The sequence below is a fragment of the Beta vulgaris genome, chromosome 4 (assembly GCF_026745355.1).
Source record: "Beta vulgaris subsp. vulgaris cultivar EL10 chromosome 4, EL10.2, whole genome shotgun sequence".
Classification (NCBI taxonomy): Eukaryota; Viridiplantae; Streptophyta; class Magnoliopsida; order Caryophyllales; family Amaranthaceae; genus Beta; species Beta vulgaris.
This window is the reverse complement of record NC_079205.1, coordinates 59,628,551-59,771,577: the sequence shown is the minus strand read 5'-3', so window position 1 is coordinate 59,771,577 and position 143,027 is coordinate 59,628,551. Positions and strand designations below refer to the sequence as shown.

Sequence of the window (143,027 nt, the reverse complement as noted above, 5' to 3'; positions counted from 1 at the left end):
CCTATAACTGTCGGCTTCATCTAAACTTTAAAGTGAATCCTGGCACATTATCCACATTCATTGAAGGAGAACTATTTTAAACAAATGATGATTATATCATCTTCAATTCTTCCCACCAATGATTGTAGTCGTAGAGTATGTCACACGTCCGGGTTTATGGCTTGAACATCCACCAATATATATGATGAGACTATGAGAGTATGGGCGAAAAAACACTCTTCTATTACATGTTGAATATGGGCCTAGGTCGCACCCATCACAAGGAGAGAGTCCACTTCACAACACAAAGGAGGTTCCACCTTAAAACCATATGGCAATAAGGGGAGTAACCCCTTTGCATTATAAAGTGAATCCATCTCTCTTATTTAATCAATGTGGGACACTCACATGTGGTGTGCGCTATACATCATAGCTTCAACATTACATACTATTATCCCTATTGACTTGTTCTTTGGATTACAACCAATATAAAATAAACTAGTATTTGTTTAGCTTTCAAAGAAGTAAAATGGGAAATTTTGGTCATTGGGTTTTGAAAAAAAGTATTATTTTAGGTAAGAAAACTAGTTATTATGCCCGGACTACGCTTCGGGTAAGAAAAATTCTCATTTATTAATATTATAATTTAAAATGATAACACTAAATGTTATTTGGTCTAGTGGTTAAGACTTTAGTATGTGTTCTTGAGGTCTTGGGATCAAACCCTATACTATGCCATTTCTAATTCTTTTTATTGTTGTGGATTACATGGAGTAAAACTCTCTTAGGGAGAGCGCCACGTGGCACCGTTTCTCGTTTACGCACACCTTCTAATATATTAGTATAGATATAATGTTTTGTTGTTAGTTACTCCCTCCGTCCCAAAATATAGTTCCCATTTCCATTTTGGGTGTCCCAAAATATAGTTTCCATTTCCATATTTAGTTCCACATTTTTTCGTAATTTGTCTAGAAAAATCGTGTCCCATCATTTATTTGCTTCTTGAATTTTGTTTTTTCCTTTGTTTATTCAACCAAAATGTTACAATCAATGCTCTTTCACCAATTATCTTCATTCTCTCTCCTAAAATCATCTTTTCCCATACAACGTTTATTTAAATAAACAAAAAGTCTTTACTATCCCAACTTGCATAAATTACCGTGAAAAAAGGAAAATGGGAACTATATTTTGGGACGGAGGGAGTAATATTTATAAAGATAACATTAAGAAATATAATTTGTTCTCTAACAGTTAGGTTACTAATCAAGGGTGAAACAACGATAATATTATAACAATATCATTCACTTGGTATTCTACTACTACCTCTACTTCCTATCGAATAGTAGCTACAATTTTCTCATTACCAGCTTTTACTAGTAAGGATATATCGCTCCTATTAGTTGTCTAACTAGTTGAGATCCCGTTAAGTTGACAATTATATCACTTTGGTATAATTTTGACGTATAGGAATTTATGAGTGAGATCCACAAAATATTTCTTAATGTTATCTTTATAAATATTGTATGGGAAAATTCGGAACGTAATAAATTTAGGTCCCATTTCTTTGAATTGAAATAAATTGAGCTTAAATGAAATAAAAAAGTGAAATTGTAAAAAGAAACTGAACTGAACAGGACTTTAATATCTTTTTAACCCATATCTGCACTACAAGGCACAAGCTAGTCAAGGGAATTTTTCTCTTAACTGTAGCCTAACTTATCTAAAACTTAGGAAATTAGATAATTTATTGTCAACAAAAACGATTGATGTCCGAGTGATCCTATGTGGCTAGCTTAACTAATACTACACCCCCGTTTTTTTTTACTAGTTACTTTCACTTTTGACATTATTCATAAATTTTCCGTTGACTGTTACTTGTGCTTTATAATTAAGAGAAAATACAGCCATGTAAGGTCTTATTTGATTCATCTAATATCGACTTTTTATATTTTTTATAAATATAATATTAGAGATATAAAGGTGCAAAATAATGTATTGACATGCATGAAAAACATAAGTGTAACTATTAAAAAGAGACGAATCTAGTATTAACGTCGGCTGAAATTTGAATTGATGGAAGAGAAATGTTTGAGGATAATATGCTTACTTTGATATCTCACATATCAAATCAAACACCTCAATCGATTGATTTTCATATCATTGATACTCTAAAGTCTATTGTGAGTAATAATTTAATGCTGGTCTTAATTTGATGTTATGAGAAATTGTATCATAAGTTGAAGCAAACAAATTTTATCGTTTTGAATTTAATTTCTGAGGTGGGGGAAATTTATTTATATTTCTTTGGACCCGAGATCTTCAGTTTTGCCACTAAAAACTAGAGATGGATCTTTAATTGGAATATAATCCTACACATGACATGATACTCCATGTTAACATAATTATGGTCCCAAGAAAATTGATTGTCCCTATCGATAATTAGTAAAAACTATTACAATAATAATTATCAGTTTATCAATTATCATCATCAAGCAATGATCATTAATGGTTAAAGAGGTTCATATTATTATATTAATTAATCAATTCAATATCCATATTTTATAAAATCTTTATCTGTCGATATCTATCTATATATATATATATATATATATATATATATATATATATATAAATGATAAACAAGATTATATAAACAAGTTTAATGATCTTCCTGGAAAAAGGGAGAAGAAAAGTTTAAGGACTTTTGACTGAGGCTTTGTTGGCTGAGAAATGGGTTGCTGCTAATTAGCCACGTGTCCGGTGGATATTTTACATAAACATTACATGTACAAATAATTACAAAAAGACCACCAGAAATAATGATAAACTAGTAGTATTTGGATCCGGACGTTGCCTCGGGTTGGTTTTGTGTTTCTGAATTTGATATGCATTTTTTTCATTCCCACTAAAATATATTAAGGAAACTTCAACATTTAAAAGGTACAAATTAAATATAATAATGTGGATACTTAAAACATGATTAAAAGTTGGTTGAGATGGTAATTATGTTATGTATAATAACAAAAAGGCACGGGTTCAAATCTGAAAAAAACTTATAAGCTAATTTTACTTTTGTTAATTAAGTGACATAATTTATGTACCTTTTAATATATTTGTATAAATTAAGATTCCTTCCCAACTTTTTTTTTTCCTTTTATTTCTGGGATTAGTTTGATTTTGCTGGCCAAAAAAAAGTCAGCCACATGTTTATGATTTTAGACAAGGTTAGTTATACCATAGAGCTTAAATATCTCACTGTAATACACCGTCTTTTTCAACTAAGTTGCAATATTTTGACTTTTACACTTATTATTTATGATCGGAATTTATAGCTCATGTATAATATGGATGTAAGATATATTATTTGATTTATATCAATATATATTTTACAAGATTTCAATGTTTTATAATTTTTATATAGATGATTAGATATATTAATAGTCAAAATTTTATACTAACAAGCGGAAAAATCAAAAGGTTGCAATTATTAGAAAAATAATAGAGGAAGTACAAGGGCAAACAGTAAATATCTAATCGAGAATCAAGGTTGGGGTTCGACTTTCATGGAGGGTTAGAGAGAGTATGTTTTATTTCGCTAGGCGTACTCCCTAATATATAAATAACGTAGCAAATTCTTATACATATATTTAAAAAATACTAAATTTAGCTGATATAGTTATCCCTATCTAGTACAAAAAATTTGTTGTTATAACAGGGACCTCTAGCTAGCTACTTTTTGACTCTTTATTTGTTGTTATTCACAAGAAACTTGTTAATTCATATTGGAAACGAAATATAATGGTTCTTAATGTTGTTATATGAGTTTAGCTACTAAATTCAAAATAATCTCATTGCTATTTTATATCCACTAAAAATTGTTGATATATTGGTCGTTATGTTTGGTGCATGCATTGCCAACTCTAGCAACAAATTATCAATTAATGGTTGTTGCTCCAAATGGCAATGAATTATTATTGATATTAATTGCTAAACTTAGCAACAAATTATCAATTTGCCCTATAAGCTTTGGGGGAGACCTCGGTGAACTTACCAGCACAGATGAGATTACATACTAATTTTTTTTTTGAGGGGAAAAAGAAGTGCATTAACGATTACATACTAATTAAAATCAGTTAAATTATGTAATAAAAGAAACTTCTCTAATTAGAAGATAGTATATTTTTTATTTTTCTCCAACGCGGGACAAATCCAAAAAAAATCTTATGATATTTTAGCAACAAAGAATAATATCAAAACTTCTTTCAATGTCAACAAATCAGACATGTGCTGTCTAGTTTATTACAAAATGACATCAAATCAAAATATGATGTCATGTAGCAAATAGCAATAGATAGTAAGACAAATGGTTTCCTATAGGCTATAACAACAAATAAAAAAAATTGTTGCCATCATTTAATGGAAATATAAAGTAAAATATTTCACTTTTATTGAGGCAACAAATAAAGTGTTTACTATGTTGCATATACGTACATGTACTTAATATTTATACTGACATGTTTTTATATTGGCGAGCAGAGTTTACATGTTGATATGATATATTTTAAATGGAGGAGTTAGTGAAGAATAGTAATTAGCCTAGAAATTGTTACTTTATTTCCTAATTTCCATTGCCATAATTGAACAATAAAGTTATATCAATAAAGACTAGTTATTTCCGATGTATTGTAAGAGTTTAATTATTAGTTAGTATTTTAGCCTTTAACGTTATTACATAGTGATAGTACTCTCAAGTTTGTCAAGAGTTTTATATTAAACTATGTTTTTTTTTTTTAAAAAAAAAAAAGAGAAACTTGAGGGTGTTGTTGCAAAGTGGTATTAAGAGCTTTTAGGTTTAACAAATTAAAGGATTTACTAAGGAGAGTTTGGATAAATTTAGGAAAGGCATATAAGCTAGGGTTTCACATTTATGTGCATATCTTTTTCCTTATTCTCCCTAAAAAGTTATATTTTCAAGTATAATATATACTTTGAAGAAAGGAATAAGTGTGTGGAATAATTTTTCTGAGCAACGTTCTGGCTGAAAAAGACTTGGTACTTAAGTTGGCCGTTTGTGTCGCGCCTCTTTTTAATTGATTTTTTTTGGAAGTCCTTAATTATTCACAATTGTATTATTATTATTTTATATAATTTGTGACATTTTGTCTATTTAATACGAAAATATTATTAAATTTTTTTGTAAGGAATGAGGTTCCATTGTCTTCATGATATTTTGGGTGGTACTTACTTTTAGTAATTCTTTTACCACACATTCGTTATGAAAATTATAATGCTTTTTTCGTGCCCATTTTAGTAAAAATATGGAATGATATTTTTTTTTTTTTTTTTTGACATCAGATAAACTTGCATTAATAAAATTGAATTACAACCTAGAAAACATACTAACCAAACATAAGAAAATCATCTTGAACAGGATTAGGTACTAAAATAGGATTAGTTACTAAAACAGGGGGGGAAGGGGCATAACATTTCTTCCGACAAGGATAGCAGACGTCCTCAGTAAAGCAGGATGGACTTCGCTTGAGTCCAATGCGCACCCTGCAAAACAAAGGGTTAGAAAAAGAGGTACTTCGACGCTTTACCGTAGTATGTTGGCTTTTGATACTGGAGTGCACACGAGAGGAAATTTTCATCTTGCTGGTAGACTGATTGTTGACCCGTGAAGTAGACTTTGCCGGCGAACAAAAGGAGGTGCTTGGAGGTACTAACAAAGAGACACAAGACGACTTTTCGGAATCCATACTGGTAGCCGCGACATCGGGGCCGAAATTTGGAGTTTGTTTACACTGCTCGTACCCTTCCACAGGGGAGTGTCTCATCTCCATGGGTGTATGGTAAGCTGTAGTCGTGCTGCAATCCATCTTCTGTGATGGATTTATAGTTCGGATGCTGATGATTTGATTTTGGGAAGAGCAATGGTAATGCAAGGTTCTCCCCGCTGACATCACCCTATACATTGAGGGGGTGATATGCAGATAGGTGTCCTGCGCTTTCCGATTTGAAAATCGGAATTGGGACCCTGTAGATTTCGTTTTTTTCCCAGAAGTAGACTTCGGGACTGAATTAGAAACTTTAATGTCGTGATCTGCTCCAACGACATTCATGGTCACCTTCTCTGAGAAGGTTTGATTCTTTTCCTCTTTGGTAGTGGTGGTACCCTGGTAGGATTTCCTTTCTCCTACCTTTCTCCTTTTCTCCTCCTTCCCAAGGAATGAAGATGAACATACTTCATCCATACCGACAGTTTGATCCTTAAAATCAACAAAATTTGAAGACATTCCTAACGTGGACAATACTTCATTAAATTTTTGTTGAAATTCTCCATTGTTCGGATGGAATTTAAGAGCTTGAGTAAGATCGAGTAACGCTATGTCGGGTTGGCTAAGTTCCAAAGCTGCAACAGCTCGCCTAAAAAAAGCTTTGGCATTGGTAGCGTCATACATTAAAACAAGAGAGCATAACTCACCCACTTTCTGAAAATCCTTTTCCTTAGTAAAACACGCAGCCAAATTCAGATTGATAGATAAAGCTAGACTTAAAAACACAGACTTTTCCTCCTCATTATTGACGTCCGCAAAATACAAGAACTTGATGGCTTGAGTATAGTGTGCAATGGCTGACCTAATATCATTGTTTCGGTAAAAGGTATTACCCTCAGCTTTCAAACTTCGAGCATAATCGAAGATACCAAACGGGTTAATAAGAAAATCAAGCCTCTGGACCCAATTAGTGGAAGAACAGTCAAGTTCATCAAAGTGATAAAGGCACAAATCCCCCTTTAACTCATCCATACTGTTCAAGAATTCTAAGATAACTAGATAACTCTAAAAGACTAAAACAATAAACCAGTAGAAGATAAAGAGGCACCAACAACAGCCTAAACTGGGTTGAAATTCTACGCCTATTAGAAATTAAGCAACGAAAAACGAAAAAGTAAAACTAAAATGATACCCTCACAGTAGGTAGTAGCTTCGTAGGAGAAGAAACTCAGGTGATGGTGATGATTCGCCGGCACCCAGAAAAAGAACCCAAGGTATGTCGTTGTTGTGGCGGCCGATTACGAGCGGCGGCGTTCCTCGCGATTCCAGAAAACACACTTGTACTGTAGCGAGCGACTGACTACTGTGGGGGAAAGGAAGCTGGGCTCGCCGACGACCTTTATAGAGCCGGAGATGCTCAGGCCGTCGACGAGCCAGTAGGGGAGGGGGGAAAAAAACGGCGGAGGCGATGTGTGTCGCTAGGGTTTCACTTTTGTTGGGGAGGTTTCGCTCTTTTCCGTGTGAAGTCAATTAATCCACATAATATGGAATGATATTGCGAGTAGTTATGTGCGTACCATTATGAGATATGCTAATTTCCTAATAGAGCAAGGACACGCATAATTCAATTATCAAAAACTAACAATTGCTCTAGTTTTAGAACACCTACCTTAAATCGAAGCCTACCATAGATTATACTTCAAATATTATAACGTAACAAATTTGTTGGATGGAAAGCCAACTTAGAGGACCATTACCAAAAGGGAATTTGGTTATGTACCTTACTATTAAATCCCCTCTTGGTAATGGTCCTCCAAGTTGGTTTTTCATATCCAACAAATTCATTATATTATACTCCCTCTGTTTCATATTAATTTACACACTTACACTTTTCACACATGCCAATGCAAAACTTTGAGGAGATATATCTTTAGCTTTGTATTTGTAAAAATTATAAAATGTACATATTAATAAAATACATGTGATGATGAATCTAACAAGATCCCACATGACTATATTTTCATCCGCGGATAAATCACAAATGATGGTCAAAGTGAATTTGAAAATAATGTAAAATGTCAAAGTGTGTAGATTAAAATGAAACGGAGGGAGTAATATTTAGAGTATAATTCATGATAGGCTTCGATGTAAGGTAGGTGTTCTAAGACTAGAGCAATTGTTGGTCTGTGATAATTGAATTATATGTGTCCTTGCTCTATTAGGAAGTTTGCATACCACATAATGATACACACATAACTTCTCGCTGTATATTAATATCTTTTCACTAGAATGGGCACGAAAAAAGCACTATGATTTTCCATAACAAATATGTGGTAAAAGAATTACTAAAAGTAAGTACCACCCAAGATGTCATAAGGACAATCAAACCTCATTGCTTACAAAACTTTAATAATATTTTTGTATTAAATAGACAAATTATCATATATTATTCATAAATAACAATAATACAAGTGGAAATAAATAAGGATTTCCAAAAAAACACTTTATTTGTATTTTTAAAAAAACAAATATATATATCTATATATATATATATATATATAATTATTTTTCAGTATGAATATTAGGTTTTTACGTGCACGAAAAAACTTAGTCGAGGGAGTTCCCAGGAAACAGAGGTGCAGTACAAACGGTCAACTTAAGTATTAAGTCTTTCCTAGCTAGAACTTTCCATAGAATAATTAGTCCACATACTTATTCATTTCTTCAAAACATGGGTGGTTTCGAGGGTGTGGTAGTTTCGGATAAATGGTGAGTGGTGGTGGTTTCGCCCATATATGGTGGGTGTTTTCAAGGGTGTGGTGGTTTCGGGGTGGGAATGGTGGTGTTGGAGGAAAAGTAGGAGGGAGAGTGGTGCAGAGAGGGGGAAGGAGAAAGAAAGCAAAAAGGAAAAAAAAGGTTATTATTTATTTAATATAAAATTTAAAAACCAACTAATTTTGTCCCTGTTTACATGTTTATCAGGTTGAATCTAGTTTTGTCTTTACTTTAAGAATGTTGGTATAAAGTTTGCTATATTCAATCATAATCGCAAGTTTGTATCATTGCGAGGTAAATAACAAAAGTTTGTATTATTCTAGTTAAATAATCCTATTTCCAAATGTTCACTTATTATTTCCTCCGTTCTAAAAAAAAAGAAATACTACTTATCATTTTAGATCGTTTCAAAATAAATATAATGAAACGTCACTATATTTGGTACTTCTCTCTACCTCTCTATTCATCATATGGGTCCTTCTCTTTCTTTCTCTCTATCTATTTCTTCTCATATCCTCGTACCAAGGTATTAATACGTTTCTTTTAAAACAGAACTGAGGAGGTATATTTTTTACTTTGTATTTATTTGAGTATTCATAGCAAAAGTTTTGCATTGTCAACTAATATATATATATATATATATATATATATATATATATATATATATATTATATATATATATATATATATATATATATATATATATATATATAATTAAGTAAGTTTATACTTTTTTTCCATCCATATTAGCTCGAAGTTTTTTTTTTCTCACTCGTTCTACAATAGTATGAACACTTCTATTTTGTGAATGGTGATGATATTGATACTTTAATATCTCTACGCCCTCTTTCCGACCCACCACAATCCTTTATATTAAATAAAAAAAATTCACTTTTTTATGTTTAAAAAAAAAATTATCCCACTAATTCTTATTACATATAACTTCTTAAAAATAATAATAACAATTGATAACCACTCCACAATATCTCTATTATATAAGGGAAGGGGGGAGCAATGGTGTCCTCTTTTGAAATGCCTATTTTACCCCTCTTTCCTTTCTAAACTACGAAAGAAATATCAAAATCAAAATCGACACTCAAAGAAAACTATTCAAAGAAAACTACCGAAAATTAATAGAGTATTGTACTTAATTTAAAAATTAACTAAAAAATTATAATATTAGAAATCATAAATACATTCAATAAAATTTCTATTTTGTTCCTAGAATTTAACTTTCAAAAGTAAAAAAAAAAAAAAAAAAAAAAAAAAACGAATGGTGAGAGACTTAAGTGACAGAAACTAAACCAATCAAATTTTGCAACTAAAAACAATTATATTTCGTATGTCTATATTCAAATTTTGACTCTTATGCCGAAGAAAATCGAGTTTCTGTTTTGAAAAAAATTCAAGCACGCATCGCGTGCAAAAAATTCTAGTATCAACTAAAACTATGAGCCGAAATATTTGTACTCTGCCTTTTTAATCAAAAAAATAACCCACATTCACTATCCTTAGCAAAAATACCTTCCTAAAACCTTAATTCCTATCACAACTTATCAATAACATACCAATATTATATTCCCGTCAAAAAAAACATACCAATAATATTCACTTAACAACTTATCTCTTAATTTGAACTAGTTTAAAATAGAGGAAGTAATAATTTGATATATAGATCCCCTTGTATTGTCTTAAAAATAATATATATTACCCCTCAAATAATGAAACAATATACCAAATTAATAATTGATAACAATATGTAATGGTAATATTTAAATCATAATATGAATTCATGTGATCGTTACAAATAATAAGATGACCTTCCACCCAAAATATCTCCAGGTTGTGCAACATATGATTTTGTCGTCCCCCAATAATATCATCAATATATATAAGTATATAACAAATCATTATAATATTATATTCTTCAATATTAACATAAATAATTCACTTCAAAATCCATCAATCTCACAAAAACAAGTATTATGATAAGATCGATCATAAATAAGTACCTGTACTTTACATATACTAATAAGGTAAACTTACACCTAAAATATCCTCCAAGTTGTTATTGAATATTGATTATTGAGGTTGAAGTGCAATTAGGTTTCGTCCCCCACAAAAAATAAGAGTGTTGTAGCATTTCTTGTGATGGCGATATTCTCTCTATTGAGGAGAAGATTTACATTAAATATGTTGTTACAATGATAGTGATACCTGAAATGGAATATGTTCTGTAGTGATACGTTTTAATACTACTACTAAAGTAAAAACTACTACTATTAGTTATGATAACAACATTGCTTGATCACATCCTAAACTTATTTAACAGATAGTTGACCCTTAATTAATCATGATATATGAGTTGTAGAATAACTAATATCCACTAATAATAAGCGAGGCAATCTTTGAAGTTATGTAAAACACAGAAGTATTGGAGTATTAATTAAGTTAAATTGCCATATTTGTTGAATTTTATTCTTACAAGCAACTTAGTGCTTTTACTTAGGGTGTCAAAATCAGACCAAATTATGGACCGCATCCGATCCGCATCCGATTTATCCGGTCCGTCATAATCAAGTTTTCCAATCGATCCGCCATCCCGATCTAGAATCAACCCAGTCCAGTTATACCCAAATATATCATAACCCAACTCAACTTGTTACTGACCCAAACTTAACCCGAACACAAAATTTCGTACCCAACATGCGCCCGACCTAAATTCAATCCAAAACCAACTAGAGCCGAGAAAACCCATTTAGGCACAACCCATTATAACCCTACCCATGTCAACCCAGCCCATTACTGATTCGAAGTTATCAATCAAATTGTTAGTTCATGCATGTTCTTATAAATACTTCTATATAAGATATTGAAAAATTATTATTAATAAAATCTTTTGACATATTTGATAATATGATTATGCTTAACATTGACCAATTCTATTAAGTTGTTCATTTATGTATTTCCTGCATTATCGCGTACACAGATATGTGTGTGCCGACTCGAATTTCGATTGATATCGATAATGACTAGAAACTAACCGACTCAAACATATAAATGACCATTCCAACTCCATCGTACATGAACCCGACTTGAGCTGACCCAAGTCCATCCGAACATGATCTGAGCTGACCTAAGTCCATCTGAACCCAATTTGATCCGCGCAAACCCATCTAGAACACGACGTATGCATATACAAAACCGATTTGAGCCGAGATGAATGATCCAACCCATACCCAACCCACATCGGAGTATAAGTTTGTCGGGTTTGATCCGACCTAAGTGGAACCAACTCTGGGTGTGCACAAACCAGCCCAGTCTCCCGAATACCAAGATTCCGGTCCAAACCCGGAAGATTTTGGTCCAGACCTGTTGGACCGGAATTTCTTTTATTTTAGTAAAAAAAAAAGTTTATATGTTAAAAACAAAATTCAAAGGTAGAAAGTTAGAAATTTAAAAACCTTCTATTTATTCTTTTAGGATTATTGTTATTAAAATTATTAATTTTTAATGTATATAACTTATAAATATATTTAAATAAAATAAAAAAGATTTTTTAAAAATTCCAGTCCAAGAGTTTCAGGACCGAACCGTATCGGAAAAATTCTGGTCCGGTCCATGAAAATCACGGATTTCGGTCCAACCGGTTCCGGTCCGGTCTTATAGTGGTGCACACCCCTAGGTCCAACACAACCTACACTCGATCTTACAAAAGGATTGGTCCGGTACAATCTGACCCAAACACATCCAACACAACTCCGGCCAAATCAGACCTATCGGATAACCCAGATTTGACACCCCTAGACTTTTAATAATATTGATCTAACCCACATTACATAGAAAATAAAAAGTTCTTTAATATGAGCCATGTCCTGTGTTTATGAATAGGAAGAAGAGAGTTATTTGCTTTAAAACCTGATTTTTTCGCTTTATTACAAAAAGATAAAGAGTACGAGAGAGCTTGTGGTTCTAAATACTAGGTATAGTCGTATAGGTGATTCTGTCAATAATTTTTATAAAACTCCAAGATATGAATTTCTATTACATATGAGAACTTTTGAGAAATTTGGTATTCACTTTTTTAACCAATAAATTCCTACTGGCTTCCTTAAAAACAAAAAAAATACAAATAGCAATCCTTTGATTTGGATAAAAAAGAGGAGAATTCAATCACTTATTAAAAAATCTACACAACGGTTTTATTCCACGCATGCACAACGTGCATATAAGGCTAGTTACTACTTAATAATAAAAGTGAATTGAGTATCTTGATATTATAATTAAGAAAAATAGTATGCAACATAGTATGACCTAGGAAGTACTCTCTCCACTCTAAAAAATATTTTTGCTTGTTTTTTTAAAAAAATTTCAATTTACCTATTTGATCATCAATGTCTTTGGATTCATATAAAAAAAAATGAGAAACTTTTCATAATAAAAGAAACTAAATGACCTCAATTAGCTATCCAATCAGCAAGTGATTGAATTCCTAAGATATATGACGAATGTGATAACATGTAAAATATCGATGAAGGCAATTTCTTCTCAGTATTGCAAGAATTTGAATATTTGAGGACTCGTTTTCGTGAAGTTTACCTAGAACATATTTATTACAAGCCAACCGTGTTGCTGGTCCGATTGAAAATCATAACCATCTTTTTTCTTCTTTGATTCTAGATAATGTATTGGACCCGCGATTTATGAATTTTTTATTTTGGCAATTCTATATTCACAAGTAGGATTCCTAATTTATGTATTTACTATAATATTAATGTGGATCAAGTCCATTCAAAACTAACTTTAGATATTTAAAAACAACTATCCTGTAAAAGCATATATAACATCAGTCAAAATTGTCAAATTGACTTCAACACTACAAAGTATGGCGCGGGTGCACCTGGCACCACCAACTTTGACTACTCGTCAAAACACACCAAACTATTAGCCTAGGTGCAACGAGTGTCATAAATGACGCCAGAGCTAACTTTTCTTACTAACGACGGGGAATTCGTGTTATTCCCCCCCCCCCCATTTCCCCCTTTTTCTTTCATTCATTGATTAGAAGCCTAAGACACTTGAACATGTGTCGAGAAAAGTTTGTTTCAGCGTTATTTATGACACTCACTGTACCCAAATCAATAGTTTTCTGGTGTTTTAACTTTTAAACACTAGTTAAAATTGATAGCGCTAGATGCACCGGCATCATAATTTATAATGTTGAGGCCAATTTAACCTAAATTTTGTAGAATAAGTGGGAAAAAAAAAAGTGTGGTGAGTGCCTGAGTGGTGACTACTACAACGCCTTGTAGACTGTAGCTATACATATGACAAAGTCCACATATTCTCCCTTTTGTCAACATTTTTTACTGTCCCACCGTCACCTACTGACCTCAAATTAGTAACCTACTTACCAAACCTGCAAAGTCGTTAACATAAAGGCATGTATTACAATTAACGACATCCACCCAATAATTGTAGTAATTAACATCCCTAACAACGTTCAAATTAAGTACAACTTTTTCATGACTTCTATGTAGAAAATTTATAGAGTAAGAACAAGAGTACACGTACACTTCTCAGTTGCATACTTGTATCTTTATGTAAATGTTATACATTTTCGTCCTTTTGTTCTCTTTCTCTCTCTCTTCCTCAATAAAAACATCCAGAAATATAAACACTACAAAGGAAGAAAGATATGGACTCTTGTGACCCATTTCTTCCTTCATTTTCTGGAAATATCCTCTCTTCACATTTATTTCTCTTCAAATTTCAGGTTGATTTTTCACTTTTTTATCTCCTGCATCAACTTCCTGTTCTCTGATCTTTACTTTCTCTCTCTTCAGTGACCGTTGGAATCTGGAAGAAGGAAAATTCAGAGGAGAAAAAGGTGTTTAAATTTTTACTGTCAATGAAAGTTACTATTTTTATCATATTATAAATTTATAACTCCATCTTTTTGTTGCTTTCTTTGTAGAATTTTTCTATTCTTAGTATAGTTAAGAATTATGGGTTTTTATTGTTCTTTGATTTTGTGAAATGGGTTATTTGAATTTCCATTTTTTTTGGAGAAAAGTTGCTGTCTTTTGTTTGGCTTTAATGAAGGATTTGAAGTTATGTTTTTAGAAAGAATGGAAGATGGATTAAATGGGGCCCTGTTGCTATCTAGGAGATTGTTTGTTTATTTATTTATAGAATAAGATTGAGTTTGTTTGATCAAAACTTTTACTCTTCTTCTTTGTTGAAAGTATTAATTTTTAATATAAAGTCAAGTGTTTTTAGGAGCATATTGTTTAAGATATAGTTTTAATTTCATATTAATTCCCAATATCAGAAAATGGAATTGAGGAAAAAGAGTTGAAAACTTCTTTGATCATCATTTGTAATGATTCAGAATTATTTTCTTTTACATGTTTTTTTATGTGGCTGTAGTGATTTTTTTGGCAAGTAATGGAATTCCATGTAAGCTTCAATATACTTTAACTTCATCTGGATATATAATTATTGCTACTTTACTCCCTTCTAGATTAATCTTGATTCAATAACCAAATAAAACAAGCTCATTATGTTATAAATTGTTTGTGATTCTTAACTTTCTAGTTCAGATCACATATGTTCCAAAACATTCAGTTCAAGTTTGAAATATCCAAAATTTATTGTGCTTTACTTGAGGTCATTAGTCTTTTTTTAGAGGGTTGATTGTTATAAATGGCAATATACTAAATTTCAATCGGTGGGTGTTGTTGTTACTGATAATTGTAGGAGGAGAAAATGGGTCATTGGTCATCAATGTTTAATGGGTTAGCAAGATCGTTTTCGATGAAAAAACTAAAGAATTCAAGTAATGGAGATGTAGGAAAGGAAGCTGCAGAAACTATGGCAAAGGATGCTAAGAAGAGTGATCTGATATTAAGGTCTTCTGGCATTGTTAATGTTAATGGGTCCGAAAATTTCGCCTCAGTTTTTACAAGAAGGGGCCAGAAAGGTGTTAATCAAGATTGTTGCATGGTTTGGGAGGTATGCATCAGTTATCATATCATATATTTCCTTTTTTTCTGGTGCATTAGAAGAAGAATACAACTTGGTAAGTTTTTGTATTATTGTAGATTTGAAGTTATTATAATCATTGTTCTGTTCACTCAAATGATTAATGGTGTAAAACCTCATAATTGAATGATATATGTTTGTTGTTGGATAGAATAAACTTTGTAATATTAGATGGTTTTTTTATATTCTCTCTGTTGTGAAGATATGAACTGGAGAATATTATTAGACATCAACTATTATTCAATCTTAACAGACCAAGAATAACTGAAGTTTGGTTTATGTCCATGTCAGGAATTTGGATGTCAACCTGATATGTTATTTTGTGGCATTTTCGATGGGCATGGTCCCTGGGGTCATTTTGTGGCAAAGACGGTTAGGGAATCGATGCCACCATCGTTGTTATGCAATTGGCAAGAGTCTCTTGCTGAAATGGTGCTTGACCCGGATTTTGACCTAGAGTTAGATAAGAAGGTGGATTGGTTTAATATATGGAAGCGTTCCTACTTGAAGACGTGTGCTACTATCGATCAAGAACTTGAGCAGCACAGAAAGATTGATGCATTTTACAGTGGAACAACTGCCCTCTCAATCGTGAGACAGGTACTAAATTCCGTTTTATGGTTGAGTGTTTGAGACTATGTGATTGCTATTGAGTTGGGAATTTCATAGTGGAAATCAAAATCAGCTTGCATTCTTTGATAGTTCATCTTTTTTTCTGCCTAAAGTTGTTTCCTAAAGCATGCAAATTATGTGTCTAGTAATTGATAAGGACGCGTAAGAAAGTGGATATTAAGTTTTTAAATGAAGCTTAATTGTGACTCATGAGAACCGAATGTGGATAAGTTAGTGAGCCACTCGATTCCCGGGGTAGTAAGGGTTTGATTCTCACTAAAGTTGCAATCTACACCTTATGTGCCATGTGGTGGTCTCTTTTTATCGGATGTAACCTGATGCATATAGCTCAACCTTTCATGTTTTAATCTTTTTACATGTTTGCTCTTATGACTTATGAGTTCCGAGGTGTTTGTTTGGTTGTGGTCCTGCACTTGCGCAAGGAGAGAATGTGGGTAGTCCTATCTTTTTCATTGCCTGAGATTGTTGCTTCCCAAACCATGTCCCTGCATTTGCAAAAAGCTATGGAGGGCATGATAGTGGAGGGTCCTACTTTGAAGCTAAAGACTCCTAAGTATGATGAATAGATATTATGTTTAAGACAAAACATTAATTTGTGGCCCAAACCTTTCTCGGCCTCAAACTTTCACCTATTGTGGATCTCGCTTTCAGTATATCTTGATAGAATATTGTCTGATTTATAAAAGTTTACATACATATAACTATAAGGTTAATCTACTTTTAAATATATATCACAAGGCATTGTATTATAAGGCCATTTGCAAAGCATGGCGTTGTTGGATTCTGAATGCGTGATTAGTAGATTGACTAATGATGCCCATCTTTGTACGCTTTAGGATATTAGACTTCACCAGCCTTTTTGTAGCATGCGGAATCTGAGGCAAATTATGTACTTTTTCCACTAATGACTTATTAATCTTGATGATTCTTAAATTATACATATATATGACCAGAAGAGGACAAACTATTAGTTCATTTTGTCATAGGTTTCTTATATTATGACCCTATGGAAGTGTGGACTGACAAGCAGAATTAGTGTTGGAGTGGGTACCTGTCAAGTACATTCTCTTTTGTCCAGACTATACGACCAAAGTTGAACACCGTGATCAGTTTAATAGCAACTTGCTTAAGCTGGTGACTTCCACTTAATCTTTTGATTTACTAACCCGTGAACATGCTTAGATGCTTACTCACTTTGATTGCACCTTTAGTAAAGTTTCCTATGTCATATTGTATTCGTTAAGGCTACTAGCCAAAAAGTGTTACCTAATTCACTTGATTCCCCAAGAATTGCGATCCGGATAAGGCGAATTGGTACCTACAACTATGCAAGTGTTGTACTTACAGGCTAATATAGCAAAACCAGGTAGCCAAATTGCATTTGGTATCCATTTTTGTTTGGTGAATTAACTAACACTAAACCCGAAGATGGTGTAGGATGCTGCTATCCTAGTCTAATTGATTTGTATCAAGGAAGAATCTGTTTTTTTTTTACGGGAAGGAAGAACCTTGTTAATAAAATGATATACCGTAATTGGCCAAATTATGTACTTGTTGATCAAATAGATCTGTACTAAATTTAGTTATCCACATGTTTCTCATTTTCAGGGGGAGAAAATTATCATCGCCAATGTTGGCGACTCTCGTGCTGTATTGGCTACTACATCAGATGACGGTGATTTGGAAGCTGTGCAGCTCACTCTTGATTTCAAACCCGGATTGCCTCGTGAGTTTCACCATTTTCTCTGACCTCCTGCCGAAGTGTACTTGGAAGTGGCTATTATTAAGTTTTTAACCACAAATGTGGAAAATTAGATCACATAATTCTGCTAGAACTTTCGTGGATCCTAATGTTCTGTTTTTTTGTGCAACAGAGGAAGCTGAGCGAATAACACAATGTAATGGGCGAGTTTTCTGTTTACAAGACGAGCCAGGGGTACATAGGGTGTGGCTACCTGATGAGGAGCTGCCTGGGCTAGCAATGTCTAGAGCTTTTGGGGATTATTGCATCAAAGATTTTGGCCTTATATCTGTGCCTGAAGTGACTCAAAGGAATATTACCAGTAAAGACCAGTTCATTGTGCTGGCATCTGATGGGGTATGTAATGTACTTCTTGGATTTTTTTAAAATTCCACTAGCATATCAGAGAATAATATATCCCCCTAGTTTAAGAAAAAATATCTATAGTTGGTTCCTTGTTGAAGTCTTAGAAGTTTTTACTTCTTTAAGTAGCGCATAGTTAAACACGTAAGCTACGTTCGTCTGATCTAGATGTTATTTTAATTTTTTGACATGTCCTTTAGGTTACTTTAACCTTTGTAATGACAATGAATCAACAAACTATGCTATTCAATGACTTATGGTTTATGTTTAATATGCAAGTATGTAACTAATGGAATGAAAGTGTGTGTTAACCAACACCATACAACTTTACCAATCTGTTCTTGATGAACCAGACTAAAGTGAACTGTTTCGAAATTAGCCTGTTTTAGAAATTTCACCTTTTTGTTCTCTTTCAGGGTATATCTTATGCATTCCAAATGTTGGTGTATAATAAGTTACCACTATGTGAATTAACTATGTTTATGTGTTTTAAGAAAACTTTCTAACTATGAGCTTATTGGGTGTAAACTGTAAATTAGGAATACTACTTGCTTATTGATAAAATTCTGTCATTGAGGTTTTGTTCTTTTTTTTCTTTACTACTATAATTTGATGCAAATTATCTAAACGCTATTAACATACTGTCTGTTTTTCCTTGCACCAGGTATGGGATGTGGTCTCCAATCAAGAGGCAGTAGAGATTGTATCTTCATCCCTAGATCGAGGCAAGGCCGCTAAACGATTGGTAGATCATGCAGTCCGAGCATGGAAACGAAAGCGGCGAGGGATCGCAATAGATGATATCTCTGCCATTTGCCTTTTCTTCCACTCTCCCTCCTCTTCAACTCACCAAAACCTAGTCGAACCTGCTGTATTCACCAAATAGCTAGAAAATTTTACTGTGAAAAGGCAAAAGCTGATAAATCACACAGCTTTGTTTGTATCAGTATGTGTCAAATATCCTGTGCTTGATGAGTAAAATATGTGATTCATGTGAATGTCAAAATTCTCTTATCTGCCCACGTGATATGCTCCTTATCTTACTTTGTGCATGTTTTTTCTATTCTCAGCTTTAGTAAATATACTTCTATGATTCTATCTGCTTCATGAACTCCAAGTCTCCAAACCCTCTTGAGGCTAACTTTTTTGCCTTTTTTGGGTCCAAGATGCACATGTCGATGAGTGGCCTTGAAAGATTTTGGAAAAGCGAGTGGAAATGGAGTAAACGGGGAAGAGTGCCAATAGAATTAAAAGAAGGTTGATATTATAAAGATAATAATCCTGAACTAGAAATTCCGATTATTCACTATTAACTAGAAATTCCGATTATTCACTATTAACTAGAAATTCCGATTATTCACTATTCATATTGATTGGTGAAAAACGCAACTAAAAGTATAAAAACAGGTTTAATCGAAGATGTTGAATAAGGTTTAGGTCAACTAAACGGTATAATATCGTTTTACATATTATGTTTTAGAGTAACAACAATAGGCTGGTAAAAAAAAAACAACAATAGGGATTATCATTAGATAAAGAGAGAGAACATTGAGAATTATATCTACCCATAGGTTTCTTCCTTGTTTCTTGAGAGCATGATCCTAGTTGGGTTTGTAGAGGTTGGACATTTTTTTACATATTAGATTTATATAATAATATATATATTATATATAATATATATATATATATATATATGTAACATAATGATTAAGAATTTAACTTTTGATCTAGAGATCGGATATTTAAGCTTACTAATTCTCTTGTCCAACATCCGCCCATGCTTGAGGGTATTTCCATGGATAAACATTGAAGAATAACTCTTTACAAGACACCCTCTTAACGTGAAATGTGAATTGGTTCTCCAAACATTGCGGGGCCACAAAGCAAACAAAACATTATATGCGACATATATACAAAATAGAAACTCTTCTAAAATTAGTTTTATATACTCTCTCCGTTTTTTTGTTGGTCGTCGGTTTTACACATCATCCAAACATTGAACCATTAGTTACATAGGGTCTAGATTCGGGACAAAAACCAATGGGTCGAAAATCCTTGAACCCAAACCTAACCCATTAAAAATCAGGTTGAAAAATCCAATACTGACCTGACCCATTTAATAAACAGGTTATCCATATAACCCGTTTATCGATTTAACCATGATTATCATTACATTGAAAAACAATTATTTTCTTAAAAAGCTAAATTAGCAAGTTCACTGTTGAAAGTATGCATGTTTAGAGTTTCTTGGAATGATTATGACCTATTTTAACAATATTTTACTTTTTTTAGACCAAATTTTAGATCTATCAATATATTTTTTTGAGAATTTTCTATATGTTTGAGTTATAAGGTTGAAGCGGGTCAATTTTAGTTCGGAAATGTCAACATGAACCTAAGGGCTTGTTTTCTTCGGCATAAAACAACTGAACTGAAATGAATAGCAATATGTGAGAGTTAAAGTATTGTCAAAAGCTAAACTGAAAATAAGTTGGGGAGAACAAGCCCTAATTCTTTTAATTAAATGGGTTAATCGTGTCAACTTATTTACTTAAATAGGTCAAAATTCTAAATCATAACCCGCTTATTTCAGGTTAGGGTCGAGTTATCGGGTTAGGATAGCTTTTGACAACCCTAATTACGAACAACGCAAGTTTAAAACTCGTGACATATTGTAGAAGCCATTAACTTGTCAAACAAGACTTCATACCTTGCAACTGTCGATGTGGGACTCAAGCATCCGAACATTGAAGCATTTCTTACGAACAATACGAGTCTATAATGTTTCCAAATGTTTTTACTACTTTGAATCTTTTTATTTTGTGTGCTTTCGTTTTCCTGTAATGTCCTCGTTAAAATTATCGTTTACTACACTTTTCCTTCATTTTGTTCTTAAAGTTAGGCCCATATTTAACCTTTATTTTTCCAACTATCAAATTTGGCACAAATTTATTTCTCTTCCCCTCTCTCTCTCTCTCTATATATATATATATATATATATATATTAATATTACATATATTACCAAAGCTCTGCAAATTCTCAAGTACTATGAGGAGCACATAGATTAGTGCTCCCAAACACAATTTTCTTTTTGCACATTTGTTAGTTGTCAAGTAGATTTAGTCAAGTGAGCAAAATGTAACGCTTGCACATATGTAATGTGTAAGATATGTCAGGAGCACCTACTACTTCTATGTGCTCTTATGAGCATTAGGGAGGCATTGTCAAAATCCATTTTCACATGGGTGTTCCTTAGTTTTCCCCACGATTTCAAATACAAAGTACAAAAAAAAAAAAAATACTATCCAATTAAAATGTTATAAACTAATTTTTTTTTTTGGACCTTCATTGGAACCCCCTTGTAAGAAGAAGGATCCTAATTGACCATCATTTTTCGCAAGTCAGCCAATCAAGCTACATAGATCAACACTTGATAGTAGGGGGATGTAATAGAATCCTTACTCCCAAACACAAGTATGTGGTGGAGTTCGAATTTGTGACTTAAAAATCACAAGGTAAATTTCCTACTATCTCCACCAACCAAGCTTGATTGTTAAGAAATAACAGGGGTCTTAACCTACAAGTTTAAAAAAAAGTATTCAAAATAATACCAAGTTTAATAATGACTTATTTTTTAACATAAAGTACTAAAATATTTTTGTTTAATTGGGAAAAGAAACTTTTGTCCACCGCTTAAGTAATAATGAGTGAATTTCAACTCATCAATGTTAATTAATAATTTTAAAATATTCTACCAATTACAAAAATAAAACCCATTCTCTTGCTTCAAAAATTATTAAAAGAGACGGTCTAATTTTAATATAAAAGTAGACCTAGTCACTAAATGGATTAAACTAGCTACCGAAAAAAAAAAATAGTCACTATTGGCCTATTGGGCTAATTTTCTTTATAATATTGGGTTTACCATTGCCTAATTTTAATTTAAAAGTAGGCAGTCTCTTACAAGACGAACTACTCTTGCTTTTATTTTTGTAGTTTTTGTTTTTAGAAAAGGATAACAATCATGTGTTTAAATGAACAATAATTGCATAATATTTCGTTTCCTAATGATAGAGCTCTGCGGCACTTCATGATATGCAAAAGACACATACACGCACTATCCCACATCGAAGACTCAGAAGATTGGCAGGATGCAGAGCTTAATAAATACAGCTTTCGGTATACTGAAAAATTTTAACCCGTCCTGTCAGGGGTGCGTGGCGACTCGTTGATGAACGTATAGTGACGACGGGTCGTGCCGACACCACCTAAACGAACACACTTATCTTAAGGCGAGTGAGATCCCTGCCTTACTTTGGTAGGACTTACCCGTCAATTTTTGGAAGCTCCTTAACGGAGCTCACCACCCTAACTAAATCTCAATATAAAAATTTCACCTTAACTAAATGTCTAAATCTCAATAAAAAAATTTACGAAGTTCGAAAAGTGCAACAATAAAAGTAGGTCTAGTTACTAAAATTAAACTAATCATCAAAAGAAATTAAGGGCTAATAGACAAACTTTACAAACTTTTTTTAATTCTATTTTTTAATAATTTATTTTTTGCAAAATACTACTCCTTCCGTCCCAAATTATTTGCTACATTTGCTTTATCACAAAGACCAAGGACGGAGTGGGGACCATTGTCATAACAAGAATTAACAAAAAAGCAAATAGGTAAATTGTGGGACCTATGTACTATATATAGAAATATTTACAAAAACCAAGGAGGGAGTGATGGCAAATTTGTAAATAAAGTGTGGGACCTATGTACTATATATGTACTATATATGGAAATAGTTGCAAATGTAGCAAATAAATTGGGACACACCTAAATGGCAAAATGTAGCAAATAAATTGGGACGGAGGGAATACCTTTTTACAAACTTTCTTGCAAAAAATTCAAAGTTTTTTTTCGAAAACTACTTTTTATAGTAAATTCTTTTTGAAACATTACCACTCAGCGGTTTTAGTTATGTTTGACAGTTGAAATGAGATTTGACAATCACTTGCTATCAACGCTAGACGTTTTCAAACTCGTGCTATTAACGCTAGACGTTTTCAAACTCAAATTGTAGTTGGCTTCCGACGAGGTCGCGGGTCATTCGGGAGGGAGGAAAGTTGTGTTCCAACGAGGCCATGAGTCGTTCGGGAGGGAAACTTTTGCAAATAAGCTCACGTAAGTAGCACGTGATGATCAAACAACAATTTAACGGTCAAACTTAACTAAAACTATTAAGTGGTAGTATATTGTAAAGATTTTGCTAAAGGCAGCTTTATGAAAATAATAATTCAAAAGATATTTTTTTGAAAAAAAAAAAAGTTATAAAAGGTTTTTTGAAAATTAAATTTTTTTTTGGGGTAATTTCAGTTGTGTTTAGTTGTAGGTAGTGCAGATCACTCATGGCAAAAATTAAAGGATAGAATCATGGGGAAAAGGAAAAATAATTGTTTCAAATTTCTTTTACATATAGTGATATAGATTCCACATACAATCTACTAATGTAGTAGAGCCTAGTCGCCCAGATCACAGATCACATGAATTATGACATATAAATGTTTCGTTGACTGTATATCAAGCGTTGTCAATTTGTTTTTTCGCCTAGTTTCCTAACATTTTCTGTTCCTCACAGTGATCTTTGATTTGTATGATACAAGTTACAACCTCCTTGTGGAGTACTTGCATCTCTACCCTTAGTCACTCGGTGTACTTCAGGAACTCCAGGTGTTCTTTCTAGCCTGGCCGGCTGGCCCTCGCGACATGGTCTTCTTTCCAGATCATTGACTACGTGCTTCGAAGGCCTTACAATAACCAAAATTTAATAGATCCTAATTAATCTGAGAACATGGCATGCATTGTTCAACAAAATGTTCCTCATCCTGCACAACAAGAATCACTGGATCATAATATTTCATAATTATTCATATAACCCTTGGTTAGCAGCAATAAAGTAAATTGATAATCGATGTTCTTGGCTTTTGCATTTCGGCTTGTATCATCTGGACCAACCTTCTGTTGTTCAGCAGGATTCTTCAGCACATCCTCTATTGTCAACTGCAATAAACCAAAATATGATTAGTAAAGAAAAGATGGTTCTCTTCTTCAAACTGAGGATTTTACATAGTACTTTTGATCGAATTGCATTACCACTCCACATAATGTAGAACCAGCATACATTAAGAGTGTATGGAAAAACTTGCATGTCACAGTTCACAACTATAGGTAACAAACAGGGTGTTCATATTGGGTTCGGAGTGGGTCAAATTTTCACTTTGTTTATTGTGATTTGTGATAAATTATCACTAGCAGTCATTAGTATTAATGTCGGGTTTGATCAGTTTCGGTTCGCATTATAAGTGGGTCACGAAATCTGGGTGATGTTCAGGTTCGGGTCAGGTAATTGGATTGGATATGAGATACTGGTCAGTTTCCCCAACTAGAGGGGGAAAGGACTACAGCAGATACTTTCTGTCAAAAAAAGAAATCTACAGCAGATTTATGACTTACCAAATGTAATAGCAAAAAAATCTGCTTCTTGCGAAGTTTCAATAGTCTCGAACTAGCCATGTATTCTGCTTTCAAGGCAGCTATCTCTTTCTCATGTCCTACTATTGTCTTCTCTTTTCTCATGTCCTACTATTGTCTTCTCTGTTTCAGACCGAGGGGGCTGCATAGCAATTATCTTTCATATCGCCTCGCACTCTTCCTTGTATTTTCTCTTGATCTTGCTGGCTTCAAGTTCTTTAGACCTTCAATTTCTGCCTGGACCTGATCTTTTAACTCACTAAAATATTCTTTCTCCCTCAAATTTGCATAAACACTGCTTTGCTTTTCAATAATGGAACCTCCAAAATGGTAAGCTCTTGCAGAAAGGCCTTCATGAGTCTCTCTAATCATCGTAGCTTTCTGCATTCCTCTCGTATTCACTGACATCGGCAGTAAATTTCTTTTGGTCGTGATTGCTTGTGTGAGAAGCCTGAGCTCATGGTGTTAAAACAAGGCCCACATCGTATCGTATCGCCTGTGTCGTAAAGGTTTTCAAATCTACCAAGCCGATACTACCCGCATCGTAAAAGTGTAAAAAAAACGTTTGAGCCGATATTTGGCGGTACAACAACCATCCCCGCTCACGGATCACCGACCGTCACCATAATCGTGATGGAAATCACATTTTCGACCTATTCCTAGGGGTGTAAGTTCGGTTTTTGGTTTGGTTTTAGGTCAAAACCAAACCAAACCGAAATAAATTCGGTTTTGAAATTTCCAAACCAAATCCAAACCGAAATTCGACTCAATCCAAACCAAACCAAACCAAAATATGAACCAAAAACCAAACCAAACCAAACCAAACCGGATTTTTTTATCTTTCAAAATCCAAACCAAAACAAACCAATTTTTTTTCATATTCCAAAATCCAAACCAAACCGAAATGAAATTAAATCAAACCAAGATAAAAACCAAACCGAATTCAAACCAAACTTTCTGATAATTTGTATTTTAAGTGACAATATTTTTGTATTTTCGTAATTAATACTAAAAAAAAGAAACACAAAAAAATAATAGACAAAATTCGTATGTTAAGTGACAATAATTCGGTTTTTTTGGTTTTTCAAAACCAAAACCAATCCAATCCGAAAAACCGAAAAAATATTTTTTTTGAATCCAAACCAAACCGAATTTAAAAAAAAACCAAACCAAATTACTAATTCGGTTTGGTTTGGTTTGGTTTTCGATTTTTAACCAAATAACTTACACCCCTACCTATTCCTGTGCTTTATAATTGCATCATCTTCATAAGGAACAAAAGCACAGTGAGCAGTCATTGCATCTCCCTTGCCGACAATCCTTCTTCCAGCATTACAAAAGCTGAAAGAACATGAAGGTGAAAATAGATGTATAAACGAAGCCATTAGGCAAAAGGATATAAAAGGCTTGCTAGTGGAAAAGGCAAATTTTAAATAAATTGCACGCTTGCAGGATATGTGTATAGAGCTGCAAATCAAACTTTGGTATACATTACCAATAGCAACAGCCTACAAGAACACAATCCTTTACACTCTGTCTGGATAGCAATGATGAGGGAAAGGTAGGGAGGGTAGGAGACGAAAAGGGGAGGGAAGAGAGAGCTTGCATTTTCCTTACAAATCTTTCCATTGGAAAGATTTGGTTTTACTAAGGTGGGAAGGAAACTGAATCCTTCCAATTCCCTAACCTTCCCTTACCCCGGTTTTCGCCAAACAAGAAATACTGAATCCATCGTTATCCCTTCTCTCACGTTCCCTCCAAAAATCCCTATCCAAACAAACTATTAAGGAAATAGAACAAACATTACTATGCATCCTCATGTTTTGATAAATTTCATCAAGCTCTCCTAATAGCAAACTAAGAGTTATACTTTGGTGCTATAATTTCCAATGACTAGAAACCAAATCTTATTGATCTCACAATTCTTATTCTTTTTTTTATAAGAAAACTTAAGCAATGCCCAGCAATCTCTACCAACTCACTCAAACTCCAACTATAAATTGGCAAGATGACCTCATACTGCTTCATGTTCCAACGAAATTGAAGGGAAAAGTATACTAGAGTTCACTACACATCAAAAAAAAAAAATGCCACTTCTGTTTTGCATAATTTCCTCCACTGGATCATAGGCTAATGTGAGTTACAAATCAAATATACATGTGCATACTTCTATATCAGTAATTTATATAAAGATATATACATGCCATCATACTCCACCCCTTGCCACACGAAAAAAGGGACGATAAGAGAAACCGAGTGATGTGATCCAACATTACAGGTAATGGGTGAGCCACAACTTGTCAGACTACCCTCCAGAAGTCATATAATTCAGATCAGGATGACAGAGTAAGCACACACAACAACCTCTGCATAACATGATACACTGTTCCGCTCAAAAAGATATATATGATACACGATTGGCAGGACTACCAAATTTTGTGAAATTTGCCAAAATCAGATTTGGAAAGGCAACAACACATTCTGGAATCTGTATGTTAGATATTCTATGTTTGCCATATGCATTCAGGGCCAGTTGACTTAACTAATTGAAATACTGCAATATTCAGTTAATATCAATTCCAATCAATGAAAAATCAGTTTAAATCACCAAAAAGGCAAAGACTAAATGTTAATCGGTAAAAATTAGTATTCGTGAGGAAAAATCAGTTCAAATCAGTACATCCAAGTTTTAATTACTAAAAAGCAATTATATCTACAAAAAGCATTTCAGTTCAGTTAATTACAGGTGAAGTGAACAAAGCCTGAGTAGTACGCAAAATTTATTCCTAATGCAAAGAAAATGAGAACTTGTTAGCAGTTAATAAAAAGGTGAGTCTGGACACATTTATGCTGAAAAAGTAGTTGTTGGTAGCTCAGAAGTCAAAGGGAGCAAAGAGATGGAAATATCGGGGTCTAGGCTAATCCCTCTGGTTAAATTTTCATTAAATCATTTATATTTGAGATACCATCCTCTACTGTATCCTCATTAATCTTGATTGACTTTTGACAGAAAAAATGGTACATAAACTCACTAAATATAGAGAACAAAAAATTTTTTTTGCTATGACCCTACTGGGTACATCAAGCTTTTTCCCTTCGGTCTAATGATCCTTTGATTTCACGACCGATCTATTATTAACTTCAGCAATTATCCAAGAAAACTGAGGAAAACTGCCATCTCGAATTTTACCTTAACGACAAGGGAAATTATTCTAGAGGTAAGCGAAGGTATAACAAATTCCTCATAATGGCCATGTTTTAAAGAATCGTAGAATGATAGAATCACAATAGCAATGAGATGACTATTTGCACTGTAATGTAACAGAACCATCAGAGGTAGTAGCAATCTATCTTCTACCTCAACCACAACAACTACTTTTCCTACCAAATTGATGAACCCTTTAACTTTAATCCAACTCAAGCTTAAACCAAACACCAAACAAGAGTTCCTCTCCTCACATAATTCTATTTTTCTCCATATCCCCTCTCTCATTTAGTGCTACATATGCGGTAATCGTGGTTCTCGAAAACAGCTTTATATTTTCTCATAACGGTAAATCTTTAACTAGTGGACATTCTCAAAATTAATTTCCTCAATCGTTCATATTTTCTCATTCACAACAATGATACTAAGTGTAAAGCAATCATATTATCCAAAAGGCACAACTTCCATTCTAGCATCAAACTTCTAAGTGTAATTTTTACATTGAATATTCTTCGGAATGAAAAGAACTTGTAACAAAAAATAAAATGAAGAAAACCTTAACCCCCACTCTTTAACCCATATGTTATCAAAATGTGGCATAACTAATCAATGCTGAAATGCAACAATATATTTCTCATTCGACTATTTTTCTTCTCTATTCTCTTTATAGGCCATTTATGAATTCAACGTCTACCCTAAATCATAACAGCACAACCCTAATTTTATCAAATTATGGCAACCCTTAAACATTTAAACGAAGATATCAAAGTTTCAACAGATTAACAGATACAATCGAAAACAAATGCAACTACAATCGTTCTGAACTTCTACAAAATCAGAAAACTGAGGAAACTACAAAACCCCAATATGCTTAGTTGAGTGCTGAATTAAACTGGGTCGTAGCTGAATTGACAAAATAGGAAAGGATGATATGTTTTGTAAATTGTAATCAATCGATGAAAGTTTTGAAACTATGAAACCCTAATTGAGAACTAAAGAGAAACGTGAATCTATAATAATGGAAGCACAATATAGTAGTGCAAGATCAGTGGACGTAATGATCAGAGAGGCAGCAGCACAGTAGGAGTACCTTTTTTACAGCTTCAGTTTAAGTTCACTCGATATCTCATATCTGACAGAGACTGATGAGCAAACAACTGGAGATATTCATATTTGGATGATGTATTTCTTTACTTGCCTCCTCTTTGTTTTGGTCTTGGACATCTTGTTTGATAGAAAGGAGAAATGGAAAGAAAAGAGGGTCTTGCTAAACGCCGCCCTAAAATTTCCAGTTTACGCCCTGTATTTTTATACATGGGTTGTATTTCCGTCCCTACATCTCTTTCATCCACAATAACTCCGGCAATTATTCCGGCTAACTTTCCGAGAACTCCGACAATTTTCCGGCAAACTTTCCGACGACAATATCTCCTGCACAATAAATCCGACAACTTTTCCGGCCACATTATTACATTATTAATATTAATTAAATTTTATAATTCTTTTAATACACAAAATCAGACTATATTGACTTAAAAAAAAGTGTCCAGACACCTAAATTAGGTGCCCGACCACAGGTTCAGGCACCTAATTTAGGTGCCTGACCACAGGTACAGGCACCTAAATTAGGTGCCCGAACCTGTGGTCAGGCACCTAAATTAGGCGCCCAACCACAGGTACAGGCACCTAATTTAGGTGCCTGACCACAGGTTCGGGCGCCTAATTTAGGTGCCTGATCACAGGTTCGGCGCATAATTTTAGGTGCCTGGACACTTTTTTTTAAGTCAATATAGTCTGATTTTTGTGTATTAAAAGAATGATAAAATTTCATTAATATTAATAATGCAATAATGTGGCCGGAAAATTAGTCGAAAAAGTTGTCGGAGTTAATGTCGCCGGAAAAATTGCCGGAGTTTTTGATGGGAGATCCTTGTTGATGGCAACTTTTTAGGCCACATTATTAATATTAATTAAATTTTATAATTCTTATAATACACAAAATCGGACTATATTGACTTTAAAAAAAAAATGTCCAAGCACCTAAATTAGGTGCCCGAACCTGTGGTCAGGCGCCTAATTTAGGTGCCTGACCACAGGTACAGGCACCTAAATTAGGTGCCCGAACCTGTGGTCAGGCACCTAAATTAGGCGCCCAACCACAGGTACAGGCACCTAAATTAGGTGCCTGACCACAGGTTCGGGCGCCTAATTTAGGTGCCTGACCACAGGTTCGGGCACCTAATTTAGGTGCCTGGACACTTTTTTTTTAAGTCAATATAGTCTGATTTTTGTGTATTAAAAGAATGATAAAATTTCATTAATATTAATAATGCAATAATGTGGCCGGAAAATTAGTCGAAAAAGTTGTCGGAGTTAATGTCGCCGGAAAAATTGCCGGAGTTTTTGATGGGAGATCCTTGTTGATGGCAACTTTTTAGGCCACATTATTAATATTAAATAAATTTTATAATTCTTATAATACACAAAATCGGACTATATTGACTTTAAAAAAAAATGTCCAAGCACCTAAATTAGGTGCCCGAACCTGTGGTCAGGCGCCTAAATTAGGTGCCCAACCACAGGTACAGGCGCCTAAATTAGGTGCCCGAACCTGTGGTCAGGCACCTAAATTAGGCGCCCAACCACAGGTACAGGCACCTAAATTAGGCGCCTGTACCTGTGGTTGGGCACCTAATTTAGGTGCCTGACCACAGGTTCGGACACCTAATTTAGGTGCCTGGACACTTTTTTTTTTAAGTCAATATAGTCTGATTTTTGTGTATTAAAAGAATTATAAAATTTCATTAATATTAATAATGCAATAATGTGGTCGGAAAATTAGTCGGAAAAGTTGTCGGGTTATTGTCGCCGGATTTACTATTGCCGGAAAAATTGCCGGAGTTTTTGATGGGAGATCCTTGTTGATGAAAGAGATGTAGTGAGGGAGTGATGGAGAGTAAAAAGAGTGAGGGAGGGTGAAAGAGAGTAGTATATTGAGTGTTAAAATATAAATACATGTATATGTATTTATACAGGGCGTTAGCAGGAAAATCTAGGGCGGCATTTAGCAAATGAGAAAGAAAATGAAGGAAAAGTTGTTAGTTTCCCATGTTTGATTCAAGAATAAAATTAACAGATTTTATCGGGTAACTTTGAGGTTTTTCAATATTCACCTCGTATTTTCGTGTTTTTCAAAATTCATCAAGTTTTCCTATGGTTTTGAGAAATCATCGTAATATACTTAATGACTAATGATCGTTAATGCTGTTAGTCAATTGTTTATGCCAAATTCTGATCAGGCAGAACTTAGCTGAGGATCTACAGCTAATGCAAATGCAGCTAGGGACAATAAAAGAAGCTAGCTACGAAATTAAAGAATAGCAGAAGAAGAGACAAAGACACCAAGAAATGGTGACGCGGAAAACCCCAAGAAAAAGGGTAAAAATCGCAGGTGGAATTGGGTCCACCAATCCACTATGTAAGAGAGTTACAACTTAAAGCTAACAGCTAGCAGCTTGTACTAGATACACTTGCGAATATTGTAAATGTAGAAGAGAAAGTATGAATGTAAAAAGCAATGTAAAGACTTATATTTTCCAGAGTATTTTCCCTTCTATTTATACTAGTACACTTTTTAAACGTTATTCCCCCATTTGAACGTTGCATAACAAACCCCCTAAGAAGGTGCCATAACTCCTAAAATCAAGGGAGATCTTCTCTTCTGCTTGCCAACTTTCATCCTATTTCTTTGGCATAACGGCCTACTTGACTTGGTCTTGGTCAGAATCTAATGTTTTTCCAACCGGATTATCTTGCATACTTCGTATTTGCCTGCTTTAGCTGCTATCTGATGCCTTCTAGCTGCGGTAAACACTCCACCTGCAGAGTTCAGCTTAGGAAAATATTTAGGACATAACATCAATAAAGTTAAATCAACCACTAACTAACCTAATTAAATCTAATGAAACCCAATTAAGCGCTAATTAACCTTCCTGAACCGTAACCTCCTAATCCATAACCCCTAACATTAATATCTCAACCCTAAATCTACCACCACCAACCCATCCCTGCAGCTCCCACCCAACATCGACATCACCGCCACCAACCGCATGAACCCACTCCCAGCACCTCCACCAATCTCACGGCCCCTACCAGCACCACCACCAACCCCCCTAGTACCACCAACAACCCCACACACTCCTTTTTAGTGTGTAGATTAAAAAAAAGCAATAGTGTGTATATTAAAAAGCAATAGTGTGTATATTAAAAAGCAATAGCGTGGGGTCCGGTGGTTGGGGTTGGGTCCAATTTAGTCGGGCAAAAGTTGAATAAAAAATTAACTTGGTTTACTGGTTTGCCAAGTCACGAGTTCCTAGGACCAAAAAATCGATTTAGTAAGCAAAGGTTGAATAATTCCAAAATAATCCAATGTTATAATTAACTTTGGCAGATCGGACAAAGGTGAATTATTTATGTCCAATTTTCCTACAAAGATATATTGGTACTAATTTATCTGATAGATGTAAAATTCACATCTTCAGTAGACACCAAAGAGTTATCATTAGTTGTTAACATTTCCCCCCACCCTTTTATACAATTTTACCTTTTCCTTCACATTCCCTCGTCCCTTACTCATTTCCTTCCATCTTTCCTTATTCTCTCATTCACCACTATTAGTGACAATTCTATTTTTTTAAAAAAATTCTATATTGTGATATATTTATATGTCCCTTGATTTTAATTATGAAAAATGCAGTTTGATGCAATTTGAATTGGATTTCGATATACTTATTTTCACTTCTAAGTTGAAGCTTCAACTATATTTAATCTCACATGACTCATAGTTCACGTTACAATATTCATAATACCTAATTGTTGACTCTAAATTAAAGTTACGTGCTCAAATGATTAGGAGCAATTAAAATAAATTGAAGTTCCATAATTATCGATTTATAATGGGGATGGTTCATCAAATATGCAAAGTAAAACTAAGTATATAAGAATTGAGTTAAAGAAAGAGATAATTAGTACAAGGGGTCCATGTTGAATGAGATTTAAATATAGTAAAATAACCTAAATTAAATAAACTGAGTAGCTGAAGTAGGAATTCATCGAGGGTAAGAAGACAACTTTTTTTACACCAACCAAAATAATATACACGACTATGATTCTTTTTTCTCACATTAGGCTATTCAATTATATAGGTTTTTATAATTTTGATGTTTTAATTCTTCGAAAAAAAATATAGTCATGTAGGGTTTTGTTTGATTCGTTTCAATGCGTACTTTATTTGTATATAGTCTATATAATTTTTACTAATATGTAACAAAAGACATCTAAAGTCAAATAAGTGCATTGACAAACCTACACAGTCAAAACATGCAATATTAAAAAAACATAAAGGAGGTGTATATATAGATGGGTAATATCACGTGAGAAGGCTCTTTACTTGAGAAATGAGAATGAATCTCAACCACAAAATTGGGTTAGAGTTACAACACTTGTTCATTAGAGCTATATCCCTCTAAAAAAAATTGATCCCCCCAATAAATAAATAAATAAATAAATAAATATATATATTCATTATCAATAATGTCTTGTAATTAGCAATATATGTATTCATTATCCTCAGTTGGTCTTGTAAGAGACCACATACTTTTAATACTAAACTAGACGACCCAAGCCCAATAATAGAAGAGAACATACCACATATTCTAATACAATGCCTAGTTAAATTTATTTAGGAACCCGTTTAATCTATTTCCTGATCAGATTAATCTATTTAGTAATGATATTCTCTAACCCATTTAATGACTACTTTAATCCGTTCGGTAAGATTAGCTAGTTATTTTTTGAAACTGTCTGTTGTAGTTCGATAATCAAGAAAACTAAGGAATGAGAAGATAAGGGATGACTAGGATAGTGTTAGGTTAGAGTAAATGAAATGAGCTTGTTACAAAAAGTCATTCTTCAATTATTCTAATTTTATGTTAAAATTAGACCGTCTATTTTAATAATTTGTGATTTCACAAATTATTATAATAGACGGTCTAATTTTAATATAAAATTAGACAACCCAAGCCTACATTCGCCAAAGAATCCCATTCCATTTCTCTCTAACCTAACACTTTTTATAGGTATCTTGCACCATCCTAGTCGTCCATTCTCTTCTCCTTCTCTTGTTTTCCTTTGAATATCGAATTACAACAAACAATGTTATTGATTGAATTATGGGATGAATTAAACTAGTTACTAAAATAAACTAAATCAGTCACTAAATGAATCAAAGAATGTTATTACTGAATAGATTGAGCTGATCACTATATATATTAAAATGATCATTAAATAAATTAAAGTAGTTACTATATTAAGAAAGATGGTCCATTATCTTTTTAACATTAAACTTGAACCGCGCCTACTTATAAATTAAAAGTAGACAGTCTCTTATAAGACTAACTGTTTTATTCTTGAGTTAAGAGGGGTATATGAAGATTCAAACCATTTTAAAACAATGAATTCAAATACATACAACTTATTAGATAAAATCTAGATTAGGTGAAGAAATAACCTTGAATATTGGCCATATAGTATAGTCGTGTAGACCGTACTGTATTGAACTTATTACACGGGCCACGAGTTAACACCACTTTCCCCGCACAATCAAAACAAACACGCAATATATCACGTAAAAAAAACAAAAACTCAAGATCCAGAAAAAAAAGAAAAAGAAAAAACAGTAGTAGTCAAAAAAATGGACGTTTATAGCGAATATTCAACTCAATTTTGAGTTAGTGGTTTGAAATCCGGTAGTACTACTTAACTTTATCTAAAATCACACGCAATGATAGCCTCTCAAACACCACTTATCACCTTATCATATAATCCCTACAACTTATCACTCTGCAATAAGATAAGACGTATAACTTATCAAGAGAGAGAAAATGTAGAAAAAGGAAAGAACTTTAGCTTTATTTAAGCTTTCTCTCTCTTCTTACAACCCACACCCCCACCACCTTTATCTTCCTTTCTCTCTCCTCCGCTCTTTCTTATATAGAGTAGTTTCCGTCTTTCTTAGCCTTCCTTATCAAGCTTTGAAACCCTAGAATTTCTCGAAGTTTGAGCCTCCATAAACTCTTTCTTCTTCTTTTTTACCCCCTTTTTAAGCTAATATTTATAATAAACCCTAGAAATTGTGAGCTTTAAATGCGATTCTTTTTTGTATCTATGTTTTGTAGTACTTGATTTTTTGGTGTGAGAAGGAAGTTTTTGTTGTTGGGTTTGTGATCTAAGAAGTGAAATTTGGGGGTTTTATTTGATCTGGATTTCTGGATTATTTCGCCCAAAAAATGTCGTCGTTAAGTAGGGAATTGGTGTTTCTCATACTCCAATTCCTTGAAGAAGAGAAATTTAAGGAATCTGTTCACAGGTATTTTTTCGTACTCTGTTTATTATTTAAAAATGAGTTTTATTTATTTATTATTTTTAAATTTTTAAATTTCGTATCTTGGGTTTTTCCGCGGAGAAATTATTCAAAAGAATGTAAAGGAAAGATATGAGCTGTTTTTTTGGGAGTTAGGAAGCCGTTGGAGGTCGAATTTTGAATTTGTAGATTAGGGTTTTGGATGAAATGGTTGAATGTTGTTATGAAGGGTTTTGGAAATGTTGATGTAGTAATTTAATTGAATTTTTGGTAAATGGGGTAGGCTTGAATTTCATTTATTGGAGCTCGAATTTTGAATTTAGTTAGGGTTTTGGATGAAATGGTTGAATGTTATTATGAAGGGTCTAGAAATGTTGATGTAGTAATTTGATTGAATTTTTGAATTTTTGGTAAATGAATAAAGGCTTGAACAAGAATCAGGGTTTTTCTTCAACATGAAGTACTTCGAGGAGAAAGTTCAAGCAGGAGAGTGGGAAGAGGTTGAGAAGTATTTGTCTGGGTTTACTAAAGTGGATGATAACAGATACTCTATGAAGATATTCTTTGAAATTAGGAAACAGAAGTATTTGGAAGCTCTTGACCGGTATGTTTTTTTTTTGTGTTTCATCGAATTGAGTAAATTATCGTCATTCTGTTGTTGCTTGAATGTGAATTTGGTGTTATTAACATTGGTTTGATTTTCTCAGGCAAGACAAATCTAAGGCTGTTGAGATACTTGTTGGTGACTTGAAAGTATTTTCAACATTTAATGAGGAGCTCTATAAGGAAATAACGCAACTACTAACTCTTAATAATTTCAGGTTTGTTCTACTGACCTTATGTAGGAAGTAATAACATTTATGTTGGTGATAGTAGACTTGGTAATATATTGGTGTGAGATCAATTTGAATCCCGTCTACATGACTGCTCTTTCTGGCTTTCTGTACACCTTAAAAGAAGTAACTGTTACTACAATTATGGAAAGGAGGTCAATTTGAATAATTTGTTTTGAAGTTTAGGTAATTTGCATATAGAAAGTAACTCTATAAAAAGCAATGGATCTCTAAGGATAACGGTTGCTGCTTTCGGAAGAAGACAATTTTGGGTGCCTAACGGACTCCCCATCACTGCTCTTGGTGGGTGTCTATTTGGCAATTGTTAGGTGGACCTGGGAGCGCTCCTTAGTTGATGTGGCAAATGTCCAAGGATGGAATATGGATTCTTTATCCTTTGGATTGATGCTGATTGCTGCATCACTTGAGAGCATGAAGTCTTGCGTGCAATAGTATTGTAGATTCTCAACCTTTAGAGTCAATGGGTTAATAGTCTTAATACTATTATATTGTATTTCTGATTTTATTTTTATAGTTGTAGGTAATTGGATGGTTTTACAATGAGTTTGTGGATATGTACAGTAGTCTATGCAATTGAGTTGCTTTCTATTATAGATGATGACTAATAATGATTCATGTTATTAGTTGGCTGAGCCATGGTACTTTTGCTATCTATATGCCATCAATGAAACATCCGATAATGTTTTACCTCAATGTATATATCATGCAAGACAAGTTCTAGGTGGCTGCAGTCAGACCCCGAGACCTAATGCCCTAATATATGTCCTTATATCCTGAAAATGTTGGGGTTCTCGTAATACTTAAGAATGTCTTAATATATGCGTTCGTCCGTTGATTGCTTGGATAATCTCAAGATCATAATTGTGAATTTTCTGGGTGTACTTCAGGGAAAATGAGCAGCTTTCTAAGTATGGTGACACCAAAACAGCTCGTAATATAATGTTGGTAGAGCTTAAAAAGCTGATAGAAGCAAATCCACTTTTCCGTGACAAGCTGGTGTTTCCCACTTTGAGATCATCAAGACTGCGTACACTAATTAATCAAAGGTAATAGTTTTAGGTGGTGAGTTTATAGGGTTGTTATGGTGATTGGCTGCCTAGTTGGATTCTTCTTCTTTTTGGGTGTGACTCACTTTAGGAACAAATGATCTATTTGGTCATTGCTTTGGTTGTATGGGCCAGTTTTTTTTTGTTCTTCTTCATATATGAATGAAATAGTACTGTCAGAGAAGAGTGTAAATATTTGGTATCAGAATTGTTGAGTCTTGGATTTGGTGCAGCTTGAATTGGCAGCATCAGCTTTGTAAGAATCCTAGACCAAACCCAGATATTAAGACATTGTTCACTGACCACACATGCAATCCTCCAAATGGCGCCGTTCCACCCGCGCCTGTAACTCTTCCAGTTGCTGCTGTTGCAAAGCCTGCTGTTTATACACAGCTCGGAGCTCATGGTGTATGTTTTCTACAAATACAATCTCTAGCTAGAATTATTTCCTCAAGAGTTTGTTTGATATTGCCAAATATTCATATATATTTCTTGCAGCCATTTCAACCTACCGCTGCAGCAGCTGCCGCTAGTGCTAATGCTTTGGCTGGCTGGATGGCAAATGCATCATCCTCTTCTGTTCAAGCAGCAGTTGTGACTGCATCATCCATTCCCGTTCCCCCAAATCAAGGTTGGCATTTCTTGTAATCCAGGTCTTTGAAGATTAATACATGGAATTGTAATGAAGCCTACTGAAAATGGTTGAGAGGCTTCCTGCTAATGGAACTTCTTATCTCATAAATCTTCGAATAATCTTCTTTGTTAATGTAGTTTGCACTTCCATAGACAGCTTGTAGCTGAAAAAGGTGGCACTTTGTAGTTAAGAAGATTAACTTATTATTCAGTTTGAATTCTGCACTTCTGCTTGTTGACTTCTTTTCCCTCTTCTGAGCTTAATTGATGCACCTTTTCTTTTGAGTAGTCCCAATTCTCAAAAGGCCAAGAACACCACCTGCGACACTTGGCATGGTTGATTATCAAAATCCTGATCATGAACAGCTGATGAAGCGTCTTCGCCCTGCACAATCTGTGGAGGAGGTAAATGCTCTGTTTTGGGGCTTATTTTATGGATAGTTCACATAGGTTCAAATTCTCAGTATGCTAATTTTCTCCTTTGGGTGCTTTCTTAACTGACTTTTGCCTTTTATCTAATGGCTTGACATTCAGGTTACTTATCCAACACCCCGCCATCAAACCCCTTGGTCGCTGAATGACCTCCCAAGAACTGTGGCTTTTACTTTGCACCAAGGCTCTGTTGTCACAAGCTTGGATTTCCATCCCTCACATTCCACATTGCTGATTGGTATGAAAGCTATTCAATCGATTACCTCTTGTGTTTCCATAAATGCATTTTTCTTTTGATGTCTTATGCCAACTTGGATGTTTATTCTAGTTGGTTCGTCTAACGGAGAAATTACACTTTGGGAGGTGGGATCACGTGAGAAGCTGGTCTCAAAGCCATTCAAAATTTGGGACATGGCTTCGTGCTCTTTACAATTCCAGGTTAATATCTCAGCTTGTAGTATATCTCTTGTTCAGTATGTGCATCTCTTGTTCTAGTTTATCCTGCAATACCTTTATATATATGTATGTGCTTAAAATTCAGTTACTTTGTATGAGACTATGAGCTGCTTTTGAGACAATTATCTGGAAAATTTACTGGTTATTGTGAAAAATGAACCGTATTCTCATGACCACGTGCTTCTGTAATTAAAAAAGTCCAGTCTGCGGAGTCTAATGATCTTTAGTTGTTTTGCAGGCTGTCTTTTCCAAAGATGCAATGTCTGTAAATCGTGTAGCATGGAGTCCTGATGGGAATTATGTGGGTATGTAAGTTCTTTAACAGGCTTCAAGCTTATTCTTTTTTTTTTTTTTTAATATTTATAATTTTCATTTTTTTTGTATCATGATATATTGGTTACATGATGCAGGAACTGCCTTTTCTAAGCATCTGGTCCATTTGTATGGTTATGGATCTCATGATCTTCGACAACAATTGGAGGTGAGTGAGTATTTACTGTTTGTTTAGCTGAAGTCTTGTGCATAATAATTGACTTTTTCTATCTGAAACCTGCAGATTGATGCCCATGTTGGCGGGGTGAATGATCTTGCTTTTTCTTATCCTAACAAGCAACTCTGTATTCTAACATGTGGAGATGATAAACTGATTAGGGTAAGAGTGGAGTAAATTTTGAACTTTTGACAGAATTTCAGCATGCTGGTGATGATGTCCTTATGCCCCTTCTAAGTTCTAAGGCTTGTTATGAAACAGGTGTGGGATTTATCTGGAAGAAAAATATTTAATCTTGAAGGCCACGAAGCACCTGTATACTCTATATGCCCTCACCACAAGGAGAATATCCAGGTATATTAGCCAATAGCTCTGATATTGAAAATGGTGTTTGAGTAGTAGCCTGTAGGTCTGCTGATCAGAATATCTATTGCTGCTCAATAAAAAATGCTACTGTGTAGGGGATTTAGATTGTACTCTATTATGTATCTGGTGAATTTATGAATTGATCTGATTGATGATGAATTTGTACGGAACTATCGATAAGATACTGTACTGCTTCCTGTTCAAATAGCATTATGTTTTTGTGCTTCCTTTTCTTCCCAGTTCATTTTTTCAACTGCATCTGATGGGAAGATTAAAGCTTGGCTATATGATAATACGGGTTCTAAAGTAGACTATGATGCCCCTGGACACTGGTGTACTACAATGCTTTACAGTGCTGATGGTACTAGGTAAAGATATGATACTATTCTATTTCCAGCTAATCTGATTTTCTTTATCTAAATGTAAGACATAATATGAATCTGTGGTGTCATGTGATGTTTTAGCTACAATTGACCCTTTCTGTTGCAGATTATTTTCATGTGGAACAAGTAAAGAGGGAGAATCTTTCCTGGTCGAGTGGAATGAGAGTGAAGGGGCTATAAAAAGGACATACACTGGATTTAGGAGGAAGTCAAACGGTGTTGTGCAATTTGACACGACACAAAATCATTTTCTAGCTGCTGGGGAAGATCATCAAATAAAGTTTTGGGACATGGATAATGTCAGCATCCTCACTCATATAGATGCAGAAGGAGGGCTGCCTGTAAGTATATTTGAATTTCCTACATAAGATAAAAATCTCCCCCCACCAAAAGAAAAAGAAAAAGAAAAGGAGATGCTGATCATGTTGCAAATTGTGTTTCAGAGTCTTCCACGTTTGAGATTCAACAAGGAAGGGAACCTTCTTGCTGTCTCCACCGCAGATAATGGAATCAAAATACTTGCAACTGCAGCTGGTCTTCAATCACTGAGGACTGTGGAAGCCCCATCGTTCGAAGCATTGAGGACACCTATTGAGGCTGCTGCAATTAAGGTTACATTCAATGACCTGATTCTTTTAGAGCGATGGACTGCTGTGTTAATGTTATTATTATCTGTACTAATTGGAATTTTTTTGAGGCCATGACTAATAAACTTGGTAAGAGTAGATAGTATATTGTGGATTTTCTCTGTGGCTGTTTAGTTTCACTTCAGTCACTAATATTAAATGTTGTGTGGGGGTTTGAAGTGGAAAAAAGATTATGGTGATCCCCTTCGACTTCCCGGATATGCCATCTTCATTTCGCGCAAGATTCTACTGGACACATATCTGTTTTGATTAGGATGAGGGCTTTGTTGGAGTCAATGGTTTTGATGTGGCACTGAATATAAATATGTGTAGATAAGAAACATAGACAATTTATTAACTGTCAAGATTCCCTTGTACAGATGACCGAAAGCTCCTGCTTTTGAATTATATTCTTTCTATACTAGCTCTTTACCTCACTGTATGTAGCTTAGTGATGCCTACCCTTTTCCCTCAGAATGAAAGCATGGAAAAAGCGAGGATAGCAGAAGAGGCAATTGAAACTAAAATCAGACCTTGGCAGTTGACTGAAATTGTGGAGCCTGCCCAATGTAGGCTAGTGACTTTACCAGAAAGCACGGAAAGTTTCAGCAAGGTTTGTTGATTGACACTCTGAAATCACACATCATCTCACAGAATTTCAATTAGTAATCTGAATATTGCATGCTCCAGGTTGCTCGACTTCTTTACACCAATAATGGTGTTGGGATCTTGGCCCTTGGTTCAAATGGCATCCAGAAGTTGTGGAAATGGAGTCGCAATGAGCAAAACCCTAGTGGGAAGGTAATGGTTGAAGTATAACGTTTTCTACTCGTTACTAAATAAAGCTTAGATTTGAGAATAAGGTTGCTGAAATTGGTGGGTTTTTAAAGGCCACTGCCAGTGTGATTCCTCAGCATTGGCAACCAAACAGTGGTCTTCTTATGACTAATGATGTCTCAGGTGTAAACCTTGAAGAAGCTGTACCATGTATTGCACTTTCGAAGAATGACTCATATGTAATGTCAGCCGCTGGTGGAAAGGTGTCATTGTTCAATATGATGACATTTAAGGTATGCATATTGATGATTTTGCAACATTTGCTTTGCTGAGTTACCGCAATAGTTTAGCTTAATCATTTGAAATATATTGTTCTGTATTTTCAGGTTATGACAACATTCATGCCTCCTCCGCCTGCTTCAACATTCTTGGCATTCCATCCCCAAGACAACAATATAATAGCCATTGGAATGGAGGACTCAACAATTCACATTTATAATGTTAGAGTAGACGAGGTAAGTTTTTCCATATGTAGAGAGCAGAGTAACTCCTTCAGTCTTTTCCTTTATCAGTATAATCTTACATAACTTTTTCTTAGGTGAAATCAAAACTGAAAGGCCATGCAAAGCGCATAAGTGGTTTAGCATTTTCAACCAATCTTGGTATCCTAGTATCATCTGGTGCTGATGCTCAAGTAAGGCATTAGTATTTCTTTTGGAAACATAGTGTAATTTTTGATGTTAGCTTTTGCCAATGTTTTTGAGAATCATGTTGAAGTGAAGAAATACTGGAGTGACTAACTATGTCACTAGTGATGGGATCTACACATGAAATGTTGTAGGGTCTAGTTGTTTCTTCACTACTATTATATTTCTTCTGATCTTCTGTCTCTTTTGATTTTGCCATTAGAGTTAAGTTTGCTGTGTATAGGCACAGTTTACACTTGGAGACTGATTACTAGTGTCATAAGCAGGATATTTTTGTCTGCTCCTAATATGGAAAAATGATAAATATATTAGAATTTGAAACTTCTCATTTACAGTGTGGAATGAAGCAAGCATGAAGAAGGTCGTAGTTAAACCCTTTGGCAAATTAGAGTGAATTTCATGACTATAACACTAGACATAGTATGCTTTAACTATTATCCTAGTATCTCTAACTAAGGACATACTTCCATAGCTGTGTGTCTGGAGCATTGATACCTGGGAGAAGAGGAAGTCTGTTACAATACAACTTCCAGCTGGTAAGCCGGCTGCAGGTGATACTCGAGTCCAATTTCATTCTGATCAAACCCGTTTGCTGGTATTCCATGATACACAGCTGGCAATATATGATGCCTCTAAAATGGAATGCATCAGACAGGTATAAGATTGTTTTTTTCAAGATAATTTGTTTTTGTACTCTCTAGGTTTTTGATGGCCGGTTGTGATTCTTCTGTGCCTTCTATAATTGCAGTGGATCCCCCAGGGTATACTGTCCGCACCGATATCCTATGCAGCATACTCATGCAATAGCTTGATAATTTATGCTTCCTTTTCTGATGGCAACGTTGGAGTTTATGATGCTGATACTTTGAAACTTAGATGCCGTATTGCCGCATCAGCATTCCTATCTCATGCTCAATTGAATGGGTGAGTTGAAGAATTTTCAATCTATGATGTTTGCTTATTTTGTTTCATTGTGCTAGCATATGGTGATGTGACAAAAATAATCTTTATGATCTGAAGTGTGATAATTCCATTTCATCAAGAATCTAATCATTATAATCATAGTTTAAAAGTTTCCCTTGTTAGTAACAGAACTTCATTGCATGTGTAAACATGGTGGCAAACCTGGACAAACTTAATACTACCTCCGTCCCAATTTATTTGCTACATTTTGCCATTTAGGTGTGTCCCAATTTATTTGCTACATTTGCAACTATTTCCATATATAGTACATAGGTCCCACACTTTATTTACAAATTTGTCATCACTCATTCCTTGATTTTTGTAAATATTTCCATATATAGTACATAGGTCCCACAATTTACCTATTTGCTTTTTTGTTAATTCTTGTTATGGCAATGGTCCCCACTCCCTCCTTGGTCTTTGTGATAAAGCAAATGTAGCAAATAATTTGGGACGGAGGGAGTAACAAGAACAAGCAAATTATGTGATAGAGGGAGTAGTATAATGAAAAAATTATGAAGTTCTGTTGTTTTCTTTGCTTTGTAGCCTGTCATGTACAATTCTTTATGTTTATAATATTCATCGAAGATAGCTAAGTGTCACTGAAATGTTGACGTATGAATGCCAGATTTGAAGTGTTGACTGATCTATGAAGCTTTTTACTTGTTGCCTTTATCTCATCTCTCTTTCCTTTACCATGTCATAGGAGCCAAATTTTGTATCCACAAGTGGTAGCTGCCCATCCACAGGAACCCTTTCAGTTTGCTGTAGGGTTGAATGATGGAACCGTTAAAGTGGTAGAGCCGACAGAGTCAGAAGGCAAATGGGGAGTGAGTCCGCCTGTTGATAATGGGATGCTAAATGGCAGAACAGCCTCGTCGTCTGCCACAAGCAGTCACACTCCTGATCAGGTACAAAGATGAAAGTCGTGGGAAGTCTTGTACATGTACAAATCCGAAAATTCATTATTTTGTGTATTACAACATCTGTTTAGTGTTTAGAGTTTAGGATTTGTGGTCTTCAGATAATGTTTTCTCAGCAGGAACGCGTAGTCTTTAGACATAATTGGTTAGAGAGGGGCATTCTTGTATCATTGTCTCTTGTCCAATTGAAATTGCACTGAAATCTGTATTTAGATATTGTATATTAGTTTTGTCATCCTAATCAATGTATCAGAAGTCATTCCTATTAGAAGTTCAGATGAGCAAATTGCTCAAGAAAACGATCGTAAAAGTACATCATATTTGCCATCTAGTTGCCAAGAACAAGTAAAGGTATATTGAGTTCTGGTGGATTATTTTTCCAAGCCATCGAGGTACTTCAATTGAGCTGAGGGCAGATAATCAATTGATTGGGATTCTAGAGATCAGTATGTGGCACTGCACCTTTCTTATGGTCTTACAATTTATTATGGTCTTACCGAGAAAGTATACTCCCATATCCGGTATGCGGAAACTTTTCTCATACCAGATACTTGATATGATTAGATGTAACTCAGATATGATTTAATAGCTAATTGATATGATAAGATATTGTTAGGATATGATATATGATTTCAACTAACAAGTCCCCCCCAAAAAAAAAAAATAAGAAAAACAAAAAAATTATAATTTTTTAATTACTTTTGTCATCAAAATTACATAAATGTCATGATATTGGCACATACCCTGTATGGGAATATCATTGCTCTGGTCTTACCATTTATTTTAGTTGTTACCATTCTTTTAAAGGAAAGTCTTTCACGGTACCTACATCATTTATAATCAACTACTAAACAAGCCGTATAGGATATTATATCTATCATCTCTCAATTCTTACATTACTAGAATTTTTTGCACGCGATGCGTGCTTGAATTTTTTCTGAACATAAACTCAATTTTCTTCGACATAAAAGTCAAAATTTGAACATTAGACATACGAAGTATAATTGTTTTTAGTTGCAAATTTTGATTGGTTTAGTTTCTGTCACTTAAGTCTCTCACATTCTTTTTGTTTTTTACTTTTCAAAGTTAAATTCTATGAATAAAATAGAATTTTTTTGAATTTATTTATGATTTATAATATTAAATTTTTTAGTTGATTTTTGAATTAAGTACAGTACTTCATAAATTTAAAGAAAGTAGACACTTTGATTCAAGTCATATTTTCATAGTTGTAGTTTGTAAGTCATTTTTAAGTTTTGTAAAGTTTCCTCATTTTATGATTTGCATAACGTAAATTATGCAATTTTATGATTTTAGTTGACTTGTGAGTGAATTATAATTATATTTTTGATATTTTTGTTTGAACCCCTTTGATTTGTAAGTAATTTGTAATTTAGAATGGAAGAGGGAAATAGTCTCTTCATTCGGGACACCATAGCTCCCCCTTCCTTTATATAATAGAGATATGTTGTAAATTCTTAATATATTTTATATAAACCTTTTTACCTTGATAATTATTGCTATTTTAATAAAAAAATACGTCAAATATATGAAAAGTTTCATTATATATAGACAACACTAAAAAAGTAAATAATTTTTTCCTTGTCTGATTTCTAAATTCTGATTTCACTACAAATACACCTCTATTTTTTATCATGACCCACCATTAATTGTGAATGGTTCTTGAGAATAGTGATTTGTAAGTAAATTTTTGTAAATGTTTTTGTATGTATTGACATTCTAGGTTATTAGTTTTAGTTTGTACATTAATTTTAAGTTTTAATAAAGTTTCCTGATTATTTGAGTGATTTGCGTGATTTTTATAACGTGATTTTTTCGATTGTATAGGTGATTTGTAAAGTTTCTTCTTTTAAGTGATTTGTGAGTGAGTGTTGTAAATTTATTTTCGTTATTTTGATTTTGACATTCTTTTTGTAATTTAGAAAGAGAAGGGGGGCAAAATAGGCGTTTCAAAAGAGGACACCATTGCTCCCCCTTCCCTTATATAATAAAGATGTATATATTTTTCCACTGTCACTTTACAGTTTACCCCAATGCAAACAATCCTTAAGGTTAAAAAGAACATTCACAATGGAGTGTCACTCCTACATCAAATCTAATACCACCATGTCTTTTCATTTTTCCAATGCATCTTTTACTATTGCCAAAGCAATCATATGCAATGTTTTTGTTACTCTATAATTGCTTGGTAATATTAAATGTCGCCATGGAAAAGTCTTTACTCGGTTTATGAACATTATATGAGTGTTTTGTATTGAAATAAAAATAAGAATAGTTATTTGAATTTGTTCATTGTCAATCAGAGTTTAATTTATAATTGCCTAAACATTTTTATATAGAAATATACATCAAATAGGAGAAATCAAGCATGGCTCAGGTATTACCTATTACTCCGTTGTGGTGATATCGAATCTCTATAGTCCCGTGTCAAACATGCAACCACCTAGTAAGAGACTCATTATTTCATTATATAACCTATAACACCGTAGGGAAATAACCATAAAATTTCATAAAAAACACGATAATTAATATGACTATTGGAACTTTAATCGGATTATTTATACTTATTCTGTTTGGCAAAGTGTTACCATATACATATGGATCTCTAAAACTAACAATTATATCAAAAAAAATTTAAGGTTCTTTTTAACTTTCTCCCATCATACCTACCTCATCCTTATTTATACTAATTCTTGAGCCAAAATAATATTATATATTATACCAAACCAATGGAGTGTAATGTGTTATATTGTATGTCATTGAAACTTATTATTTAAATTCATCTCCATTATACAAGTGAAGGGAGGAGGAAGATGGTGTCCCCCTAACAAAAAGTCTAATATTACCCTTATTTATTTAAATTGCAATATATATTAAATAAATTTCTCTTCTTCCTATTCGTCATATATATTGAATAAGTTAACAATGAAATTGAATTTGAAATTTCAATTTAGTACTCCCTCCGTCCCAAAATATAGTTTCCATTTCTATTTTGGGAGTCAAATTTTTAAAAATTTTGACCAAATATTCTTACTAATGTATAAAAAAACATATTCATGAGGGGTCTTGTTAGATTCGTCTTAATGTGTAAATTCGCAATATCAACTTTTTATATTTTTTACTAATAACAAATAGAAGATATAGTAGGTCAAATGTACGTCTTGGAGACTGTGCAAAATGAAATGGGAACTATATTTTGGGACGGAGGGAGTATTAAGTTAAGGAGAATGCTTTCTCCTTCTTACATATGCGTGGAGACTCTGATAAAAAAAATAAATGACAATATAACTGGATCGACACAATCAGAAAAAGAAGAAGTTGAATTTCATATTAATATATATACAGATAACATTTTAAAACCTAAATGTTGATCATTATTCGATAATCTCTATTATATATTTCAAACTCTTCCACTTTATTAATATTCAACGATTAAACTTAATACAAAAATTATACAACTTTATTTAAGTACAAGCTTTTTTCTGCTTTATATTTCATTCTCTCAAATCTCAATACTATATTTGAATAATGATGAACATATAATTTAAAAAACCAACAAAACCTGAATTTAAGAACAACATATTTAAAAAGTAAAAAATAAATATAAATATTTGTTCGAATCAATTTTTTTTAATACCAATAAATAACTAATTGAGAAAAAAAACCATTAGTATTTACCCACACAGCCACACGTATATCATACGAAATATGTTAGTTGGTTCTTATTTTAAGCGATCTCAAGTTATCAACACTCAATTAGTAGATCATGGATTGAGGTGTAGGATGAGCATCCTACACCAACTCCAAAACGCAAGGCAAGAAAGATGAAACGCACCATTTAACATGCAAAAAGTTTTTGATTTGACAGTCAATGTACATTCTCATTACTCCAGTGTACATGTCGAAAATTCAAAAAGTAACTGATTTGAAAGTTAATGTTCACCATTTAATAACTGATTTGATGTCAACCGCCATCATTTCCCCCCATATACCGTTCACCACTTCTCTCTTTTACACACTCAACCTCCTTGTACATTCTTGGCTTCATGATTGTTCAATAAATCACAATGTACACTGATGGTCATTACTTTGATCACTGAAAATCCCCAAATGTACACTCGTATATTATTGTACACCAAACTATATGCATTTGTATATTAAAAAAATTATTTCAGCAAATAAATGAGAGAGAAAGAGAGTGAATGAGTTGGGTGATGAGAGAGAAAGAGCTGACCCACTCTCAAAAATACGGCCAAAAGCCAACCAAATAGGCAAGATGTAGAATATTCATCTTACACTTCGGTGTAGGATCTAATTTGCGATCAACACTAAGGTAAGTAAAACCCTTACGGCCTTACCTTCTCTAGTAGTCTAGTCTCATTACCCACCCACCAGAAAACACCATGGCAAAATATTTTTCCTAATTAATCCTCATAGAAATATCTTTGCCCTATCCATCAACAATTTTCACAGAGAATGAAAAAGAACAAAATGTGTTTTAAAATAACATTTTAGCAGATGAAGTCTATAACCCTAATCCTCGATTACAAGTTACAACACTCTGTATTTATCTACTCGAAAAGTCGGCGAACTATCACTCATAGTATCGCATTTCTAGCATCAAATCTTCGAATTTGTGAAGCTGATATAATCAAAGGATTGTCGGCAAATTAACATCCTTTCGACAATACCAGAAATTTGGATCTTCCGAAAATCTGAAGGTTTGAGTAATTTTTAGTGTATTTTTAATGGCTCTACATTGTATCTTATACGTATTTGAGCTCGATTTTATAATTACGTAACTGTTAATCTATATATTTTTAATTAGTAAGCTGAAACAAATTCAAAGTGAGGATATATGATGCTGAATTGTTGAAATTAATAGAGAAATGAGGATAGTATATTCTTGACTAAGTTATTAGAAATTATCGCAATTAAGTGTAGCAATTATTTCTGCATTTTTGGTTGACATTTGATTGAGAAATTGGATAAATGATGAGTGCATTGTATTGAATCTTTAGTAGTTTTTTGTGACTAAAAAACCGTAATTGTGCAGATTTGATCAGTCAATGGTGTTCATGTGAAGTATGTGTAGTAGATTGTCGACGAGACTGTTGAATATATGCATATCTACTTACTGTAAACTACAAAGATTGGACAAAGCAGAGTCACTTATAATTGATGGCATAAGGGTAGGGGTGCTCCCAGATGTGGTGACTTATAATGCCCTTGTTGACGCCTACTGCCGGTTTGTTGGCTTTGATGCAGCTTACGATGTTGTTCGTAGGATGCAAGTTGCAGGTATTAAGCCTAATAGATTTACTTACAATTCACTGCTTGCGGGTGCTAGCAGGCAATGCCAACTATCACTTTCCCTTGATATATTTGAAGAAATGCTGAAGTTGGGCATTTCACCAGATTTATGGAGCTATAATACAGTGATGCATTGCTGTTTTAGATTAGGAAAACCGGATGAAGCTTATGGGGTATTCCGGAATATTATTCTTAATAATCTATGTCCTGATAGAACTAGTTTCAACACATTGCTTAATGGCCTATGTAAGACTGGGTATACTAATCATGCCCTAATGTTGTATAGGAACCTAAAGCGTCATGGCTGTGAACTTGAGCTGATAACGTATAATATTCTTATTAATGGGCTATGCAAAGCGGGTAGGCTGAAGGCAGCTAGGTGGATTCTTAAAGAGCTTGGCGATTCAGGCTACATACCCAATGCTATTACTTACACTACAGTTTTGAAATGTTGCTTTATGTGTAGAAGGTTTGAAGAAGCCTTGGAGGTTTTCTGGGAAATGAAGAGTAAAGGTTATACATTTGATGCCTTTGCATATTGCACAGTTGCAGGTGCTTTTGCTAAGAAAGGCAGGCTAAAAGAGGCAAATGATTGCATGGAAGCAATGTTGAAAAGTGGGATAGCACCCGACATTGTATCTTATAATACGTTGATGAATATTTATTGTAAAGTGGGGAAGTTTGAGGCTGTATATGAACTGTTAGATAAGATAGCAAAAGCAGGGTTAGAATGTGACAATTATACTCATACCATTTTGATTGATGGATTTTGCAAGTCAGGGAACATACAGGGGGCTCAGAGACATTTACAATTAATAAGCTCCACAGGCTTTAGTACAAATCTGGCAGCCTTTAACAGTTTGCTTGATGGGATGTATAAAGCTGGCCATGCCAAACGTGCGATGAATCTATTTAAGTTGATGAAGGTGAAGGATGAATTTACTTATTCCTCCTTGGTGCATAATCTTTGCAAAGAAAGGAAGTTTAGGAGTGCGTCCAAACTCTTATTGTCTTGTCTAAAGAATGGGATGAACATACTTAAATCTGCCGAGCGGGCAGTTATTAGAGGTTTTCGTAATTCAGGATTCAGAAGAGGCGCAAGGGAACTCCAATCAAAGATTAGAATGGCAAAATTTCTACGTTAGAGTTGTAACGGACATTCGTTTGGCAGAATACCTTATTAAATTGTTAATGTTCACTGCTGCCTCGTATTTTTGCTAGTATTTGAGACTTTGACCAAGAAATGCGAGGGAATCCTCTTGGGTCAGGCATACGCTCCCCCTTGCATTTGGAAGTTATGCAACTGCTAACGTAAAGCTCTTGACCGGTATGTTTTAGTTTTCTTCAAATTGAGTAAATACATGTCTTCTGTTCTTGTCTGAAAGTGAATTTGGTATAAACATCAGTTTTCCATATTGTTTGTTTTTGTTAGGCAAGATAGAGCTAAGACTGTTGAGATACTTGTAGGTGACATGAATGTATTTTCGACATTCAAGGAAGACCTTTAAGGAAATTTCACTACTCTTAATAACTTCAGGTATGTTTTATTGACCTTATTGAGCAAGTGATGACAACTATGTGGATGCCAACCGACATGGTAAATTCTCGGGCACTAACTCTTAATAACTTCAGGGTACGTTTTACGGATCTTATAGAACAATCTTTGACTAGAAATTTCTCGTCCTCAGAATTTGTTGGATATTGCCGAAAAATCATGTGTCTTGCTTATTATGTTTCATTTGATTATTTCCTGCAGCTATTTCAACCTACAGTTGCAGCTGCTAATGCTTTCGCTTGCTTGATGGCAAATGTCGCAACATCAATTCAAGCAGCAGTTGTGACTTATGATTGCATTATTCTAAAAGGTTGGCATTTTACTGAACTGCATGTTTTTGAACATTTGCATGGAATTATAATGTAGGCTGGTGAAAATGGTTTGAGACGCTTCCTGCTAAGGGAACTTTTTGTCTTGTGTATCTTTAAATGTTCTTCTTTGTGTAGTCAGCACTTTAATAGACAGCTTGTAGCTCCAAGAGGTGTCATTTTGTAGTTTTGAAGATTGGTTTTTCTTACTCAGTGGGTTCTGCTTGTTATTTGTTTTCCTTCTTCTCAACAGCTCCCAGAACATTTAGCACGGTTGATTGTCAGAATCCTGATTATGAACAGCTGATGGAACATCTTTGCCCTGCACAATTTGTGGAGGAGGTAAATTCTCTGCTGTGGGCTTCTTTTGGATGGTTCTCATTCATTCAAATTCTCAGTAGGACTTTCTTCTATCAACTTTACATGTAGTTACTTATCAAACACCCCGCCGTCAAGCTCCTTGGTCGCTAGATGACCTCCCAAGATCTGTGGCATTTTATTTAACCCAATGCTCTTCTGTCACAAGCATGGATTTCCATCCCTCTCATCCCAAATTGCTGCTTGGTATGAAGGCTACTCAAGCGTTTATCTGTTGTACTTTTGTACACACTTTTTGATGTCTTATGCCAACTTGGATGTTTATACTAGTTGGTTCATCTAACGCGGAAGTTACACTTTGGGAAGTTGGAGTACGCGAGAAATCGATCTGGAAGCCATTCAAATTTGGACATGGCTTTGTGCTCTTTAGAGTTTCAAGTTTATGTAGTATAGTATTATAAAACTGTACTACTCTAGTGTATCTCTGGTTCAGAATCTCCCTGTGTATCTTTTGTTTTTGGGTCGATTGGCCTGATTCGTAATAGAAAGGGCCATTTGCGACAATGCTAAACATCGTCGCAAAACTTCTTAAAATTTGCCTGGTCTCACCAAACATTTTCAACTTTACCATTCCCTTTGTTTTCTTTTCCCAAACCACCACCTCCATCCCCACAGCCACCCCCCTCCACCACTCACCAACAGGCCCTCACCCCACTTCCCCTCCACTCCCACTAGTAGCTCCCCAACCCCTGCAACCACCACGAGCCAACCAATGAAACCAAACCCCCCTTCCACCGCGGAACGGCCAGGACGTTTCCGCCATGGTGGAAACGTTCTGGTTGGACGTTTTACGGTGGAGGGTGGGGGTGGGGGGAATTTTTTTTGGTTTTGTTGGTGGTTGTGCGTGGTTTAGTTGGTGGTGTGCGTGGCTTCGGTGGTGGTTTCGGTGGTAACTGTGTGAGGGGTGGTGGTTGTTGGGTAGTGAGGGGATTTGCGGATGGTGAGAATGAAAAAGTTAAGCGTAAAATTGTTTTTTTAATTGTGCTTTGGAGCGATATTTAACAATCTCCATTTGAAAATCTTAGGCGATAGCTAGCATTTAAGCTTGGAGTTTAGACTTCAGATTCAAAACTCAAAGAGTCAAGTCCTATTCTAGATACATTTTTGGACCCTGAAATTTTGTATCCAACCCAGTTTAAACTTCTTTTAGTTGTCCAATCTAACAAATTATTAAAATAGATGGTCTAATTTTAACATAAAATTAGAAAAATTCAAGGTTAAGTTCTCCTAACAATTCCATTTCATCTTACTCTAAGTTCTAACCCAACACTGTCCATAGAAATTTTGCACCAACTTAGTTTTCCCTTTGCTTTTCCTTTCTTTGTTTCCCTTTGAATGCCGAACTACAACAGACAATTTTAAAAAATAACTCGACAGATTTAGTGAATGGATTAAACTACTTATTAGATGGATTAACATATATGATTATTAAATGGATTAAACCGGTTATTAAATAGATTAAACTCGAAATCGGATAGATTAAACTAGTCGTTATATAAAGAAAGGTAGTGCATGTGTTTCTTAATACTCCCTCCGTTTCCTAAAAATCTTCCCTCTTTTCGTTTAAGGGTGTTTCCAAAAGATCTTCCCTCTTTTACTTATTCTTATTTGGCAAAACAAATTTCCCTATTTACCTCTCATGTACATCATATGTCCACCATTACATTATTAATTCAATTTTATCCTTTCTCTCTCCTACTTAACCCTTTTTGTTTGTTTATTTATCTTAACTCTTTCTCTCTCCTACTTTGCTCACACCATGCCCCACACAACTTGATTTTCCTTGGTATTTGTAGGAATAGTAAGTGGGAAGATCTTTAGGAAACGGAGGGAGTATTTGGCTTGAGTTGCCTAATTTTAAATTAAAAGTAGATATTCTCTTACAAGACCAACTATTCCATTCCACTAACACCTTTAAGTGCATACCACATTTTCACATGCTTGCTTTCTTCACACTTGAGGTAGAAGTTCTATGGATAAACATATCATTATTAATAGATTTTATTTTTTTATTATTATTAAGGTTTGTTTTCTTCACCTAGATGTATCTGAACTTTCTAGTACTATATGATTATCTTTAATAGTGTTGGGATCAATAAGTTGATGAAGTAAAACAAGAACTAAATCACACGGTCAATAGAAAAGGGGGAAAAGGAAACAAAAAGCCATATTAAGCTCATTGGATGTTTAAATATCATTCGAGTTGATCAACTTTTAAGCAATTTAAATTCAACTCGATAAAAACTTGACTCGATATGGCTTAAAAGAACTGTTGATTTGACTCGATAGATTCGTAAACAACTTAATAGCATGTGTATGATTTAATAAATAATTTAAGAAAATAGAGGTTATTCTAGAAGGAAAAAATTGGACATGAATAATTCCACCTTTGTCTGATATGTCAAAAATAATTTCGCTTTTAGATTATTCTGAAATAATCCTACATTTGCTTACTAAATCGATTTTTTGATCCTAGGAACTTGTAACTCGGCAAACCGGTAAAGCAAGTTAATGTTTGATTCAACCATTGCCTGACTGAATTGGACCCTACCCCAGCCACCAAGACCCTCCCCAGCCACAAAGCCCCTCCCCAGCCACCAGGCCTCCACCCCATCTCTCTCCCCGTCGCTGCTTCTCTCTTCCTTCTGTCTTTCTCCTCGAATCGCGTGTAATGTTGTGGTGGTTGTACGATCTCTTTCTTCGAGCGATGATTGTGTGTGATGGACTGATGGCGGTGGTCATCGTCAACAATGGTTGTGCCGAGAAAGCTCAGAGAGAGGAAAGGAGAAGGGGTGAAAAATTACGAAGGGAAAGGACAGGGGGAGGAGTGATGGGGCAAAGGGTATAGGGGTGGCGGGGTTGGCTACATGCAAAGGGTTAGGAGTTTGCAGGGGAACCAGGTGGGAGGGTGGGGTGGGTTTTGGGTTGGGGCAGCAAGGAACCGGACTAGTGGTGTGGTTTAGATTTTGCAGTGGGCTGGGGTGGGGTGGGGGGGTGTGTGGACAAGCAGCAGCAAACTGGGATAGTGGGGGTTTAGGTTTTGCAGCGGGCTGGGGTGTGGCAGCAAGCAGCAGCGAACTGGGATAGTGTGGGGTTTAGGTTTTGTAGCGGCTGGGTGGGTGGGTCGGCTAGGGTGTGACATAAGCAGCGAATTGGTATGGGGGTTTAGGTTTTCAGCGGGCTGTGGGGTGGGCGGGCTGGGGGTAGCATGCAATAGCGAACTGGATAGTGGAGGGTTTAGGTTTTGCAGCGGGCTGGGTGGGGGTGAGGCGAGGCTGGGTGTGGCAGCAGACATCAACGAACTGGGATATCGGGGAGTCTAGGTTTTGCAGCGGGTTAGGGTGGGGGTGGAGGGCTGGGCTGCGGCAGCAGGCAAGAGAGATGAAAGAGATGAACAAGGAAGGGGGCTGGTAAAAACCGGATAAATACTATATCTAACTTGTTACCGGTCATTATGTTCCTAGGATCAAAAAATCGATTTTGTAAGTAAAGATAGGATTATTCCATAATAATCCAATAGTAAAATTATTTTTGACAGATCTTACAAAGTTGGAATTATTCATGTCCAATTTCATATTCTAGAATTCATTAAGAAACAAAACCTTCATCACTTAATTAAAAGCTATCAAGTTTAAACCCTTCCTCCCACTTTTGCTACCCATCATGGCATCATATATTCAAATCCTTAGACCTTAAATAAAAAGCCTCTCGTCCCGTCTCGGGTCGGATACGTAGAATAACCCGGAAAGCCACACCGCCCTTGTCATATTCAAACCTGGGGGAGAAAACGCACTTGCTCATATTCGAGCTAACCCCCAAATCCAATTTAGGGTTAGGGTTACTGAATCGATCAGACATTGACATTTACAACAATGGCGAATCGTACGGACCCATTAGCGAAGAGTATAAGGGGTACAAATCCACAAAACTTAGTAGAAAAGATAGTTCGTTCGAAGATCTACCAGAATACTTACTGGAAAGAACAATGCTTCGGTCTCACCGCCGAAACTCTCGTCGACAAAGCCATGGAACTCGATCATGTCGGCGGCACTTACGGCGGAAATCGTAAACCTACTCCTTTTATGTGTCTTGTTATGAAGATGCTTCAGATTCAACCTGAGAAAGATATTGTCGTTGAGTTCATCAAAAACGAAGATTATAAGTAAGTTTTGTTTATTCCTTAATTCTTTTTTGTTGTTATTCATTTGTTCCTTTGAATTTTGAGCTATTTGATGTTGAATTTGAAGATGAGGCGCTGATTTTTTTTTCCCACATGAATCTCGGAAAATAATCAAATTTTTTTTTACACATTGAAGAAAATGTATGAAGTCTGAGATTTGAATGATAGCTTGAGGATTTTCCTTGTGCAATTTATGGAAGATAATGGTCATTTTTTTGTATATTGTTTGTTGATGCAAATAATTTTGTTGTAATTGTAAGTTTAAATTGTGTTCTGAACTCATTTGATAGACTCGGTTTTTTTTTTCTTGTTCAACTCTTGATTGAGAGCTTGAGAGCGGAGGGGTTTTTTTCAGATGCAATGTTTGATGTTAATGCGTCTTCGTTTGTTAGAAACTTGTTTGACTTGATTGGTTATTGCAACTGCAGGTATGTGAGGATACTTGGGGCCTTCTATTTACGCCTTACCGGAACAGATTCCGATGTCTATTTGTACTTAGAACCTCTGTACAATGATTATCGGAAGCTGCGGATGAGGAAGCAGGATGGGCGTAAGTTTTCCATATCCATATCAGGCCAATTTATCCTTCCTCTTTCTCATTATTAGTTAATGTGGTGACAGTTTATATTTGTATGTCCACAGAGTTTTTGCTGACCCATGTGGATGAGTTCATCGATGAACTCCTCACTAAAGACTATTCATGTGACATAGCTATGCCTCGCATTAAGAAAAGGTGACACTTTCTTCACTTAATTGTGTGATTAAGCTTGATATTTGGTAGATACCAGTAATGTACAATGTTGTCATACATGTGAAATGTTTGTCCCTTTTGTTACCTGATTCACAAGTGTTGATGACATCTTTTCCATGGACTACACGCTCTGTCAGTAGTGCAGTGTACAGTGTACAGTGTGTAGTATTGCTAGATGCTTCTGATTGTGCCAGCTTTTTTGAAACATCTTACTTGAGTTCAGATTGACTTTAGGATGTTAGTAATTTGTATCCATTTGGTGAATAGCTGATTGATTCTGATTCCCGTGTAATTATCTTGATTAATTTCTCAATTAAGTCATTCGACTAAAGCAAGTGCTCAATCCATCGTTCAGTTCTAGATTTTTAAAGGGGTTTTAGAGTTGAAGTGATGATCTAAGGGAAATAGGGTTACTAGGGATGAGAGTGAATAGAGGGTAAGAGCGAGGGGATGTGGTTGACGGGAAAAAGAGAGAAGGTGGATGGGGGTGGTGGTAGGTTAAATAGAGTGAAATTGAAGGTGAATGACATGGGGTTGGCTCGGAATAGTGGTTAAGCTAAGCGATTCACTAATGGATGGCTTTGTATAAATGGAATATGACTTGGGGGTGGGTTTTTTGAAACTGGTCTTTTGGCTAAAAACCCTTTAATGTGCTTTCCTAGTTTGATGCACTGAATGAGTCACCGTGTCGCCGTATTGGCCAAATTTTTGGAGTAGGGTGTCGGATCCTCCAATCCCTACTTGGATATGACACCCGTATCCATGTCTAAGCAACATAGGATATGAGTCACCAACTACCTTTGAGATGAAAATCTATGTAGGCGAGCAACGGAAAATATAAATGCATAGTGGTTTGCTTTTGTTGAAGTTGTCAGAAGTAGCAATATAATATATAATGTAGTGTTGCAACTTAGAGGCAGTTAAAACGTTTCCAAAATTTGCCAATGATTCTAATTCATCTAATAATACAGAGGAAAGACAAATACATTGTGATGCTCTCTCCCTCTCTCTTATGTGTTTGAATTTTGATTCAAAGTTATAGGCATGTGAAGGAGGGGTTAAGAGGTGCAATTTATCTAGTGCTCTTATTCATTTGCATTCTTGTTCCGTGTAAGAAATTTGTAATCTTGTTTATCTGTTTGGAATCATGCTGCAATTCCTGTTTGGACATAATCTAGTTTGTTCTCAGAGGTCTGTTGGTTTTTTATAGGATAGTCCCTAACTCATCAGTATCTGACGAACAGATGGAATCTTGAGAATGTTGGTGCTCTGGAACCCAGAAGAAGTGCCCTAGAAGATGATTTCGAGGAGGAGGAAGAAAAGGAAGAAGATGAGATGGATGTAGATGTTGATGAACATGAAAAGGTTCAAATATCTTACTCTTATAAATCTTCTGTTACTCTTCTAACTTCATAAGTCCTGTGCTAACTGGGTTGATCCTGTAAATGTTTCAACAGGACTATCGCGGTAGGAGTCCTGTCAGAGATAGGGATAGGAAACGTGACAGTCACAGATACAGGTTTGTGCTTTAGATATTATGCAATTTTATCTTGGTGTTGTCCTGTTGATGATGGATATGACATGTATTTGGTCCATTGGTGACATCTATTTTGGTATTTCATTTATTCTTTATATCATGATCACTTCCCCGTTTGATGTGGAGTTTTGATATCCTTTCGTCAGTATGTTGCAGTTGCAAACTTAAATCACTTATCTTGTTAGTTGTTTGTCAATATTGAGTGGAAATGTTGATCTAATTTAGCTTGATACATATATTTGATGCTTCCATTTAAATGGAAACCAGAATATGGTTTCTTTATATATATTATATTGCGTACTTGCATGTATATTTACACTGGTCTAAATTCTAAAGCCAATTATGTCATGCATCACCTGCTTCTTCTGCATTACTTGTCCTACGGAAGCTGCTCCTTTTTTCCATTCACGTATAACACTAATCACACACACACACAACCACACAGATCAACAGAATGAATTAATCTTTTCCGAATGTCCTCCATGGTATCTATTGTCATGCAGAGGCTTAAAGCAGCTTCCAAAAGTAAATTATGATGATCCTGCCAGGTTTCTCTGCACTGGCAGTGTGCAGTTGAGAAGTATGATGGGTCGTACATCTTTAAAGTGTAACTTTTTACCTTATTGGTCTGATAAAGAGAGATAGTTTTGATCTCTTCTTCATATGTTCTGAGCAAATTGTGGCCTTTTTCTTGTTTATTGATATTTACCTATTTTTTTCTCATCAGGGATAGAGATTATGACCGTGATTATGACCGTGACTATGATAGAGAACGTGGAAGAGGGAGAGATAGAGATAGGGACCGGGACCGGGACCGAGACAGGGACCGAGATCGTTATCGCATCAGAGAGGAAAAGGAGTATGGCCGTGATAGAGATAGAGAAGGTAGGGAAAGGGATAGGCGTGACAGGGATCGTAGGCGAAGGAGTCGCTCTAGAAGCCGGAGTAGGAGTAAGGAACGCAAGGATCGTGATGGTGATCGTAAGAGGCATGGTAGAAGTCCCAGTCCCAGAAGGCATGGAGATGAGGATGGTGGTGCACGTGAGGAGCCGAAGAAGAAGAAGAAAGAGAAGAAGGAGAAGAAGGATGATGGAACTGACCACCCTGATCCAGAAATTGCTGAAGCTAACAAACTTCGTGCAAAACTTGGGTTAAAACCATTGCAGTTGTAGATACATATGATTGCATTTTGGTGTTTTTGTTTCCTTCTGTTTGTTGTCAGGAAAATTTGCTCTCCGTATTTTCTGTACTGAAGTAAGGTGAATCCAGCCATACGTGTATAACCATCTCTTAAATATTTGTATGATTCTATTTTCACCGTCAAATTATGCAGATTACAATCCCTTCTGAGGATGTTTTCTGGTCAGCTCATCAATAGATTCAAGAGTTAAATGTTGCGTTTGATGTAATTGAGAAATCTGCATTCTATGAGACTGCAATACTAATCTTCAGTCAACTCTTCCGTGAGACTAGAGTAAATAAACTGACTTGTCCAGCAGTTTCATTCTGAAATTTCATTGACATGATTCCACTAATTAGACCAAGATTTGCTTGTTTTGTAGTATGATGCTCTAAGGCTCTGTTTGGTAGGGCGTAAAACATTTTCAGTGTAAAATGATTTTCATGGAAAATAATTTACAATGGAAAACACAATTCCAAAATTAGTTTTCCGTTGTTTGGTTCCATGTAAGAAAAATAATGAAAATGAAAGAAATATGAAAGGGGAAGTAAAGAGGTAGTAAAAGGAGTGTAAGAGAGATAAGGAAACTGAAAATAGAGGAAACCAGTTTTTGGAGTGTAAGAAAACGTTTTACGCCCTACCAAACGGAGCATAAAGCTGTGAAATTGGGACGAATTTATCTCCTAGTGCAGAGAAATACTACTCCAAATGCAGAAAAAAAAATACTGTAAAATTACGCTTCTAATGTGAATGAGATAAAGTGATACACAATTATGGTTACAAAAGATTTGATTACTTGAACAAAAGCATCTTAGAACACAATGACAATATAAAATCAAAACGAACCACCACATAATTCATGCATTTGAAAGAGCAAAACTATCACTAAGAAATGGGTTCTAATTCTTTTCTATCAGGTAAAATCTTCAGGAACCAAAACACCATTTTTGTCATAATTAAGGCTACCATGAAGAGGCCTACACTTCTCTCCCATCAATATTTTCTTCTTGCAAAGCTCGAATCGCTTCTCTTTATCTCTGCTCTTCATCTTTATAATCCTCTTGATCTTCAACCCTTCTTTTTCCTCTACATTCTCCCCAATCTTTCTCACAGATTTCACCCTACTAATTCTTACACTATTTACTGTAACACTTACAACATTACCAACACCAACCTTGCAATTTTTACTACTACTACTAGCATCATTACAAGTTACTTCTTTTGATCTTGATTTTTTAGAACCTTGTTTAGCCAAATTTCGCGGTGTATGCTCCTTACATTGTTCTTGATCACGTTGTTTTTTGTTCCTAAATAACATAGACATCATAGAAGTTACTCTTCTAGGGACCGGTATAAGCTGCATGAGTTGTTTATTTTTTCGAACATGCTTGTCAATCCTCTTGATTGTTTCTACCTTGATTTCGTCGTTTTTTATACCGTGATCTTTGTGATTTTTGTTGCCATTCATGATGGTAGAGTTCGAAAATGAATGTTGATGATTTGACTTCTTTCTCCTATGAAGAGTCTTAAGGAGAAATTTGGGCATGAAGCTAATGCTTTTTTGGTGATTTGGGATGGTAGAAATGCTGCGTGAATGTGAGAGAAGTGTTGGTTTTGGTGTGTTTTTCTTGAAGAAATATTGTTCCATTTTTGTTACTGATTGAATAAAAAGGGAAAGGGAAGAAGAGAGGGAGAGGAAATTTAGCCTAGAAGAAGGGAGTTTATGTGGGATAGAGCCATAGAGGGAGAGTGGTGAAGATAGTGGGTGTGAAATTGTGAATATGGAGGAGAGTCTAATTATTTTTTATGAACATAACTGCTTGTTTCTTATTTGTTTTTTATTTTATTCTATTTATAAAGGGAACATAACTGTTTTTTTAATTAAAAGAAATTAAAAGAAAGAGCCCGTTTATGATAAAATTGACTTAATTAGAACAAAATCAAATGGGATTTGTCTCTTAATTTGTAACATACATAATCTCTAGATACTATATAGGGGTACTTGATTTTGTGCCTAGTTTGGTATGGAAATTAATCGACAAGGTTTACAAGAAATGTTGAATAATTTAGAGTAGTTTCTAGAGTGATTTATAACATTTTTTACAGCTCGTCTTGCAAGAGATCGTCAAATTATAACATTATAATTAGACAGGCCCAAGCCCAAATAATATGAACTAACCGCCTAATCAGCCGATATTGAAATCTGCCTAATTAGAACTTCTTCGTTGCTTGCTCGTTTTCCTCTCAAAAAAAAAAAAAAAATCTTCGTTGCTGCTCTGAATCGTCCGTCATTGCCGCTTCTCTACAACTTCAAAATCTTCCATTAGAAGATGCTCTCTCCAAGTTCTACTCTGATGTTCTACCTCACACAATTGACGCTTGTTATGGCGATTTTCCGATCACTTCTCACCCTAGCCATGGTGAATTTCAAATTTAGGAGGTTAATTTTGAATTTTGAATTTTGACTTTTTCTCGTGAATTTTTGTGTGTTTACGTCTTTGACTCTACCGTTGAATGTTTAGGTTTTCAGTGTTAATTTAGTGTTTGAATTATCTCTAATTGTTTCTGGAGCTGAGAACGGTGAAAGAACGTGAGATTGTATGTATGCTTTGATTTTGGAGGCTATATTGATATTCTTGAAATTCTAAGCTCTGTTTGATATCCTTTATGATTTGAAGATGATGAAATTGTCACTTACAATTACAATGTGTTTGCAACAGGTTCTCGTTTATAAGGGATGCTCTTATGGTTTATGTTGTAGATAGTTACTTGGCGTATATGAGGGGTGATGATGAGGCTGTTGAGTTGTTGGATAAAGAAGTTTCAGAGAAGATGGAGAGGGAAAAGGGTACATTGGAATTTACTTTCTTATGTGACCAGTTTAATTTCTTTGGTAGCCACTTTAAACAATTTGGTATCCATTATAACTTGATTGTTGATTAGTTTCTTATTATCATTTATGACAGGAGACTAACAAAACTACAAATGAAATTGAAACTGTTACAGGCATTAAGTATTCACTTTAACTCATTTAGTAACCAGTTTAGGTTTATTTGTGACCACTTTAACTCAATTCTCCATCCTTTCAGTGAAAAGTTTCAAATTCAATTACTTATTGCTTTCCTAATTCTTTTATAAAGCTAAACAAGTTCTCATTACAACATATTGCTCTCCTATTTGAAAGATGTTTAATTTCCCTGCCAATTCATGCTGCTAATGCTAAATGTAATTTAGACCATGTTTTTGAACTTATGATTGTCATATCACCATTTTTGAGCCAACAGTTGTGTATAAAACTGGCCAAACTTTTTAACGATTAAATTGATGTATTTGTTCTATCTAATACCTATCGCCTGAATTTATTAGGCGTTGTAGTTTAATTAATTTAGATTACAACAAAGTACATTAGCAAGGTTTTAACTAATTAAAATCGGTAACCTCTGGGGACTAAGACTCCCGTGGCGCTCAGTATCTAACTATTGGGGTTGCATTGACTTATTTGCAAAGTCAACCAACTGATTTTGCACCAATACTCTCTGACAATTCCACAGTAGATCACCTCTTTTACTTCTCGCACCACCACATAAATACTCTCATTTTTCCCCAATCTGTTTCTCATTCTCTCTCCTCTTCTCCAGTTTCTCTTTCCACCATAACTTCCCCTAATTAATCATCATTTTGCCAATCTCCACCATCACCACCAATTTTGCCACCGATGATTCCTCCCTCTCATGGTCGATCACTTTTTAACGGTCGAAAAAGCTAAAAAAAAACATTTGAGTTTTTGTTTAGTTCGTTGAACAACAACTACCCACAATTTTTCATCGCTAACCACGAAGAAGAAGACGACAACAATTACTCTTCACTTGTAGCCGTCACCGACAATAACAAGAAGTTCTAGATCTAGGGTTAGTTTAAAATTTTCGTCAAATGAGTTACCTTTATTGTTTTTTTTTCGTTTTTTAAGTTTAATTTGTTAATTTTGTTGTGATTAATTATCATGTTATCTTAAACAGGTTTTCACCAAGTACTCCCGAGGTTTTAAGAAATTCATGAGTTACATATGTGCTTGTTTCAAAAAATTCATCGAATACCCCTTAAGTTTACGTATGATGTATCAGACACCCTCAATAAGTCACTAACTTATTGGTGTTGATTATATTAACTTAAATGGTCCAATATTAGTTGGCTCATATCCTAATTCACCTATTATTATTTCACATTATTCCCAACAAAGTATTATGAAAGCACACAAAATTGCATAATAGGTACTCATACCACTATTGAAACTATTTTGACCGTAAGAAAAGGGGGTGATTTATATAACTATGGAAGGACGTTTTTGGCATAATGTGGGTTAATATGCGAATTAGTTTCAAGTTTAAGTGAGTTTAGGTCATTTAAGTTAATAGAATCAACATCAATACGTTACCGAGGGTGTTTAGTACATTATATGTGAACTTAAAGGGTACATGGTAAATTTTTAAAACAGCAAAGGTACCTCGTGCATTTCATAAAACCTCAAGGGTATGAAAAATCCGTATTCTAAATATCGGGTTAGTTTAATTTCTTTTTCGTTTATTAGTTTCTTATTTTTTCGTTAATTAATCTGTGCTGTGTATTTTGAAAAAAAAAAATTATGTTTCGAAATTTATGTAATATATATAACTAATGTTTCATAATTTAACTAAATTTATGTTATGTTTGGTAATTTATATTTATGTTCATTTTCGATGTTTTAGATTAATTAATGTTCTGTGTTTTTTTTGTTTCATCTTTAATTTTGTCATCTTAGTGGTGCAACTCGGCAATTTTTAATTTGTCTTCTTTTCTATTTTTTAGCTAAAATCAAGTAGCATATGCAAAAATAGACCAAAAAGAACTGTCAACTTACCCCATGACAACTTATTAGTCTCCTCCAAACCTCCATTGAACGACCCCAACTATCAGTCAGACACAAAATCTTGCACGTCAAGCTCCTGCAAACCCATTGAAACAACCCTAAGTCTCCATCTGCCAGTCGGGCACAAAATCTTACACGTCGGGCTTCTGCAAACCCCCTCGAACAACCCGAACTGTCAGTCGGATACAAAACGATGCACGTCGGGGTTCTACGCGTCGGACTCTTGTACAATGATCTACTTCATGCTCTAAATTGTGAGCGTTGTTTATAATATTATCATGGAATCAAAAAACATCCCATATGACATATATATTAACACTTTTCGTTAGCACATGACTCGTTTTCAGTTTGATCATCTCCAAATTGTGTTGATGATCCTAAGTCAACATTTGTGAACCATTTCTCTTTTTCGAAAGAAAAGGAGGATCTGGACAAAATCAAATTCGATAAAATGGAAAAGATTCTCTTGAACTTAAAGAAGCATATTATAAAAATAGTCCAACTTCTTATTATGGAAATCAAGATACTACATTTCTAAAATCTCCTCATGCACTTGAATGTAGCTCCGTCGGATTTTTGGAATATATATATATAAGAAATGACATTAATGTAATTCTAAACAAAATTAAAATAAGAAATTCATTAAAATTCATCAACCTTCACACAATATGCAAGTAGAGGTTCCTAAAACACAAATTCCAACTTGTATTCCTTCAACAAACACCCCGCTCTCGTCTTTCTAGCTCTACTAATATCTTCATAAAAGTTAATACCCATTTTTTATACTGACGAACTCCCCATTCGAATGAATACTTAGAAGTCTCGGCACTGTCTTCAAGATTCTTGTTTACACATTCGCATTTGTTGTTGTTTGATTGAAGTCTACGGTTTTCTTAGTGGGATGAACAACCAACTGGGACAAGAAGAAAAATGCTAGTTGTGGTAGGATATTCATATAAATGTCGTATATATACATAATCTATCTAACGTGAACCTAGTAAAATTTAAAGGTCTAATTAACATATAACGTCCAAAAAACTTTGAAGTGTAAGCTCAAGGTTAAAGCTAGTCACAAAAAAAGGTAATTTTGAATAACGGAAACTTATGGCTCATCTAGATTTCTCATGTGTTCCTCATCAATATGGTCTTGATATGGCGAGAATTTATTAGCCACTCATCAATTTTGAAAACTGTACAAGAAAAGAAAAAGTTTAGGGTAAAACAAAAAATTATCAGATTCAACAACCCGAATTGCATATGCTCCTACACACAACACCAAAACTCTAAAAATATTATTTGCATTAAATAGTAGCAGAATAATAATCCAACAAAATAAGAATAAAAAAATCAATTACTTGAAACGCCAAAAAAAATATATTTCAGAGCAATAATGCAAGTGTATCCCATAGACCAAACTCAAAAAATGTGACAAAATATACTATATGAACTTACCTCATCCCCTAAAAAAAAAAAAAAAAACTTCCCTCATTCTTAAACTTATCTAGCTTAACATTTAACATGAACCAAAGATAGATTTGCTTAATATTTGTGATTTGATATGTTTGTATGTATATACGGGCCATACGGCTTTAACATGTTCACTCTTCACTTATATATACTAGCAATTCAAAGTAATACTATCTTCGTTTCTTTTTAATTGTTACACTTACACTTTTCACGCATGCCAATGTAAAACTTTGACGATATATATCTCTAGTTTTGTATTTGTAAAAATTATAAAAAGTACATATTAATAAAATACATACGAAGACGAATCTAACAAGACCCCACATGAATATATTTTTATTCACGTATAAATCACAAACGATGGTCAAAGTGCAATTTGTGAATAGTGTAAAATGTCAAAGTGTAACAATTAAAAAGAAACGGAGGTAGTATAAAACATAACAATCAACAAGAAATTCAAGAACGAAAAATCAATTCTTCAGAAGGAAGAAATTCAAATCTCAAATTTAAAATGTTTAACAAGAATCATATCTCAAGGGACGAAAGATGAAGATTAATTTAATGAAAAAGGGAAATTTTCTCAGGGACCCATGAGGTTTGATGTACTTCTCAAATTGTCCATCACATTTGGAAAATTTCTCGGATACCCCTGAAATTTAACCTTGTGCTCAAAATACAGTTACTAAAAACATAACCCTAACGTTGTTATAGTTTTTTTTTCTCTCATCTTCTTCATCTCTCTCCCACCATCTTCCATTAATGACATCCTAAACCTTCAATTTTCCATTTCTCCTTCCACCTACATGCCTTTCTCTCTCCTTTCCATTTCTATCTTATTCATCTTTCTTCATGCTCATGTGACAATCAACTATGGCGGGCAATTTCAATGTCTCAACTCTCACCTATCTTTTTTTTTAACTCCTCTTAAACTCATCTTCTTCACCTTTCTCTCCTAAACTTCATAACCCCTTAAACTTCATTTCTCGTTGTTCTTAGAGCACAACTCAAGCACAAAGCCATAAAACCCAACTTCCCAACTTAAAAATAAAATAGAACCCAACAAAGCTTCTATGACCAATTCCATGAAAAATAATCTGTAACACCAAAAAATATCCATGGCAGTTTCAACAACAACCGTCACTGAGTTTAGAAAAATTTATAAGGGGAGAGAATCAACTTCACCATCATCGAAAATGGGGAAAATTCACAAGATGAAGATGTCGAGGAAAGTAAAAGGCATGTAGGTGGAAGAAGAGAGATAAATTAGAGGTTTAGGGTGTCATCAATGGAGAATGGTGGGAGAAGTGATAAAAAATATAAAAATTGAGAGGAGAGAGACAGAACAACCTAAAAGCGTTAAGGTTCCGTTTTTAATAAAGGTATTTTGAGCATAAAGTCAAAGTTTAAGGGTATGTGAGGAATTCCCCAGGCGTGAGGTTCAATTTGAGAATTACGTTAAAACTCAAGGTACCCAAGGAAATTTCCCAATAAAAAATTTGTACCGTGTCGAGATGTTGTCGTTGCCTCACCGGAATGTAGTGTGTGACTCACTAGTAGAGATGGCAGTGGGTAATGGACCCTACCCGGATCCGTGGATCCAGATCCATTTTTGACGGATCTGGATCCTCAAATTTTGGACCCTATGGATCCGGGTAGGATCTGGATCCTCCTTGAAAAAACGGATCTGGACCGGGTTTTAAATTATTACCCAGATTCAGATCCGTTTACCCATTTTTATAATATTATTATAATTTAATATTATATTTTGATAATATTATAATATTAGTTAGTACATGTAAAACGGGTTTTCGCTTGAATTTTGGATTATTATTTTAATTAATGTATGATTTTTGTGCGAATTTACAGGATAATTAAGTTCGAAAATTGGGTTGATAACTAATTACAGTTTGATAATTGAATACTTGTAAGTAGTTGCAATGGTTATTTTTCAAAAATTAAATGTATTTTTTGGTTGATATTAGATAACTTTATCATTTAAAATCTTTAACTATTGTGAAAATTAGGTTAGTTTGAAGACAATAGGCAAGGATCCGTTTAGGACCCGGATCCATAGGATCCATACGGATCTGGATCTGGATCCTCATTTTTATTACCCAGTGGATCCGGGTAGGATATGGATCCTTGCCTAAAAAACGGATCTGGATCCTAGAGGACCCTGTCCAGATCCTACCCATTGTCATCTCTACTCACTAGTGAAGTAGTGAGCTATTGTGTAAGAACTTCTGTAAGAAGTCGGGAGTGTTAGAAGACAATTAGAAATTAAAGAAACAATGACATGTTAAAAACGATTCTATACCATAAAATAAGGTTTTTAGAATTTCGATCAACTTTCTTTTTAATATAAATATAAATATAAATATAAATATATATATATAGTCCAAGGGTCGGTCTGACATGTGTGGACCCAGACCTAAACCCGACCCATGGTGTTAGGGACCAAAATCTAACCTTGATTCGTTGGGTTTGAAAAAATTGGATCTAAACACTTAAAAATGGGTCGGATCCATACGAGTCTATATCGGGTCTTGACCATTGTCATTTCTAGACTGAAAACTTGAAAAGAGAGTGAGATGGTGGGAAATAGTGTGAACAACTCAGATTTCTTTTAGGGTTTTCTTTGATTGGGCTGAAATATTAGATTTTTGGGCTTAAATGAAATTTATATTTTTTGGACCTTTAGTTTTTCCACATCATTTAATATTGATTTTGTATCAAAAAGTCCATTGCGTACCTAACCCTTTTAAATATCAGGTTGGGTTCGTGTTGACCCATTTAAGTGTTCTCGTCAAAAATCTTAACTTTAACCCGGTTTTTTCAAGTCGTGTTTGTGTCGTGTTATCTTGTCGTGTCAACTCTTATCGGTCCTAATTTGACCTCATTAGAAATTACTAAGCTTAATAGAATTTATAAGTTAAGAGATTGAACTCTAAATTTCCAACGTTTGTCCTAATTTCATTTACTCAATATGTTTTATGTTTTGTAGTCTCCGCCTAACCTGTATCAATTCCGTCTTATAGGATTAGGTGTTTTAGACAATAAAATTTTGAGATTGATAGGTATTGACACATATCACCTCAATTCAAATTTATGACAAGTGATTGCAAAAATTAATTAAGCAAAACCTTATTGTCTTTTAATTGGATTGCACAAGCAAATTCTTATTAGAAGTTAATTATAAATGAATGTGAATATACCTCATCAAGCTTAGGCCAACATGTTGGCCTGGACGACCCACTCACTAGTGTTGCTTGGCTTGGATGACATTTTTCAGCTCACAAACAAACATGGCCTAACATAACACATCATTTTTGGCTTTTGCGGGGTTTTGATAATGTAAAATAGGCTCGCATGGTTACTTTTTTTGGTTTTTCCACAAGGTTGGTACCAATTTTTGCATGGTTGTGCAAGAAAAGTTAGTCCAAAATTAGGTCTGGTGCCGCTGATGAGCTCGAACTTTTAAATAAATAATTATGCCTTTGCCAAACCTGCGCTTTAGTTACCTCTAGATGAAAGTAGAGCTAAACTTACACAAGTATGAAAATGCTTAATGACATAAAAGAACTGATCCAATTTACCAATCAAAATCGGATCAGTTATATCACTTTTGGGCGTGCATGTAATAGGGAAAAAACTAACTGATTTGATGGGCATATAACCGGGTCAGTCACAATAACTAATCTGGTTTTAGGTCCACCTGATCAGTTAATAAATTTGGGCCTTATAAACCTTAGTCCACTCCATTTCCTCAACGTTCTATTTCTCTTGACTCTCCTGATCTTGTCTACTCAGTTCTCTTCTCTCTCTCTCTCACTCTAAACCCTAAATACCCCCAACCCTCTAGTCTTCACCATCTCCTCTTATCCTCTCACAATTCCACAATAGATAAGCTTTTTTCTACTTCTCGCATTACCGCATAAAAACTTTCATTTTGTACAATCTCTTTTTTTTCTCTCTCTACTATTTTCTAGTTTCTCTTTCTGCCATAATTGCCCTCAATTAATCGTTGTTTTCACCAATCTCCAACCTCACCACCACTCTCGATGCTGATGATTCCTCACTCTCATGGTCGATCGCTTTCCTACGGTCGAAAAAGCTCAAGAAACTTTCGAGTTTTTTACCATTAGGGTTCAGCTCGTTGAACAACCACTACCCACAATTCACCGTCACCAACCACTAAGAAGAAGACCATAACAACTACTATTCAAACGTCGCCGTCGTCGACAACAACAAGAAGTTCTAGATATAGGGTTGGCTTGAAATTTTCGTTTAATTCGTCGCCAAAGGAGCTAGCTTTATTGGTTTTTTTTTTTTTTATTATTATTATTATTATTATTATTTAATTTGTTATATTTGTTGTGATTAGTTATCATGTAATTTCATGTTATTTTAGATGTACGGTTAGTTTAATTTTTTTCGTTAATTAATTTATCCTTTGTAATTTCGTTTTATGTTAATTAATTTATGTTTTGTAATTTATGTAATTTATATAATATATATGTTTTGTAATTTAGTTAAATTTATCTTATGTTTCGTAATTTATATATTTTTTGTTCATTTTCGATGTTTTAGATAAATTAATGGTTAGTGATAATGTTATGTGGTTATTTTTGTACTTTCATCTTTAAATGTATTCTCTTAGTGTTGCAAATCCATTATATATAATTTGTCTTTGTTTCTATTTTATAGCTTTGTTCGAGCTTCATTAGTTGGTTGGTTTAATCAGTCTGTGCTAATGTTTGTGATACTATTATGTTTCTTTTTTGGTTAAGCTCTTTGTAATATGCTGACTAAGTATGTATTGTGGCGCAATTTTTGTTTATTAAAAAAAAATTCACCAAAATTATTTTTATTCCAATAAAAATAATTTAATTCCAGCAAAAATTAAATTCAACAAAAATAAGTTAAATTCAACAACAATAAGTTAAGTTCAACAACAATCTACTATAAGTTTCAGCAAAAAAAAAATTTCAATTAAAATATTATTTATTAACATTAAGTTAAGTTCAATAAAAATAAATTCAGTAAAAATAAGTTAAATTCAATAAAGTTAAATTAAGTCAAATGAAATAAATTAAATTAAGTAAAAATAAAGTGAAGAAAACTAGGGCTATTTTTAGAATGAGGATGGACATAAATTGTGTAGTTGGACTCACATTCCAATCATTAAATCCTTTTAGAATTGGATTGGTCCAAACTAATTCTTGTAATTGGCTAGTCACAAATAAAATTGTACCATCATAAAACGGGTCATTTTCTGAAGTGTTTCTAGCAAGTAAAACGTAAACGGGTTGTTCAAGTATTTTTAGGGTTAGGCCTGTGAAGTTGTAGACATTTACAGACACTCCCTCATCTTCTCCACTCTTCGTCTTTCTCTCTCCTCCGGCGACATCTCTGCTTTCCTCAGGTAAAGTTTCGCATTTCTTTATATAATATAATTTATTCTATAATCTTCAATATTTTTGAACAATTATATATTTTAATCTTATTTTATGATGGATCTTTTTCTTCAATTCATGTATGCGTCTGATCCTTTGAATTGATGATGTTTCGAGATGTAGGTTTTAATCTAACTAGGAATTTGCTGATTTATATAATCTGGGAAAGTATATGTTTATTTTTAATTTGTTGTAAGTTAGCCCTAATCAATTGAATTTTGGGGGTTAGGGTTTATGATTGTTTCACTTTTGATTTAGCGAAGCAATTTCTCGACATTGCGTTTTTGTGGATGATGGATGGATTAGCTTCACTGCTAGAATTTTTTTTTTTTTAAAAAGGGAAAAGGTTGCATTTTGTTACCAATATATTTAGATGATATGTCAATATTTAATCATATGTTTCACTGAGACACCTTCTTCGTCACAACTCACAAGATCTCTATCTCAAACCCTGATAATTTGTCTGTCAGTTTGTGTCGTACTCTTCTATGCTTGTTCCTAGGTCAGTGATCTTGCTCTAAATGATATTTAGTTCATCTTTGAGTTGCCGTATGCCTCTTTGTCGAATCTCAGTGCTTGAAGTTCAACTATCGGTCGACTGTCAGAAAATATTGGGTTGGTCTTATCTATCTGTGTTTGGGTGAGTCTTGGCTTGCTGATAGTTCTGAGTTCTATTTGGTTCTTTTTCTTACTTCCCTCTTCTTGATTTCTACGTCTGACTCGTGATTTCAATTGTTTTGATTTGTCGAATATATAGAAATATTTGTTAATGCCATCTGGTGCCTTGTGTTCACCTTCTTTTCTCTCTGACTTCTTGTGATCATGCGGAATTTTGATTCAAAGTATATAATTTTAATTGTTATTTAACAGGGATTTTATATGGGAAGTTCTCATGTAAATGCTGGAAGTATTTTTAAATAAATTATCCAACATTTTATTGTATAACATTGGTGGAACAATTTGTGTGAAATTACTCGTAATCTCTCATCATGCTCCTGATTTCTGGTATATTACTAGCTGACATTCTATCTGTTTGGAGGTTTTGCTTTTTTATTTCACCTATGATGACTTGTGGGTGTTAGGTAGATGGAGTTTGTCAATTTGACCATGTAGACTCAAGAATCTAATTATTGTTGAAAGCATATGTGTTTACTCCATAAATTGATGAATTACCTGTCTTCTGTGAGTACAGTTGTGATAATTAATGGGATTTCAGCTTATCATTGACGATATTCTGTTTCTATTGCTTCAATTATTGCATTAACTGTACAGAGTTTCTCATGCAGAGGGAAGCACCCAGGTGATCGATATGTCAACTTTTGCGAAACCAGAAAATGCTTTAAAGCGAGCTGAAGGTCTGTACTCTATAAAATATTAATTTTTCTCCTGGCCTATCTTACTCCTGTTCTCTGATATGAAATGCGCTGATTCTAGCTGCTTCCATTCCTTAAGATGCGTCCTCATACTGCAGTAGCTATAGGCGAACCATTTACCTTCTTCTGCTGGCTTTCTTTATCTTTTTGGTTTATTATTGTTTGTGTCAGCTGTAAGGTGGTTATTATTTTTGTTGTATACTTTTTTTTTTTGCTAATTAGAAAAACAAAAAAGGGAACATACTAAAGCTGCTGAGTTTGAGAAGTGCATGCTTTCCACAGGGAAATAATTAATTGTTTGAGTAGTCTATAACTTTCTAGTTTATACTGAAAATTGCTGATAAAATCATTTCCTTCTCCTTCAGAGAATGTTTAAGGGAGGTCGCCAAGTCCAACTCGTGATTATCTTCAGAACTCTTTTTTGAACTTGAATAATATGTGCTTTATGCATGTAAAGCTAAATACCTATTGCAATTTTGCTGTTAGTTTGACCTTCGCTTCTGTCTTTTTGTGGCACAAACTCACATGTGGTAGTGTGCTGTTGGGAATGGAGGGTCCTGAGGATGAGGCAATATTCATCTCTAAGGCCCTGTTTACTTCACTTGAATTGCTGAACTGATAGAAACTGATCAATACATATTAAAACTGATTACAATTACTAATTGGAACAATGTTTGCAGATTTATGTTGTATATGTTATATGAATTTAATGATATTAAGTGAATGGATCTTTTTTTTTTTCCTGAAAAAAACTAATTTTTACAGATTTGTTTTAACTAAAATTTTAGAAACTAATATTTTATTTTATTTGAATTTTTCTTGATGTGCAAATGATATTTTTCTTCCTCTATGGTACCTGCTGTATTATGGTTCTGCTGTTTGATCCTGTTATTTCATGATGCAGAGCTCATTAATGTTGGTCAGAAGCAAGATGCCTTGCAAGCACTTCACGACCTTATTACCTCCAAGAGGTACAGAGCATGGCAGAAGATGTTGGAAAAGATCATGTTTAAATACATTGAACTTTGTGTCGACATGAGGAAGGGCAGGTATGCAAAAGATGGTTTAATCCAATACCGCATTGTGTGCCAACAAGTGAATGTGAACTCCTTGGAGGAAGTAATTAAGCATTTCATGCACCTTTCTACTGAGAGGGCTGAAGTTGCTCGTAATCAAGCTGAAGCACTAGAAGAAGCGCTTGATGTTGATGATTTAGAAGCCGATAAGCGGCCTGAAGACCTCATGCTAAGCTATGTTAGTGGAGAAAAAGGGAAAGATAGGTCTGACCGTGAACTTGTTACACCATGGTTCAAATTTTTGTGGGAGACATATCGAACCGTTTTGGAAATATTACGTAATAATTCAAAGTTGGAGAATTTGTATGCGGTAAGTTCTCTTCTTTCTTAATTATTTGTATATAAAATGTTAACGTTACATAATGTGCTCTACAAATTATTTTATTATAAAGAATTAACACAATTTGTAATCACTGACCTTTGAAGACCCGTATATTTGTGTAGTTTGAATGTGTTTAGGCGGTGCCTAAACGAATCTCCTGTTACGCTAGCTGTACTATGTTTATAGGTGTTGGTGCAACTGAATGTATCTATTGTTGAAACATCTGTTTGGTATCTGACGAATTGCTTTGATAAAATATGGATTTCTGCTCTTGATTCCTTTCTGTTTGATCTTAGTTATATTATGGCTAGACATTCTGTGCTTGGGTCTGTCTGATTTTAGTATGAAACAACGATTATGCTAGTTGATAATTGGTTGCTATTGAAGTTACTACAAGCTAAATTATGTTTTATTGTTGTGCAGATGACAGCACATCGCGCTTTCCAGTTTTGCAAGCAATACAAACGTACCACAGAATTTCGTAGACTCTGTGAAATAATTCGGAACCATCTGGCAAATCTGAATAAATACAAAGACCAACGAGATAGGCCTGATCTGACTGCTCCGGAAAGCTTGCAATTGTACCTTGACACAAGATTTGAGCAATTAAAGATTGCCACTGAACTTGAACTTTGGCAGGTGAGACTATTTACAAGCAATGTCCTATTGCACAAGTATATCCTTTTGAGTTGATATAAACAGTTCCCACGTTAATTTTTTCTTGAATTATAACTCTGTGTACTGACTACTGAACCAAGATCTTAAACACCCTTAGTGCATGTCCTTCAAACATTGTTGCCATGTGGAAATAAGATTTATCATTTATTTCTGAAGTTGGTTCCTAACTATATTACTGCTACAAGAAAGAATCCCTTAGTGATTATGTTATGGTTGGAGCTTCTGTTGGCCTTGTTGAGTTTTTTCCATGATTAGTATGCCTTAGCACTCTGATTGAGAGATTTTTTGTTAGATTGTTGATCTGAATTCTGAAATATAACAACTGTCTGCTACTTCATGGTGAATGAGATATGCGGACAGCTTTAAGTGTCATTTGATGTAGTTTACTTTGAGTCCAGAGAATTTAAAGGAATCATAGTAGTCGATGATGTTGAATCTATAGTATTGGTGCGTAATAGGGCTTAAGGGTGGGTTCCAATCGGTTCTTTGCACCTCCATGACATGTTGGCATGTTGTTCTTTGTTGGAAATAAATGCATTCTGTTAAAGCTTTTGTTCTTCCTCCTACAGGAAGCTTTTCGCTCGGTTGAAGATATCCATGGTTTGATGTGTATGGTTAAGAAGACTCCCAAGCCTTCCTTGATGGTTGTTTACTATGCCAAACTCACTGAAATATTTTGGATTTCTGGAAGCCATCTGTATCATGCATATGCTTGGCTCAAGCTTTTTTTGCTTCAAAAGAATTTCAACAAGAACTTAAGCCAGAAGGATCTGCAGACGATAGCATCATCTGTGGTTTTGGCGGCACTTTCAGTTCCTCCTTATGACCATACACGTGGTGCATCTCATTTGGAACTTGAGAATGAGAAAGAGCGAAATATGAGAATGGCCAATCTCATTAATTTTAATCTTGATCCAAAGCCAGAGAGCAGAGAAGTGGTAATTTAGATTGTTTTCCTGTTAGATCTTTGTTTTAGTACTGATGTATATATGTATAACTATTGTTTGCCAGTCTGATAGTTCTATTGTTTGAATTTTTACAGCTCTCACGCTCAGCTCTTCTTCTGGAACTGGTATGACCTCCCAACTGGTCTTTGTTTGTGATAACTAATCTTGAAGCCTTCAGTTATATGAGGACAAATCTGGTTTGGGAAATTTTATTCTCCTAATTCTTTTGTATTGCAACTGGCAGGTCTCCAAAGGTGTTATGTCTTGTGTTCTTCCGGAAGTGAAAGACCTTTATCATCTTCTAGAGCACGAGTTTCTCCCCTTAGATTTGTCTATAAAAGTGCAGCCCTTGTTGAACAAAATTTCTAAGCTTGGAGGAAAACTCGCTTCAGCTTCTTCTGTTCCAGAAGTGCAATTGTCAAAGTATGTTATAGCATTGGAAAAGTTAGCAACCCTGAGATTGCTACAGCAGGTGTACTTTTAATAATCCTTTTGTGTCTGTACCAGGTGTCTTTATAAGTATGCCTTAGTTTACTATTTTAAGCTACTCTCATCATCGTCTATATCCTATGCTTGACATTGCAGGCTTCTCAAGTTTATCAGACAATGACCATTGAGAGTTTGTCCCAGATGATACCATTTTTTGATTTTTCAACTGTGGAAAAGATCTCTGTAGATGCTGTTAAACACAAGTTTTTAACAATGAAGGTTGACCACATGAATGGGGCTGTTTCATTTAGTATTCTGGTAAGCTTTCATGTCCTACATGTACACTTAATAAAATCAGTTGTATTTCTATATACTAGCTTTCCATAGAATGTGTATATTATGCTGCTAATACTCTAAAAAAATATGGAGGCTCGATCCATATTTCCTTTTCTCTTTCTTTGCGTGTAGCTGTGGGGTGTGTACTGTATCTTTTTTAATTGTTTCTGTCCTGCTTCAATAGAGTAATTTGACGTTCTGTCATTGCTAACTTGTGCTACTTTTGTGTTTTAATAACTTTTTGCTCTCTTATTTGGCTGTTCGTGTCTTTTATTTTTTTAACTCATTAGGTGACTCCATATTACCATTTAATGATTTATTTTTCTTATTGTGATCCTATGCTGATTAATGTGTGATTTTGCTTTGTAACATCTACTAATATAATATGTCGAGATGTTCCTATATAAGGTAACAATGGAACCTTTATACCCTCTGAAGGCCGACACTTGAGGCCTTTTCAGTTAAACATATTCAGTTTTGTTGATGGTTCCTCACTTAAGGGAGCGTTGTCCAGATTTTTTGTTTTACTAGATCAAGTAGTTCGACTGATTTTTTATGCTTTCATTCAGGATCTTGAATCTGACAACTTGAGGAATCACCTCACAGTGCTTGCTGAGTCTTTGAAGAAAGCAAGGTCCATGATATATCCTCCTCTAAATAAGGCATCAAAGATCGGTGATACTCTGCCTGGTTTAGCTGAGGTTGTGGAGAAGGAACACAAGAAGCTTCTTGCTCGTAAAACAATCATTGAACAGCGAAAAGAAGAACAAGAACGCCAGCTTTTAGAGAAGGTATATTCCGTATTCGCTGACCTTTTAATGAGCCAGGTATTCTGTTTTAGAGACTTCACTCACGACTTTCATGTTTTCATAGGAACGAGAGGAAGAGTTGAAGAGACAACAGCAGCAGAAAACTAATGAGGAAGCTGAACAGAAAAGGCTTGCTAGTGAGTACGAGAAGAGAAAAATTCAACGGATTCAAAAGGAAATCGAGGAGCGTGAGTTGGAAGAAGCAAAAGCTCTACTTCAGGAAAAGTTTGGCAAAAAACAAAAGAAACCAATCATAGAAGGGGTGAGTGGAAATTCTGAAGTTTTCTTTTCAGCATTGCTTGGAGTTTAGCCTTCTGATTGTTTTTTTACTCTATATCAGGATAAGTTGACAAAGCAAGCATTGATGGAGCTGGCTCTCAATGAGCAGCTGAAGGAGAAGCAAGAAATGGAGAAAAAATTGCAGAAGCTGGGTAAGCAGATGGACTATCTGGAGAGAGCTAAAAGAGAGGAGGCAGCTCCCTTGATTGAAGCCGCATATCAACAACGCTTGGTGGAGGAACAGCTTCTGCATGAACGTGAGCAACAGGTGGGTTTAAACTCAAATTAGTATATCTTCTTGGTAGTGTATGACTATGTTACTCATAGTTTAGGTATTTGTGCCGGACATGTGTTCGTGTCCAAGAGCTAGACTTGGCTATAAGTGTTGGAATATTCATTTTCACGTTGTATTGTATATAAAATTCAATCAATCACGTGTGTCAAAAATATGAAATGCTTCTGTTGCTGTCTATTATACCCCATTAGGATTTCTTCTGTGGGAGATTAGTCTTATCCTGGTCACAAGAATGAGATTCTGGGTGATCTGTAAAATGGGAAGGATTTGAACTGTGTTCTTGTAGTCCTTCAACTTTGTTACTGTGAGCCATACAAGGCGAAGATTCCAATACTCTTTCCCTACTGCAAATGCTCAAATTGCTTACGTCCGTTTTAAAGAAGTGTCTTTACTGATTTCGGAGAGTCTGATTGGTGTTAATATATCATTACAGCTTGAGGTTGAGCTCAGCAGGCAACGTCATGATGGTGATCTTCAGGAAAAGAATAGACTGGCTCGTGTAATGGAAAACAAGGTTAGCGGCTCATCATTCCTGAATTGATGCAATTTTTTTTTTTAACTTTTTGGTCTTGCTGGTTTAATGAGATTGATGATATGAACTAAACTCTAGTGTTTGTTTTGGTCTTTTTTTGCAATTATTACGGTTATACTACGATGCCCTTAAAGCCTATATGCGACGGATAGACTCTTGTAACCATAACATATTGGCTTGCTTACATGAACAAAATTTCATTCTAAATGAAAAAGAATGGTTAATTCCACAAAAAAAAAGTTTTTTTTTTATTTACGAGGTACAACTAGAAATTAATATTTCTTTGTCACGAAATTGACCATGGATCAATTCCCTTTTCATTTGGGAGTATTGAATACACCCATAATTCTGAGCTTCATGTTCCTCCTCCCAAGAGATATGTCAGAGCCAGGGCATCCCCTTTGGATTGAATGGGATGACAGTTTCTCATTCTGAATCTGTAAATTAATATATAGATATTAGATAGTACTTGTCATTGACTTCTGAATGTTATGAAGTCGATATCAATTACATTGTTATGAGTACTTTCCTTATATTGGGGGATTGTGTATGTGCATCGGTTGGGCCATTTGCATTTCTCTTTTGAGCTTTTGGTTTTTTGGGCTGGGAGGGGGTAATTATAGTACTATACTCATACCATATGCCTTTTCCCAGAAAATTTTCCAAGAAAAAGTGATGAGCCGTCGCCAAAGTGAATTTGAAAGATTGAGGCAGGAAAGGGAGGAACATATCCAGCAAATTCGTCAGGCACGTAGACAAGAAAGGGAAGCCAAGCGGAAGATGATTTTCTATCTGAGGTCAGAAGAGGAAAGACTGAACAGGCTGCGCGAAGAAGAAGAATCACGAAAGCGTGAAGGTATGAAAACACCCTCTGCTAACAAGATGCTATTGGCTCCAATATCTTCCCATCTTTCGTCCCTAATATTACTTGCTTACCTGAAACCTGAACTATACAACTATTCATATTAGTATTCATGTCGACTTGTTTATTATTTTGTCCATATATTCACCTTTTTTGCGTTAAACCTGCAGAGGCTGAGAGGAAAAGAAAGGAAGAAGCTGAGCGTAAAGCCAAGCTGGACGAGATTGCAGAGAGGCAACGGCAAAGAGAGCGGGAACTTGATGAGAAAGAAAGGCTGAGAAAACAACAGATCCTTGCTGGTGATCCTGCTACCCGATCTTCCGAGACACCTGCTAGGCTTCAGCCAGAGGCTGTACCTGTTGCTGCTCCAGCAGCTGCAGCAGCTGCAGCAGCAGCGGCAGCTGTTCCCACTCCTGGTGCTCCAGCACCTGGAAAATATGTTCCTCGACACTTGCGTGAGAAAACTGTTGAAGCCCCTATCTCCAGCCAGGCCCCAGCTTCAGAGTCTGACCGATGGGGAAGAAGGGATGATCGCCCACCGGCTGATAAGTGGCGAAGCGATGATCGCCGATCTTTCGGCTCTGGTCCTGATGATCGCCGTAGTTTTGGTAGTAGTGGTTCAAGGTCCACTTGGTCATCATCTCGTGTTCCCCCTCGCGGTTCTTAAGCTCTCTTCGCATTGCCGCTTCAATTTGGCATTCCAGAGGGCGCTTGGTTTTGTTCCCCTGTAAACTTTGTGGCTACTCTTAGAATAATGTGACATCTTTCAATTTTGGTTTCAATGTTCGTATTTATGTTGCTATAAGGTCATGAATAGAGTAAGAGGGATGTTGTGACTCTCCGGAATGTATTTTCATTGAAATTGCGATAGCATCATTCTCACAAGAGTTGAAAATCCTAGGGTTGGCAGACTATATTTTGTACTACAAGATGCACATTTTCTAATTTATTGCAACCCAGCCACATGTGGTTAGGTTTTCGAAACCTCAATTCTTTTAGCCGTGATTTGAGAGGTTGTCTGTAGTTGAAAGGTTTTGTGTTCATTGTACGAAGTCACTTTAATGGATTTCATATGCAATTTCAAACTCATTCTAGTCCTAATAATGTATGGTGTTTTGGATCATGGAGTGATCTCTGAAGTCTGCATGTTAAGGTAACGACACAATTGTCTTATGGAGTTGGTTATTGAGCACCTTATATTTGTGTTCTCTTAGAGAGAACTAATGAACACATCAATCATATGCAATCTGGCGCGAGTGGGTCATGCTGAATTGATGATGCCGATGGATTGCCATGGGAGACTAAACCTATTTTCAGTCTTCACGAACGGCCTGTCATGACATAAAATAAAGTATTTTCAACACATTTTGATTTTTAATGAATATTTGACAGATTAAGTCACGGTTTTAGACGTTTTCGTGACCCGTGCACCGAATGTTGTGGGATGTCTCGAAAGGACAGGGGATGGTATACTAAGGACTTCCACGACTTTGAACGGGCATAAGAATAACTTTCACCCCCGTTTCGGGGACATTCCATTGCTGCAACACAAAATCATAAATGAGTGATTTTGTGGCATTCTAAGGCAATTCATATGGTGCGAAATACCCGGGATGCATTATAAGTCGTGCCGCACCCATATGAAGGATTTTGGCAAAAAAAAGTACCAGGTACGGACGAGTCCTAAAACGGTATAAATTGCAGGTTATAACTCACGGTTTTAGACGTCTTCGGGACCCGTGCACAAAATGCCGTGGGATGCCTCTAGGAGACATGAGATGGTATATTAATGACTTCTAAGACTTTGAACGGACATAAGATCAACTTTTACGACTGTTTTGGAGTCATTTTGTGGTAATAATAAATTTGTGCTTTGATGGCATTCAAACGCAATTTAGATAGTGCGAATCACTCGAGATGCATTATAAGTTGTGCCGCACCCATAGGAAAGTTTTCGGCGAATAATATGACCGAGCCCGGATGAGCCTTAAAACGGTCAAAAGCGAAGGCTATAAGTCACAGTTTTTGACGTCCCCGTGACTAGTGCATCAAATACCGTGGGACGCCTCGAGGGGACATGGGATGATACATTTAGGACTTCCAGAACTTTGAACGGACATACGAACAACTTTTACGATCGTTTCGGGGCCATTATGTGACTGCACCACAAAATCATAAATGGGTGGTTTGGTGGCATTACGGAGCAAGTCATATGGTGCGAAACACTCGAGATGCATTATAAGTCTTGCCGTAACCCATAGAAAGGTTTTCAGCGAAAAATATGATGGGGACCAAATGAGCTCTAAAACGGTCAAAATTGAATGCGCTATACGTCACAGTTTTAGACGTTCCCGGGACCCGTGTACCAAATGTCGTGGGATGACTCGAGGGGACTGAGGATGATATATTAAGGACTTCCACGACTTTGAATGGGTATAAGAACAACTTTTACGATCATTTCGGGTCATTCGGTGACTGCACCACAAAATCATAAATTTGTGGTTTGAAGGCATTTTGGGGTAATTCAGATAGTGTGAAGCACCCGAGATGCATTTTAAGTCGTGCCGCACCCCATAGGAAAATTTTCGGCAAACAATATGACCGGGCCTGGATATGCCCTAAAATAGTCAAAATTATAGGTTATAAGTCACAGTTTTAGACATCCCCGGGACCCGTGCACCTAATGCCATGGGATGCATCAAGGGACATGGGATGGTATATTAAGGACTTCTACGACTTTGAATGAAAATAATACCAACTTTTACGACCGTTTCGGGGACATTTTGTGGCTGTACCACAAAATCATAAATGGGTGGTTTGGTGGCATTTTGGGGCAATTCATATAGTGCGAAGCAACCGGGATGCATTATAAGTCGTGTCGCACCCCATATGAAGTTTTTGGCGAAAAATAATACTAGGCCCAATGAAGTTCTAAAACGGTCAAAATTGAAGGCTATAAGTCACAATTTTAGATGTCCCTAGGACCTGTGCACCGAATTTCGTGGATTGCCTCGAGGGACATGGGATGGTATATTAAGGACTTCGACGACTTTGAACGGGTATAAGAACAACTTTTACGATCGTTTCGGGGTCATTCTGTGACTGCACTACAAAATCATAAATAGGTGGTTTGATGACATTTTAGGGCAATTCATATAGTGCGAATCAACCAGGATGCATTATAGGTCGTGCGCACCCGATAGGAAAGTTTTCGGCGAACAATATGACCGGGCCCGGATGAGTCCTAAAACGGTCAAAATTAGAGGCTATAAGTCACAGTTTTAGATGCCCCGGGACCCGTGCATTGAATGTCGTGGGATGCCTCAAGGGGACATGGGATGGTGTATTAAGGACTTCCACGACTTTGAATGGGAATAAGAACAACTTTTACCACTATTTTGGAGCACTCCGTGGCTGCACCACAAAATCATAAATGGGTCAATGGGTGGTTTGGTGGCATTCTGAGGCAATACATATGGTGCGAAACACCCGGGATGCATTATAACTCATGCCGCATCCCATAGGAAGGTTTTCAGCGAAAAATACGATTGGGCCCGCAAGAGCACTAAAACGCTCAAAAGTAAAGGTTATAAGTCATAGTTTTAGACGCCCCCGAGACCCGTGCACCGAATGCCTTGAGATGCCTCGAGGGGAAAGGGGATGGTATATTAAGGACTTCGAGGACTTTAAATTGGCATAAGAACAACTTTTACGACCGTTTCGGAGTCATTTCGTGGCTGCACCACAAAATCATAAATGGGTCATTTGGAGAAATTATGGGGCAAATCATATGTTGCGAAACACCCGGGATGCATTATAAGTCGTGTCGCATCCCATAAGAAGGTTTCGGCAAAAATTAATACCGGACCCTAAGGAGCCCTAAAACAGTCAAAGATGAAGGCTATAAGTTCCGGTTTTAGACGTCCTTCGGACCCATGCACCGAATGTCATGAGATGCCTCGAGAGGACAGGAGATGGTATATTATGTATTTCCACGACTTTGAACGGCATACGAATAACTTTTACGAACGTTTCGGGGTTATTCCGTGGCCGCACCACAAAATCATAAATGGGTGGTTTGGTGGCATTCCGAGGCAATTCGTGCCGCACCCAATATGAAGGTTTTCGGCGAAAAATGTGACAGGTCCGGAGAAGCCTTAAAACGGTCAAAATTGAAGGTTTTAAATCACAGTTTTAGACGTTCCAGGAATCCGTCAACCGAATGCCGTGTGAATTCTCGAGGGGACAGGGAATGGTATATTAAGGACTTCCATGACTTTGAACGGGCATAAGAATAAGTTTTAGGACAGTTTTGGGGTCATTCTGTGGGTGCACCACAAAATCATAAATGGGTGGTTTGGTGGCATTCTGGGGAATTTCATATGGTGCGAAACACCAGGGATGCATTATAAGTCGTGCCGCACCCCATAGGAAGGTTTTCAGCGGGAAATATGACCGAACCCGGTGGAGCCCTACAAACGTCAAAATTGAAGGCTATAAATCACGATTTTAGAAGTCCCCGAGACCCGTGCACCGAATGCCGTGGGATGCCTCGAGCGGGCAGGGGATGGTATATTAAGGACTTCCACGACTTTTAACGGGCATAAGAACAACTTTTACGACCGTTTGGGGGTCATTTTGTGACTGCACCACAAAATCATAAATTTGTGGTTTGATAGAATTCAAAGGCAATTCAGATAGTGTGAAGCACCCGAAATGCATTATAAGTCGTGCCGCACCCCATATGACAGTTTTTGGCGAAAAATATGACATAACCCGGATCAGCCCAAAAGTAGTCAAATCAAAGCCTAGAAGTCACAGTTTTAGACGTCCCCGTGACCCGCACATCGAATGTCGTGGGATGCCTCGAGGGTGAATGGGATGGTTATTAAGGACTTCCACGACTTTGAATGGGGTAAGAAAACCTTTTACGACCGTTTCGGGGTCATTTGTTGGCTGCACCACAAAATCATAAATGGTGGTTTGGTGGCATTCTAGGACAATTTATTTGGTGCAAAGCACACGGGATGCATTATAACTCATGCCGCACCCCATAGGAAGGTTTTCGGCAAAAAATAATACTGGGCCCGGAGGAGCACTAAAACACTCAAAAGTAAAGACTATAAGTCACGGTTTAGACGTCCCCGAGACCCACACACCGAATGTTGTGATGCCTCGAGGGGAAAGGGTATGGTATATTACGGACTTTCACGAGTTTGAATAGGCATAAGAAAAAAATTTACGACCGTTTCGGGGTCATTCCGTGGTTGTACCACAAAATCATAAATGGGTGTTTTGATGGCATACTGGGTAATTCATATGGTGCGAAACACCCGCGATGCATTATAAGTAGTGACGCACCCCATAGGATATTTTTGGTGAACAATATGATCGGGCCCAGATGAGCCCTAAAACGGTAAAAAATTATAGGCTATAAGTCACAGTATTCGACGTCCCCGGGACTCGTGCACCGAATGTCGTGGGATACCTCGAGAGGACATAGAATGGTATATTAACGACTTCCACGACTTTGAAAATCATTAAGAACAACTTTTACGATCGTTTCGGGGTTATTTTGTAGCTGCACCACAAAATCATTAATGGGTGGTTTAGTGGCATTCTGAGCAATTCATATGGTGCGAAGCACCCGAGATGCATTATAAATTTTGTCGCACCCATAGGAAGGTTTCGGCGAAAAATATGACCGGGCCTAGAGGAGCTTTAAAACGTCAAATTGAAGGCTAGAAGTCACGGTTTTAGACGTCCCTGGGACCCGGGCACCGAATGTCGTGGGTTGACTCGAGAGGACATGAGATGATATATTAAGGAATTCCATGACTTTGAACGGGCATAAGAACAACGTTTACGACCGTTTCTGGGCCATTTCGTGACTGCACCACAAAATCATAAATGGAGTGTTCATGGTAGTTTGGGGTAATTCATATGGTGTGGAGTATCCGGGATGCATTATAAGTTTTGCCGCACCCATGGGAAGGTTTTCGGCAAAAAATATGACCGGGCCCATAGGAGCTTTTAAACGGTCAAAAATTTACGCTCTAAGTCACAGTTTTAGACGTCCCTAGGACCCGTGCACCGAATGCTGTGGGATGACTCGAGGGGACATGGGATGGTTTATTAAAGATTTTCACGACTTTGAACGCCAATAACAACAACTTTTACGACCGTTTTGGGGTCATTCTGTAGCTGCACCACAAAATCATAAATGGCTGGTCTTATGGTATTCTGGGGCAATTCATATGGTGCGAAGCACCTGGGGTGCATTATAAGTCGCGACGCACCCCATATGAAGGTTTTCGACGATCGGGCCCAAAGAAACTCTAAAACGGTGAAAATTGAAGGCTAATAGTCACGGTTTTAGACGTCCCCGTGACCCTTGCACCTAATGCCATGGGATGACTCGAGGGGACTGGGACGGTATATTAACGACTTCCACAACTTTGTACGGGTATAAGAACAAGTTTTATAATCGTTTCGGGGTTATTTCGTGGCTGCATCACAAAATCGTAAATTTTTGGTTTGAAGGCATTCTGAGGTATTTCAGATAGTGCGAAGCACTTGGGATGCATTATAAGTCGTGATGTACTCCATAGAAAGGTTTTCGGCGAAAATTATGAGCGAGGCCGGAAAACCCTAAAACGGTCAAAATTAAAGGCTACAAGTCACGGTTTTAGACGTCCCGGGGATCCGTGCACCGAATGCCGTGGGATGCCTTGAGGGGACAATGGATGGTATATTAAGGTCCTCGACGACTTTGAACGGGAATAAGAACAACTTTTACAACCGTTTTGAAGTCATTTTGTGGGTGCACCACAACATCATAAATTTGTGGTTTGATGGCATTCAAAGGCAATTCAGATAGTGCAAAGTACCCGAGATGCATTATAAGTCATGTCGCACCCCATAGGAAGGTTTTTGACGAAAAATATGACCGGGCCTGGATGATCCAGAAAACAGTCAAAATCGAAGGCTATAAGTCACAGTTTTAGACTTCCTCGTGACCCATGTATCGAATGCCGTGGGATGCCTCGAGGGGACATGTGATGGTATATTAAGGACTTCCACAACTTTGAACAGGCATAAGAACAACTTTTATGACCGTTTCGGGGTCATTTTGTAGCTGCATCACAAAATCATAAATGGGTGGTTTGGTGGCATTCTCAGCAATTCATATGGTGCGAACTACCCGAGTTGCACTATAAGTTTTGTCGCACCCATAGGAAGGTTTTCGACGAGAAATATGACTGGACCTAGAGGAGCTTTAAAACGGTCAAAATTAAAGGCTATAAGTAGTTTTAGACGTCTCAGGGACCCTGCACCGAATGTCGTGGGATGACTCGAGGAGACAGGGGATGGTATATTAAGGACTTCCACGACTTTGAACGGACATAAAAACAACTTTTACGACCATTTCGAGGCCGTACCGTGGCTGCACCACATAATCATAAATGGAGGGTTTGATGGCATTCTAGGGTAATTCATATGGTGTGTAGCACTCGAGATGCATTATAAGTCGTGCCGTACCCCAAAGGAAATTTTTCGGCGAACAATATGACCGGGCCCGGATGATCCTTAAAATGGTCAAAATTTTAGGCTATAAGTCACGGTTTTCGAGGTCCCTGGACCTCGTTAACCGAATGTCTTGGGATGCCTCCAAGGGACATGGTATGGTGTATTAAGGACTTCCACGACTTTGAAGAGACATAAGAAAACTTTTACGACCGTTTCGGGGTCATTCCGTGGCTGCACCACAAAATCATAAATGGGTGGTTTGGTGGTATTCTGGGGCAATTCATATGGTGCGAAGCAACCGGGATGCATTATAAGTCGTGCCGCACCCCATAAGAAAGTTTTCGGCGAATAATATTACTGGGACTGAAGGAGCCTTGAAATGGTCAAAATTGAAGCTTATAGGTCACGATTTTAGACGTCCCCAGGATCCGAGCACCGAATTCAGTGGGATGGCTGGAGGGGACATGGGATGGTATATTAAGGATTTCGACGACTTTGAAATGGCATAACTAACTTTTACGATCGTTCGTAGCCATTCTGTGGGTGCACCACAAAATCATAAATGGGTAATTTGGTGGCATTCTGGGGCAATTCATAATACGCGAAGCACCCGAGATGCATTATAAGTCGTGCCGCACCCCATAGGATGGTTTTCGGCGAAAAATATGACCGGGATCAGAGAAGCCCTAAAACGGTCAAAATTGAAGGTTATATAGTCACGGTTTTGGACTTCCCCTAGACCCGTGCAACGAATGTCGTCGGATGCCTCTAGGGGACAGTGGATGGTATATTAAGGTATTCGATACTTTGAACGGGTATAAGAAAAAACTTTTACGACCGTTTCGGAGCCATTCTATGGGTGCACCAGAAAATCATAAATGGGTAGTTTGGAGGCATTCTGGGGCCATTCATATGGTGCGAAACACCCGAGATGCATTATAGGTCGTGCCGTACCCCATAGGAAAGTTTTCGGTGAAAAATATGACCGAGACCGGAGGAGCCCTAAAACAGTCAAAATTGAAGGCTATATAAGTCACGGTTTTAGACGTCCCCTTGACCCGTGCACCGGATGCCCTAGGATGCCTCTAGGGGACAGTGGATGGTATAGCAAGGTATCCGACGAATTTGAACGGGCATAAGAACAACTTTTACGACCGTTTCGGGGCCATTCCGTGGCTGCATCACAAAATCATAAGTGGGTGGTTCGGTACCATTATGAGGCAATTGCGAAGCACCCATGATGCATTGTAAGTCGTGCCGCATCGATAGGAAGGTTTTCGGTCAAAAATATGACCGAGCCGGGACAAACCGTAAAACGATCATAATTGAAGGCTATAAGTCACAGTTTTAGACGTCCCCGAGACCCGTGCACCGAATCTCTTGGGATGCGTCGAGGGGGCATGTGATGGTATATTAAGGACTTCCACGACTTTGAACGGAGATAATAACACCTTTTACAACCGTTTCGGGGCCATTCCGTGGCTGCACCACAAAATCATAAATGAGTGGAGTGATGACATTCTTGGGCAATTCAGATGGTGATAAGCACTCGGGATGCATTTTAAGTCGTGTCACATCCCATATGAAGGTTTTCGAGGGAAAATATGATCAGGCCCAAAGGAGCTTTAAAGCGGCCAAAGTTGAAGGTTATAAGTCACGGTTTTAGACGTCCCCGGGACCCTTGCACCGAATGTCGTGGGATGACTCGAGGGGACTGGGGATGTTATATATTAAGGACTTCCACGACTTTAAATGAGTATAAGAACAACTTTTACGATCGTTTCGGGGTCATTCCGTGGCTGCACCACAAAATCATAAATTTGTGGTTTGAAGGCATTCTGGGGTAATTAAGATACTACGAAGCACCCGGGATGCATTATAAATTGTGTCGCACCCCATAGGAAGGTTTTCGGCGAAAATTATGACCGGGGCCGAAAAAGCCGTAAAACGGTCAAAATTGAAGGCTATAATTCACAGTTTTAGACGTCCCCGGGACCCGTGCACCAAAGTCCTTACTATACCACCATTTATGACTACTAACCAAACGGACGGTAAGTCATTGTTTTGTAAGTTGGATAGTCTAATTTGTTTTAACAAGGTTTATTTTACATTTTACGAATCAACGCACGACTTCTTTTAAGATCTAGAGTGTACATAAACTTATGTCTAATTTTTTTTTTTTAAATGTAACATTTTGATCTTTAAACTTGTCAACATATAATTTGTTTAATGTCTTTAATCATCTACAAATCAAAAAAAGTTAATATTTTCAAGATAAATGTGGAGACTTATCTAATATTGTTTCTTTAGGGAAATCATAACATTCTTAATAATATTAATGAAACACATACTCAAAGTTAATATATACTTCTCTTTTCTAAATTAGTGCACCAATTTAATTTTCATGTTAGCTAACGCACGCCTTTGACCATTAATATCTTTACTATGTACTCCCTTCGTTTCAAAATATAAGACTTTCACGCTTTACGAAAATTTTCTTTGACCACAAATATCTCTCATAATATGATAAACAAAAATTATAAAAATTATTCTCTTGGATTCATCTTTGAAATACTATAGTAATATTATTTTTTAAATTTTTTTATCAACATAAATTGAGAGCAATTAATGGTCAAAGTTCGACCTCGAACATTGTGTGTGCCTTATATTTTGAAACAGAGGGAGTATCTATTAATATCATAAGAAGTTAATATTACGAGAACAATTAAAAAGAATATTTTATAGATTAGTAAAAATTATGGTCAAAGAGAGGTGTGTGAATAGTGCAAAAATATAACATCTATACAAATATATTAAAAGGCGTGCGTGACAATATATACACGCCACGTGACACCTCTGTTACTCCACTAAAATTATTGTCCAATGTGTACATAAGTCATGTCAATTAACAAAAGTAAAATTAGCTTGCAACAAGATTTGAACCCGTATCCTCTTGCTATTTTACATGACACAATTAGCATATGAACCAACTTTTAATCGTACATGCTTTAAGTGTCCACATTATTATATTTGTACCTTTTACATGTTGAGTTTTCCTTAATATATTTTAATAGGAATGGAAAAAAAATGCATATCAAGTTCGAAAAGCACAATACCAATCTGGGGCAACGTCCGGTCCCAAATACTAGTATTGCATTTAAAAAGAAGCAAAGGAAGTAAATAATAAAAGCTCAATCTCTTTCAATTTTCAAAATTCACCACCACTTAATATTTTTTTTTATTTTATCACAGTACGAGGTTTATTTTTATTTTACCACCTGAACTTCATTTAATTTTTTAATTTCACCACCACGTAATATTTTATATCTATTTTTCCATCCAACATAACCCACCTATTGATTTCCCTCAGTTCTACCCTATAACTCCATGATTCTTCTATTACTCCTCCTTAAACCTCACCCAATCTCTCTCGATTTTTAAAAATTCTTCCTACTAAATCTACAATTAGAAGAAAGTAAATCATACATTGATAGGAACAATCCCAACTATAGGCTTTCCGCCATTTTCAGTCTCAACTAAGGATTACTTCTGAGCGGTCCCAACTATATATCATTTTTGTTGAAATTGGTCCCATGTGACTGATTACCTGTTTAACAGGTTAATTTTTTTTTTTTAATTTCTTAAGTCACTTTCTTCTTTCTTTTTCTCTCTTCTATCTTCTTCCTCTCATGCCATCCCTCCCCTGCACCCCCTCCCCTGCCACCCCCGAAATCCCATCCCCTTCCCTTGCCAACCCTCCTCCTCCCACCATGCTCCCCAACTACCCCGAAATCCCCTTCCTCCTCCCACCCACCTCCCCCCTCCCACCCACCTCCACAGGTAACCCTCAAGATCCCACCCCCTTCCCCTGCCAACCCTCCCTCCCCAGCTACCCCGAAATCCCCCTCTCCTGCCAACCCCCTCCCACCCTGCTCCCCAGCTACCCCAAAATTCCCTCCCCCTGCCAACCCTCCCTCCCCAGCTACCCCGAAATCCCCCTCTCCTGCCAACCCCGCTCCCACCCTGCTCCCCAGCTACCCCAAAATTCCCTCCCCCTCCCACCTACCTCCCCAGGTAACCCTCAAGATCCCACCCCTCCACCATCAACCCTCCCCCTCCCACCCTCCCTCTCATCCGATGGCATGGTGCAGTGGCAAGCGAGGGAGGAGCAACAAGTGGTGGAAAGAAACAGAGGAGCGTGAGGGAGAAAAGAGAGGCTACAACGCCACACTTGGTGGCCTCGGGGGTGGTTTGCCGGAGTGACGAAGGTTTGATTTGTGGTAGAGGTTCATCAACGTGGGTGGGTGAGGGTGAAGGGGGACGTTTGGCTACTGGAGATGTGGAATTTAGGCTGGAAATGGTGGAGGAGGGGATCCGGGTGGTGGTTTCGTGGAGAGAGAAAGTGTTGGTGGTGCTGGGTGGTGGGTGATGTGTTGGGTGGTCGGGTGATGTTGAATAGGTGGTGGTGAAAAAGAAAAAAAAATATATTTTTGGGAACAATTTCGGCAAAAATGATGTATAGTTTGGATCGCTCAGAAATAATCCTTAGCTGAGACTGAAAATGGTGGAACGCTCATAGTTGAGACTGTTCCTATCAATTTTTCCTTTGTAATTCAATCAACAATGAACTTTCAAAGATTACCTGGACATATCGAGGAGGGATAGAGACTAGAGAGGAAGAAAGGGGAGAACCGAAATTTTGGATAAACGTGTTAAGTGGAGGTAAAATTTAAGAAGGTGGTAAAGTTAATGTGGTAAAATACAAAAAAAGAAGTATAAAATTGTTATTCTTAAAACCGGAAAACATAAAGTGGTTATTATAAAAAAAAATCGTTTTTTTAATTGCAAAAATGAAACTTGCGTTTTGAATTTTTTTGCAGCAGGTGCACAAAGAAAACCCTGGTTAAACACTACTTAAACCCTTATTTGGTCTCACTATATTGGACTCCAAAGTGTTTTCCTTTGAAGTTCAGTCATAATAATGTCGTCTTTCGCTGCCAAATTTGCAAACCATATTACGTCTTCCGCAAGATCTACTTCTTTTCTCGGTATATATTTCTCTCTGATATTCACCCACGAAAATACTGCAATGTTTGAGTCATTTTTATCATCAAATTTGTTTCTTTTGTGTCTCAATTGGAGCTTTCTATGTGATAATTTGTTATCTGGGTTATAATTGGTATAGATATTTTGCTAGAGTTTCTCAAAACATTGGATGGTTATATATTTATTCATAAGAGTATAGTTTCTCGATGACATTTTATCATATGGGTGGTGTGCAATGCATGTTGTAGTGCTTTTTTACTTCACTTTTGTGATTTTTTGTGTGAATTGTGATGATATATGTGAATGTTTATGTGAAATGGGATGATATATGTGAATGCTTTTGTGAACTTTCATGATATATGTGAATGTTTTTGTGAACTGGGATGATATAGTATCTGGAGCTCAAAGGAGCTCGAAGCTCTGGTTGTCGACGGCATCATTTGGTGGTGATGGTGATAATGATGGTGTTAAAAACAGTGAAGCAGATGATATACATGATGAGTTGATTCCGGCGAAGCGAGAACCAGTACCGCAAGGTGTAGATCCCAAGAGGGGTTGGAATTTCAGGGGTGTTCATAAGGTATTTGGTTTATTTTCTTCCCAGAATTTACTAATTATTGGAAGGTATTCATACTGGTTGCTGTTTCTTTTATTTGAAAAGGATACTACTGTACCATATGATTGAATTTTTCCTTTTCTCATCATCATAGTAACCTAATTTGCGGCATGAGTTGGTAATTTGCTACCTAGTTTTGTTAAATTAGCGAAAAAGTATACTACTTTACAAATTTGCCTGTTTCACCTGGCAGTTTTCCACAATTGAAGGGTTTTGTTTTGTTTTGTTTTTTTTAATTTGGGAGGGGAAGGTTCTCTCATTAACTTCTGAAGATTATTTTTTTTAAAAAAAAACTGGACCCTTTTCCTCGTGAATGTTTAGTAAGTTGGAAGATCTATAATTTGCTGCAACTAGTTTTCCTTTTTCTACCCTTATTGCTTAGAACCCCGGAATTATGTTAGTTAAAGGTTTTGACTCCATGTTGTTTATTAGGCAATCCTATGTGGGAAAGTTCGTCAAAGCCCTGTGCAGAAACTCTTAAGAAGTGGAAGAACCTTGACGATTTTTAGCGTTGGAACAGGAGGCATGTGGGACCACAGATCCATCAGTGCAAAAGACTCGCCAAAACCAGCCCAATGGCATCGCGTCGTTGTCCATAATGAAGCACTTGGTGCATATGCTGTTCAGCAACTTGTCACGAAGTATGTTTCGCTAATTTGGTGTATATTTTGCACTACTGTCTACTTTGTGTGATATTACTGAGTTGTTGAACAAATTTACAGTTCTTCAGTTTATGTCGAGGGTGACATTGAAATTCGAATCTACAATAAAGTTGTCACTGGTGAAGTTATGAAATTGCCAGAAATTTGCGTTCGCTATGATGGTATGTCTTTTGTAATTTATGTTTTCTCTAGTACAAAGAGTTTGGTATTGGTCTGAATGCATCCTTTAATAGAGTCCTATATTATCCTTTCACTTTGCTTTACAGGTTTTCTCAGATGGAACTTGAAAGTAATGTGTGAAAAAAATGATATTGTCAAGCTCTTTAATTGTTTAATGTGCTTGCTACTGTAAGCAGATTCTTTAGAATTTGTTGTAAATGCCACTGCTTGATATGTCTTTATACATCATTGAAATAGTAGTTAGGTTCATGTGAAACAAAGTATTTGTAACCTGCAATTGCGAGGATGTGTCATCTCATTTATGTCAGGGCTTGTAGATTATGTTAAGAGGTTTGTTCTGTTTGAAGGGAATTAGAAAGCCTTTCATCTACGAAAATGTTTTACACTTTACCCTAGTGGACTCTTTATGGATTATGATGTGCAGAAGAAAGTGCCATCACATTTGTTATAGTGCCTCATTTTTCTTTACATCTTTGGACATGTGAAACAAGATTATTATGAAACTGATTATTGGCCGCACAGATAAGTTTGTAAAACGTCTTTTTGCAAATTAGCCTGGGATTTTTAGATTGTTGGTGTGAGTCTATTTGCAGAATGATTTATTGTTTTGGTAAGTGCTTGCTACTTTTCCACCATTTAAAATTCTTATGATTTCACCTCTTGTTTCAAACATGTTAATCTATAAGAAGAAAAGGGAAAGAAGCATTTGTTACATTGTTGTGCACTTGTGCTGGACTCCAGATTGCTTCCTCTAAACCATAAATGTGGACCTGTTAAAGGCTGTTTTTAGCTGCTCTGAAATCAAATCGTTGAAAATATTCAACCAAAAGTCCAAAACCTTCATATATGGTTCGAAAACGTCAACTCAACTTGATGATCTGATTAAGCAGATTACCTGAACGTGACCTCTTATATCACACAATTTGAATATACAACAATGCCAAAGCCTTAATGTCAACAGACATGTTCGACTAAAATATCTGTTTTCGATGAGAATTGCTAAAGAAATGAGAATGTAAACTGCATGCATGTTTGGAGTTTCTTATATGCATGATCAGTCTACCATTTTTGTTTTCTTTTGGCTAACTTTCACATTCATCCTTGTGATAATTTGGGTGCTTATATATTTGTGTTACTGAGTTGAAGTAGGTTAGTTGGGGTTTGAAATGTCCACCCAAACCTTCCCCATTTAGTCAAACAGCTTTTTGTGTCAAGTGTCAACCCATTTAATCAAACAAGTTTAAATTTTAACCCATTGCCGCTGTTATCATGTTCAATTTAAGTCAGTTTTGTCGTATTGGGTTAGTTTTGCTAGCTCTACCTGTAGAATGTAGTGATGGATTGGGTTATTTTTGCTAGCTCTACCTGTAGAATCTGTCGTATTGGGTTTACTAGAACATACTAATATAAAATTCCTCTTCAAGTATCCTTCCGCGTAGTTGTGTGGTTGACAATGTTAGGAGAGGCTAAATTTGGAGATAAGTAGTAGTAGTTGATAATGATTCTTCTAGACATGGTAATGAAACATCAAATAGCTACATAGGGATAAAGGAGGTTTGTCAATCTTGCGTGCAAGTGATTGTTGCTTAATGCTTCAAGTACCCAAAAGGACGTGAGAATGATGCTTGCATATATTGTACTACAGGCACTCCTGTTACACTGTCTGCTACTCCATAACAAAGTATCATTGAAATACTCGCTTATGATCTAAGAGTGAGCCTTGGAGCTTTGAAGTTGCAACATTTGGAACTTCAGAATCGTGGGTGGCACTTTCTGCAAGTTATTATCAAATATTATTGAGTACTTTCCAAGTTAACCTCTCTTATATATATAGAACTATGGTTATTCTACTTCACTGTGTCATACTCACTCTTTAATTGTCCTGTGAGATAAACTTTTTACACTCTTTAGTGTCATTTTGTGTTATAAATTAGTGTCATTGTGTTATAGATACTTCTGTATTTGTGTGCATAGCTATCTAGATTTTGGCCTTATTTAAGATTTTTTATGTTATGTTTTGAAACAACTTGATCATAGTCCTTTTTCTTTTTTTTTATCCCCTTTTTAAGCTCTTGGTGGTGGTGTAGGAATTTGCGGCCAGTCCAAAAATCGATAAATGAATCTTGAACTTATTTGATGGGCAATCATGCTATAGGTTATGCTTAACATTACCTGATTCACTGTACGACAATGGGTATGGGAACACATTCCGCTACCTAGTTTTGTTAAGTTAGCCTAGAAGTATACCATTTGCATGTACCAATTCGCTTTTTTGGATTGCATCCTTGGTGTTTTTAGCAAATTAGGTAAATCTGGTTATACTGCATTCATGCGTTATAGCTGTTCAAAACATGCTTGTCATATGGAATTTTTATTTAAACTTTGTAGATTGCTTGATAATACAAATTTATGCAGAACGTAGCAACATTCTTATCTTTTTTTCCCCTTTTGTCTCATATTGCTAGGTAAAATTCGCCTTGTAAAGCCCGGAGAAAATATTGCCAATATTCCCTTTGAGGAGCTACGTAAGTTTTGCTCTTTCTGTGTTTCTAGGGTAGGCTGGAGAATAGTGAGCACTGAAATTATATTTCATCTGCTATATATTTCTCTGACTTGACTGAAATATGCTTCTGAGGTTAGCATACTCACCATCTATGTCGTCATGATATTTGCAGGGGAAGGATTGCAGTAACATCAACATTAGTGCCTGATATATGTAGAGAACTGACTTGTTTCTTTAACGGCTATAGTTTTGCTTGTTAGAAACATATCTACACTATAGTCGAGTCTCTTGCAACTGTTCGATAGATGTTTTATCTGAAATGCAAATCTAATTCAGTTCTTTCCTGTACTAGTACAAATTGGTTAAGTTCAGTAGCTTCCGGCTCTGATGTGCCCTTCTACTTATTAAATCTTGATTATATTCTTGAAGATACAAGCTTATCATAGTCCTCGTTTTCAATTTGAACCCGGTGGAAGCTTTTGGTGATATGGTATCACTTAGACTGATACAGATGCTACGTTTGGCAACTCAAACTACCTATCTTGAATAATGAGGAGTTGAAGTATTTACGGTCCGTTTGATAGCCGTTAATAAATTGCGGTAATGGGAATGAATTTTAAGTGTAATTTTATTAGGGAAGGACCCTTAAAATCTCCGTAAGGAGGCATTTTTTCTTCATAGACAAGCAATTTCACCCCTAAACTTGTGTTTTTGTCTCCAAGGGGAAGCAATTTTCATTACCACTCATTACCACCCATTACCACCCCACAAGGTGGTATTGGATGGGAATGAAAATTCAAGAAGGATAGTGGACACTTTAGGATAAATTAGCATTACCATGGTAATCGACAATGATATTTTTCACAAATTTACACACATTCATTCCCATTACCACCATTTATGACCAATTATCAAACGGGCCGTTAAGGTACTAAAAAACCAAAACTGTAATTGATAATTATATGCTTGGCTGAAAAGCCAGTGACGCGAAGCTGTAGTGCCTTGGATTATGGCTCAAAGAAATTTTGTGCCAAAAATGATGCATGCACCAATAGCTTGATTTTTGTCCTACATCAAGGTTTTTGCCTCCAAGGGCACGTGCTGTAGGCTAAGCCAACACGACAGTTTTGCCAGGGGGACGCCTTCGATATTCAATTCCAACGATGGGCAGATCGAATCCTTTGTGGGAAACTCAAATACACAACCGGATATTATTAAGTGGCGGAGTGGCTTTACTATACGAGCCATTGGGATTAAACTCTCTTTATTCCTCTCAACCTAACCCCTATGCCCTCTAAAATCAACTATAAAGCTCATACCAGCTCATAAGGAACCCCAGACATGCTTTCAGGGCTAGGTATGGAGGCCTTTTGAAGTTTTGCATAAGAAAAATGCTAAATATGGAAGATAGTCTTATTAAGCAAGGTGAGGCATGTAAACATAGGATCAAAGATATGAATGTTATCATCGGCTACAAATCACAAGTTATGAATGGTAAAATCGTGAAATGCATTTTGAGATAATGAAGAGAGTCTCAACTCTCAAGCACACGAGAGTCATCGTAATAATTTTGGGAAGGTCCCGAATAAATACATTGCTAGGACATATAGTGGCCTATGGAGCCATTCAAGGTGGAACTAAAAAGATATTAAACAAGTTGTGAACGGAATTTTGAGACATTGCACAAAGTCTCAACTATCCCGGAGCTATCCCAAGAAATTTAGGAATATTCCGGTTAAAAAATATTGCCGGGCTTGAAAAAGTTCGAAAACAACTCCAAAATAGCCAAAATTGAAGGCCATACATTACACGCATTCAAACATTTTGGATTCAGGATAATAGATCTCACATAATGCATCCTGAAGTCATGGCAGGACAAGTAACAAACTATGCGGAGTGCATCTTGAAGTTGTGATATATTCTAATAATAATATTAACAAAAATAATATTCGAACAGGGTTATATTTGTCATTAAACCATTAGATTATTGTACAAAGTGATTTTGAGTTTGATCCTGTATATTAATAAAAATCTGGTGAATCGGGTGATTTTCTATGTTACACCATTATGTTTTTCTAGTTTCCATGTTATACTCAAGCCTTTACAAGATTCTACAAAGTGCTCTTAAACACTTACATTTTTGAATGCACCATGCACTGTGGTTAACAATGTATCATTAAACCTGTTCAATTCTTGAAATTTAGTGGAACCAATTAAACTTATAAATATTTCCTCCAAAAGTTAAACTATGTATAGCTCGATTAGTTCCACTAGATTGCAAAAAGTCAACGAATTTAATGACGTCTAGTTTACGATGGGGGCCTCGCATTTAAAAAAGGTAAGTAAAATAAAACAGTATAGAATTTTGAAATAGTCGGAGGACAACTTAAAAACTGAAGAAACATAGCGACATAACGTAAAAGAACCCAAAAATAAAAACTCATTCCAAGGCTTGAAATTTCTTAGAGCCTTATGAGTTCTGGCATAGTAAAAAAATTTGGTTACCGTTTCAGTATCCACTCAGATATTATAACAACTTTGGATGATCATGAGTCAATATACCTAATTGGAAACATTTCAAACCAGATTATGTTTATTGAACCCAGTAGGAAATGTTTCTCACAATTTAAGAAAGTTTGGATTAGTAAACCAGGAAGCCAACGGTTCTCTTCAAAATCACTGAATATATTAATCATTTTCCAACTCTAAACATCAAATTAAATAACTTAATTCTCCTCTTTGGCCCCTGATGAATTGCAACCCTTAAACCAAAAAACTCCCCTTACTATCTCCATGTACTAGGTTTACATTATTTGCTTTTAACAGTTTCGAGGACAAACTTTTGACCATATATATCTTTAATTACTTGTATAAATAATCATAAAACTTCTTTGAATATAACAAGATCCTATATAATAATACGTTTGTTTTCATATAAGTGAGAACGGGGTTAAAGTGAAACATTAGCGCATTTGACAATACAATGCATATAAGTTATAACACAAAATAAAATGAATTAATACTCCCTTGTATTATTATTATACTACTATTTTTTTTAGGGGATACTAGTATCATTATTAGTATTGGGCAATGAAAACCTTCCAACATCTATATATACCTCTTACTCCTAAAGCTTAAAACACACCAAATATACTGGTCCTAAATCTCCCAAAGTTTTAGGACCTTTTTAAGCAAAAAGAATGACTAGGAACAAGGTGAAGCTTGAGTATATAGCCAATGACTCAGCAAGGAAATCAACCTTCAAGAAGAGAAAGAAGGGGCTGCTGAAGAAGGTGGAGGAGCTGACCACCCTATGTGGGGTAGATGCTTGTGCCATCATCTACAGCCCTTACGATGCACGTCCTGAGGTCTGGCCGAGTCAGGTTGGGGCACGCCGCGTGCTTGCAAGGTTCATGAACCTCTCCCAAGAGGAACAGGAGAAAAAGATGTTAGACCAGGAGACCTATCTGAGGCAAAGGATTGCGAAAGCGAGCCAGCAGTTGGAGAAGATAAGGGATGAGAACAGGGAAAGGGAGATGTCTGAACTGATGCATCAGTGCCTTGGTGGAGTGACTAGCCTTGAGGAGCTGAGTTTGAAGGATACAATGGATTTGTGCTTGGTGGCTGATAAGACTTTAGAGCTTATTGATAAAAGAATCGAGTTTCTTCACAAGACTGAAGAAGATGATGATGATTAAATTGCAATATGTATGCATGACAGTATAAATGTATAATCCTTCCTATGATCAAGGATCTACATAAATTACGCACAACTTTTGGTTGTCATGTGATGTTAAATGTATATTTCTCTATCAAAACATATGATATTATCAATAATAGTTGTCTTTTGTTTTGTTTTGTTTTGTTAAATCTCAATTTTCTGATGTTTTCAGTTGTGCTAGTTTTTTTTTTGGGGGGGGGGGGGTACAGCAGCAAATTTATGTTTTGAAATAAGAAAAAGTCGAAGAGTTAAACATCACAGGACCTACACAGCTACACTGCATGTTTGTTTATTTTTAAAGGCCACAATATAATCAAAATCACAAATTATTAGAATAAGCGGACTAATTTTAACATAATTAGACAAATCCAAGACTGAATTTTAGTTTCAAGAAGTGGATAGTTCTACAGACCTGGATCACATTGCATACAACAGGATATCCATCTCATAGAATTAAGTTGCAGGATAGCACTAAAGTAAATCAATGATATTTTCACCATAATGCACAATAAAAATCTAAAGTAATGTAATTGGCTACTCCTTGTGTCCAACTCTCACACAATGCTCCATTTCTCTCATGTTTTCCATATGGTTATAATTTTACAAAAAGCTAATGAAGGCCTACAATAATACACCCCCCACCATTAAGAATTTCTTCTTTGGACAAAAAACAAGCAAGAGGCGCTGCTCTTTGGAAGATCTATCTTGTGTATGGAATTGCATTTCGTAGGCTCGTGCCTCTTTTGAAAGAAGTACAGAGAAGTGGGATAATCCAACTAATCTTGCTTGTACAATGGAAAGGGCCACCAGTTTATTTGGTTCATAGTGTCAAAAACAAGGCCGCATCCTATCGTATCGCCCGTGCGGTAAAGGTTTTCAAATCTACCGAACCGATATTTCCCGCATTGTAAAGGTGTAAAAAAACCGCGTTTTAGGCGAGTTCTAGGGATATCTCATGGTCTAAGCCGATATTTGGCGGTACGACAACCGCATCATCCCCGTTCTCGCATCATCGTAACCGTTACCGCAACCGTGACCGAAACCGCATTTTCGAACTATGATCTGGTTTGCTAGGAAGGACATAACAAGCAATTGCAGCAGCATCAGACAATTAAGCGGGGCAGATACCATGAAGTATGCAATAAGAAGTTCCCCCCACCAATTTGATAGGTCTTCATATTGCATACTTCATGGGAGCCCCACCAATCTAGCAAAATGTAGTAATTTCCAATTGATCGATTGATCGATCACCACTTGAATGATCAACATGATCAGGAACCAACTGAGAAAAGCTGAGCCACCAGAGACACTGCAAATCTAAGATGATTGTAAGCATCAGAATATAATAGCCCACCAAAGTTTACAAGCTTCCAGTTAGAATCTGAATATGGTCAGAACATGTAACAGGGAAAAGAGAAGAGATTTCAAAATCGGAAACAAGAGAAAAAGCCAGTCAGACAACTCAACTAGAAGACCAAGTGTATGACTCTACAAATCTTTTTGACTTCTCTGTAGCAGTAAGGTAGAAATTATAATGATGGGAAAACATGTGATTTATGAAGAATTTGCAAGCCTCAAAATGCAATCCTTGATTAATAACATAGTGCAAAAGATGAGCACGTTTTATATCTGATGGAATGTACAAAGCTTTCATCTTTTACTTTAGTACTAGAAAATGCAAGTCAAAAGAAAAGGTGAGATCATATGTTAGATAATGTAGATTCTGTGACCAGCAAATCAGAGAATTACAATAAACTACAAATCGTACTATTAAAGGACAAACACCTAACTACTCAGATCTCGAAAAAAATTCGAAGTAAAGCCTTGTCTGAGACACTAAGAGAATGATTAGAGAGTAAACTAACAAATAATGAAGTTGTGTGAGCATCAGCTGCAAAATTTTTGCTTCTCATAGTGCGGACAAGTTCTAAAGCCCTGCTGACATCCTTACCATACAGATAGCCTTTTATAATAGTATTATAGGTGCACTCATTAGGAAGACATCCATTCCACTCCATTTTCTTCAATAGTTCATCAGCATCAGTTAGCAACCCTTTTTTGCAAAACCCTTTGATCATTATGTTGTAGGAATACACATCATGAATCCCTTTTTGTACGAGAAAAGAGAAGAGGTCCATTGCTTCTCCAAGTCGTCCAGCTTCGCACAGGCCATCAATCAAGGTATTGCACGTTATAATATTAGGGAGCACCTTACAGTTTCTCATGTCCTTAAAGAAGTGCACTGCCTCGTCAATCAGTGCACTTTTACATAGGCCATGAAGAAATGAATTATACGTGATTACATTTGGCTTTAGTCCATGATATTTCATTTCCTCGAAAAGCTGTCGTGCATATAAGAGTTGATTGTCCTTGCACAGAGCATCAATTATAGTGTTATACGAGACAACGTCAGGGGATAATCCTTCCAGGCACATCTCTTGAAAAAGGCTAATTGCTTTGTTAAGCCTTTTTGACTTGCAGAATCCATTTATTAAGCTATTGAAGGTGACTACATCTGGTTTGCAGCCATCTTTCGTCATCAAACCCAAAAACCTTTCTGCCTTGTCCATTTGACCACGTAAACAATATCCATCTATCAAAGCATTGTAAGTGATGATATCAGGCACCTGACCTCTTTTAATCATGTATTCAAATATATCCCTTGCTTCCCGAACCTTGCCTTCTTTACAATACATGTCAATCAATATGTTGTAGGTGTCAACATCAGGAGTTATATTGTTTCCCAGCATTTCAGTCAATAACTTCTCAGCATCTTTCCATTGCCCCAAAGAGCACATGCCTCGGATTAAGGTACTATAGGTGACAACATCAGGTTGGATGCCCTTGGTTTTCATCTCCGCAAGAAGGCTGAGGGCCTGAGGTAATAACTTGTCTTTACAAAGACTATCGATGATGGTGCTATAAATCACAACCTCAGGTGTATAATGGCCATGAGACTCCATGTTCCGAAGCAATTTGAGAGCACCAGCATTGTTGCTAGCCCTGCAGAGACCTTTGAACATAATACCGTAGACAGCCAAGTTGGGCTGAAACCCAAGCTTGACAATTTTATCCAACAATTGAACAGCTTGGTCTAAGTGATCAGATTGAACGAGGCCATTAATGATGGTACTAAAGGTGACAATATCAGGTTGATAGCCAAGCTTAATGATGTAAGCGAGAATCGAAAACCCGAAATCAACATGGCCCAAACGACAATAGCAATTAGCCAGAATAGTAAGGGAATAATGATCTGGACGGAGACATGACAGCAACAGCTGTCTATAGAGAGAAATGACAGTGGAAAATGGGGGGTGGGGTTTCATTTTACTCAACGATTTCATGTCATGGAAGAGGGAAACAGCATGTTCAATTTTAGTAAACCCTAATTTACATTGTTGTTTCATAGATCTGAGCAAAAATCGAGGGTCATCATCATCAACATCAAAATCTGTTGTACAATTGGAGTAATTTCGAAAGCCAAGTAAGAAATTGTGGGAATTATAAACAGAAGTACGAACAAGATTACCTTCAGCTCCACAAATGGAAGAGAGAGAAAGAAGAGCAGCAGCAGCGAACTTAGATTCTCCCCTCATCTTCACTATTCTTTAACTTCACTGAGCAACAGCAATAGCAACACAACACACCTAATTTCCGGCTTTACTCCATCCTCATTCAAATTCAATGTAGTCCCTGATTTTTTTAAAAATGATAAAAGCGTGAAAGTCACCGCAAATTAGATGGCGAGTCTACCATCTAAGAATGCGTTCTTGTCAACTTAAAAAATTAAGTTTATAATAAGTTCCAATCAGGTCTAATAAGGTCCAATAAGTTTCAATTAGGTGCAATAAGTTTCAATCAGGTGTAATAAGTTTCAATCAGGTCTAATAAGGTCCAATAAGTTCCAATCAGTCTAATAAAGTTCAATAAGGTCCAAATAGTCAATGTTCAATAAACATTTGTATTATTGTCCATTATTTTATTATTCATAATTTCATATCACTATTAGCTGATTATGTTATTATTAGAATTTTAATTAAAGTACCACAATGATTATATAGTATTATACTTGTATTAGTGTCTATTATTTTATTAAATATTTATATTATTGTCTAATATTTTATTATTCATATTACTATTAGCTGATTATGTTATTATTAGAATTGTTTATTAAAGTACCACAATGTATAGTATTATACTTGTATTATTGTCTATTATTTGATTATTCATATTACTATTAGCTTATTATATTATTATTAATACGAAATTAAACCTTACGATTATGACTTACTTGCTTATGTAATGTAATAGAGTAATATTACTCAATAGAGGACCCAAAAAAAAACGCTCCTTGAATCGTTCTCGACCCGAAACCGCAACCCCAAAGAACACTATTTTCCTCTTCGAAAAATCCACGAAAAAAATCCGAGAGGTGTTGAAGGTGGATGAGTGAAAATTGATGGGTGATTATGATTTGGTGACTTCTTGTTTGTGACTCTAATGGAATGTTGGAGAAAATCTAAAACAAAAATAACAGAAGGAAGGAAGGAGAAGAAATGAATGAAGGCAGGCTTTGTTTTGGCTACTGTGATATACGAGATTTTTTTCTCTTTCTTTTTTTTTCTTTTTTTTTTCTCCCTCCTTTATAATAATGCATAATATGTAATTGGGTACAAGTAACAAGTGAGAGATGAAAATAGAGTGAGAGATAAGGAGTTAATGCATTCTACTACTTTCAAGTACATGAAAGTGGAGTGAGAATTTTTCATATGTGCCAATTTTAACTTGTTAGGATTAAATGTTAATCAACTTTTAATTTTCTACTAGTGCTTTATAAAATCAAAACAAGACTATTAGATATATTAGTGGTGAAAGTTATGAATAGGCAAATATATAAATAGTACATTTTTTTTGTTAAATTATTTATCATAAGAGATAATTAATAATAATTATTTTTTTAAAGGACGAATTTCAATAATTATTACTTCATAATAAATTTTGCTCGGTAGTATTTACGTTAGGGGTAATATTTATGTTATTAATTGTCAATTTTTTTGTCTAATAAGGTCAAATAAGTTTCAATCAGGTCCAATAAAGTCTAATAAGTTTCAATCGGGTCCAATAAGGTCTAATAAGTTTCAATCAGGGCCAATAAGGTCTAATAAGTTTCAATCAGGTCAATAAGTTCCAATCAGGTCCGATAAGTTCCAATCAGGTTCAATTAGGTCCAATAAGTTGAATCAGGTTTAATAAGTTCAGTTCAGGTTCAATAAGTTCAGTTCAGATAAGTTCAGGGCCAATAAGTTGAAGAGAATGCACCCTAAATGGTGCATACCGTTCAATACAATGAACAAAACAACATCCTCAATGAATAAACTAAGCAAAAGAACAAAAAAATAACACATGAGATTCAATGAACATCTAAGTCAGCAATGAACAGCAAGAAAAAAGATGAATAATATCTAATAAACAACCACCCAATCTAATGAACAGACAAAGAAAACACAATGAACAGAGAAATATCTGCAATAAACAAACTGGTTAAAATAAAGGTAAAGGTTAATAAAAGAGAATCATCGAGATCGATGTTCATTGGAGAACAGTTGATGTACATTAGTTTCACATGTTCATTGAAGAGCAGTTGATGTACATTAGTTTCACGCGTTTTATGTTTTTTGGGTTGTGTTTTGGCTTTAATGGTAGACACGAGTCCACCATCTACCAATTGGGCTTAAGATATTTGGAACTAATGAAGTGCTAAACGAATTTGTTTTTTGTGGAATAAGCAAAATAGATTTAATAACAAGATTGGATATATACTTCCTCCATTTAAAACTAGTTGGATCATTTCATGATTTCACGGTTGTCGATACTTGGTTTCAAACATTAATATCTTTAATTATTAATAAGTAGCAATTATAAAAAGTTGGTATAAAAGAAATATATACATTGATATGAATCTAATAAGATTCTATATGACTACATTTTTCCTAAAATATAAATCACCACATAGTGTAAGATGTAAATAGTAAACCATACGCAAATTATGCAACTATTTCGTAACGGATGAAGTATAAGATTACATATTAAAGACATTATTTAACATATTTTTTAAACTTACATTAAGACAAATATAACAAGATCTCTCATATTTCGTGTAATCGGATGGAAAGTTCGACTACCTAGAAAATTGCAATGCCAATGAAATATTACTTCCTTGTTACTATAAATAATTTTTTGGTGGAGTATGAAACACTTATAAGTTGCCCTCTACAATTTCTAGGAAGTGGCACAACCATCTGTCTACCACATAACTAGATTGGAGAGTATCAAAACAACTAACTAGTACAAAAAATTCTAGTGGTTTTTTTTCCCCAACCAAGAAATCCTCTCCAAGCGTCTCTCTCAGCAAATAAAGCAACCCAGGGGCTCGCCGACCACCTGAGCCGCTTGGGTACGGTGGTCGTCGAGCCCCCTACCCCTCCTACTTTTATCGTTTTATCATTTTATCATTTTTTTAGTTCTAGTTGTCTTCCTCGTTTGAATTTCTTCTGGTTGTCATTGCATGGTACGACTTTCGTCGCCGGCAAGTTTGGGATTTCCACCTCCCTCCTACCCAGTCTCGTTTGTTGGGCGTCCCCTCCCCCTCCCCTGTCACTTCGTCGAGCATCCCCTCCCCTTCCCCTATGTTAGTTCGTCGGGACTCCCCTCCCCTTCCCCTGGTTTCACTAGTTAGTTGGGCTTCCCTTTCCCCCCTCTCTTGTTCGAGTTCTTCAGTTGTCATGTCACCATCCCCTATTCGAGTTCTTCAGTTTAGTCCCCCTTTGTTGGTTTATTTTTGTTTCTCGGGCATCCCCTTCCTCCAAGTCCTTGGTCTTCCCATTCCCCTTCCCCTAGTTCTAAGGTTAGTGTTCTTTTTCACAGTATGTGTGGTTGTTCTCATAGTTAGTGTAAGTTGGTTCTTTAGAGTTGTTAAGCTATAGTTTGTTGTTGGTTATGACAATTGAAAAATGTTTGTCAATTGGATAAGGGATGGTGGTGTAATGTTGTAGTAATAAAATTTGTAGTTTATTTGAAATCTTTGATGCAGGAATGGTGAATCACGAGGGTGTGAAGTGTACTTGTGGTCGAAGCGTTGATCGATGTTCATGGTTGGACCTTGTGTTTTCTGGTTTTAAAAACCGAAGGTGTGTTCGAGAGCTCACCATGATTAGCTTTGTTTTTCGCTTGACAATGACCTTTATAGTCTTTGCCGTGAAAAATTTTAATTTGCAGGCAGCACTCCAGTTTCATCTGCCGTATTTCAGCAAACTGGAACGTAACTCCTCATCAGATCATGAGCCAAGAATCCAAAGCGTCAGAATTTCGTTGGAATTGCTCATGCGACGAGATGCAATTCTTGCGTTTGGTTGTTCGTTGTCCGACTTGTGAACGACACTCGCTTCTCCTACCACTTTCATCCGTCATCAGAATTTGACTCCAATAGCCTAATCATCGACCAACGATGCACTCCTTTATAGGCGATTCTCTATCGTTTTTACTTGTTTTTGTTTTTTAAGGCATGAAAGAGCTCATAAAGCTCCTTTAGGGTTTTCTTTGTTTATATTTGATTGTATTAGTATTAGGATGTACTTGTTGTTTAATTAATGTACGATTTCTCAATATCATAAAACAAAAATAACTAGAATGCTTTCCACTTCCATGTTTTTGGTTATAAACCAAACAGCTGTACAATCTTTGATAATTGGGGAATATTGACCTCATAAGTCATAACACAAAACCTGTAACACCCCCACGACTCCTCCTTTTATAAACTAGGAGAAATTGCGGGAGTTGTTATGCCACGCATGATAATACGTAAGGCTAATCAGATAATACAGCGGAAGTCTTTTAAAATAAACTGAAAATACTTTAATACAATAGAAATAAGAAAGTATGTAAATGAATTAGAAACTCCGAGACTATCCCATACTAGTCCCATCTTCAAAAGTCAAACCTTGACCCCATTGGTCAAGTAAAGTCAAATATAAAAATTAAGATAACTTAAATAATAAAGTACTCGTGCACTGAAAACTCCCATCCGGATGCTTATGATTTCCATGCACATCAAGAACTTGTACCTGCAACTTCTTCTCTAAACTCTGCTCACCAAATGGATCATCACAGGGTTGTTGAGGAAAAACAACAACCAAAAGAAAACAAGAAACACATACATCAGCAACGCTGAGTACACAACACAACAAACTAATGCGAATAATAATGCATGCAATCCTCAATCACTTCGGCTTGCTCTTCTTATGACTCTACATGCAACAAGCATATAACTGTACTTACTAAATACTTTCTTTTAATATTATTTGACAATGAACGGGCACCGTCCTCCTCTTGGAATCATACGGGCTACTATTACTTGTGTAAGAGATCCCACACCTCTTACTAAAGTTCCATGAACTTTAAATAACTTGACTCGAGAATTTTAAGCTTGTTAGTAATGAAGGAGGGTGAGAGTGAGCCTCTAGACTCAACATCTCAGAGATAAAGAGTACGAGTGACGCCTAGTCCACTCATAAATCTTGATAATTGGAATTCCATAAACTTGCTTGATAAAATAAAAGCATTAACATCGTCATGCTAAGCTATATGCAGGAGTATAGTTTCACACTAACTCCCCCCTTATGTTCAATACTCATGGGGGATCCATCCCAAGAGTTTTATTGCCAAAGCCCATTATGTGAGACACATTCACAATAATACATCTAGCAAATAAATTAATTTCTTATCTTTCTTTAACAAGTGAATGCAACAAACACCATAGTTAACTCAATTCTAAATTCTTTGAGACCTTGCTCATCTTATTACCTTTAATGACTCCATGAGTCCTTTTTCTTACTTTCTTAAGGATCCATGATCCAATCAATTGAGTCCTTGCTCAATGATTAAACTACTTGTGAGACCTTGCTCAATACTTTAACTTGTGAGACCTTGCTCAATAACTTGATAACTTGTGAGACCTTGCTCATAATATATAACTTCTATGAGACCTTGCTCAAAATATAAACTTCTAATGAGACCATGCTCAATAAAATATATAACTTCTAATGAGACCATGCTCAATAAAATATATAACTCAATGAGACCATGCTAATATATATATAACCTCAATGAGACCATGCTCAATAAAATATATAACCTCAAATGAGACCATGCTCAATAAAATATTCATAGGCAAGCCATAACTTCAAGAGTAACTTTAATAACTTTAATCATGCTCAAAAGCAATAATCATCAATCACATGCTTTTCAAATATAGGAATAACTAAAAGTTCCATTCCTAATCTCCTTTCTAAGTTCTCAACATTTACTCAAACAATTTCAAGGCATAAGCCTCTCCTTACTCCTCATGCTCAATAAATTATATATCCTTTGAAACTACTAAAGTCAAGGTCAAAGTGTATGTACCTTGATTACACAAAAATCAACAGTCAAAAGTTTGACTGGCTTTAATTATTCTTGAAACCTACCAACAATAAAGTACTATCAATTAGTACTTCCAACAACAATTCAAAGCTACTAATAAATAAAAATCAGCATTTTAAATAAATAATAAAGCTGATTTTTCCTTAAAAAAAAGCTTTAAAAACTATTTTAAAGTCATAACTTGAAAACCTTTACTAGTAGGCAAAACCCACTACAAACTAATACTTAAAACTTCATAAAAACTACTAATTTACTTAATAAATTACTGCTGAAAATATTAAATAATAATAACAATTTTTTTTTTTTTTTACAAGTGGTTCAAAAACCACAAATCTGAAAAACTAACCCAACCGGCGCCACCACAAGCACCACCCCACCACCACTGACGCGACGGTGGCAGCGGCGCTCGTGCCCATCGCCGGTCACCTACTGCTGGCCGGCAGTGGCCGCTTTCCCGACGGAGCTCGCCGGCGAACCACCACCGTGGTGGCCGGAATTCGCCAACAAAGAGAGGGCGAGAAGAGAGAAAAATATGGAAGAAACCCCAAAAATTTCAGAAAAATCATTACCTCTTTGCTTCCCTTTGATATTTGCAAGATCTTCCTATAAATTTCAAAAACAAAACTAGATTAGAAGCTAGAATTATTGAAGAGGATTACTTGAAAAACTTACTTGAGGAAGAACAAAGGTTTGAGAGGAAAAACCCACTTACTCCTTTTTGAGAAATGGTGGCTAGTGAAGAAGATGGAAAAAGATGGGAAACTTTAGGTTTTCCCCTTTTTATAGTGGTAGTCATTTTGTGTAAAAGACAAAATCCCTTACTCATCAAATTGCCAAAATAATTTGATGATAATTTCCAAAATAATCTTCCTACTAATATTAATAAAATACTTTCTTGAAAATACTAAAATACTTCTTTGTGGAAATACTCAAATACTCTTTTGGTAAAATGACCAAAATACCCTTCTACTCTTAAATACTGAAATTAAATAGCTTTAATAATTAAATATAATTAAAACTATTTAATTAAATATCTTAAAAATATGGGGGATTACAAAACCCTCACTCACTGATAAGGAACATGAATAGTAGTAAATTAATACAAGACGATCTTATCCTTCCTCAAGTATACTACTAACTTCTGGCAGGTTTTGTGGCTACTAAAAAAGCACTACTCTAACATGAAGGAAACATCTTTCTCCTAAAATTACCGCTAGAATTCAACTCATATGTCATTTCTTCCAATCATTCAAATATGTTAGTACATTGTATGAACTATCAACAGGTAAAAATGTCGTATACGCACATCTTGGCAAGACAACAAAATTCGATTGATTTAACATTTGTGAACAGAGAACTAAAACAAACAATGCTGCTTCGCTCACAGTTCACATAAGTCATTTGACATTTTACCTCTTCATTCTTTCAACATTAGATTTAGTGTTTTCAAGAAGTGGATAGTTCTACAGACCCGGATCACATTGCATACAACAACAGAATATCCATCTCATAGAATTAAGTTGCAGGATAGCACTAAAGTAAATCAATGATATTATCACCATAATGCACAATAATAAAGTAATGTAATTGGCGACTCCTTGTGTCCAACTCTCACACAATGCTCCATTTCTCTCATGTTTTTCATATGGTTATAATTTTACAAAAAGCTAATGAAGGCCTACAATAATACACCCAACTACCATTAAGAATTTCTTCTTTGGACAAAAAACAAGCAAGAGGCGCTGTTCTTTGGAAGATCTATCTTGTGTATGGTATTGCGATTCGTAGGCTCGTGCCTCTTTTGAAAGAAGTACAGAGAAGTGGGATAATCCAACTAATCTTGCTTGTACAATGGAAAGAGCCACCGGTTTATCTGGTTCATAGTGTCAAAATAAGGCCGCATCATATCGTATCGCCCATGCCGTAAATGTTTTCAAATCTACCGAACCGTTATTACCCGCATAGTAAAGGTGTAAAAAAAACCGCGTTTTAGGCGAGTTATAGGGATATCTCATGGTCTAAGCCGATATCTGGCGATACGACAACCGCATCATCCCCGTTCCCGCGACCGTAACCAAAACCGAATTTTCGAACTATGATCTGGTTTGCTAGGAAGGACATAACAAGCTATTGCAGCAGCATCAGACAATTAAGTGGGGTAGATACCATGAAGTATGCAATAAGAAGCCCCCCCCCCCCCCCCACCAATTTGATAGGTCATATATTGACTTAAAGTCTTCCCAAAAGACGTTGTAAATTACTACATTTTGCTAGATTACTACGGTGGACTTTTTCTTTGCACCAGAACGGTTGTAATAATGTACATTCTGCATTCATTACTCACGGTTGACAATGAGGGTTTGTTCTCTCCGATATAAAACAGCTGAACTGAACTGAAGTGAATTGAACTAAATTGAATTGAACTGAACAACTTGAAAATCTAGAAGAAAATGTATCATCAATGGCATTGTAAGTGTAGGTTTTAGTTAACGTACTTCAGTGAACTGGTCATTCAAAAGGCAGCCAGAAGAACTTCGACCTCATCACCCCACAAAAATGTTGAGACTTCCAACTTCACCCTACTAGCTGTGACATATGACCTCTCTAATCTGGTTTCCTCCAAAACGGTGATTCTCTTATGCAAGAAAACTTTCATGTCCACTATCAGCACTATGCATCTAGAATTCTACTACACAATCCGTGCATCTCATGATTCTAATCTTTCCTTTTCTGCTTTTGAGCCAGATGTGGGCTTTTGCTAGAGTTGCTTGATTAGTAGGCCAGATGGGGAAAGTGAAAGTAGTTTCGTTTAGTACGAGATCGAGCGAGTCTCTTTCTTGCTTAGAAATAGTTTACTACAAAACTATAATGAGCACATAGATTATATTAAATCATGACAGTAAAACTTGAGAGGCTAGTACCTTACTACTTGATGATGCCATGACATTCTACTTTACAAATGAAATCACATGAATTTTGATGTCTAAACTCTGTATTTAAGCGAGTTTAGTCTTCCATGACCTTCAAATTTATTGGAACCGGACCACTCATAAGTCATAACAATAGAGTTGAAAATTTGAACATCATGTATCACATAATTTAACCAGCAATTATAGGCTGATTGATTTTCTCCACACAAGAAAAGGAACTAGGTACTTGAAGCAAAACTAATTGAGGCGACTCTTCCAATTGATAGATTGATTGATCACCGCTTGAATGATCAACATGATCAAGAACCCAACTGAGAAAAACTGAGCCACCAGAGACACTGCAAATCTAAGATGATTGTAAGCATCAGAATATAATAGCCTACCAAAGTTTACAAGCTTTCAGTTAGAATCTGAATATGGTCAGAACTCAGAACATGTAACAGGGAAAAGAGAGAAGAGATTTCAAAACCAGAAACAAGAGAAAAAGCCAGTCAGACAAGTCAACTAGAAGACCAAGCTTATGAGACTACAAATCTTTTTGACTTCTCTTTGACCTCCGAACTTGACATCTCCAAGTGCAAGGCAGATGAAACTGAATTACATGATTGGAATTATCAAAGCTATATTGAAAACAAACTGATGCCCCTTCAATATTGTGTAGTGAAATTAAAATGCAGATCCTACATTCCCTCTAAAGGATCACATACCAAGATGCTATTTTCTGATGCAATAGAGTTCAGAAATAACCAGAGGGCATTGTAAAAAAAAAAAGGAAGGACAAACTCATCCCAGTCAGAATTTGGGTATGAGGAAAATACCCAAATCAGCTAGAGAAAACAAACATTCACAAAGCAGGGGAAGAAGGGTATGAGGAAAAAAAAACCTTTCTTCAAGCATAGCAGAACCCTCTTCAAATAACTCCTCCACAGCTCCCACAGCAGAAAGCTTTGATGATTTGCTTGCTAGATTGTGAGATTTCTTTCCAAATATCAGTCCGCTCAGTCCATGGTGCTTCTTTTGTGGCAGTGGAGGTAAGACAGGATGCACAGATGGAATAATGTCAACAACTAAGCAAGTTGTATCATCCTTTAGACCCCTTGACCTTAAGGCTTCCTGTACAGCGTCCAATTTAGCAAAGTTCAAATCTATGTAATCCCTATGTTATTTAACCAAAGTATATAGCTAAAAGGCGTTAAGCTTAGCAGTGAAAGTAAAGCAACCTTAACAACCAACTTTGCGGCAAGATCAGCTGGAAGTCCTCGACAAGCTTTTGCAGCAGCATCAGATGATAAAGTATCCCAGATACCATCAGAAGCAATAACAAGTCTTCCACCAGCATCAGAGAGCTGAAAGCACTTGATGTTAATTATCTCAGGTAAATTTCAAATAAAAAGGTCAGTGATGGCTCAGAACACACTAATGACTCACTTTCACTTGTTTAACATGTGGTACAGGGACAATAAACTCCCCTACGTTCGTATCACCAATTGACCTAGAATCCTACTACACAATCCGTGCATCTCATGATTCTAATCTTTCCTTTTCTGCTTTTGAGCCCAATGTGGCTTTTTGCTAGAGTTGCTTGATTAGTAGGCCAGGTGGGGAAAGTGAAAATAGTTTTGTTTAGTACGAGATCGGGCGAGTCTCTTTCTTGCTTAGAAATAGTTTACTACAAAACTATAACGAGCACATAGATTATATTGAATCATGGCAGTAAAAATTGAGAGGCTAGTACCTTACTACTTGATGATGCCATGGCATTCTACTTTACATATGAAATCACATGAATTTTGATGTCTAGGTCTGTATTTAAGCGAGTTTAGTCTTCCATGACCTTCAAATTTATTGGGACCGGACCACTCATAAGTCATAACAATAGAGTTGAAAATTTGAACATCATGTATCACATAACTTGACAAGCAATTATAGGCTGATTGATCATTCTCCACACAAGAAAAGGAACTAGGTACTTGAAGCAAAACTAATTGAGGCGACTCTTCCAATTGATCAATTGATTGATCACCGCTTGAATGATCAACATGATCAGGAACCAACTGAGAAAAGCTGGGCCACCAGAGACACTGCAAATCTAATATGATTGTAAGCATCAGAATATAATAGCCTACCAAAGTTTACAAGCTTCCAGTTAGAATCTGAATATGGTCAGAACATGTAACAGGGAAAAGAGAGAAGAGATTTCAAAACCGGAAACAAGAGAAAAAGCCACTCAGAAAACTCAACTAGAGACCAAGCATATGAGACTACAAATCTTTTTGACTTCTCTTTGACCTCCGAATTTGGAGTATCCTACTTTCACGTAATTCATAGGGTTCAACAAGGTAGAAGTGAGAATGATGGGAAAACATGTGATTCATGAAGAATTTGCAAGCCTCAAAATGCAATCCTTGATTAATAACATAGTGCAAAAGATGAGCACGTTTTATATCTGATGGAATGTACAAAGCTTTCATCTTTTACTTTAGTACTAGAAAATGCAAGTCAAAAGAAAAGGTGAGATCATTATGTTAGATAATGTAAATTCTGTGACCAGCAAATCAGAGAATTAGAATAAACTACAAATTGTATTATTAAAGGCCAAACACCTAACTACTCAGATCTCGAAAAAATTTCGAAGTAGAGCCTTGTCTGAGACACTAAGAGAATGATTAGAGAGTAAACTAACAAATAATGAAGTTGTGTGAGCATCAGCTGCAAAATTTTTGCTTCTCATAGTGCGGACAAGTTCTAAAGCCTTGCTGATATCCTTACCATACAGATACCCTTTTATAATAGTATTATAGGTGCACTCATTAGGAAGACATCCATTCCACTCCATTTTCTTCAATAGTTCATCAGCATCAGTTAACAACCCTTTTTTGCAAAACCCTTTGATCATTATGTTGTAGGAATACACATTATGAAGCCCTTTTTCTACAAGAAAAGAGAAGAGGTCCATTGCTTCTCCAAATCGTCCAGCTTCGCACAGGCCATCAATCAAGGTATTGCACGTTATAATATTAGGGAGAACCTCACAGTTTCTCATGTCCTTAAAGAAGTGCACTGCCTCGTCAATCAGTGCACTTTTACATAGGCCATGAAGAAATGAATTATACGTGAATACATCTGGCTTTAGTCCATGATATTTCATTTCCTCGAAAAGCTGTCGTGCATATAAGAGTTGATTGTCCTTGCACAGAGCATCAATTATAGTGTTATACGAGACAACATTAGGGGATAATCCTTCAAGGCACATCTCTTGAAAAAGGCTAATTGCTTTGTTAAGCCTTTTTGACTTGCAGAATCCATTTATTAAGCTACTGAAGGTGACTACATCTGGTTTGCAGCCATCTTTCATCATCAAACCCAAAAACCTTTCTGCCTTGTCCATTTGACCACGTAAACAATATCCATCTATCAAAGCATTGTAAGTGATGATATTAGGCACCTGACCTCTTTTAATCATGTATTCAAATATATCCCTTGCTTCCCCAACCTTGCCTTCTTTACAATACATGTCAATCAATATGTTGTAGGTGTAAACACCAGGAGTTATATTGTTTCCCAACATTTCAGTCAACAACTTCTCAGCATCTTTCCATTGCCCCAAAGAGCACATGCCTCGGATTAAGGTACTATAGGTGACAACATCAGGTTGGATGCCCTTGGTTTTCATCTCCGCAAGAAGGCTGAGGGCCTGAGGTAATAACTTGTCTTTACAAAGACTATCGATGATGGTGTTATAAATCACAACATTAGGTGTATAATGGCCATGAGACTCCATGTTCCGAAGCAGTTTGAGAGCACCGGCATTGTTGCTAGCCCTGCAGAGACCTTTGAACATAGTACCGTAGACAACCAAGTCGGGCTGAAACCCAAGCTTGACAATTTTATTCAACAATTCAACAGCTTGGTCTAAGTGGTCGGATTGAACGAGGCCATTAATGATGGTACTAAAGGTGACAATATCAGGTTGATAGCCAAGCTTAATTATGTAAGCGAGAATCGAAAACCCGAAATTAACATGGCCCAAACGACAATAGCAATTAGCCAGAATATTAAGGGAATAATGATCTGGACGGAGACATGACAGCAGCAACTGTCTATGGAGAGAAATGACAGTGGAAAACGGGGGGTGGGGTTTCATTTTACACATTGCAGTAAACAGCTGACTAAAATCAATTATGGAAGGAAGAGGACTCAATGATTTCATGTCATGGAAGAGGGAAACAACATGTTCAATTTTAATAAACCCTAATTTACATTGTTGTTTCATAGATCTGAGCAACAATCGAGAGTCATCAACAGCAACATCTGTTGTACAGTTGGAGTAATTTCGAAAGCCAAGAAAGAAATTGTGGGAATTATAAACAGAAGTACGAACAAGATTACCTTCAGCTCCACAAATGGAAGAGAGAGAAAGAAGAGCAGCAGCACCGAGCTTAGACTCTCCCCTCATCTTCACTCGTTTAACTTCACTGAGCTTTCTGAGCAAGAGCAACACAACACACCTAATTTCTGCCTTTACTCCATCCTCATTCAAATTCGATGAAGTCCATGCTTTTTTTTAATAAATAACTAGTTTTATATGCACACGATGTGTTCGAAAATATGTAGAAAGTTATTTTTTAGAGAATGTAGAATATTAAATTAATTGTTAATTATATATAATAAATTAGAGATTTTTGAAATGTTGACAATTTTCTTTTTGTAATGTTTTTTTTTTTTTTTTTGTTTTTCAATTAATAGGTAGTTCCCTTATTTATTTTTACTTTTTTTTTTAATTAATGTAAGTAGTTACTTTTTTTCTTTTCTTTTTTCTTTTTTCTTTTTTCTATTTTTTGGTGTCCTACCCCTCTTGACATATAGAATAGAGATAAAAGCATGAAGGTCACTGCAAAGACACGAGTATACTATCTAAATGGTGTGCACCATTCAACATAATAAACAAAACAACATCCTTAATAAACAAACTAAGCAAAAGAACAATACACGAAACTCAATGAACATTTAAGTCAGCAATGAACAATAAGAATAAAAGATGAATAATATATGATGAACAACCACTCAACCTAACGAACATACAAAGAAAACACAATGAACAAAGAAATATATGCAATAAACAAACTATAAAACATAAAGATAAAGGTTAACAAAGGAGAATCGTCGAGATCGATGTTCATTGGAGAACAGTTAATGTACATTAGTTTTACATGTTCATTGAAGAGCACTTGATGTACATTAGTTTTACACGTTTTATGTTTTTTGGGCTGCGTTTTGGCTGTAGTGGTGGACACGAGTCGATCATGTATCAATTGGGCTTAGAATATTTGGAACTAAGGAAGTGCTAAACGAAATTTTTGTGGAACATGCAAAACAGATTTGATAACAAGATTGGATATATACTTCCTCCGTTTAGAAATAGTTGCATCATTTCATGATTTCACGCTTGTCGATGTTGGTTTCAAACATTAATATCTTTAATTATCAATAAGTAACAATTATAAAAAGTTGATATAAAAAAATACATTGATATGAATTTAACAAGATCTCACGTGACTATATTTTTCCTAAAATATGAATCACCAAAGAGTATAAGATGTAAATAGTAAACCACATGCAAATTATGCAACTATTTCGTAACGAAAGAAGTATATGGTTACTTATTGAAGACATTATTTAACATTTTTTTAAAACTTACATCAAGATAAATATAACAAGATCTCTCATATTCTGAGTAGTAGGATGGGAAGTTTGACTAAACAACTAACTAGTACAAAAAATCCTAGCGGTTTTTCCCCCAACCAAGAAATCCTCTCCAAGCGTCTCTTTCAGCAAATAAAGCAATCCCAGGGGCTCGCGACCACCTGAGCCGCTTGGGTATGGTGGTCGTCGAGCCCCCTACCCCTCCCACTTTATCGTTTTTAGTTCTAGTTGTCTTCCTCGTTTGAATTTCTTCTAGTTGTCGCTGCGTGGAACGACTTTCGTCGCCGGCAAGTTTGGCCTTTCCGCCTCCCCCCTACCCAATCCCGTCTGTTGGGCGTCCCCTCCCCCTCCCCTATCACTTCGTCGGGGATCCCCTCCCCTTCCCCTGTGTTAGTTCGTCGGGACTCCCCTTCCCCCTGGTTTCGCTAGTTAGTTGGGCTTCCCCTTCCCCTCTCCATTGTTCGAGTTCTTCAGTTGTCATGTCACCATCCCATATACGAGTTCTTCAGTTTAGTCCCCCCTTGTTGGTTGATTTTTGTTTCTTGGGCATCCCTTTCCCCCCATGGTCTTCCATTTCCCCTTCCCCTAGTTCTAAGGTTAGTGTTCTTTTTCAGAGTATGTGTGGTTGATCTCATAGTTAGTGTAAGTTGGTTCTTTAGAATTGCTAAGGCTATTGTTGGTTATGAAACTTGAAAAATGTTTGCCAGTTGGATAAGGGATGTTGGTGTAATGTTGTAGTATTAAAATCTGTAGTTTATTAGAAATCTTTGATGCAGGAACGGTGAATCACGAGGGTGTGAAGTGTAAGTGTGGTCAAGGCGTTAATCAATGTTCATGGTTGGACCTTGTGTTTTCCGATTTTAGAAACCGGAGATGTGTTCGAGAGCTCACCATGATTGACTCTCTTTTTCGCTTGACAATGACCTTTATAGTCTTTGCCTTGAAAAATTCAAATCTGCAAGCGGCACTCCAGTTGCATCTGGTGGATTTTAGCACACCCCGTTTTCTCCTACCGTACGGAGAAACATGAAATACACTCTCTCTCTCTCTCTCAAGAGAGAGAGAGAGAGAGAGAGAGAGAGTCACCTAGGAACATAACTCTTCATCAGATTATGAGCCAAGAATCTCAATCGTTAGAAGTTCGTTGGGATTGCTCATGCGGCGAGATGAGATTCTTGCCTTTGGTTTTTTACTGTCCGGCTCGTGAACGACACTCGCTTCTCCTACCACTTCCATCCGTCATCATAATTTTTTCACCAACCTAATCATTGACCAGCAACACCCTTCTTAATAGGCGACTCTCTATCATTTTTACTTGTTTTTGTTTCTTAAGGTATGAAAGAGCTCGTAAAACTCCTTTAGGTTCTCCTTTGTTTATGTTTGATTGTATTAGTACTAGGATGTACTTCATTATTTAATTAATGTACATTTTCTCGATATCAAAAAAAAATAACTAAATTGTTTTCCACTTCCATGTTTTTTGGATATAAACCAAAAGCTGTACAAAATTTGATAATTGGGGAAAATTGAGCTCATAAGTCATAACGCAACCCTCAATCACTGATAAGGAACAGGAATAGTAGTAAATTAATACAAGACGATGTTACCCTTCCTCAAATATACTACTAATCTTCAATTCATATGTCTTTTCTTCCAATCATTCAAATATGTTAGTACATTGTATGAACTATCAACAGGTGAGAATGTTGGATACGCACGTCTTGGCAAGACAACAAATCTCGATTGATTTAACATATCGTGAACAAAGAACTTAAACAAACAATACTGCTTCGCTCACAGTTCAACAAAATCATTTGACATTTTACCCCCTCATTCTTTCAACATTAGATTTAGTGTTTACAAGTCAAAAAAAGAGGGAAAAAATTGACAGTTGGATACTTGGATACAAGAATCTGTAACATCAAGCTAAAGACCAAAGAACTTACCATACAATTTGCTATCATTCACTGATTTACTTACATATGCAGGTTGTTAACGAACGATCTAGTTTCACATACATGATCAGACAACAGTCAAGTCTCTTTGTCAGTACATCCAAAACCGGAGCAGAAATTCGTAACCTAACACGACATGTTAAAATGAAGTCTGGGGAAAAATCAACTACTAAACTTTCTTCCATTCTGTATCTCACTTCTTACACACATCTACAAGACACACGATGGAGAGACAAAAACATGCTCACACTTCCCAGACAAAAAAAAGAAAGAATATAAAAACAATTGATTATCTCATCCCACAAGTCCATGACAGATTGCACAACAAAAAAATTATACAAAATGCATAATCAGGAGTGATCATAATACCTAACATTTTGACCTTAATTAATTGTGCAGGTGGTAGGTTAATTTTCTCTAGATCTTTTCAATTTCAGACCTTAGCACATGATTGCATTAGGCTTTAGCACAATTGATGTCAATGCCAAATTGCCAACTAGTTCCCGTAGCACTATTGTAAGGTCAATTTCATGCTTTATGTCCTGGTATAGGATAACACTAACACATAGATTTAATGTTCTAATTTACAGCAAAATTCTAAAAAGCCAGTATAATTTGTTGGATGAAAAAAAATTCAATGGAAAATGATTTCTAATGAAAAAGAGTTTCAAGGAAAAACACAATTCTGGATCAATTTTCCTTTGGTTTGGTTCCTAGCAGTAAAGCTTACAGGAAAAAAAATTGGAACTGAAGGGGAGAAGAGAACAAGAAAGGTTCATTTCCATTCTAGGGAAAACTAACCTTTTCAACTCTTTTAAAACAAAACAAAGGGAAATTGTGATAACCAATTTTCCTAGAAAATACTTTTTCTCAAAAAACACTCTTAGGTTGGTCCATTTCAACCTCCATCAATCACAGGGTTATAAAAGAAGAAACTTGACATCTCCAAGTGTAAGGCAGATGAAACTGAATTACATGATTGGAATTATCAAGCTATATTGAAAACAAACTGATGCATCTTCAATCTTGTGTAGTGAAATTAAAATGCAGATCCTACATTCCCTCTAAAGGACCACATACCAAGATGCTATTTTCTGATGCAATAGAGTTCAGAAATAACCAGAGGGCATTGTGGAAAAAAAAAAGGAAGGACAAACTCATCCCAGTGGCAAAACTAATTGAGGCGACTCTTCCAATTGATCGATTGATTGATCACCGCTTCAATGATCAACATGATCAGTAACCCAATTGAGAAAAACTGAGCCACCGGAGACACTGCAAATCTAAGATGATTGTAAGCATCAAAATATAATAGCCAACCAAAGTTTAAAGCTTCCAGTTAGAATCTAAATATGGTCAGAACATGTAACAGGGAAAAGAGAGAAGAGATTTCAAAACCGGAAACAAGAGAAAAAGCCACTCAGAAAACTCAACTAGAGACCAAGCTATGAGACTACAAATCTTTTTGACTTCTCTTTGACCTCCGAATTTGGAGTATCCTACTTTCACGTAATTCATAGGTTCAACAAGGTAGAAGTGAGAATGATGGGAAAACATGTGATTCATAAGAATTTGCAAGCCTCAAAATGCAATCCTTGATTAATAACATAGTGCAAAAGATGAGCACGTTTTATATCTGATGGAATGTACAAAGCTTTCATCTTTTACTTTATACTAAAAATGCAAGTCAAAAGAAAAGGTGAGATCATTATGTTAGATAATGTAAATTCTGTGACCAGCAAATCAGAGAATTAGAATAAACTACAAATTGTATTATTAAAGGCCAAACACCTAACTACTCAGATCTCGAAAAAATTTCGAAGTAGAGCCTTGTCTGAGACACTAAGAGAATGATTAGAGAGTAAACTAACAAATAATGAAGTTGTGTGAGCATCAGCTGCAAAATTTTCTCTCATAGTGCGGACAAGTTCTAAAGCCTTGCTGATATCCTTACCATACAGATACCCTTTTATAATAGTATTATAGGTGCACTCATCAGGAAGAATTCCATTCCACTCCATTTTCTTCAATTGTTCATCAGCATCAGTTAGCAACCCTTTTTTGCAAAACCCTTTGATCATTATGTTGTAGGAATACACATTATGAAGCCCTTTTTCTACAAGAAAAGAGAAGAGGTCCATTGCTTCTCCAAATCGTCCAGCTTCGCACAGGCCATCAATCAAGGTATTGCACTTATATATTAGGGAGAACCTCGCAGTTTCTCATGTCCTTAAAGAAGTGCACTGCCTCGTCAATCAGTGCACTTTACATAGGCCATGAAGAAATGAATTATACGTGAATACATCTGGCTTTAGTCCATGATATTTCATTTCCTCGAAAAGCTGTCGTGCATATAAGAGTTGATTCCTTGCACAGAGCATCAATTATAGTTTATACGAGACAACATTAGGGATAATCCTTCAAGGCACATCTCTTGAAAAAGGCTAATTGCTTTGTTAAGCCTTTTTGACTTGCAGAATCCATTTATTAAGCTACTGAAGGTGACTACATCTGGTTTGCAGCCATCTTTCGTCATCAAACCCAAAAGCCTTTCTGCCTTGTCCATTTACCATGTAAACAATATCCATCTATCAAAGCATTGTAAGTGATGATATCAGGCACCTGACCTCTTTTAATCATGTATTCAAATATATCCCTTCCCCAACCTTGCCTTCTTTACAATACATGTCAATCAATAGTTGTAGGTTCAACACCAGGATTATATTGTTTCCCAACATTTCAGTCAACAACTTCTCAGCATCTTTCCACTGCCCCAAAGAGCACATGCCTCGGATTAAGGTATTATAGGTGACAACATCAGGTTGGATGCCCTTGGTTTTCATCTCCGCAAGAAGGCTGAGGGCCTGAGGTAATAACTTGTCTTTACAAAGACTATCGATGATGGTGTTATAAATCACAACATTAGGTGTATAATGGCCATGAGACTCCATGTTTCGAAGCAGTTTGAGAGCACCAGCATTGTCGCTAGCCCTGCAGAGACCTTTGAACATAGTACCGTAGACAACCAAGTTCGGCTGAAACCCAAGCTTGACAATTTTATCCAACAATTGAACAGCTTGGTCTAAGTGGTCGGATTGAACGAGGCCATTAATGATAGTACTAAAGGTGACAATAGCAGGTTGATAGCCAAGCTTAATGATGTAAGCGAGAATCGAAAACCCGAAATTAACATGGCCCAAACGACAATAGCAATTAGCCAGAATATTAAGGGAATAATGATCTGGACGGAGACATGACAGCAGCAACTTCTTATGGAGAGAAATGACAGTGGAAAACGGGGGTGGGGTTTCATTTTACACATTGCAGTAAACAGCTGACTAAAATCAATTATGGAAGGAAGAGGACTCAATGATTTCATGTCATGGAAGAGGGAAACAGCATGTTCAATTTTAGTAAACCCTAATTTACATTGTTGTTTTATAGATCTGAGCAACAATCGAGGGTCATCAACATCAAAATCTGTTGTACAGTTGGAGTAATTTCGAAAGCCAAGAAAGAAATTGTGGGAATTATAAACAGAAGTACGAACAAGATTACCTTCAGCTCCAAAAATGGAAGAGAGAGAAAGAAGAGCAGCAGCACCGAGCTTAGACTCTCCCCTCATCTTCACAATTCTTTAACTTCACTGAGCAACAGCAATAGCAACACAACACACCTGGTTTATTAAAATGATAAAAGCGTGAAAGTAACCGCAAATTAGATGGCGAGTGTACCATCTAAATGGTGTGTACCATTCAGATTCAATATATTGAACAAAACAACATACTCAATGAATAAACTAAGCAAAAGAACAAAAGAATAACACACGAGATTCAATGAACATCTAAGTCAGCAATGAACAACAAGAAAAAAGATGAACAATATCTAATAAACAACCACTCAACCTAATGAACAGACAAAGAAAACACAATGAACAAAGAAATATCTGCAATAAACAAGCTGGTGAAACATAAAGGTAAAAGTTAACAAAAGAGAATCATCTAGATCGATTCATTGGAGAACAGTTGATGTACATTAGTTTCACATGTTCTTGAAGAGTAGTTGATGTACATTAATTTCACGCGTTTTACGTTTTTTGGGTTGCGTTTTGACTTTAATGGTAAACCGAGTCCACCATCTACCAATTGGGATTAAGATATTTGGAACTAAGGAAGTGCTAAACAAATTTTATTTTTTTTGGAATATGCAAATCAGATTTAATAACAAGATTGAATATATATACTTCCTCCGTTTAGAAACAGTTAGATTATTTCGTGATTTCACGCTTGTCGATGCTTGGTTTCAAACATTAATATATTTAATTATCAATAAGTAGTAATTATAAAAAGTTGATATAAAAAAAATATATACATTGATATGAATCTAACAAGATCTCATCTGACTACATTTTCCCTAAAATATAAATCACGAAAGAGCGTAAGATGTAAATAGTAAACCATACGCAAATTATGCAACTATCTCGTAACGGAGGAAGTATATGATTACATATTGAAGACATTGTTTGACATATTTTTTAAACATACATTAAGACAAATATAACAAGATCTCTCATATTTCGTGTAGTCGGATGGAAAGTTTGACTACCTAGAAAATTGCAATGCCAATGAAATATTACTTGTTACTATAAATAATTGTTTGGTGGAGTATGAAACACTTATAAGTTACCCTCTACAATTCCTAGGAAGTGGCACAACCATCTGTCTACCAAATAACTAGATTGGAGAGTATCAAAACAACTAACTAGTACAAAAAATTCTAGCGGTTTGTTTTTTTCCCAACCAAGAAATCCTCTCCAAGCGTCTCTCTCAGCAAATAAAGCAACCCCAGGGCTCGTCGACCACCTGAGTCGCTTGGGTACGGTGGTCGTCGACCCCACGACCCCTCCTACTTTATTGTTTTATCGTTTTTTAGTTCTAGTTGTCTTTCTCGTTTGAATTTCTTCTGGTTGTCACTGCGTGGTACGAATTTTGTAGCCGACAAGTTTGGGATTTCCACCTCCTACACAGTCTCGTTTGTTGGGTGTCCCCTCCCCCTCCCCTGTCACTTCGTCGGGCATCCCCTCCCCTTCCCCTATGTTAGTTCGTCGAGACTCCCCTTCCCCTGGTTTCACTAGTTAGTCGGGCTTCCCTTTCCCCCCTCCCTTGTTCCAGTTCTTCAGTTGTCATGTCACCATCCCCTATTTGAGTTCTTCAGTTCAATCCCCCTTTGTTGGTTGATTTTTGTTTCTCGGGCATCCCTTTCCCCCCATGGTCTTCCATTTCCCCTTCCCCTAGTTCTAAGGTTAATGTTCTTTTTTAGAGTATGTGTGGTTGATCTCATAGTTAGTGTAAGTAGTTCTTTAGAATTGCTAAGGCTATTGTTGGTTATGACAATTGAAAAATGTTTGCCAGTTGGATAGGGATGGTGGCGTAATGTTGTAGTATTAAAACCTGTAGTTTATTAGAAATCTTTGATGCAGGAACGGTGAATCACGAGGGTGTGAAGTGTAAGTGTGGTCGAGGCGTTGATCAATGTTCATGGCTGGATCTTGTGTTTTCCGGTTTTAGAAATCGGAGGTGTGTTCGAGAGCTCACCATGATTAACTCTCTTTTTCGCTTGAGAATGACCTTTATCTCATAGTCTTTCCCTTGAAAAATTCAAATCTGCAGGCGGCACTCTAGTTTGCATCTGGTGGATTTTAGCACACCTCGTTTCTCCTACCGTACGGAGAAACATGAAATACTTTCTAGAGAGAGGGAAAGAGAGAGTCACCTAGGAACGTAACTCTTCATCAGATCATGAGCCAAGAATTCCAAGCGTCAGAAGTTCGTTGAGATTACTCATGCGGCGGGATGAGATTCTTGCCTTTGGTTGTTCGATGTCCGGCTCGTGAACGACACTCGCATCTCCTACCACTTCCATCCGTCATCATGATTTTTCCACCAACCTAATCATCGACCAGCGACACCCTTCTTAATAGGCGACTCTCTATCGTTTTTACTTGTTTTTGTTTTTTAAGGCATGAAGAGCTCATAAAACTCCTTTAGATTTTCCTTTGTTTATGTTTGATTGTATTAGTATTAGTATGTATTTCGTTATTTAATTAATGTACATTTTCTCGATGTCAAAAAAAAAAACTACTCCCTCCGTCCCAAAATATAGTTCCCATTTCTACTTGGGGAGTCAAATTTTAAAAACTTTGACCAAATATTCTTACTAATGTACACAAAATAACATATTTATGAGAAGTCTTGTAAGATTCATCTCAATGTATAACTTCATAATATCAACTTTTTATATTTTTTACTAATAAGAAATAGAAGATATCGTAGGTCAAAGTTACGTCTTGAATACTGTGTAAAATGAAATGGGAACTATATTTTGGAACGGAGGGAGTAAATTGTTTTCCACTTTCATGTTTTTTGGATATAAACCAAACAGCTGTACAAGCTTTGATAATTGAGGAAAATTGAGCTCATAAGTCATAACACAAAACCCTCAATCACTGATAAGAAACAGGAATAGTAGTATATTAATACAAGACGAACTTTCCCTTCCTCAAATATACTACTAACTTCTGGCAGGTTTTGTGCCTGCTAAAAAAGCACTACTCCAACATGAAGGGAACATCTTTCTCCTAAAATGACTACTAGAATTCAATTCACATGTCATTTCTTCCAATCAGTCAAATATGTTAGTACATTGTATGAACTATCAACAGGTAAAAATGTTGGATACGCACGTCTTGGCAAGACAACAAAACTCGATTGATGTAACATATCATGAACAGAGAACTAAAACAAACAATGCTGCTTCGCTCACAATTCACAGAAGTCATTTGACATTTTACCCCTTCATTCTTTCAACATTAGATTTAGTGTTTACAAGTCAAAAAAGAAGGGAAAAAATTGACAGTTGGATACTTGGATACAAGAACCTGTAACATCAAGCTAAAGACCAAAGAACTTACCATACAATTTGCTATCATTCACTGATTTACTTAATAGGCAACTCTCTATCGTTTTTACTTGTTTTTGTTTTTTAAGACATTAAAGAGCTAATAATGCTCCTTTAGGTTTTCCTTTGTTTATGTTTGACTATATTAGTATTAAGATGTACTTCGTTGTTTTCCACTTCCAAAGAATTTTCACTTCAATGTTTTTTGGATATAAACCAAACAGCTGCACAAGCTTTGATAATTACGAAAAATTGAGCTAATAAGTCATAACACGAAACCCTCAATCATTGATAAGGAACAGAAATAGTAGTAATTAATACAAGACGATCTTACCCTTCCTCAAGTATACTACTAACTTAAAAAGCACTACTCCAACATGAAGGGAAGATCTTTCTCCTAAAATGACTGCTAGAATTCAATTCATGTCATTTCTTCCAATCATTTAAATATGTTAGTACATTGTATGAACTATCAACTAGTCAAAATGTTGGATACGCACGTCTTGACAAGACAACATAACTCAATTGATTTTACATATCGTAAACAGAGAACTGAAACAAACAATGCTGCTTCGCTCACAGTTCACAGAAGTCATTTGACATCCCTTCATTCTTTCAACATTAGATTTAGTGTTCACAAGTCAAAAAAGAGAAAAAAAAATTGACAGTTGGATACTTGGATACAGGAACCTGTAACATCAAGCTAAAGACCAAAGAACTTACCATACAATTTGCTATCATTCACTGATTTACTTACATATGAAAGTTGTTAACTAACGATCTAATTTCACATACATGATCAGACAACAGTCAAGTCTCTTTGTCAGTACATCCAAAACCGGAGCAGAAATTCGTAACCTAACACGACATGTTAAAATGAAGTCTGGGGAAAAATCAACTACTAAACTTTCTTCCATTCTGTATCTCACTTCTTACACACATCTACAAGACACACGATGGAGAGACAAAAACATGCTCACACTTCCCAGACAAAAAAAAAAGAAAGAATATATAAACAATTGATTATATCACCAGATTAATTGTTAGATGGAAATTGTAGGTTTAATCGGCCTCTTTCCTTCCATGGCATCTTTCTTCCTTCGGCAGTTAGCACAAAGGAAAGGCCCCTCCCATGGCTTTGACGAGGGCGAAAAAAATGTCCCAGAATTTAGAGATAAACCTTCATTTGTTGGTTGATCCACCTGGCAGATTGCGCATCTGAAAAGGCCAGACTCAGGGTTCATGGGAAAATCCTTCCCCAGCCTGTAGATTTCAGTGCCAGATTGAAAACCCATATATTAGTATTCATTCAATGTTTAGAATGCTCTCACAAGCACTATACATTTAACTAAAAATTGTTGCTTAATTAGACATCAAACTAAGGTCATGCCACTCTGGCAGAAACTTACATTTCTTCCAAGTGATTTTATAACATGTTAAATATGAAATAGATGGACAGAAGATCCGCTTGTTTTCACTTTGTAAAAGGACGGACAAAGGAGGAATTTACAATTTAAAATGCAGGTAACCCTTTTTTTTATCTTATCCCATGAGTCCATGACAGATTACACAACAAAAAAATTATACAACCTAGGCAAACCACTACGTTTTGTCTTTACATGCAGGATCAGGAGTGATTATAATACCTAACATTTTGACCAAAATGCATAATCACTTTCCCTTAATTAATAGTGCAGGTGGTAGGTCAATTTTCTCTAGATCTTTTTAATTTCAGACCTTAGACACATGATTGCATTTAGGCTTTAGCACAATTGATGTCAATGCCAACTAAGACGAAAAATTCCAAGTTCCCATAGCAAGAGCTGATTTTAAGGTCAATTTCATGTTTTATGCCCTGGTATAGGATAACACTAACACATAAATTTAATGTTCGAACTTACAGCAAATTCTAAAGCCGGTATAATTTGTTGGATGAAAACATTTTCAATGAAAAATGACTTTTTCATGAAAAAAGTTTAAAGGAAAAACACAATTGTGGATCAATTTTCCTTTGTTTTGGTTCCTAGCAAGAAAGCTTACAGGAAATAAATTGGAACTGAAGGTGAGAAGAGAAAAAGGAAGGTTCATTTCCATTCTAGGGAAAACTAACCTTTTCAACTCTTTTAAAACAAAACAAAGGGAAATTGTGATAACCAATTTTCCTAGAAAATACTTTTTCTCAAAAAACACTCTTAGGTTGGTCCATTTCAACCTCCATCAATCACAATTCGCAGGGTTACAAAAGAAGAAATTTGACATCTCGAAGAGCAAGGCAGATGAAAAATTACATGATTGGAATTATCAAGCTATATTGAAAACAAACTGATGCATCTTCAATCTTGTGTAGTGAAATTAAAATGCAGATCCTACATTCCCTCTAAAGGACCACATACCAAGATGCTGTTTTCTGATGCAATAGAGTTCAAAAATAACCAGAGGGTATTGTGAAAAAAAAAAAGGAAGGACAAACTCATCCCAGTGGGAATTAACCTCCCCCCCCCCCCCTCTATCCCCAGGTCATCGCTGAAATCTGGGCTTCTGTTAAGTAACTCCAGGAAAATACCCAAATCAGCTAGAGAAAACAAACATTCACAAAGCAGGGGAAGAAGGGTATGAGGAAAAAAAACCTTTCTTCAAGCATAGCAGAACCCTCTTCAAATAACTCCTCCACAGCTCCCACAGCAGAAAGCTTTGATGATTTGCTTGCTAGATTGTGAGATTTCTTTCCAAATATCAGTCCGCTCAGTCCGTGGTGCTTCTTTTGTGGCAGTGGAGGTAAGACAGGATGCACAGATGGAATAATGTCAACAACTAAGCAAGTTGTATCATCCTTCAGACCCCTTGACCTTAAGGCTTCCTGTACAGCGTCCAAGTTAGCAAAGTTCAAATCTATGTCATCACTATGTTTTTTAACCAAAGTATATAGCTAAAAGGCATTAAGCTTAGCAGTGAAAGTAAAGCAACCTTAACAACCAACTTTGCGGCAAGATCAGCTGGAAGTCCTCGACAAGCTTTTGCAGCAGCATCAGACGATAAAGTATCCCAGATACCATCAGAAGCAATAACAAGTCTTCCACCAGCATCAGAGAGCTGAAAGCACTTGATGTTAATTATCTCAGGTAAATTTCAAATAAAAAGGTCAGTGATGGCTCAGAACACACTAATGACTCACTTTCACTTGTTTAACATGTGGTACAGGGACAATAAACTCCCCTACGTCCGTATCACCAATTGACCTAGAAAGGCACAATCCTCCTGGCCAACAGCGGAGTGGACCAACCTAAAAATCCACAGAAATTCAGCATCGGTTAGATTATTACATATTTTAGTTGATGTTGTCTAGTAAATGGTCACAAGAAAAGCAGCCAGAAGTTCAACCTCGTTTCCCCCAAACACATTGAGCCGTCCAACTTCACCCCCACTAGCTGTCACACGTGTCCTCTCTTCTTCATTTTCCTCCAAGCGATGATCCACTGTCAAGAGAGTAACAACACCACCTTGTGTGTCCAGTATGCATCTAGAATCCCCAACAGATGCGACAGTCACAGTCCACCCGTCTATCACAACAAAAGTAACTGTTGTCCCAGAACTTTCACCTGTTAATTGCAAAAGAGAATATCATCAAAACAAAAATAAAAATTAAAGATTTTACTAACTACATCAACTAAGAAATCAACATAAATGTCAGAAAAAAAACCTTTTTGCTGGAACTCAATGTCAGTTTTGACAAACCCAGCAACCAGGGCCTGAGGAAGTGCCTGAAGCCACTCTTCCCTACTAGCACCTTCTGGAACTGCACATAGAACATTGTTCAACAAGTTCTCCTTCGTGAATATAGCAGCTGATATCCCATTATGACCATCGAATATCTATCCAGAAATCCAAAGTTTCAGTAAGTCTTTCAAGTCATACCAATCGCAGGAAATCATAATTAGTAACTAGTAATAATCCAAGTATGAGCAATACCCCAAAAACTGAAAAAGATGTTGACGGATCTCCTGGAATTCTGGCAGTCAGTCTTTATTAGAAAATAATCCTCCCCTTTCTTGGCTAAAGCCGCTTGTCCATACCTAATTATCGGTTTCTCAACCTTCTCCGACCTAAGTTCACGACCAATCAGTGTCCCAAGCGGAACAAGAGGAGGCTCCGCTCTAGATACTTCTGTCTGGCTCATTTTAAGCTATGTTTCAACATCTGTCAGCTCTCACTTTTACAACCCTGATGATTATAACACAACAATGTACATTTCAATTTAATCATAACCTTTACTTTTCTTCTAATTTCATCTTCCATAAAATCAACACTAATCTAGTAAAACTAAGCAACACAAATTCGATGCAAACGCCTCGGTTCAACCACACAGAAAAAATTGGGCAAAGAACCACAAAATGAAAACTCAAACATTCAACCATAATTGCAACTAATACAATCAAAAATTTCCACTAAAACCTAAAATTAGCATTACAAGTTCAATAAAATAATTGTAAAATGGTAGCAAGCACGAACCCTAACGATTCAAAAAGTGAAACTAGTAAAAAACGAAGCTAAATTTCATACTTAAAGAAAAAAATCTGCAGTAACGAAAACAATAAAATAATCTCGAAATTAAAGAGCAAAAAATACATGAAAAAGTGCGATTAATGAGCAAATCAATGTAGAAGAGTATGATAGAAACGAAAAACTTACAGATCGAAGTGAGAGAGTAGCATTGAGAGAAACAAGATATGAGATTTTAGGGAAGAAGAGACATTTATAAGGAGGAGAGAGAAAGTGAAGTGGTTTAAGAGGAGAGAGAAAGAAAGTGCGACATTGCCAGAGAGAGAAAGAGAGGATATGAAGGTTTGCTTTGCTGTGATTTGATTGGGAAAAGGGGGAAAAATCTAGAGAGAGAGAGAGTGGTGAGTTGGAGAAGACGCGGGTGTTCGGAGGAGAGAGAGAGAGAGGGGATTATTGATTTATTGGGGAGGTGGGGTTATATGGGCAAAAGTCAATTCATTTATATAACACTTTTTGTGTCTTAAGATGAGTTGTAATCAGCTAACAGTAGAATATTTTTTTCCCTTCGTCTTTAAGAGCACAATTAATGGTTGTCCTATCGTTTGTAGTCATTAATTATTTTATTACTTTTTCACTATTCTACCTACCTCACCATATTTTTTTCTCTCATCCAATTCATCATGAAGAGCTGGGCATCAATTTTTTTGGCCAAATTTTTTCTCTCTCCTAATAAACGAAAGTAATACTTTTATACTCTCTCTCCTCATAACCCACAAGGAGGGCAACGGCTGGGAGTTAAGGTTCTATTTAGTTGAGCGTAAAATATTTTCAGCATAAAACGACTTTTGTGGAAAACAATTTACTATGAAATACAATTTCAAAATTAGTTAACCGTTGTTAGTTATTAAGAACATTTGAGTGTATTATTATGAAACTTAGAGGTACTTGGTGAATTTTGATGATATGGAAGGAACTAGGTGAATTTTTTAAAAAACTCGAGGATATTTGGAGAAAAAATAGTAATATCTTTTGTCTGGAACAAAGCCACTGAACCATTTTGGATTTCATTTAATTTTAGATTTGTTTCTTTGTTGAAAGTTATTATATATGATAGTCTTGTATTTTTATCAGATTTAGAAATTTATCTTATTTCAAAACAAGAAGATTTCTCTAGACTCTATCTTTATAATTCTAGAGTGTTTTTCTTGCATATCTTAGTGAATCATATCTTACTTCACCTTAACTCAATTTTCCAAAAATAAGTCAAACTAAGTTGAATTAAACATTACTCACAATTCTCGATGTCATGACATTAAAATTCAACATTAAAAACCCGACCATGCGCTTATGGTTCTTATCTCAAAATCATAAATAACAAAGTGATTCCCCTCAAAAAAAAAAAAAAACAAAGCGGCAATATAATTTCAAAGAACTAGAAACTAAGGATTCATACATTATTGTTACAATTTCAATTTATGATTTGGAAAACTAGCCATTTAAGGACATTTGGAACATTTAAAAAAACATGAGGATACAAATTACATAAATGAAACATGAGGGTATATCTTGCATTAGTAGAACATGTACACTAACACACAAACAAGGGTTTTTAGAGAGCAAGAGTAATAAATGTGCTATGCTTTAATTCAAGGATATCCATGAAAATTCAAAGACCAAAGTATACCTTGTGCTTTAATTTTTCTTCTGGATCAATTTGCATATAATAAATTTAAAATATTTAAAACTAATTCGAAATCTTAACAAAATTAATTTATAATAATGAAATTAAGAGGGTTATTTAAGAGAAATTTTGAGAATCATGTGGGAGCCCAATGGTTGGAGCTACCACCTCCCAAGCTCATGGTCAAGGTGTTCGACTCTCATCATGCCCCAATTTTGATAGTTTGTGCAAATATTTGCGTCTGGATATGAACTCCCCATTTTCCAGTCTCTGAAAATTTCCTCATGGGTTGGAATCCCCCTTCTTAACCCCCCAACTCATGAGGGTTGATCATGCTTGGGCCAGTTACTTACCGAATGAAAAAAAAATTAAGCTCTCGACAATTGTTTCATCAGTAAGTAAATGATCATGCTCACTGATCATATCGTGCATGTAAAATTGCAAATGATCCAAGGAATGGACAATGAATTCAACAAGTAAAATAAATGTACAACAATTTCATCTGCTTTCTTTTCATCATAATTTTGATATACTTTTCCTCATCAGAGGATACAAAATGGACAAATGTGTACTATATACTATATACTATATACCTTACTCAATTTTCTTTGATAGAAAAGGTAGATCTAAGTAAAACCAAACCTTAAACCCACAAATAGGGAAAAGAAAACTGAATCAAACACCCCATATAAACAACACAAGGCAATCAATTTTGGTGGGACTGCAGTCTGCATAGTGCATATACTTGTAACATCACCACCAAAAATGATGCATCAGGTAACTAAGATAGTTGCCATTTGCATTTCAAAAACTTCTTTCACCCTCCCTCTTCTAACTACCAAAAAGCAAAACTTTTAAATATGGAGGATGACATTGACAAGCCTATCATCACAGGATATATGCAAAACATAATTTGCAGACCTCACTTTGCACTTCCTGGTTTTCGCTTCATGTAGACAGCTTGTCTTCCATTCTTGATCACAGGTGCACTAGCCCCATTCGATAATCTTCGCATTGGTGGCATAGGGATCAAGCTCCTGATCATGGGGGAAATAACAAAAGATTACTTAATAGATTCAATAAAACACATTTATGACATGGTGTTCTAACTTCTAAGCATCAACGAAAAATATTACTCCCTCCGTCCTAGTTTAAGGTTGATATCAGTATGGCATTTAGAAATAAAGCAGCGAGAAAAAGTAGAGTGAAAAAAGTGGGTTGTGGGTGAGTGTAAGTTCCAAAGTTTAGTGGAAATTGTGCAGATGGGAAAAAAATACAATAAAGTTAAGTTAACTTTGATTGGGACAATCTTTTTTAGTAAATGTTAGCCTTGAACTTGGACAAAAGAAGTATTGCTAGTGAAAAAATAAAACTGTACCTCTTTTCAGGGCTTTTAGATGTTTTTAATTGGGTAGGTCTCTTGATCTTTGATCCTATACCATTAGGCAAGCTTGCAACTCTTGGAAGATGAAGTTGAAACTCTTGCTCAGATGAATCACTGGTTGCTATCTCGAGCTCATCGATACTATCAGGAGTGATCAGGTCGAACATACTTAACTGTGAATCATTATCTTGGCAATCCTTTTTATCGACCTCCAAGCAATCGAAAGGCTGCTTCAAACTGTTCTCATCAGGCTGATGATACTCTGGATGGCAGTTCTCAGTGGACTTTCTGTTTTCTTCACCAAAATTTTCAACTGACCTACTTCTATTTACTTTCTTTTGCTTCATCATGACCTTCTCCATCCAATCACCTGCAGTCAGATTCTTCTGCTCTGCTTTGATGGCAGTAAGGGGTGGCCAATGAGCTGTATTTGACAAGAGATCACTTGGATCCAAGCTTCGCCTTCGTGGCTTTGATGAATTGTTTTTCACCTTCAAACCACAAATGAATCAGATGCAACTATTTCTAATAAACCATGCTTTATCTAATCTTCCAAATGCATTACTAAAGCTTAGAAGTTACTGATGATACGGGGTGCATTCTCTTCATTTGAAATAATCTGCGCTGTACTTAGTAGACCTAATTGGACATGATCAGGCTGAATTTAACCTTATGTTTACACCTAACTGAACCTGATCAGCTCTGATTATTGATTATATTTTGAAGGTGAAGGCGAACCTATATTTTGAAGGTGAAGGGAATCACACCTAACATTGTTAGAAAGTGGAAACACAATAACCTACCTTAGCGTTACTAACATCCTTCACTGGACTCTTCCGACCACCTGAACCATCTCTTGTTGCACGATGGGATGGATGTACAGGTGAAGATGCAGTAGACCTGACACTCACTGTTTCTGGAGTGCTAGTTACTGAACGAGAGAGCTGCTCCATTTCTTCTTCCTTCCTGGCTAAAGCTGCCTTTAGACTAGAAACCTAGCACAAATCAATCACATTTTTCAGCTATGAATTCAGAGACAAGCTAACCAGGAAAGCAATCAAAAGGAAGTAGAAACTGTAGAAAACCTGATCTTTCAACTCCTTTACATCTGAAGTTTCTTTGTTTGCTCGAGCAGCACCAAGCTCCACAGTGGATACACGCTCAGCAAATTTGAGTGTACTGATTGTCTCTGAAATGGCGTCTGCCTCAGGGCTTATGTGCACGAACATCAGCGTCTTGGCTTGTCCTCCTGATGATTTGAACAACAAACAACATAAAGAGAAGCAAATTCACATTTGAACTGCATGAGCGTGTTGGAACATATTATTCCTCAAAATTACAATTTAAAGGTGAAAACAAAGCAAACTTACCTAGGGAATCTTGGAGCAATTGTGTGAGTTTACTATTTCTGTAGGGAACATGAGCATTCTTTGTAGCAAGAGAAGCAATTACATCCCCTAGTGCAGCAAGAGACTTGTTGATATGTTGTGCTTCCTTCAATCTATCCCCTGTCACCTCGGATTTGTCAACCCTTTCACTACCAGCAAGGTCAACCAGATGCATAGAACCCCTTAGAGCTGCTCCTGATGTTAGGTCTTTTCCTTGGACATGAACCGTCATACAACTGAAATCATACATTTCATGAGTTTCTCGAAACTTCCCACTAAATATTCACAAAATTCGTAAATTAATTTCTTCGAGTCAGATAATGTAATAGCAAATTTACCTGTGGGAACGGCTACTACGGTCATTCATGGCAGTAGAACTCACTGCACGATTTTTATGACCGAGATTCATCAAACTGATTACATCAGCTGTTGTTGAGACTGCCATCAGAGTTGCATCTGGTACATTTATCCCACTCTGAGAACTGTTGCGAATTTCTAATGTATTTACGCGTTAAGGAAACATACATATGTAGAGTAAAAGGACATTGAGCATATGAAATCCTCGTTAGGAAGAAAAAGAGAATGAGGACAAGGAAAAAGGATATCTCTTGTTTGATCCATCAGTTGCTAGGAGATCTCTGACTTGCTCATTATAGATCTCCATCATCTGAACTGAAACCTCATAACTAAAAGTGGCTTTTCTCTCTTCTGTCAGACAGAATAAATCATTCAATGCTCGGTAGTTCACACCATAAGTTTCTTCTGTCAGATTGTTTGGTCCAGTCTGCACAACAAAAGACGTTTTTCTTTAGAAAAACGGTTCAAAGAAGAGAATGCTACAAGTAAAAAAAAACTATCTGTCGAATGAATCAGTTAATAGTATTCACCATGGTGAAAGTTTTTCCTGACCCTGTTTGCCCATACGCGAAGATACAAACATTATAGCCATCAAGACAAGACCGAACAAGAGGCTGCATGTCCGCATACACCTCAGCTGCAGAAAAACATAAGCAAATGACACTTTCTATCATTAAGTCCCCATTTTTAAGGATGCATAATCACATATAATTAGAAGATAATTCAACTGATGAACTAACCTTGTGATGCAACAGGTCCAAACACCTTGTTGAAAGTGAAGGATTTCTTCCCTTCTTTATTATGTTTTGCTGGGTTCATAAGTGTGATGTTTCCATCTTCAATGTGGTCCACAGTGCTAAAACCGTTAGCTTGTCCAGGTAGGAATGGACGCACTCGACAATATACCCTAATGTTCCCTATGGTTCAAATCCGGGAAAAGTTTCTCTTAATCAATAAGCATTAGTCAGAGAAAAGAAAATTCAAGCCAGACTGTTCCCGTGTTTGCTTACCTTTCAGGTCTTGCACTATGTTGTACAGCTTGCGGTTTTCTTGAAGAACTTTCTGATATCCTGAGGCAGCGTGAGCAAGACTTTGTAGATGCTCACCTATGTGAAAAAAAGAATTGGTGGGGTGTAAGATTAAGGAGTTGCTCAACTCATTCATTGCACACAAGAATTTGAAGATATACCTAGTATGCTGAACTCCTCATGATACTTCATTTGGAGTAAATTCATGCTCTCTTTTGTAGTGTGGACCGTTTGTTTCAATTCCTAAAAGAAATCAGCAATACTGGTTAGAATTAAAAAGTAATTTATTCAAGTCAAAGCACTTCAATGTCTACTGCTAATTACATGGATGTTATTCTTCTGCTTTTCAAACAGCTCACTGCACTTGCTGAGGGGACTTTCTGGTGCTTCACATGGGATGTAATGCTGAGTTTCCTCTTCTTCATCAACATGCTCAGGCTCACTATTGTTGTCTATTAGATTGTCATAATCATCCTTCAAAAATTGAATCAAACAAGGAAGTTGTCAGCAACTGAATACCAATGTCATGAAGATGTATCATGAAGTCGCATTTTACCTGTGTTTCTGTCCTGGGAGACTCAGCAGGAGACGAATTTAGGCCAGAGCCTGACATGGTTTCTGGAGCAGTCTTCAACTGAGATATAGAGAGCGTTAGAGTGACATTAATTTGTCTACTACTCTATAACATGACATTGTAACAAGAAAGGGATATTTGCTATACTACATAGTAGTTAGGGATGGCTTTGATTTGAACGGCAAAAATCCTACTCCCTCTATGTCAAAGTCTTTGCTCCATTTGCTTTTACACATACATTAAGGAGTGCAGATTACCATAAATAGAATTGGGCAAAGATTTTGGGACATACTAAAAAGAAAAAAGGAGCGAAGATGATGGAATAGAGGGAGTACTAGACTGATGCTGACAGCTACTTACAGATTCAGGTTGATTTGCTAAGCGGCGTTCAAACTCCTCTGTGACTTTACTGAGCATAGCTTCAACAATCTGAAATCAGTCAGAGAATGTCTAATTACTTAAAAACGAAATATACAATGTGAAACACTGATCTAGCAGAAATGTGTTTTCTTTTTATCAAACTCTGAGATTCTAATAAAACGTATTGAGGTTGCTTACTAATGATTACTATCAAATGCTTGAATTAGCACAAAGAGAACTTACAATTGGAATTTCTTCTTGCTTCTTATCCATAAGAAGAGCGCGAATCATCATGTTTAAGGAACGATTGTTGCTCTGTACAGATGATAACAGAAATCAAATTTTTTTGCTGCTTCTTAACTATTGATGTCAAACAAAGAAGAGAAGTAGTCACTAACCATATCACTCATATCTAGACCAAGATCGCTGCACTGTTCATTGTCTAAAGACTTCTCACTTGCAGATGAAGTTCTAGAAATTGAATTCATAAAGGGTTCTGAATTCTTCCTAACTAAACTCTTCCCACTGGAGCTAGGTGCTTTGGAAGTTCCAGTATATTTCCAAGTTCCGCTCCTTCCTGCCACCTTCCAATCGCTGAAAGACCTTAGCGCATGAACACAGTTCACAATCCTACCAGTTTTACCACCCTGGCCATCAAATTCATAAACCAAACACATCCAAGTCAGAATGCCTAAAAAGTATGATTTGATCTGAGTCATTTAGGGTCTCTTATCGTTTATTCTTTTCAGTTCTCAAATTTATTGCAAACAAAAAACAGAAGTATGGAAACCAGAAAAAGTAGTTTCTAATGTTATGTTGTTTGGTGTTCAAAATAAACACAATCAATATAATTATAACTAATAGTAAATTCATGGTACAGCTTATACCATATGACTGCAATACTGCATACATGTACCACTCCTAACGATTGCATAAGAATAAATCTCAACTATTATGATTTCTTGTGATTCTCAAGCTCTTTGATAAGTATAGTTCTTATGGTAATGTGACTGAATGACTAACCTGTTCTAAATCAGATGCCTCAAAAGTAGGAAGTCCTAATTCTTCCACAGCATTTAGGAAGTTCCTCACATTTTCAAAGTATTGGTAGGCCATTAGAGCCGCGCCATCAGGGATTATTACAGTATCATTTGGAGCTTCTATCACCTAGACATAGCAGCAAAAAATTGTAATGTGCACATGTAATATAACAATAAAGCAAATGAGACACACAAAACTGTCAATTTAGTCAGCAGCTGTGAATCAAAACTTAGGAAAAAAAAAAGTACATTTCATGAATTAGAATATACCTTTGGAACAGCACCAGGTTGAACCTTGTTGAGTGCATTACAAAGGACTATACCACTTCTCAACCCAAGTCTAAAATCTTCTTCAGAGGGCTCAGCAGGCAAATCTTTAGAACATACAACACCTACTATCTTCCTCAGCCACCTAGCTGCTTCGTATCGTCTCGTTGCTACCAAATTTAGTACCCCATATGAGTTATTTGGATACATTTTGCTCAATCATAGCATTATTAATCATCCCAAATCATATTTTACAAAAATGGTCAATGTTTTGAACCTACCATAAACCTTCTACCATGTCCCAAAAAAAATCAGATAGAACAAAACAATATGGAAAAAATGATAACTTATAATCAGAATTAGATATACAAATGCAATTTAATCTAAATTCATCTATATATAGAATGTCAAACACAAAATTCTAATCCATCAACTCTAGGATAACAAGTCTTCCCTCATTCAATAGAAATCATATGACAATATCAGCAATCAAAATCAATTAGATTATGAAAATGCAGAAGACAAAAATCATCTAGATTACATTTAACATTAGTATAAATACTATATAAATATAATGTTAATAAAGTCAAGAAAGATAAATTGGGATCATACAAGCTTCCTCTGCTTTTCTGGATGCGAAATCCATGTCGCTTAATCGAGTTCCATGCCGTCTAAGAACATCTTCAACCACAGAAATCATAGAAAATGAATAATTTCCTTCTTCCGCCATTGAAATCATCAGGGGGAGAAAAATGACCGTTGAGAATTTAAAAAAAAAAAATTTGCAATTTTTAGAATCCAAGAATTTGAGTAGAATTCTGAATTTTGATGATCATTTCAAAATTTAAGACAAACCCAGATGAATTCTTGAGAAAATAAAGAATACCCTTTTAATAGATTTTATTGAGAAATTAGAATTTTATTTTTTTTGTTTTCTCTGTACCATTCAATGAGAGAGACAGAGGAAATACCAAGTTGAGAAAGAGGAGAAGATATAAGAGAGAAAAAGGAGATGATGGTGATTTTATTATTTTAAAAAAAAAATTTCCCCCCTAATTTTCTATTTATTTTATTGAATTTTGTATTAAATATTTTTGCTAAGATTGAATTTCTAAATCACCATTGTTGAACGTTCTCACTACTTTCTTTGTTCCTCTAAAATCTAAATTTCTCTCTCTGAAATTGTTGCTCTCAAAAGGTAATACCCACAAAAAGATGTTTCCGAACCTCTCGCTTCGGTCACCTGAAGTTTTGTGTTCTTTTTTGGGTGTTTTGATGTTTTCCTTTATATTTTTCTTACATAAAGGCTATTTATAACCTTTTTTGTCAAATTAATGTTATCTTGGATTTTCTTGTTTTTCACTCATTTTCATTTTTAGATAGCGAAGTTAAGTGACATTTAACAAAGAATTAGGCAAGTTTTGTCTAAGTTTTTGATGCAAAATTAAGGTATAATTAGGCAGTATTGCAAGTTTAATATTAAGAAATCGAGTATTTAATAAGTTTTTCTTTTATAAAAATTAGCTAATTGTTTACGAATTTTTTGACCCGCACTCATCTAATTCAGTTAGCGAGTTTCACATTCTCCCTTCCCTCCATTTCGATATATACAAAAATTATCATACGATCATCCTTACGTGAATGTTAAGTATCATTGTCCTTTTTTTTTCCATCCGGCTCTTTGATTCTTAACTACATTTGTAATTTGTTTCCTGACTACTGCAAGTCCTAGGCGTCCACTTCTTTGGTGGGATAGGAGATGAGTGATAGGATATGTTAGACACTTAAGTGGAACAAACAGGTGAGTGACAGGAGATGTTATACATCCTTTAAGAAAAAGTAATTGCTTAATGAAAATACGAATTACAATCTCCCTTTTTAGGAAAAAAATTCTTATGAATCAATTATGTGAACATAGCACCCCTATTTTCAAATTCTCACTATATAGTTCACTACTACCCTAATTCTAAAAGTTTCTTAAATTGAATATTCACCCCCATTTCCTCAATTTAAGAACCTTAATTTGCAAATTGTGCTAAAGATATAAACCTTAAAACTAAATCAAGTAAAATAAAAGAGAGAGGTAATCCATGATGTTGCTTTGTTAAATTGTGATTCCAACTCTCCGAGTTTCTAATTTATTGCTATGATGGTGATGAACTTTATGAGATTAAGTTGCATAGTTACTCATCGAAACATAGTAGAGGCATTCGAAAAAGAGAAGGAATAAGTCATTAACTGTGAAATGTAGGGTCCGTTGACGAAATAAGATAATAATATTCATCAATTGGTAGCACGAGTAACGTAATGATCTAGGTAGTTGTGAATTTGTTTTTTAACAAAATTCTTTAGTTTCAGAATGTGATAACAAATTAGGTAATTGTTCACAACATGTTAATATTGCTTAAACATTATACCTTATAAAAAAATTCATAATATTATTTTTTCCGCTGTGATTCTTGATTTTATGATCCAATATAATAGGAAGCAAATTTCTTACTAAAACCAATTTCGCTATCACGAATCCAAAACTATAATTAACAATAATCAACGATCAAAATCTTCATCACGGTATAATATGTGCCTCATAAATAAATAAAAAAGGAAGTACTAATTAAATTTCACTGATTTGATCTTGATTTTATTTGCACAATTGTGACTTGCGATTTTGTGATTGAATACATATAAGCAAATCTCTTATCAAAACCAAGTTTAAAAACATGATTCCTAATCTATAACAATCATGGAGAAAAAGACAAATCAAAGTATCTTAATTTAATCATAAACATATATTGTTTTCACTACAAATCAAAAGAGTACTTGATTATAGCTAAAGTTCAATAATCTATAAACGACAATTTCATCCCAACATCTAAACCCTGCTTACAAGTAGGAATTAGGAAGACAACTAGACAGCGAAGTGATGCCAAAGAAAAGGCGTTGAGTGAAGCTCCAGCACAGTCTTTACTCTTTAGCCAACATGTAGTTTCCAAGTCTTGTAAGCAAGTTGTGCTTTATCAATTACCATGACCTGATTGAAAGACAAAGAAGAGATCTAGCAACCAAAAAGCAAACTAGCACTTGCGCTAAGTTCCTCAGGATAAGCATAGGGCCAAATGCCGACATCTTAATTAAGCACAGAATAAACTCTTGTCGTTTCCGAATATAATCTACCTGATAGAGTATAGATCTATTTCAAGGGTCTCAACCATCCGTTTAAACTTATGGTTAAGTTGGTTCTTTGACATAGTATCAGAGCCAGCGTGACAAAAAGGTCACGGGCTAGAATCTCCATCCATTCCTCCTTTTTCAGTGGAATATTTAGCGCTAGGTATGAGGGAGGTTTGTGATGCATCCACACTTCAAGCCCAAGGGGGAACTTGCGTGAGGGGGCGTGATAGAGTATAGATCTATTCCAGAAACTTCAACCATCAGCTTAAACTTTTGGTTGAGTTGGTCCTTTGACACTACTCGCTGAGTAGATTACTTAGTCTTATTATTAAAAAATAATTATTAATGTTTAGTTGGATTTTACCTTACATTAAATTCTATTAGTAGTGGGTAATCTACTCAATGAGTCAACCAAATTTTATCCATCTTTAATTTGGTGGTTCATAAATAGTAGTAATACATTAATAGCCCCCGCATTCTTGTTTTCTATGACCTACTATATTTCTCCGGAAAAACTTTGCCCACTAAGTGAGTAATCCATCCAATACAGACAGACATTAATAATTAATGGAGAGACAACTCAGGATAGTTACATTTTACTAATGATAATCAAAGTATAAGATGTGAATAGTAAACATCATGCAAATGGTACAATTATTTTTGAACGGAGGAAGTATAATGCTTGAAAAGTAGTAAGAAGATATAATAACAAACCATGTCTAGAAGAATACACGTGAAAAAATTATTCTGGGATAAATGAAAATAGTAAATGTAAAAAGTATCATATATATGACAAAATTGGTATAACATCTAAAAAATCTCATTTTATTTATTCTTGCTTCCTACCCGCTAATAAGATCCCAACCACACACACCTTTGTTCTTGGAAAA

The 143,027-nt window shown here is 35.9% G+C and overlaps 11 protein-coding genes, 1 long non-coding RNA gene, 1 other non-coding gene and 1 pseudogene across 29 annotated transcripts; 7 read left to right on the top strand and 7 right to left on the bottom strand.

The window, feature by feature from the left end:
- The first annotated feature begins 14,148 nt into the window (after positions 1–14,148).
- LOC104890346 (probable protein phosphatase 2C 34) lies at positions 14,149–19,337 on the top strand. 2 transcript variants are annotated; one of them, XM_010675790.4, is made up of 7 exons: positions 14,149–14,307; positions 14,378–14,421; positions 15,294–15,548; positions 15,870–16,178; positions 17,820–17,937; positions 18,086–18,309; positions 18,980–19,337. In XM_010675790.4, exons 3-7 carry the CDS (start codon positions 15,303–15,305, stop codon positions 19,199–19,201), a joined length of 1,119 nt encoding a protein of 372 aa, XP_010674092.1. In that variant the 5' UTR covers positions 14,149–14,307; positions 14,378–14,421; positions 15,294–15,302; the 3' UTR covers positions 19,202–19,337. The 2 variants fall into 2 exon arrangements, with proteins under 2 accessions (XP_010674092.1, XP_048499492.1); XM_048643535.2 differs by having other exon boundaries at positions 14,163–14,421.
- A 4,782-nt stretch (positions 19,338–24,119) lies between these two features.
- On the bottom strand, positions 24,120–24,385 carry LOC130591307 (uncharacterized). The gene is made up of 2 exons (XR_008969157.1): positions 24,327–24,385; positions 24,120–24,196 (listed from the first exon to the last, which is right to left on the bottom strand). It is a non-coding gene; the product is annotated as an uncharacterized LOC130591307 (long non-coding RNA).
- A 38-nt stretch (positions 24,386–24,423) lies between these two features.
- Positions 24,424–29,298, bottom strand: LOC104890347 (uncharacterized). Its single transcript, XR_008969156.1, has 3 exons — positions 29,138–29,298; positions 26,079–26,183; positions 24,424–25,495 (listed from the first exon to the last, which is right to left on the bottom strand). It is a non-coding gene; the product is annotated as an uncharacterized LOC104890347 (transcript).
- Positions 29,299–34,958: 5,660 nt separating this feature from the next.
- Positions 34,959–44,436, top strand: LOC104890350 (topless-related protein 3). The gene is made up of 24 exons (XM_010675802.4): positions 34,959–35,473; positions 35,892–36,071; positions 36,175–36,288; positions 37,209–37,367; positions 37,601–37,775; positions 37,866–37,998; positions 38,290–38,405; positions 38,535–38,670; positions 38,761–38,870; positions 39,127–39,193; positions 39,299–39,369; positions 39,445–39,540; positions 39,640–39,732; positions 39,985–40,112; positions 40,234–40,468; positions 40,571–40,738; positions 41,229–41,366; positions 41,444–41,554; positions 41,644–41,823; positions 41,917–42,045; positions 42,129–42,224; positions 42,710–42,892; positions 42,986–43,161; positions 43,907–44,436. Exons 1-24 carry the CDS (start codon positions 35,394–35,396, stop codon positions 44,121–44,123), a joined length of 3,291 nt encoding a protein of 1,096 aa, XP_010674104.2. The 5' UTR covers positions 34,959–35,393; the 3' UTR covers positions 44,124–44,436.
- Positions 44,437–48,474: 4,038 nt separating this feature from the next.
- On the top strand, positions 48,475–52,234 carry LOC104890349 (putative pentatricopeptide repeat-containing protein At4g17915). Of its 9 annotated transcripts, none has more exons than XM_057394487.1 (6): positions 48,475–48,865; positions 49,201–50,784; positions 50,995–51,054; positions 51,214–51,322; positions 51,574–51,662; positions 51,750–52,234. In XM_057394487.1, the coding sequence occupies exon 2, from the start codon at positions 49,232–49,234 to the stop codon at positions 50,600–50,602; it is 1,371 nt and encodes a 456-aa protein (XP_057250470.1). In that variant the 5' UTR covers positions 48,475–48,865; positions 49,201–49,231; the 3' UTR covers positions 50,603–50,784; positions 50,995–51,054; positions 51,214–51,322; positions 51,574–51,662; positions 51,750–52,234. The 9 variants fall into 9 exon arrangements, with proteins under 9 accessions (XP_057250470.1, XP_057250467.1, XP_057250469.1 ...); XM_057394484.1 differs by having other exon boundaries at positions 50,995–51,090; XM_057394486.1 differs by lacking the exon at positions 50,995–51,054 and adding an exon at positions 50,925–50,994.
- A 3,155-nt stretch (positions 52,235–55,389) lies between these two features.
- On the top strand, positions 55,390–59,564 carry LOC104890351 (pre-mRNA-splicing factor 38). The gene is made up of 6 exons (XM_010675803.4): positions 55,390–55,860; positions 56,307–56,428; positions 56,521–56,611; positions 57,874–57,994; positions 58,087–58,148; positions 58,894–59,564. Exons 1-6 carry the CDS (start codon positions 55,571–55,573, stop codon positions 59,336–59,338), a joined length of 1,131 nt encoding a protein of 376 aa, XP_010674105.2. The 5' UTR covers positions 55,390–55,570; the 3' UTR covers positions 59,339–59,564.
- An 11,421-nt stretch (positions 59,565–70,985) lies between these two features.
- LOC104890352 (eukaryotic translation initiation factor 3 subunit A) lies at positions 70,986–80,094 on the top strand. Of its 2 annotated transcripts, none has more exons than XM_010675804.3 (14): positions 70,986–71,141; positions 72,459–72,527; positions 73,450–73,931; positions 74,367–74,582; positions 75,191–75,559; positions 75,664–75,693; positions 75,813–76,040; positions 76,154–76,315; positions 76,903–77,124; positions 77,207–77,404; positions 77,483–77,689; positions 78,150–78,230; positions 78,903–79,104; positions 79,281–80,094. In XM_010675804.3, exons 2-14 carry the CDS (start codon positions 72,482–72,484, stop codon positions 79,775–79,777), a joined length of 2,940 nt encoding a protein of 979 aa, XP_010674106.2. In that variant the 5' UTR covers positions 70,986–71,141; positions 72,459–72,481; the 3' UTR covers positions 79,778–80,094. The 2 variants fall into 2 exon arrangements, with proteins under 2 accessions (XP_010674106.2, XP_019104447.2); XM_019248902.3 differs by having other exon boundaries at positions 71,003–71,141; positions 72,445–72,527.
- An 11,404-nt stretch (positions 80,095–91,498) lies between these two features.
- Positions 91,499–96,075, top strand: LOC104890353 (single-stranded DNA-binding protein, mitochondrial). The gene is made up of 6 exons (XM_010675805.4): positions 91,499–91,688; positions 92,079–92,266; positions 92,735–92,943; positions 93,025–93,125; positions 95,610–95,669; positions 95,820–96,075. The coding sequence occupies exons 1-6, from the start codon at positions 91,622–91,624 to the stop codon at positions 95,834–95,836; spliced, it is 642 nt and encodes a 213-aa protein (XP_010674107.1). The 5' UTR covers positions 91,499–91,621; the 3' UTR covers positions 95,837–96,075.
- Positions 96,076–98,693: 2,618 nt separating this feature from the next.
- LOC104890354 (agamous-like MADS-box protein AGL80) lies at positions 98,694–99,427 on the top strand. The gene has a single exon (XM_010675806.3). It carries the CDS (start codon positions 98,848–98,850, stop codon positions 99,343–99,345), a length of 498 nt encoding a protein of 165 aa, XP_010674108.2. The 5' UTR covers positions 98,694–98,847; the 3' UTR covers positions 99,346–99,427.
- Positions 99,428–101,050: 1,623 nt separating this feature from the next.
- On the bottom strand, positions 101,051–116,231 carry LOC104890359 (uncharacterized). The gene is made up of 5 exons (XM_057394157.1): positions 114,399–116,231; positions 113,746–113,856; positions 112,996–113,121; positions 112,659–112,888; positions 101,051–102,974 (listed from the first exon to the last, which is right to left on the bottom strand). Exons 1-5 carry the CDS (start codon positions 116,229–116,231, stop codon positions 101,162–101,164), a joined length of 4,113 nt encoding a protein of 1,370 aa, XP_057250140.1. The 3' UTR covers positions 101,051–101,161.
- Positions 107,146–116,305, bottom strand: LOC104890357 (probable protein phosphatase 2C 33). Of its 7 annotated transcripts, XM_057394478.1 has the most exons (7): positions 116,165–116,305; positions 113,688–113,856; positions 112,996–113,121; positions 112,659–112,888; positions 109,415–109,448; positions 108,828–108,885; positions 107,146–107,509 (listed from the first exon to the last, which is right to left on the bottom strand). In XM_057394478.1, exons 2-6 carry the CDS (start codon positions 113,715–113,717, stop codon positions 108,844–108,846), a joined length of 462 nt encoding a protein of 153 aa, XP_057250461.1. In that variant the 5' UTR covers positions 113,718–113,856; positions 116,165–116,305; the 3' UTR covers positions 107,146–107,509; positions 108,828–108,843. The 7 variants fall into 7 exon arrangements, 5 of the variants coding, with proteins under 5 accessions (XP_057250461.1, XP_010674111.1, XP_048499484.1 ...); XM_010675809.4 differs by lacking the exons at positions 107,146–107,509; positions 108,828–108,885; positions 109,415–109,448 and adding an exon at positions 111,697–112,113 and having other exon boundaries at positions 113,511–113,856; XM_048643527.2 differs by lacking the exons at positions 107,146–107,509; positions 108,828–108,885; positions 109,415–109,448 and adding an exon at positions 111,697–112,113.
- Positions 116,306–121,184: 4,879 nt separating this feature from the next.
- Positions 121,185–123,300, bottom strand: LOC130591306 (putative pentatricopeptide repeat-containing protein At1g12700, mitochondrial; annotated as a pseudogene).
- A 3,794-nt stretch (positions 123,301–127,094) lies between these two features.
- Positions 127,095–131,352, bottom strand: LOC104890355 (probable protein phosphatase 2C 5). Its single transcript, XM_010675807.4, is given in 9 exon segments — positions 127,095–127,653; positions 129,018–129,247; positions 129,355–129,480; positions 129,563–129,670; positions 129,769–129,986; positions 130,088–130,259; positions 130,357–130,402; positions 130,404–130,608; positions 131,077–131,352. Coding segments are annotated over 8 exon segments (1,281 nt in total). The 5' UTR covers positions 130,565–130,608; positions 131,077–131,352; the 3' UTR covers positions 127,095–127,433.
- A 1,688-nt stretch (positions 131,353–133,040) lies between these two features.
- LOC104890360 (kinesin-like protein KIN-14I) lies at positions 133,041–140,225 on the bottom strand. The gene is made up of 19 exons (XM_010675814.4): positions 139,579–140,225; positions 138,970–139,136; positions 138,683–138,826; positions 138,058–138,306; positions 137,903–137,974; positions 137,660–137,728; positions 137,282–137,359; positions 137,050–137,199; positions 136,887–136,968; positions 136,708–136,803; positions 136,438–136,614; positions 136,228–136,334; positions 135,946–136,124; positions 135,679–135,840; positions 135,323–135,576; positions 135,038–135,201; positions 134,756–134,947; positions 133,947–134,443; positions 133,041–133,605 (listed from the first exon to the last, which is right to left on the bottom strand). The coding sequence occupies exons 1-19, from the start codon at positions 139,703–139,705 to the stop codon at positions 133,491–133,493; spliced, it is 3,081 nt and encodes a 1,026-aa protein (XP_010674116.1). The 5' UTR covers positions 139,706–140,225; the 3' UTR covers positions 133,041–133,490.
- Positions 140,226–143,027: the final 2,802 nt, after the last annotated feature.

What these genes read in the sequence shown, in the direction of transcription:
- LOC104890359 (XM_057394157.1), bottom strand. Translation starts at nt 116,231, where the DNA reads ATGAGGGGAGAGTCTAAGCTCGGTGCTGCTGCTCTTCTTTCTCTCTCT. An exon ending in CCGCAAAGTTGGTTGTTAAG is followed by an intron (nt 112,889 to 112,995) that starts GTTGCTTTACTT and finishes GACGCTGTACAG; the next exon opens with GAAGCCTTAAGGTCAAGGGG. An exon ending in TCTGCTATGCTTGAAGAAAG is followed by an intron (nt 102,975 to 112,658) that starts GTTTTTTTTTCC and finishes GTGAAGTTAAAG; the next exon opens with AATAGTGAAGATGAGGGGAG.
- LOC104890350 (XM_010675802.4), top strand. Translation starts at nt 35,394, where the DNA reads ATGTCGTCGTTAAGTAGGGAATTGGTGTTTCTCATACTCCAATTCCTT. An exon ending in CTAACTCTTAATAATTTCAG is followed by an intron (nt 36,289 to 37,208) that starts GTTTGTTCTACT and finishes GGTGTACTTCAG; the next exon opens with GGAAAATGAGCAGCTTTCTA. An exon ending in GCACGGAAAGTTTCAGCAAG is followed by an intron (nt 41,367 to 41,443) that starts GTTTGTTGATTG and finishes TGCATGCTCCAG; the next exon opens with GTTGCTCGACTTCTTTACAC.
- LOC104890346 (XM_010675790.4), top strand. Translation starts at nt 15,303, where the DNA reads ATGGGTCATTGGTCATCAATGTTTAATGGGTTAGCAAGATCGTTTTCG. An exon ending in TTTCAAACCCGGATTGCCTC is followed by an intron (nt 17,938 to 18,085) that starts GTGAGTTTCACC and finishes TTTGTGCAACAG; the next exon opens with AGGAAGCTGAGCGAATAACA. An exon ending in TTGTGCTGGCATCTGATGGG is followed by an intron (nt 18,310 to 18,979) that starts GTATGTAATGTA and finishes TCCTTGCACCAG; the next exon opens with GTATGGGATGTGGTCTCCAA.
- LOC104890351 (XM_010675803.4), top strand. Translation starts at nt 55,571, where the DNA reads ATGGCGAATCGTACGGACCCATTAGCGAAGAGTATAAGGGGTACAAAT. An exon ending in ATGTTGATGAACATGAAAAG is followed by an intron (nt 57,995 to 58,086) that starts GTTCAAATATCT and finishes ATGTTTCAACAG; the next exon opens with GACTATCGCGGTAGGAGTCC. An exon ending in CGTGACAGTCACAGATACAG is followed by an intron (nt 58,149 to 58,893) that starts GTTTGTGCTTTA and finishes TTTTCTCATCAG; the next exon opens with GGATAGAGATTATGACCGTG.
- LOC104890354 (XM_010675806.3), top strand. Translation starts at nt 98,848, where the DNA reads ATGACTAGGAACAAGGTGAAGCTTGAGTATATAGCCAATGACTCAGCA.
- LOC104890360 (XM_010675814.4), bottom strand. Translation starts at nt 139,705, where the DNA reads ATGATTTCAATGGCGGAAGAAGGAAATTATTCATTTTCTATGATTTCT. An exon ending in CTCCCAGGACAGAAACACAG is followed by an intron (nt 137,200 to 137,281) that starts GTAAAATGCGAC and finishes CAATTTTTGAAG; the next exon opens with GATGATTATGACAATCTAAT. An exon ending in TGGACCTGTTGCATCACAAG is followed by an intron (nt 136,335 to 136,437) that starts GTTAGTTCATCA and finishes GTTTTTCTGCAG; the next exon opens with CTGAGGTGTATGCGGACATG.
- LOC104890352 (XM_010675804.3), top strand. Translation starts at nt 72,482, where the DNA reads ATGTCAACTTTTGCGAAACCAGAAAATGCTTTAAAGCGAGCTGAAG. An exon ending in AGCCAGAGAGCAGAGAAGTG is followed by an intron (nt 75,560 to 75,663) that starts GTAATTTAGATT and finishes GAATTTTTACAG; the next exon opens with CTCTCACGCTCAGCTCTTCT. An exon ending in AACGCCAGCTTTTAGAGAAG is followed by an intron (nt 77,125 to 77,206) that starts GTATATTCCGTA and finishes ATGTTTTCATAG; the next exon opens with GAACGAGAGGAAGAGTTGAA.
- LOC104890349 (XM_057394487.1), top strand. Translation starts at nt 49,232, where the DNA reads ATGTGTAGTAGATTGTCGACGAGACTGTTGAATATATGCATATCTACT.
- LOC104890357 (XM_048643527.2), bottom strand. Translation starts at nt 113,717, where the DNA reads ATGATCAATCAGCCTATAATTGCTTGTCAA. An exon ending in CCGCAAAGTTGGTTGTTAAG is followed by an intron (nt 112,889 to 112,995) that starts GTTGCTTTACTT and finishes GACGCTGTACAG; the next exon opens with GAAGCCTTAAGGTCAAGGGG. An exon ending in TCTGCTATGCTTGAAGAAAG is followed by an intron (nt 112,114 to 112,658) that starts GTTTTTTTTTCC and finishes TTAGATTTGCAG; the next exon opens with TGTCTCTGGTGGCTCAGTTT.
- LOC104890353 (XM_010675805.4), top strand. Translation starts at nt 91,622, where the DNA reads ATGTCGTCTTTCGCTGCCAAATTTGCAAACCATATTACGTCTTCCGCA. An exon ending in GTTCAGCAACTTGTCACGAA is followed by an intron (nt 92,944 to 93,024) that starts GTATGTTTCGCT and finishes ACAAATTTACAG; the next exon opens with TTCTTCAGTTTATGTCGAGG. An exon ending in AATTTGCGTTCGCTATGATG is followed by an intron (nt 93,126 to 95,609) that starts GTATGTCTTTTG and finishes TCATATTGCTAG; the next exon opens with GTAAAATTCGCCTTGTAAAG.